At 39.7% G+C, this 144,179-nt stretch overlaps 4 protein-coding genes and 2 pseudogenes across 4 annotated transcripts; 5 read left to right on the plus strand and 1 right to left on the minus strand.

Annotated features, from left to right (window-relative positions):
* The first annotated feature begins 1,092 nt into the window (after nucleotides 1-1,092).
* On the plus strand, nucleotides 1,093-24,178 carry LOC101608404 (arylacetamide deacetylase-like 2). The gene is made up of 5 exons (XM_004655912.2): nucleotides 1,093-1,230; nucleotides 3,553-3,775; nucleotides 10,212-10,281; nucleotides 12,027-12,198; nucleotides 23,576-24,178. The coding sequence occupies exons 1-5, from the start codon at nucleotides 1,093-1,095 to the stop codon at nucleotides 24,176-24,178; spliced, it is 1,206 nt and encodes a 401-aa protein (XP_004655969.2).
* A 5,169-nt stretch (nucleotides 24,179-29,347) lies between these two features.
* LOC101613902 lies at nucleotides 29,348-30,216 on the minus strand (annotated as a pseudogene).
* An 11,267-nt stretch (nucleotides 30,217-41,483) lies between these two features.
* Nucleotides 41,484-62,567, plus strand: LOC101608693 (arylacetamide deacetylase-like 2). Its single transcript, XM_004655913.2, has 5 exons — nucleotides 41,484-41,621; nucleotides 53,453-53,675; nucleotides 55,631-55,700; nucleotides 57,320-57,491; nucleotides 61,965-62,567. Exons 1-5 carry the CDS (start codon nucleotides 41,484-41,486, stop codon nucleotides 62,565-62,567), a joined length of 1,206 nt encoding a protein of 401 aa, XP_004655970.2.
* A 9,295-nt stretch (nucleotides 62,568-71,862) lies between these two features.
* Nucleotides 71,863-86,634, plus strand: LOC101608985 (arylacetamide deacetylase-like 2). The gene is made up of 5 exons (XM_004655914.2): nucleotides 71,863-72,000; nucleotides 74,100-74,322; nucleotides 78,843-78,912; nucleotides 80,688-80,859; nucleotides 86,032-86,634. The coding sequence occupies exons 1-5, from the start codon at nucleotides 71,863-71,865 to the stop codon at nucleotides 86,632-86,634; spliced, it is 1,206 nt and encodes a 401-aa protein (XP_004655971.1).
* Nucleotides 86,635-91,339: 4,705 nt separating this feature from the next.
* LOC101614191 lies at nucleotides 91,340-96,096 on the plus strand (annotated as a pseudogene).
* Nucleotides 96,097-105,660: 9,564 nt separating this feature from the next.
* Nucleotides 105,661-115,907, plus strand: LOC101614483 (arylacetamide deacetylase-like). The gene is made up of 5 exons (XM_045131796.1): nucleotides 105,661-105,811; nucleotides 107,210-107,426; nucleotides 111,713-111,782; nucleotides 112,899-113,070; nucleotides 115,199-115,907. Exons 1-5 carry the CDS (start codon nucleotides 105,671-105,673, stop codon nucleotides 115,784-115,786), a joined length of 1,188 nt encoding a protein of 395 aa, XP_044987731.1. The 5' UTR covers nucleotides 105,661-105,670; the 3' UTR covers nucleotides 115,787-115,907.
* Nucleotides 115,908-144,179: the final 28,272 nt, after the last annotated feature.

Below are 144,179 nucleotides of genomic sequence, written 5' to 3' on the forward strand. Positions count from 1 at the left end.
GAAATGAACCTTTCCAGGACTTTCATTTCAGATTTCTAGCTGCCAAGGTTCTGAGAAAACAAATTTTTATTGTTTTAGTAACTCAGGTAGGAAATGGATTATAGCAGTCTAAGAAAGTACGTGTATTCTTTGTGGAGAGAGGACATATAATATCTTTCCTTTGGAAATCATGAATATGACAAATTTGTCTATCATTACTTCTATTCAATATTTCATTGAGAGACCCTAACTATGAAAGTCACAAAACTTAAGGAAAAGAAACAACGAAAAATAATGATGAAGATAGTGTATATTTCTCCCAGGGAATTTCATCCTGGGTGTTTGGAAGGACACATGTCATTGCCAACATAATTATCTTTATAATCATCCAGAGTTAAAAGTATTGGGAACTGAGGCAAATCTACTGCAGCCGTCCATCTCCCCACACTGACATCCCTATTCCTAGTTCCCCAGTCCCAAGGGCCCTTAGAGTGCTCCCTTGGAAGTTACCAGAGAAATGGCGAAGGAGCCCACCTGATGGAATAGGCAGAGGAGCAGGGCCCATGCAGTTCCATGAGCGTGTCCCACAGTGCAGGGGAGACAGGGAAGGAAGGGCAAGGGAAAGTGGGGCAAGGTGTTTTAATCTGGTTGACTTTTCCAGTTGCACGCGTGGTCTGCTCACTTCCTGCTTGTTTTCAGCCTCCCTGCCTGCTTTCCCTCTTCCACCCTTTAAGCTGTGGTACCCCGAAGGCTTCTGGAGCATGACCCCTCCTCCTTAGTGTGTACTATGCACATAGACAAGGCAGAGTCGCACAGTTTCTAGCATGGTGCCACATACTGGGCAGAATATTGGGCAGAAATAACAATTTTGTGACAAAATTATTGTAGAACCTTTGGTGGTGGGCCTAAGTGAGAAAACTATCCCTGTGAGCTTAGTTTCAGCGGGAAGGAACGTTGCATCACCAGTTATTATTACCACTGCTAGTCTTGGAACTGAATCTGGAGTCAACTTTGACAAAGCAGTTCTGCTACCTGAGTTCACCATCTGCCTTTGTTCCACTATTCAGCCCTTAAATATCACCACACACAAGTTGGGAACAAGATTGATTCATCATGGGGTACAGAACTCTCTTCTTTGCACTGTCTTTTATTCTCTTTGCTTATTATATTTATATACCCATGCCGGAAGGCATTGATGATCGCTGGAAACTGGCTGTCATAGATGCTGCTATAAAGATTGCTTCAAATCTGGTAATATTTCTCCTGGGGAATTGGGACATCTGGGTACAAGTGTATATGAAATTGCTTGCAGTTAGTTCTTCTGAAAGAGACTCTGATTTCTAGAAGGATAAACCAAACAAATAGTATTATCATTCACCTGTTCACTTGAATATGGACAAAATAGAGAGAAACAATTCTTGCTAAAATCATATCTGAAGACCATAACTGCATATTCTTCTGATGACTCAGGGCAAAAAATAGCATTGTACAAAAGGAAAATTTGAGGAATTGTTACAAAGCTTGAATATTATATCTGACACTGACAGTTCAGAGGTAATCTGCTCTCATAATTTTTTAAAACACACACACATATGTTAATTATGGTTTTAAATTTTGATGCAGATTTAATAATTTTACTGTTTTAATGTTTTTCTCTTTCTAGGTAGTTCTCAAACTTTATGTTCTCAGAAACTCTATATGTACTCTGAGTTACTCAAGACCTGGAAGCACTTGTTTTGGGGGTTATATTTATCAATAGTAACTGTCAACAATTTCCTCACTTAATAATAATAATGATCATGATCACATTATAATTGATATATTTTAATTAAAATAAGATTTTTTTCAAACAGGAAGAAATCATGATAATAGCTTTCTTTCATTTTCTCAGATCTGCTTAATGCATGTCTTTATGGAATTTAGGTGATTTTCCTATTTGCTTTGGATTGGTATTTATAAAATCCTGTCTATGGTATTTACAAGACACATTGCATACTCTCGAAGGAATTAATTGTTTCCAAAAAAGACCCCACGGAACAACAGACAGTGTGACGGCATTAAACACCCTTCCTGACAATGTCTGCGAGAGCAGTGAGAACGCGGGGACGCACTTTGAGATCTGCTGTGCTGTTGTCTATCTACACGTCCGAATTCCCGAGTTTCAGATTATTTCTGTGGCAGTGTCAGAATTTGAACTCAAGTCTACCACAGCTAATGTACCATGCTTGTTTTGCTAAAATCTGCTGCCATCTGGAGGTTTTATGGACAAAACCTTTAGAAAAAAGACAATCTTAGAGAATGAGTCATCAGAGAAGAGTGAGGAGACCCTGATAGGTAGTTAGAAGCTGCCTAGGTGGGTTTTCAGAGGAGACTGAATTTCTCATGTGAGACTCCTAAACAGTTTACTCCACAGTTTTTTCAGTATTCTTGACATACTTTTCCTCTCTATTGACTTCTTTCTCTAAAACGTTCTAAAAAATGTTAATTTATTTGCAAGGCGAGAGAGAGAGGGGGGGGGGGGAGGGAGAGAGAGAGAATGGTTGCACCAGGGTCTCCAGCCATGGCGAATGAACTCCAAATGCATGTGCCTTTCTTTGTGCATCTGAGGAATCAAACCTGGGCTTTCATGCTTTGCAAGCAAACACCTTTAACTGTTGAGCCATGTCTTCAGCCCTCCTGCCCAGATAGTTTCTAGTGTCTCACTTGGTTTTCTAGACAGATGAGGAAAAGATGACTGAGCAAATGTTATTCTATAGAGAAGCTGTCACCTTATCTTCCTAGGGTAGCTCATACATCTTTAGACTTCAAAGTGACTAATGTTTACTTCCTCATGGTGGAGGAGGAAAATGAATTATATGGAGAAAGTAGACATAATTAGCTTATAAGTTGTGGAAATACAAAATAACACAATCTACTTTCACAGTATAATTTTTAGTGTGCCATTTTTAAAATTTAAATTTGATAAGTAAAACCTATTCTTTTCATTATACACTTCTTTAACTTTTAACATGGTGCTAAAATTTAAACCCAAATGTTTTGTAAGTGTTTAAGTGTTGTTCCCTCTATCATGCTACTACTTTTCAGTTTTTAAAAATATGCTGTTTTTTAAAATCTGTTTGAGAGAGAGAGAAAGTTAGAGAGAACAGGCATGCTAGGGATTCCAGCTACTGTAAGAAAACTATAGATGCATGCATCAACTTATTAGTTTCACTTGCCTGTGTCCTGGGGAATTGAAAACTGGGTTCTTTGGATATGTAGGCAAGTGATTTAAACACTAAGCTATCCCTCCAGCCTCCATTTTACTTTTGAGAGAAAGTAAAACTATAGCCATGAAGCTCTGGTCATTGATCACCTCTTGACTTGAGGAGAAGTTGATGGAGTAAGAAAAAGATTTATCTGAAAAGCTAGCAACAGGTTGAGACTTTGATAGTGACACTAACAACATGTGTGTTTGGATGAGCACTATGACTTTAGTGTTGTGATAGTATTTTCTCTTCCGCCATTGTTTCAATATGTGAATTTAATGTTATTACAATTCAAAATAATGGTTTAAATTTTGTTTTGTTTTGGTAGGCTGAGTTTACTGAAGCAATGGGTCTTATGAAATACGAAGAATTTCTTCGTAGCATAATGAATCTCCAACTTACAAACCCAATTTCAGATGAAAACCTTACAGTGATTGATGTGGACTTCAGGGACATCCCTGTTCGCCTGTACTTGCCTAAAAGGACATCAGAGAGACAGAGACCTGCTGTGATTTACTTTCATGGTGGTGGCTTTGTCATAGGAAGTTGTAGTAAGTGTAATTGTTTTACAGTTTGTTTTGCATTATATATGTATATCTAGATTGAAATATTGTGTATACGTAAAATTAACATTTTTCAATATAGTACTATTTTGTGATTATCTTCACATAGATATGTTGGACTAAATTATGGCTCATGCATATTTTTTATATTGAGTTTGTCCAACAGAACAGTAACATACAGTTATGATTTCATTAAGCAGACTTTACTATTAAATAAATATTTGGGTAGCATAGATTGGAGAGTACAAACAGTTCACGAGCTTTAGTTTAAAGTTTCCAAAGCATGTGACTTCAGTTCCAAAATAAAATACTAAAGTGAACCAGGTAGTTTAAATGTTGAATCAGACATACTACCCTTGCACCTAATATATGTAAAAAAAAAATTAAAATGTAGACCATGATGCAATGGTGATAGAGCCAGAGAATCTATTCCATAATGTAGATATGAAAATTAAAACAGAGTATAAGGCTGAAGAAGGGTCCCACCCTAAAAACATTGTGTTCCTCTCTGATATTTGGAGGTGATTACAAGAAGTGTTGGAGAATGATTAAGTACACACACACACACACACACACACACACACACACACACACACACTGCCTTTAGAGTATTGTTGATTTATGAAGTCATTCCACAGAAGGATGTGCGGGATGTTGTACCATGTACTTAAAGGTTGTAAACATCTAGTGATAATGCTCCTTTCATCAAAGAACTGACAGCTTCGTTATTGTATCCATTATTTTGACCCATGGTCTGTTAACATTTCTGAATGAGGAAATGACTCCATAAAAATCAACAAACTGTAAAGGCATTGTGTGTGCATCTATGACAGTCCTTATTCAACCGAATGGCATGTCTATATTTTCACACTGTTCAAGTTTTCCACCTCCTAGGACTTAAGTCCACATTCAACTACCCTCCATTTCCTCTGGCCTCCTTGTGTCCTACTAACTCCTCCATTGGTACACCTCACTTCTCTCCCTTCACTCCTGCACTGGTACACCACCCTCAGCTCTCGTCACTCCTGCACTGGTACACCTCTCTCAGCTCTCTTCACTCCTCCACTGGTACACCTCTCTCAGCTCTCTTCACTCCTCCACTGGTACACCACCCTCAGCTCTCGTCACTCCTGCACTGGTACACCTCTCTCAGCTCTCTTCACTCCTGCACTGGTACACCTCACTCAGCTCTCTTCATTCCTCCACTGGTACACCACCCTCAGCTCTCTTCACTCCTCCACTGGTACACCACCCTCAGCTCTCTTCACTCCTCCATTGGTACACCTCTCTCAGCTCTCTTCACTCCTCCACTGGTACACCTCTCTCAGCTCTCTTCACTCCTCCACTGGTACACCACCCTCAGCTCTCGTCACTCCTGCACTGGTACACCTCTCTCAGCTCTCTTCACTCCTGCACTGGTACACCTCACTCAGCTCTCTTCATTCCTCCACTGGTACACCACCCTCAGCTCTCTTCACTCCTGCACTGGTACACCTCTCTCAACTCTCTTCACTCCTGCACTGGTACACCTCTCTCAGCTCTCTTCACTCCTGCACTGGTACACCTCTCTCAGCTCTCTTCACTCCTGCACTGGTACACCACCCTCAGCTCTCTTCACTCCTCCACTGGTACACCTCTCTCAGCTCTCTTCACTCCTCCACTGGTACACCTCTCTCAGCTCTCTTCACTCCTGCACTGGTACACCTCTCTCAGCTGTCTTCACTCCTCCACTGGTACACCTCTCTCAACTCTCTTCACTCCTGCACTGGTACACCTCTCTCAGCTCTCGTCACTCCTCCACTGGTACACCTCTCTCAGCTCTCGTCACTCCTCCACTGGTACACCTCTCTCAGCTCTCTTCACTCCTGCACTGGTACACCACCCTCAGCTCTCTTCACTCCTGCACTGGTACAACTCTCTCAGCTGTCTTCACTCCTCCACTGGTACACCACCCTCAGCTCTCTTCACTCCTGCACTGGTACACCTCTCTCAGCTCTCTTCACTCCTCCACTGGTACACCTCTCTCAGCTCTCTTCACTCCTCCACTGGTACACCACCCTCAGCTCTCTTCACTCCTGCACTGGTACACCTCTCTCAGCTCTCTTCACTCCTGCACTGGTACACCACCCTCAGCTCTCTTCACTCCTCCACTGGTACACCTCTCTCAGCTCTCTTCACTCCTGCACTGGTACACCACCCTCAGCTCTCTTCACTCCTCCACTGGTACAACTCTCTCAGCTGTCTTCACTCCTCCACTGGTACACCTCTCTCAGCTCTCTTCACTCCTCCACTGGTACACCTCTCTCAGCTCTCTTCACTCCTCCACTGGTACACCTCACACAGCTCTCTTCACTCCTCCACTGGTACACCACCCTCAGCTCTCTTCACTCCTCCACTGGTACAACTCTCTCAGCTGTCTTCACTCCTCCACTGGTACACCTCTCTCAGCTCTCTTCACTCCTGCACTGGTACACCTCTCTCAGCTCTCTTCACTCCTCCACTGGTACACCTCACACAGCTCTCTTCACTCCTCCACTGGTACACCACCCTCAGCTCTCTTCACTCCTCCACTGGTACACCTCTCTCAGCTCTCTTCACTCCTCCACTGGTACACCACCCTCAGCTCTCGTCACTCCTGCACTGGAACACCTCTCTCAGCTCTCTTCACTCCTCCACTGGTACACCATCCTCACCTCTCTTCACTCCTCCACTGGTACACCACCCTCAGCTCTCTTCACTCCTGCACTGGTACACCACCCTCAGCTCTCTTCACTCCTCCACTGGTACAACTCTCTCAGCTGTCTTCACTCCTCCACTGGTACACCTCTCTCAGCTCTCTTCACTCCTCCACTGGTACACCTCTCTCAGCTCTCTTCACTCCTCCACTGGTACACCTCTCTCAGCTCTCTTCACTCCTCCACTGGTACACCTCTCTCAGCTCTCTTCACTCCTCCACTGGTACACCTCACTCAGCTCTCTTCACTCCTCCACTGGTACACCTCTCTCAGCTCTCTTCACTCCTCCACTGGTACACCTCTCTCAGCTCTCTTCACTCCTCCACTGGTACACCTCACTCAGCTCTCTTCACTCCTCCACTGGTACACCTCTCTCAGCTCTCTTCACTCCTCCACTGGTACTCCTCACTCAGCTCTCTTCACTCCTCCACTGGTACACCTCTCTCAGCTCTCTTCACTCCTCCAATGGAACACCTCTCTCAGCTCTCTTCACTCCTCCACTGGTACACCACCCTCAGCTCTCTTCACTCCTCCACTGGTACACCTCTCTCAGCTCTCTTCACTCCTCCACTGGTACACCTCTCTCAGCTCTCTTCACTCCTCCACTCGTACACCTCTCTCAGCTCTCTTCACTCCTCCACTGGTACACCTCACTCAGCTCTCTTCACTCCTCCACTGGTACACCTCTCTCAGCTCTCTTCACTCTTCCACTGGTACACCTCTCTCAGCTCTGTTCACTCCTCCACTGGTACACCTCTCTCAGCTCTCTTCACTCCTCCACTGGTACACCTCACACAGCTCTCTTCACTCCTCCACTGGTACACCTCTCTCAGCTCTCTTCACTCCTGCACTGGTACACCTCTCTCAACTCTCTTCACTCCTCCACTGGTACACCTCTCTCAGCTCTCTTCACTCCTGCACTGGTACACCACCCTCAGCTCTCTTCACTCCTGCACTGGTACAACTCTCTCAGCTGTCTTCACTCCTCCACTGGTACACCTCACTCAGCTCTCTTCACTCTTCCACTGATACACCTCACTCAGCCCTCTTCACTCCTCCAATGGTACACCTCACACAGCTCTCTTCACTCCTCCAATGGTACACCTCTCTCAGCTCTCTTCACTCCTCCACTGGTACACCTCTCTCAGCTCTCTTCACTCCTCCACTGGTACACCTCTCTCAACTCTCTTCACTCCTCCACTGGTACACCTCACTCAGCTCTCATCACTCCTCCACTGGTACACCTCACTCAGCTCTCTTCACTCCTCCACTGGTACACCTCAATCAGCTCTCTTCATTCCTGCACTGGTACACCTCTCTCAGCTCTCTTCACTCCTCCACTGGTACAACTCACTCACCTCTCTTCACTCATTCACTGGTACACCTCACTCAGCTCTCTTCACTTCTCCACTGGTACACCTCACTCAGCTCTCTTCACTCCTCCACTGGTACTCCTCTCTCAGCTCTCTTCACTCCTCCACTGGTACACCTCTCTCAGCTCTCTTCACTCCTCCAATGGTACACCTCTCTCAGCTCTCTTCACTCCTCCAATGGTACAACTCACTCAGCTGAATTCATTCCTGCACTGGTACACCTCACTCAGCTCTCTTCACTCCTCCACTGGTACACCTCTCTCAGCTCTCTTCACTCCTCCACTGGTACACCTCACTCAGCTGAATTCACTCCATCACTGGTACTCCTCACTCTGATCTCTTCAGTTCTGCACTGGCACACTTCCCTGTGGTCTCTTCACTTATTACATGGGATAGCTCCATTGGTTCTCTTTACTACTCTAATGGTTCACCTCATTTATCTTTCTTCTTCTTGCTCCACTGTTATACCTCACTCAGTCCATTTTCCCTTTTGTCTTCCTTTTTCTCCTCCCTTCATCTTTCTCTTCCAGTGTGAGATATATTAAATATGAAAAATGTGTCAAAATATTCTCTATACTTTATAATATTTTTATTCCCTAGTATTCATTGTTTCTTTGTTTTACATGTTGTTTTATTTCATCAGCTACTTTTTTCCATCTTAAGTCACATTTATGTGTCCATTAATAAGATGGCTACAGAATTTCAGATCAGTATACTTAATTTCTAACTCAGTTCTGTTCTTGGAGGAATTGTGCTCCATTTAAGTTTAACATGAATACCTCTACAGGACCCATCACTCTTGTTTTCAACATTTAACTAACAAATAAAAGTAATTAAAATTAAAATAAAACAAGCAAAATGAATGCTTTTCTTTAGTTTCTTTTTTGACATAGTATCTCACTCTAGCCCAGTCTTTTTTGGAATTCACTATGTAATCTCAGGCTGGTCTCACAATTATTGTGATCCCCCTCCCCCTGCCTTCCAAATGATGGAAATCATGGCATATACCACCATTCCTGGTCAGCCACCTTGGTTTTGTTTCAAGTGTTTTGCTGCAACAATTACCCTGAACTCTATGCATTCTCATGGAATCTTGACTTTCAATACATTTTTATTGTAGTGAATTTTTTCTTTCTTTTCCATTTAAAGCTGACCTTATATTTTGACATTTTGCATAAAGAATTCCAATTGATGCATCTTACCTGAATCAGTATAATTTGAATGCCTAAGAAGAATTTTGACATTGCTTTGTATTAAGATTTTTATTACAGTTATACCTCTGTTTCTCATTCTTATTCTTACTTATACAACATCTAGCTTTGATCTGTACATTTATTTTCATAAGGCATGAGAATGGCAAGAACATGCAGTTCTTTGATGTAAACTAAAATTTAAAGAGTGACCTCTGTTGAGAATGGTAATGTTTATTTATGAGTGTATTAAACATAAGTGAATTCATATAAATATCTCAGACTTCATTAAGAGAATAAGTTTACTTTCTAAAATATTTCTTTTTATTTATTATACATACAGGGTGAGTGTGTATGTGTGTATGTGTGTGTGTGTGTGTGTGTGTGTGTGTATTTGAGAGAGAGAGAGAGAGAAAGAGAGAGAGGGAGAGAGAAAGAGAAAGACAGAGAGGGAGAGAGAGATTAAGAGTAATATTGGGCATGCCAGAGCCTCTACCCACTGCAAACAAACGCCAGATACATGCACCACCATGTTCATCAGGCTTATGTGGGACCTGGAGAGTCAAACCTGGGCCATTATGCTTTGTAGGCAAGTGCCTTAACTGCTAAGCTATCTCTCTATCCCAAGCTTAATTTTTAAATATTTTTATTTAAGAGAGAGAGGGAGAGAGAGAAAGAGAGAGAGAGAGAGAGAGAGAGAGAGAGAGAGAGAGAATGGGCACACCAGGGCCTCCAACCACTGCAAACAAACTTCAGACTCATGTGCCACCTTGTCTATCTGGCTTATGTGGGTCCTGGGAATTGAACCAAGATCCTTTGGCTCTGCAAACAAGTACTTTAACCATTAAACAATGACTCCAGTCCCAACTTTTTAAATTACACAAGATGTACATTTGGTATTTAAATAATATTCCTGTATATAAGAGGCAAGAACAATAACTAGTAACACCTGAAAAATTCAAGAATGGTTCAATTGCAAATGTATGTAGATTATAATGATAGATATCATTATGTTCTGCTTAGCTTCAGGGCTCTGGTTATTGTAGCCATAGTTTTATGTGATGCTTTGGATTTATATGCCCAGTATCAACAGGGCAACACTTTATATTTATTTCTTTTATTCCAGAGATGTCGAGCTACGACTTCCTGAACCGATGGACAGCAATGAAGCTTGATGCTGTGGTTGTGGGAGTGGAGTAAGACCATGGTTGATTTTCTGTAGCTCCGCACTCCATGCCCTCGTGGTATAGGTTTCCTGATCAAGGCACATGACCCAACCATCCCAAGCGACTGTGTCCCAGGGATGTTGTGGTTTTCATTAACCTTCTCTTCAGCAGTACAGCGTCAGCGAGTCCACAAAAGGGTTGGGTTTTACTTAATTCACTGTGGACTCTGAGAGGCACAGAGGGGTGAGAATCTTTGCTGACAGCATCACGATGCCTCTAGGAGTATAAAACAGGGGTTGCAGAGGACCTTATTTGTACCTAGAAAAGCATGCCCATTATCCCTTTTGGATAGTGGGTTTAATTTGAGTTGGTAGTTAAAACAATTATAGGCTAATGCTCTCTTGTGTTCCAGTTATGTTAGCTGACTGATGATAGGATCATTTGAAGATCTCAAGTTATTTCTAATTTTCAATAGCTAGGATGGTCTCTATTTCTCCTGTCATTTTCACCTAATCTAATACATGATTGTTTCAAATAAACTTTTTATTTTATTTTACATTATTTTATTTACTTGAAAGAGAGAGAAAGAAGAAGGTTGTGGGAAAAAGAGAAGGTGGGGGGAGAGAATGGGCACGTTAGGGCCTTCAGCCATTGCAAACAAACTCCAGATGCATGTGCCACCTTGTGCATTTGGCTTATGTGGGTCTTAGGGAATTGAACCTAGGTACTTTGGCTTTGCAGGCAACCACTGAAACCACTAAGCAATTTCTCCAGACCTCAAATAAACTTTTTAGATGGTGTCACATTTGATCACTGGTTTGAGAATTTCACAGTTGTTTAAGTGATTTGTTGTTTTTTTATCCTGAAGGACACTTATATTTTGATATATCACTTTGTTTAGACTTTGAAAGTAAATTTTAAAGGATTTAGGCAGTGGTTACAGTGTGAAACACTGTAGGGCTCTCTTGCTGCTAGTATTGAATATGGCCATATGAATAATTTGCTAATTCTAATGCATATTATGAAGACCACTTTAGAGTTAAGAAAAAAGGTAGCCCAAGTGTATAAGATAGCTATATATTAATGCATGTATGTATGCATACACAAATATGTATAAGATATATATGTATATATATGATTTTTTTAAAGTTACCATGTGTAAGAAAGAATCATTGTGATACCAAATTATTTATATTTCAAAGATTTTAGCCATGAGGCTTGAGTGGCAACCACTTTAACCACTAAGGCATCTCTCCAGCTGCATAGAATCTATGGTGTGTGTGTGCAGGAATCAGAGGATGATGTTGGATGTCCATTCTATCCTTACATTTTGTTTGATGTAGGATTTTTCATTGTTCATCAAGCTAGCTGGTCTGAACGTTTCCAGGAATCTCTCCTGTCTTCCTTCCCCTTCTCACTGCAGGTTTTCACTGGAATTACAAGTTGTATTCAACAGTGTCCAAGATAATGAGGGTTCTGCAGGTGTGACTGACCTCAGTACTTGTGTTTGTGTGATGATCACTTTTTCCATAACCCATCGCTCCATCCCCAGATTCTACTTCTTATTTCAAAGAGGAATATATTATTAAGACAAGGTTTATTTGTTGGAATTAAAGATTAAAAGTAAAGTCAAATTTGACCAGTGGATCTGTTGGTTAAGTTGAGAGATTCTTGAATGTATGTCTATATTTCAATATCCATATCTATCTAGTAATATCTAAAGTTTAGTCAAAAATGCATGCTTATCTTACATTTGTTTTGTCTTTCCCTTTAAGCCACAGACTTGCTCCAAAATATCCATTCCCAATTGCCTTCGAAGATTCAATTTCCGTGGTCAAGTTCTTTTTACAGTCTACAGTTCTTGCAAAATACAAAGTTGATCCAGCTCGCATCTGTGTCTCAGGGGATAGTTCTGGAGGAACATTGGCAGCAGCAGTGTCTCTCATGGTATGTTACAGATGTCACATTGGTTTGGAACCTGCACACAAGGGGTTCAAACACAAACATCACTACTTTTGTTGTTATGTTTGCATCTGTTCTATACTGGAATCCTTGAACTGTAAAACAAACTAGTGTCTATATTTCTGCATGAACTTGGATTCACTTGTGCTCTAATTGTATCAAGTGAACAACTCTGCTGTGATTCTACTTCCGTTGGTAGTAGGGATTGAACTCAGGGCCTTGTGAATGTCAGATAAGTAAGAGCTCTACCAGTGATCTTACATTCCCAGCCTGCTACTCCTTTTATTAACATTGTGTTTTGAGACAGGGCCTTGACAAGAAGTTTCCCAGGCTGGATTTGCCCTTGCTCTGTAGCCTGGGTAGGCCTTGAATTTGCAATCCTCCTTAATTAGTAGTAACCCAATTAGGTGGAATTATACAACTTGTCATCAGGCCTGGCTTACCTTCACTTTACATAAAGATTATTACAAAGTGTGAGAATTACTATCTAATATGATAAGGTTTTTAATCTTTGCTGGTTGTTGATGGCTACATTATAAAAAGTACTAAGAATTTGGTGTCATTCCTTTTGATGTGTGTGTTCATTTCTTGTGTTATAACTGTGAGTAAATACCTGACCAGAAGCAATTTAAGGGAAGGAAGGGGCGATTGTAGCTCATGCTGACAAGGTGTAGTCAGTGACGCAGGGATGGCATGGGGATGGCTGGGCAGCAGGAGGGCCGTCTCCCTAGACAGGAAGCAGAGAGACATGGAGGCTAATGCTTAGCTCCTTCTCTTAGCTGCTCCTTTTGATTCTGCTGAAGCCTCCAGCCGCCTCATTCAGGGAGGGTCTTTATCTGTCAGTTAATTCATCTGAAATGTCCTCTCAGACCCATCACAGAGCTGTGCTTCCGTTGTCTACATGCATAAGTCATGCCTTCAAAATTAGTTTAGGAATCACATTAGCACAATGCGGGACCCATCCTTTAAATTGTACAGACTGACCCACAGGGATGAGGTGGTTGAGGTCTCCAGAGAACGCAGAAGGAGCTATGGCGGCCCTGTGTTTCTCATGGCCGTGATTTTCCTTGTAAGTGGCTGCTTCAGGGGCTTAGCCTGAGCAAGGAGAATACCACAGGTTCTGGGTGGCTCATGCTTCTGTATCTGATGCAAGTTCTGGAGCCGGTGGACAGCAGTTAGAGGCTACATGGGGTTGCTCCATGGGCAGCACACTGCGTCTCCTTCATGTGAAACTGGAATGACACAGTGTGCTTGTGTTATAATTGTAATGCACTGAGAAGCTTCAGAAGGAGGAAGGGCGGTCGTGAACATCATATGGTTTCTTTATATGCTCCTTTACCTGGAAATTATTTGTTAAAAACTGTCAGTTTTTCCAAACAGAACATCTAGTAGGTCTCTCTGATCAAACAGCTCATTGCAGATGTAGATCACGTCTTGGTACAGGGAAATTACAGGCCATCACCAAGGGAAAAGAAAAAGGAAAAAGACAGGGAAGAAAGAGAAGCAGGAGAGATTTAAGGTTAGATTTCATCCAACCCCTCCAGGGCTTTTTGATTCAGGTGCTCCCCCTAAGCTCCTCTTGTGGGTTTCACATTTTTGTTGGCTTCCAGGATATAGGATTCTCCGGTACTGGCTTCATTTAGGTCCAGTTTTGTGTCCCACCAATCGTTTCCCTTACCCAACACTGACCCTCACTATTGTACAAGTCTTCATGTATTTCAGCAACTCAGGCTGACCCAGGTTAGGAACCACAGATGAGTGAGACCACGTGACGGTTGTTTTTCTGGGGTTGCGTGAATTCACTTAGAATGGTCTGTCCCAAGTTTGGCCATTTTTCTACAAATTTCATTGTGTTGTTTTTTCTTACTCCTAAATAGAATTCTATCGTGTGGATATACCACATCTTTGTCATCCATTCATTCAATGATTGGCACCTGGGCTGATTCCCATTTGTAGCTATTTTGAATTGAACAGCTATAAAACATAGTTGAACAAATATCTCTGAACTGAGATGTGGAGCTTTTAGGGTAAATGCCAGTAAAAGAATAACAGGGTCTGTTGGTAATTCTATATTCATCCTTTTCAGAAGTCTCCATAGTGATTTCCATAGTGGTTATACTAGCTTACATTCCCACCAACAATGAATGAGTGTCTCTATTTCTCCATAGCCTCACCAACATTTGTTTTCATTTGATATTTTTTAATGTTTGCTATCCATATTGGGGTAAGGTAGAATCTCATAGTTGTTTTCTTTTGCATTTCCCTAATGACTAGGGATATTGGACATTTTCTTAAGTCTGTGTTAGCCATTTGTAATTCTTCCTCTGAGAATGCCCTATTTAGTTCTCTGCCCCACTTTGGAGTGACTGGTTTGATTTTTTTGTTGTTATCCTTTTTTTAAAAAAAAAATTGTTTGGGCTGGAGAGATGGCTTAGCGGTTAAGTGCTTGCCTGTGAAGCCTAAGGACCCTGGTTAGAGGCTCGGTTCCCCAGGTCCCACGTTAGCCAGATGCACAAGGGGGCGCACACATCTGGAGTTAGTTTGCAGAGGCTGGAAGCCCTGGCACTCCCATTCTCTCTCGCTGTCTTTCCCTCTGTGTTTGTCGCTCTCAAATAAATAAATAAAAATTTAAAAAAATTGTTTATTTATTTATTTATTTGAGAGTGACAGACAGTGAAAGAGGGAGAAAGAGAGAGAGAAAGAATAGGTGCACTAGGGCCTCCAGCCACCACACACGAACTCCAGATGCAAGTGTCCCCTTGTGCATCTGGATAATGTGGGTCCTAGGGCATTGAGCCTTGAACCAGGGTCCTTAGGCTTCACAGGCAAGTGCTTAACCACTATGCCATCTCTCCAGCCCTATTGTTAAGCTTTTTGAGTTCTTTGTAGAGTCTAGAATTTAGGCTTCTGTCAGTGGTATAGCTGGCAAAGATTTTCTCCCTTTCAGTGGGAAGTCTATTGGCTCTGCTTATGGTATGTCTGTCTGTGCAAAACTTTTAGCTTAATGAGATCCATTGGTTGAGTGCTTGTTTAATTTCCTGGGCTACTGGGGTTTTGTTCAGGAAGTCTTTTTCCAGTCCTATATTGTGGAGAGTGCCTCCTACTTTTTCTTCCAGTAGTTTAAGAGTGTCGTATATTGTAGTCTTTTATCCACTGAGACTTGACTTTTGTGTATGGTGAAATGAGTGGGCCTAAATTCATTTTTCAACAGATGTTCATCCAATTTGTCCAATAGAATTTGTTGAAGATGCTGTCTTTTCTCCTATTATTATTATTAGAACCTTTGTCAAAGAGCAAACAGCCGTATTCACTTGACCTAAGTTCTGGATCTTCAGTTCTGTTCCATTGCTCTGTTTTTGTTTTTATTCTAGTACCATGCTGTTTTTCTTTTGGTCACCATGGCTTTGTAATATAGCTTTAGACCGGGTATAGTGATACCGCCAGAGGTGTGTCTTTTGCTGAGGGTATGTTTGGATATCCATTGACTTCTGACTTTCCATATGAATTTTGAGATTATTTCTTCAATGTCTGTGAAAAATTATGCTGGTATTTTTACTGGTATAGTGTTAAATCTATATGTTGCTTTTGCTAGAATTGTCATCTTCACAATATTAATTCTACCTATCCAGCATCACGGTAGGACTTTCCATCTTCTCAAGTCCTCTTCCATTTCTTTCTTGAGGGTTTTTATTATATAGGTCTTTCACAACTTTGGTTAATGTTATTCCAAGGTATTTATTTTCTTGTTGTTGCTATTGAACATGGGATTGCCTTACTGATTTCTTTCTCTATATACCTGTCCTTTGCATATAGCAAAGCTACTGATTTTTGTGCATTGATTTTGTATCCTGCCATTTTGCAGAAGGAATTTGTCACCTTTAGAAGTTTTGAGATGGAGACTTTTGGGTCACTTATATGTAGGATCATGTCATTTGCAAATAGGGCTAACTTGATTCTTCTGTCCCAATTTGAATCCCTTTTATTCCTTACTCCTCTCTTATTGCTTGGGCTAGGATTTCTAGTACTATGTGAGGAGCAGTGGTGTGAGTGGGGTCCCCTGTCTTCTTCCTGATCTCAGTGGGAATACCTTCTGTTTTTCCCCATTAAGTATTATTTGGGCCTTAGGTGCTTTATATATAGCCTTTATTGTGTTGAGATATATACCCTTTATACCTATTCATTCCAGTGTTTTGATCATGAAGTGTTGTATTTTGTCTAAGGCCTTTTTTTTTGCATCAATTGAGATGATCATGAAGTTCTTATGGTTAAGTTTATTTATGTGGAATATTACATTGACCAATTTCCATATTTTAAACTATCACTGCATCCCTGGGATGAAGCCTACTTAGTCAAGGTGGCTAATGCTTTTGATGTGTTGCTTAATTCAGTTTTCAAGGATTTTGTTCAGGATCTTTGCATCTAAATTCATTAAGGTTATAGGCCTATAGTTTTCTTTCCTTGTTGCATCTGTCTGGTTTTGGTATTAGGGAGATGCTGTCTTCATAAAAGGAGTCAGGTAAGATTCCCTGGTCTCCAATTATGCAGAAAATTTCAAGAAAAATTGGTTTCAATTCTTCAATGAAAGTTTGATAGAATTCAGTTGAGACATCATCTGGTCTTAAACTTTTCCTTTTGGGAAGGTTTGGATTACATTTTCAATCTCCATGGATGTGATACACTTGTTTAGGAGATGAATATCTTCTGAGTTTAAGTTTGTTAGGTGGCATATGCTTAGGAATTAATCCATTTCTTCCAGATTATTTAATTTTGTGGAGTAGAGATTTTGGAAGTATGCCCTGATGATTCTTCCAAATTCAATGATGTCTGTTGTGATCTCTCCCTTTTCATTTCTGCTTTTGTTAATTTGAGACTTCTCTCTGTCTCTTTTTTTGCTTGACCAATTTGGTCAGGGATTTGTTAAACTTGTTTAATTTTTCAAACTATATATGTTTCATTGATTTTTTAAAAAAAATTGTTTTCTGGGCTGAAGGGATGGATTAGTGGTTAAGACGTTTACCTACAAAGCCAAAGGATGCAGGTTTGATTCCCCAGGACCCACCTTAGCCAGATGCACAAGGGAACACACGCTTTTGGAGTTTGCCTGCAGTGAATGGAGGCCATGGCTCGCCCCTTCTCTCTCTCTCCTTCCCTTCCTCTCCCTTTCACTGTCAAATAAATAAATAAACAAAAATAAAATATTAAAATTGTTTTCTTAGTTTCCAATTAATTAATTTCTGCTCTAGTCTTAGTTATTTCTTTCTATCTGGAACTTGTTGTGTTGGATTCTTCTTGTTTTTCAAGTGCCTTTATGTGGACAGTCAGGTTATTAATTTGGGATCACTCTGTGTAATGAAGGCATTTAGGGCTATGAATTTTCCCCTTAGGACTGCCTTCATTGTGTCCCCTAAGTTTTGGTAGGTTGTGTTTTCATTATCATTCAATTATAGAAATTTTACAGTTTCTAATTTGATTTTTTCTTTGACCCATTCATTGTTTTAAAGTGTGTTGTTTAATCTCCAGGAGCTGGTGGAATTATTGATGTGTCTCTTGCTGTTAAATACTACCTTTATAGCATTGTGATCTGACATGTTGCAGGAAGTTACTTCATTTTTCCTAACTTTATGAAGGTACAATTTATGGTGTAATATATGGTCAATTTTGGAGAAGGTTCCATGGGCTGCTAGGAAGAACGTGCATTCTGTAGAGTTGAGGTGGAATGTTCTGTAGACATCCAGTAGGTCTAGTTGACCTATTTTTTTTTTTTAACAGGCCAGGGTGCAGGCTTCTGCTTACCTGCCTTTATGAGGTATTTATTTTGTCACGTGTAGAATAAAAATGAGTTTTCTGGCCATTAGTGCATGTTAGTCATGATCTCACACTCCATAGGGAGGGTACATCACATTATAAACACAGCATGGGCTTGTGAGGTGCCTGGACCCCAGACTGTAGGAGCTCCTGTTGGATTCAGTATCTTAATAAAGGACTACACAAGGGATACATTTTAGTGTGAGAGTGAATGCTTGTGATTTTAAGGACAGAGTTTGGGAGGTGGAGTGATTATGGATATACAGGTACAATTGATATAGAAAAATGAAGTCTTTGGAGAAAATAAGTGTAGGTAGCATTTAGCCTGCTTCTTCTCTGATCAAGTGTATTCTCTACTAGTGAAGTCTCCTTCTCACAGTGAGGACCTTCCTCTGCTTCTGCAGGTAACAGTGAGGGTCTGCTAGAGAATACAGAGCACTTGTAATGCTATTATTAACAAAGTTGTTTATGGGGATGCTGCCATAGCATTGGCTTCCCAGCCCTGCAGGCCCAGGGCAGCACCCAGCCTGTCATCCCGTGACTTTCTTCATGCGGCTGTTAGTGCATGTATTTTATTGGTGTCAAGTTTTTAGGGTTGTATTGCCTCCCAAGGGATCCTGAACAGGGAAGAGAGGATTGAGAATCTGTGAACCTGCTGATAGCCAGGGCACAGCCCTTTAACACTGCCTTACCATCCTTTTTGAGCTGCTAGGGGACAGTATTTGTTTTTCACTTGACTTGTGGAACCTGCTTGGGCAAAGAAAGGTCTTCCCAGATTATTAAGGAATCAAGATCATGGTATTGTCCCTGAAGGAAAACACCATTTCTAAATATTTCACTTCCACTACCCTTTTGGTTCATTTTTCTGAGTGAACTCTTTTTTTTATTATTAGTTTTCTATTCTGCAAGTACAGGCAGTTTGGTGTCATTATTAGGCTCATCCATGACCTACCCCCTCGCCATTGGCCCCTCCTCGTTGAGGTATATGGGTCGTGCATTGTGGAGTTAGCCCACAGTTATCGGTATGATAAATGTTTCTGTATATCATGACCCAACATGTGGCTCTGACATTCTTTCTGCCCCCTCTTCCGCAAAATTTCCCTGAGCCATGTTGGGTTCATTTTTGGTCTGCTTCAGTGATGAGGTGTTGGGGGCCTCTGGGGCTTTGGCTCTCTGATTTGGTAGGCACTGATTTTTCTCTGTGTTTGTCTCCTTCCCCCTTGTGCTGGTATCTGGTTCATCAGGAAAACAGCACCCTTGCTTGTTTTGCCAATTTTCCTTAGTTTCAGCCAGGGCCCTGTTGAGGTACGATGGGTGGCTCTCTCCTTAGGATCTGCATCTATCTGAAAAAGAGAAGCAGATTCTCCAATGGATAAATGAGATAGCCCTTACTTTTTTTTTTTTATAGAGAGTTTAATAGGTGTAGGCCCTCTTGTAACCCATGATTGATGGTAGCTTGATATTGGAGAGTGGTCTTATGTTTGGATATGGTTCTGATTTGTTTCCCAGCTCCAGCTATGGGTCTTGTACAACTGAGGGGATCAGTTAGCTGAGTCAAGAGCAGTTGGTTCCCCACCATGGCTGTGTGCCATTATTGCATTTGTGTGGGCATCACACCAGATTATTTGCTGCTAAGTAGGTTGGACCATGAGTTGCTTGGACAGATATTGGTTGTTTCCCCCAGTCGCCCATGTAGCACCTTCTGGCACTAGACACACTGACTGTCTGGGGACTGATTCTCTCCTGGCTTCCAGCCATGGCATTCCATTTTATGTGTCAGCTGCATATGGTTTCTTCAGCAATAGGGTCTTACCACTAACCTTTGGTGGGTCATCAAGTACTCTGACAGAAAACTGTCATTCTTTTAGAAAACCTTGTGTTTCTCTGATCAAAAGCTCATTGTGGGTGATAGCCCCATGCTGGTACTGGGAGTTACAGGTCAGTGCCCCCTAAGAAAATGAGGAAAAAAAGGTAACTAATTAACTACTTAGAGAGGAGAGAGAGGGGGAGAGGAAGAGGGAGGGAGGGAACATGTAGAGGATTTAGGTTAGACTTGATCCTACCCTCTCCAGTGTCTTGTGGTTCAGGTGTTTCCTGTAAGGGCCTGGTGAAGGTTCAGCCATTTGATCTGCCTTTTAGGAAGTAGAATTTTATGGTACCATTGCCATTTGTGTCTAGATTAGTGTTTTCCACCCCTTTGATGCCCTCCCCTCCTTCCCCATCCCTCCTAGTGTCTAGTCCATGAGATGCTTGCTGGGTGTGTAAGGTATCTTGGGTAGATTCAGGTTAGGTGCTGCAGATGTGTGAGATTATGTGGCAATTTTTTTTTCTGTGATTGGGTAAGTTCACTGAGAATGATCTGTTCCAGGCTCAACCATTTTTCCTCAAATTTCTTTGTGTCATTTTTTCTTACTGCTGTATAGAATTCCATTGTGTAGATATTCCACATCTTAGTTACCCATTCTTCTAGTGATGGTCATCTGGGTTGATTCCTGCTCTTAGGTATTACAAATTGAGCTGCTACAAACATGGTTGAACAAATTTCTCTGGCCTGTGATTTGAAGGTTTTAGGGTAAATGCCAAGTAAGGGAATAACTGGGTCTGTTGGTATCTCTATAGTCAGCTTTTCAGGAGTCTCCATATTGCTTTCCAAAGTGGTTGTACCATCCTACACTCCCACCAACAGTGGATTAGTGTTCCTGCTTCTTCACATCCTTGCCAGCATTTATTTTTTAATGTTTGATTTTTTGATGTTTGCTATCCTTATTGGGGTAAGGTGGAATCTCATAGTTGTTTTAATTTGCAGTTCTCTGATGATTAGGGATGATGAACATTTCCTTAAGTGTGTGTTGGCCATTTGTATTTCTTCCTCTGTGAACAGCCTGTTCATCTCTTTGCCCCATTTTGTGAGTGGGATGTTTGACTTCTTACTGTTTAGATTTTTGAGTTCTTTGTAGATTCTAGAGATTAGGTCTCTATCAGTTTGATAACCCACAAATATTTTCTCCCATTCTGTTTGTAATCAATTTGCTCTGCTTATTGTATGCTTGTCTGTAAACTCTTCAGCTTCATATGATCCCATTGGTTGAGTGACTGTTTAAGATTGTGAGCTACTGGGGTTTTGTTCAGGAAGTCTTTTTCCATTCCTATATCATGGAAAGTACTTCCTAAATTTTCTTCCAGTAGCATTTGAGTTTCTGGTCTTATCTTTAGGTTTTTGATCCATTTGGATTTGAGTGTAGTGCATGGTGAAATGTGTGGATCAAGTTTCACTTTCCTGTATGTGGTTATCCAGTTTGTCCAGCAACATTTGTTGAAGATGATATCTTTTTTCCAGCCTATATTGTTAGGACCTTTGTCGAATATCAAGTAGCTATAGTTGCTTGACCCAAAGTCTGGGTCTTCAAGTCTATTCAATTGGTCTATACTCCTGAGGGTGATTAACTCCTATAGCAAAGTAGCAGGATACAAAATCAATGCACAAAAATCAGTAGCATTTCTATATGCAAATAACAAAGATACAGAGAATAATTAAGGGACATAGTCCCATTTTCAATAGCAACAACAAAAAAATAAAATACCTTGGAATAACATTAACCAAGGAAGTGAAAGATCTATACAATGAAAACATAAAAACACTTAAAAAAGAAATTGAGGAGCACTTGAGAAAATAGAAAGACCTCCCGTGCTCCTGGATAGGCAGAATTAACATTGTGAAGATGACAATCCTACCAAAGGCAATATATAGATTTAATGCAATTCCAATTAATATCCCTTCAGTGTTCTTCACAGAGATAGAAAAAATGATCTCAAATTTCATTTGGAAAGGCATAAGGCCTCACATATCCAAACATATCCTGAGGAAAAGAAATACCTCTGGTGGCATCACCATACCTGATCTAAAGCTATATTACAAAGCCATAGTAATAAAAACAGCATGGTACTGGCATAAAAACAGGAGTATAGAACTATGTTTGTTTTGTTGATTTTTTGAGGTAGGGTCTCACTCTAACCCAGGCTGACATGGAATTCACTATGTAATTTCAGGGTGGCATCAAACTCACAGCAATCCTTCTATCTCTGCCTCCAAAGTGCTAGGATTAAAGCAGGTACCACCATACCCAGCTGATCTATGATCCTGCTGACACACAGAGAAGGTAGAGGCCAGGGTCTCTGCCTCCGCTTTGTTGCTGTGGTCACTGCTGTGACTTCCTCTTCATCTTCAGAGGTGGTCACTCTACTTCAGAAATGACCAGTTCAAGAACATAGGAAGGATCAGGAGCCTGGGGAATGTTTCCTAAGAAAAGGTTTTCTTTCTGAATTTTCTCCTGAATTTATAGGACTTTAGAGATTGGGTCTGCAAGTAGGAATTGGGACACATGTTTTCATAGTGATGTGCTTTGGAGATTCCCACCAACTACTTCATTTTTCATAAGTCAGCTGCTTTGATGAGGGAATGTCCTTGAATTTACTGTGCAGATCCTGACATTTCCTGGGGGACGGCAGCAGATAGAGGCATCTGTGTGGAAGGCTTTGTTCTAGAAGCTGGTGTGTAGGTTAGGTAACATTACCTCTAAAGGAGACTAATCATAGGTTGCCAGCTATAGAAGACAAAAGAGAAGCTAAGTTATCTGACAGCTGTTACCTGAGGACATTTCTCATTTCTGGTAAAAGAAGTTACACACATTAAATGTTTCACATTTTTTTCTGCTCTTTTGATGTTTTTGTAAATTACTCTGCTTATTTCCTAGTATACTACACTATCTAACCCAAAAGGTAAGATGTATATTAGGAATATATCCTTTAAAATGGTACATTTTCTTTCGAATTTAGTTAATATTTGAGGGTTGGTATTCATATATTGTTTAAAATTTTTTGTTTATTTTTATTTATTTGAGTGTGACAGAGAGAGAATGAGAAATAGAGAGAGAGAGAGAGAGAGAGAGTATGCCAGGGCCTCCAGCTACTGCAAATGAACTCCAGATGCGTGCACCCTTTTGTGCATCTGGCTAATGTGGGTCCTGGGGAATCAAGCCTCGAACCGGGGTCCTTAAGCTTCATAGGCAAGCGCTTAACCACTAAGCCATCTCTCCAGCCCGGCATTCATATTTTATTGTTATATTAGTGGTTTATTCTCATTTAACTTTCTTTAGGTCAAAAATGGTTTTAAACAAGCCAGGCATGTTAGCACTTAGGAGGCTGAGAAAGGAGGATAGCAGGTTCCAGGCCAGTCCGGGATGCATAACAAGACCCTGTCTCACAAAACAAAATCAAAATGCAAGCTGATTTTAAACATGGATGACTTATCATCCTCACAGGGAATGTCAAAATTGTGTTTCTGTTTGATAGTTCCATGTGAATACATGAGCACCTAAGTGGGCATCATTTCTTTACTGGTTTAAGTGGGATGGCAGGTTTTTATGTCTTTACAGTATTATCATTACAGGAATAACTGGATATTGTGTCAGTATTATAAGTTTATTTATAAGAATAAGGTAAAAATCTCCTTCTAGTTTGAAAGCCATTCATTCATTGACATTTGTTATCTATTTTTCAGCTACAGAGTGATCCAGAAATCAAAAATAAACTTAAGGCTCAAGCCTTAATATCTCCTGGCTTACAGTTGATTGATAGCTTCATGCCATCCCATCAATTATATCAACATGGTCCTCTTCTGACACGGGCGGTAGCAGCTAAATTAATCAGCCGTTTTGTTAGTGAAGGCAAAATGCTGTACCAGGCAATAATGAAAAACCAACACATGCCTGAAGAATCGAGACCTTTGTTCAAGTTTGTCAACTGGAGTACCTTTCTTCCTGAAAAGTATAAAAAGAATCATATTTATACTGAACCAATTCTGGGGAAACTAAATGTTTCAAATCCAAACTTTATGGATAGCAGGGTGTCCCCTTTGCTGGCTACTGATGCCCAGTTACAGAAGTTGCAGTTAACTTATTTGCTCACTTGTGAGCATGATATTCTCAGAGATGATGGGCTTATTTATGTTGCACGACTTAGAAAAGTTGGGGTTCAGGTTACTCATGACCATCTAGAGAATGGGTACCATGGAGCTCTGTCTTTTGCAACTGCACCATTTAATTTGAATCTAGCCTTGAAAATCAGAGATAAGTACACTAGCTGGTTAAAAAATAATCTATAGTATAAACCTATAATATAAATCTATAATATAATATAAATATAATCTATAATATAAACCCTATAATATAATATAAATATAAATATATGGTCATATAGCTAGGTAACTGTTTCATTAGTAAGGTAATCTGATGATTCATTCTGATGTATTGTGAATTTAATGGAGAGATAATGATTAAAGTTTTGGACGAATCCAATATTAAAGTAGAATAATGATTATTATATGTTTTTGAGGAAGTTAGTTAATTTTCCTAACATTAAGCAGTTATAAAATGAAGGTATTCTCTTGGTTATTTCCTTTAAATGACACTTATTTTAGTTGATGAGCTCTACATATTCAGGTGTAGTAGTGCATTGTTAAGATGGGGGAAGGATCTGTGTAGGTGATTTAGTTGCTGGCCTACAGTGCCTGTGACTTGGGTTCAAGTCCCCACCACCCATGTAAAATTAGATGTTCACTCATTGGCAATAACAAGATACTCTTGTGTGCGTGTGCACAATACACCCCCCACATGGTAAATAAAATTAAAAACCATTAATAATGTGTGCATAATTGTAGGCAAGAAAGGATATTTTCAGAGGGTGAGTGGGTAGTAATGCTCAGTGAAGAGAAAGTAATACTGTGCACTGGTAGACAGTATCTTATGCTAGAACAATATTGTTCAATTATATTCTGTCCATATGTTATTTGGACCTGCTCAATGTACATTAGACTTTTAAGCTTCATACAAAATCTACATATTACAAGGCTTCCTCACTCATGGAAGAAAGAGAGTCACACATGCACTGCAAATCATTCATAGAGCTGAGATACTTAACCCTTACTTAACCTTTTGGTAATATCCACCTTGAAGGTCTATGTGAACTGCATTCCTTGCTATTCAATGAGAAGATCCTGATCAAACTATCTGTGACAATCAGAATTGTTTGACTTTGTAGAGTCAATGTTTTGCTAGGAAGTACACAACCAGTGAGATCTCGAAGCTAATGATCACCAGACACATTATATATGTGATGGGACTCACTCTCCGTTTCACCCACATGAACCTCACCACTAAGATGATTTCCACTGGGATGCATTGAGAACAATGTTTCATTTTCTGAGTGAACTGTGATGCTGATATTTGTGTAGTATTTCTCTGTTTTGTAGTTTTCCTAAAGTTGAATAAATTTGGGGAAAACATAAGCTCAATTGTGCCTGGTGAGTTTGATTGATAATCTAGTTCCCAGTATCAAACACATTTTTAATTTATTTAGTTAGTTTATTTAATTTTATTTTTTTGGTTTTCCAAGGTAGGATTTCACTGTAGCCCGGGCTGACCTGGAATTCACTATGGAGTCTCAGGGTGGCCTCGAACTCATGGCGATCCTCCTACCTCTACTTCCTGAGTGCTGGGATTAAAGGCGTGCACCACCATACCTGACTTTTATTTTTTTTTCAGCAACTTCATTCTTTTGCTTCTTGGCCATCTTATCAATAATCTACTCAATTATCTTTCCATTTCATTTCATGGCTTTTCCCTGAATTCCCAACATTCAATTAACCAAAGCAAATTCAGAAGAGATGAAGAATAAGTTTTCATTAATATTTCTTATCTCATGATGTGTGAATCATTTACATTCTGTGCATCGTATTTATGAAAGAGAAGTAATATTGATCCAATACCTTAATCCAGAACTGATGCTTTTTTTCTTCCTGAATTAACTATTCATCATTTAAAACATATGAGGAGGTAGTCAATGCCAGAATAAACATATTCACAGTATATTAAAAATAAAAATATGTCACATCAGAATTAAGCATGAATTATGTAATCACTCAACATTCAAATGGTCAATCTTTATGTTTTTATATATGATAAAACATAAATATTATTACATTTCTGTAGTGACATCAAATAATTTAAAAATGCTAGTTTCATAGGAATTTTGTGTATATATAATGTTATTTGGATAAAATGGGATGGCTACTTTTATTTAGTTAAGAAGTATATTTATTGATGCATTTGCAAGCAGAAGAGAGAGAGAGAAGAGAAACAGTTAAGAAGTATATTTATTGATGTATTTGCAAGCAGAAAAGAGACAGAGAGCGAGAGCGAGAGAGAGAGAGAAGAGAAACAGAGAGGATGGACATACGAGGGCTGCTGGTAGGTGCAAACACTTCAGGTGCATGCGCCCCTTGTGCATTTAGCTTCGCATGAGTACCGAGGAATTGAACCCAGGTTGTCTAGCTTTGCAGCAAGTGTCTTAACATCTGATCCATTCTCCTGCTCCAAGATGACTCTTTTTATATGTGGAAAAAGTAGTTAATCATCTCAAAAGTTTGAAAGTTGTCATAAAATAGTGTTAATAATTTATTTCTCATTGAAATGATTGAGAGCTTGCTTAATAGTCTCCTTAATAGGTGTCAAAGACAGTTAAGCCAATCTTATACCATTTAAAAATAGTGCAAATGTACTTGAAAGTACTTTAAGTAGAACAGCAAGTTAATAAGGGATAAAATTTATTTTCTGAAGCCAACAAAAATTCTAGAGCAAGCTGTAATTATAATAACAATGAGATCTTGCTATAAATACAGGTAAAAAATTTTGCTACATAGATATCAGAAACAAGCTAGTATAATAACACAGTGTGGATAAGAGGGCTTATTCCAGACAAGCTGGAGTGTCCCCGTTAAAAAATGTATCTTGCAGGCTGGAGAGATGGCTTAGCAGTTAAGCGCTTGCCTGTGAAGCCTAAGGACCCTGGTTCGAGGCTCGGTTCCCCAGGTCCCACGTTAGTCAGATGCACAAGGGGGCGCATGCGTCTGGAGTTCGTTTGCAGAGGCTGGAAGCCCTGGCGTGCCCATTCTCTCTCTCTCCTTCTATCTGTCTTTCTCTCTGTGTCTGTTGCTCTCAAATAAATAAATAAATAATTTTTAAAAATGTATCTTGCCAGATGTGGGGGCACACGCTTTTAATCCCAGCACTCGGGAGGCAGAGGTAGGAGGATCACTGTGAGTTTGAGGCCATCCTGAGACTACATAGTTCCAGGTCAGCCTGGGCTAGAGGGAGACCTTACCTCAAAAAACTAAAAAAAAAGTTGTATCTGTAATTTCAAAAGTTACCCCTGTTTGATAAATTTTGTACTATTCATAATTTAAATAAAACTAAGCAATATATATGGAAACAGACAAGTATAAAATAGCTTCATTCTAAATATCTAACAGATTTTCAAAAATACTGGTTTTGAAACACTGAAAGTTTCAACAGATAGAGGACAGAAACCTAGTACTGTTACTATTTAAATAGATGTACAAATTGTTATAAAATTTTAATGAAAGTATTATAAGGAGAACAAATATTTAACTTGAACATTTTGGACATAATGAAAAGAATGATAAAATATTCCTATTCATTAGGTTTTACTGTTTATGGGCTTTAGAACTTGGAATATATAGGAGGTAAAGAGAGACTAATGGGGCAAGACAGCTTATTATAAGCTAAATATTAACAATATTTCTCTGCCTAATCAGTAGATGCATAAGAGTGAAATGATAAAATATTTACCACAGGCAAAAGTCTCCAGCAACACCTCAGGAAGCTTCATTATTAGTGCCCTTTGCTTTGAGGTGTCCAGCTTTTAAAATTTTTCTTTTTTATTTTTAGAGAGAGAGAGAGAGAGAGAGAGAGACAGACAGAGGGACAGAGAGAGAGAGGAGAGAGGGAGAGAGAGAGAATTGGGGCACCAGGACCTCAGCCACTGCGATCTAACTCCAGACACTTGTGCTGCTTTGTGGAAAAGTGTAACCTGGAGCTTGCCTCACCTTTGTGTCTGACTTATGTGGCATTTGGAGAGTTGAGCAAAGAGGTGTCCAGCTTTTTGGAGTACAAAACTGATTTCTTTGTCTCTCTGGTATAAATATGTCCATTTTACAAGTAGTGCAAACTTTCCATAAACCAACCCAAATTCCTTTTTTACAGAAGAATATGTTTTTATTTTTTCACTAGAAAATCCTGATTGAAATACACTGTGGGTATTTAAATGTGTAAATGGGAGAATTTACTCGTTTTTGACTACGTATATTAGTTGCTTCTTTCAGTGCTGCAATACTGTGGCTCACAGTTTGAAAGGATGCAGGATACAGTCCATCATGGCAGGGAAGGAATGGTAGAGGGAGCCTGGGCTGGCTTGTTGCATTTCTTTTTTTTTTTTTTTTGCAGGTTCATGGTTGGTTTTGGTCAAACTTTTTATTTAGTATTCTGTAGTTGTTTACCACACACTTAACAGGAGGAGGGGGAAGGGGAGGCTCTTGCAGATTCCCAATGAAATGTCAGGAAAGCAAAGTATGGCCAGCATTTTCCATTTGCTTTTTTGGGTTTCTGGGTGAATAGCACTTTCCTATGAATCTCATCTTAGGTTCATACTGAGAATACTGAGATTTCTGTTGGAAGACACCCTGGAATCTTAAGGGTAGCAAATCCCAGCCACCCTCTAAAACTTGTTTTTCTGTATAGTTAGGATCGTTCATTCTCTCAAAGGAGACCAAAGGACATCTAGATGACTAGATGTTTGTGGAAGATCTTAAAAGTGTTTGTCTCATTTAATGGGGAAAATGAGATAGGAAATGGCCTTTAAAGACACCTTTATTTAGAAAATTACAACACTAGTAGTGTACAATTCAAATCTTAACACATTTTTAACATTTGCCGTTGAAAGCAGTATCAAATAAAATTAAACATGTTTAACTTTTTTTCCTCACAAGAACATAAAACTTATGAACGGGAACGTAAACAGGAATTTTTAAAATGCTAACACAACTATTTTTTAGTAGTCCTCGGGTAGTTATGACAGAACAGTTTCCACTTTTTTTGCTTGTTTCTTTGAATGGGGATTTTGGCCCGAAGTTTTGTTAGTTTCTAGGATCTGCTTCTGCCTGCCCTCTATCAGCGGCTTCCTGGGCGGCCACCACGTCTTGGCGCTCGGCGGCTTGAGCTGCTGCAGGAGTCGCGGAGCAGGGCAGCGCCTTTCCGTGGAAGGGGAGCCCCCGCCCTCGTCCGCCCCGCGACCACCACCGCCAGCTAGCCTAGAGATCCCTTCGACTTCCTCCACATCCTTCCCGTGAGCTGCTGTAACCATCGTAGCCACTGCTTCCCCCGAAGACGGGCCTCGTGCAGGAGGAGCACTTCCTGAGTTACCATGACTCCCAGGAATCTCTGTGGGCGCCTCGCTGGGATGCTCTGATAGGCCCTATCCCGACCACATCCATCTCTGTCACCATAGCCCCTTGATGGGTAGTCATCACGTGAACTGGAATGATCACAGTCGCGGTAAGTATAGCCTCTTGGTGGTGGTGCATGATCTCTTGTGTCACGGGAACTTGGACAATCTCGGCTTGAATAGGTGTCTTTAGAATATCCATCATCTCGTGGAGACAAAGAAACATCCCTACGAGAAGGCAGGGGTTCCCTTCGTGGTGGGCCTCCATAACCATCTCTTCCACGTGACACAGGGGCTCTTCCCCCCATTCCACGGCTACTGCGAACGGGTCGTGAAGGAGCTGATCTTTCAGGAGGAGGACCTCCACTACGTGGTGGTGGTCCTCTTTTTACCGGAAGTGGTCCCCTGGAAGAACTCATGTTAAAATTCATCAAATATCCTCCATCATCCATGTGTCCTCCACAGTGAGGGGCGTCCCCTAGTTCCTCCACTTCCTCCTCTTCCTCCTCTAAGACCTCTGGGAGGGCCTCTGCTTCTTGGAGGGGGAGGCAGCCCACGTCTTCCACTTTCAAATGATGGCTTAGTGGCTTGCTCCACCTTGATGGCTTTTCCATCCAAGGACTTTCCATTCATGTCTCTGGCTGCATTCTTGGCATCTGCTGGGCTTTCAAAAGTGACAAAAGCAAATCCTCTTGATTTGTTGGTTTCTGGTCCTTCATTAAAAGTACTTCCACTATCTGTCCATATTTGCCAAACACTGCTTCAAGGGCTTTTTCACTAGTCTCTGTATTAAGCCCTCCAATGAAGAGCTTTCCTGGGTGATCTGCCTCAACCATTTTTTTCCACGTGGTAAGTCAAAGCAGGTGGCAACATTGTCCAGCTCCTACAAGCTCCCCGACTGGGCCTTCCTAGAACCTCAGCGCATGTGGTCTGCTGCACCATCACCAAAGGGAAGGAGAAATCCTCTATGAACTGCCCAACGAGGCTTGCCATTTTGTCTGTGGTCAGGAAGCAGAGAGACATGAATGCTGGTGTTCAGACCATTTCTGCCTTTTTCCCCTTATTATTCAATCTGTGATCTCAGTCTATGGGATGATGTTAGCCACATTCAAGGTATATTTTTTCCTTCTTAGCTAAACATCTCTAGAAATGCCCTCACAAACACATCCCGATTTGTGCCAGCTAATTCCAAATCAGTCAAGATGATGGTTGAGATTAATGATCATACTACAAATTAATATCATTGCTGAATAATGAAATTTCAAAGTTGTTTTAAAGGTTTCTAATTTATTATAATCATGTAATCAAAGTTGTTTTACTCTAGAAATGGACGAGTATATAAAAATGATAGAGGGCTGGAGAGATGGCTTAACGGATAAGATGTTTTCCTGCTAAGCCTAAGACTGCAGGTTCATTTTCCCAGTATCCCCATAACCCAGATGCACATAGTGATGTATGTGTCTGGAGATCATTTGCAGTGGCTGGAGGCCCTGGCATGCCCATTCTGTCTACATACCTGCCTGTTCCTCAGTTATAAATAAATAAATAAAGTAAGATAGAATGAGGAATGTGAAGGGATCTGAGCATACAGAATGACTTTCATGATATTTTCAAAACACAGTATAATTTCAATTAAATTTCCATGTAGTACAAAAACGTTAAACCCAATTGTGTATGAAAAATGACAGTAAATTATATAACTGCTAAAGGTACAAATAATAAATCCAGAATAAATACAGTTATAATAAAAATTAAGAGTGAGGCTGGAGAGATGGCTTAAGGCATTAAGGCATTTGCAGCGGGGAGTCCTTGTGTTGGGCTTATTAGTGGCTCACGGCCGCACTTGAGAGATGGTACTTTTGAGCACCTTTCATTCTGTGTATGCATTTCCCCTTTCCCTTTATGCTAGCATCTGTAAAGGCCATTCAATAGAAGTATTGCTACTAGCTTCTTTCAGCTTAAAGCATAAAAGATTTAGCAGCGCTTCCTAGAAACCCCAGTGTTGTTCCACATTCTTAGCATATTTGTTCAAGATACATTCACCATATTCATGTAGATATATTTCTGGCTCCATTGTTGGTTTGTTTGGCTTTTATTCTGTCGCTTTTAATGTCAGAAGCATACTGTTTTAGGCACTGTAATTTTGCAGCTTATTTTCAAGTGAGATTGAGTTACATCTCCAGCTTTATTTCTTCTGCTTATTTGCTTTTGGTATTTGGAAACTTTTTGTGGTACCATATGAATTTTGGTTAAAATATGTTTTATTTTATTTATTTATTAAAGAGAGAGAGAGAGATAATGGCAGGAGGGATGGGTGTGCTAAGGCCTCAATTCACTGCAAATGGACCTCAGATCCACATGCCACCTTGTACATCTGGCTCACATGGGTACTGTGGAATCAAACTTGGGTCCTTAGTGTTCTTAGGAAAACATCTTAACTACTAAGCCATCACTCCACATCTGAAATTGCTTTGTACCTGTGGAGTCTTTTATTTGTCCATATGTAAATCCATGCCACCTGCAGAGACAAAGGTACTATTTTCTTTCCAGTTAGGAAACCTTTAATTTCTTTTACTTGCCTGGTCTTGGCTTGCATTTCCAGGATTGAAGAGACAAGGTGACATTGGGCATCTCTGACTTGCTCCTGATCTCAGAGGAAAAGCCGTCAGCTTGTCACCATGGAACCTGATGCTAGCTAATGGTTCTCATGTGTGGTCATTATTGTGCAGAGGTGTGTTCCTTCTCTACCTAGGGGATGAGAGTTTTATCATAAGAAGTGCTTGAATTTTGTCCAGTGCTTGGAAAATATAGTGAAAAGCTCTTGACCTGACTTGACAATGATTCCTTAATGACTCCTGACAGTCAATAAAAGTCAAGATGGAATTTTGTCAAGCAATATTTAGCACACAAGAGTGACAACACTGTGAAGAGACTGTGGAGAGCTGCGATGTGCCGCGCCCTAAAGACGGCGTCGGCTTCCGCCTTCCGCTAGCCCGACAGCGAGCGCTCTCTGGGATAAACAAGTCCTTATTTGGCTGAGGCTGCTTAACTAATTCTGCTTCCTTAATCGTGGACCTATCTGCATGGGCCACGTGGCTCACTAGGGTTGGCTAGCGCCGGACTACTTAGCTTGTGGGTCGGCTCTCCCCGGGGTCAGAAGATTGTTCAAGGTTCCTGAATAAACTGCTTAGAGAAGAGCTCTCGGGTCGCATCATTCTTGCTGGTCGAGGTGGTAGCGACAAGTGGTGGCCCGAACGGGAACCTCTCTAGAAGGAGGAGGCTCAGAACTTTTTGCAGTCAGGGCAGCGCTGGTAAGTTCCCTAAGGTAAGGTGGGACAATAAAGATCGCGGGGAAGCGACAACTTGTGCTGTACTCTGTAGATAAAAAGAGAGCGAAGAAGAGTTCGCAGTGATAGCGAACTGAAAGTAAAGTCACTGCGGATTAGTGAGCAGAGTTAAAGGTAAAAGTAACTATGGGCGCTTCTCATTCACACCCAATTTTTTTGGCTCTTCAGGAGCTGCTTTTGTCAAAGAATTTAAAAGTTAAGAAAAGTACCCTAGAGAGATTCTTGAATGAGTGCGATACTGTCGCCCCCTGGTTTGCGATGTCGGGCAACCTAATGGTCGCGTGCTGGGATAAGAGAGGAGGTTCAAAGGCTTGCTTTAGATGTGGCAAGATGGGACACCTTAAAAGGCAATGCCCTGAGAGGGAAAATACACCAAATACAGGAAACAGCCTAGGCCCCAGGCAGCCTGGGCTATGTCCGAAATGTAAAAAGGGGAAAGGATATGTTAAATGGAAAGATGTGCTCACAGGAACGTGGCATGGCCCTGATCCTGTATTGACGTGGATGAGAGGGTCTGTTTGTGTTTTTCCGCAGGATCGTCAGGATCCAGTGTGGGTGCCTGAGAGACTGACCAGAAAAGTCCAACATAAAGATCCTTCTGCTATAGATGCTGATAGGCCTGAGGTGGAGTCTGACTCAGGCAGAACCTCGATGGGGGATCTTGTCGGTGTTTCCAAAGCCTCTTCCGGTTCAATATAATGCCCAAGTTTTCCCTCGCTTTTTTGCTAGCAATAAAAGTTTAGGTTTCTTCTATTTGCCCTTGGATGGGGAAATTAGTCCCGTTGAAGGCAATGTTAGTGTACCACTAGTGGGAAGTTTGTGCTTTTTGCTGGTAAGTAATATTAGTCAAATAAGCCCATGTGTGATGCTTTATAATCAGTCTGCTGCCTGGATGGAAGCCCCTTGGAGCCCAGGCCAATTTTCAGTTAATGCCTCCTGGATTAGTGATCGATGGCCTCGGAGTTATGGAGGTGGCATGGATGCCTAGGTGGGCTCCCTTCTGTCATGGTGCTATTGGGAGCGATGGCTGGTCTCCTGGTGCTGGCCTTCTTGGCGGGCCTGTGGTGTCTATGCAAGATGAGGGTCGCACAGCAAAGGAATGCAGCTGTGATTATTCAGGCCTTTACAGCCATTGCGGCAGGACAGTCCCCTTACGCATGGCTTGCTGTCATGAAGAGCTAGAACACTCAGCACGTTCAGGTTGCGAGGCAAAGTACTGCACTCTAGGTATGCCGCCTGCAGTTAGCAGCCTAGAGGAGAGCATGTCTGAGAGAAAGCGGGTTAGTACCGTCTTTTCCCCATAATATCCATCCTTACTCCTGCCTCTGGAAAAATCTGTACTGGATTTCACTACAGAGCTCAGACCTCTACTCTCACCTGTTTCGTTTAAAACAAAAAGGGGGAACTGTGGAGAGCTGCAATGTGCCACGCCCTAAAGATGGCGTTGGCTTCCGCCTTCCGCTAGCCCGATAGCGAGCGCTCTCTGGGATAAACAAGTCCTTATTTGGCTGAGGCTGCTTAACTAATTCTGCTTCCTTCATCGTGGACCTATCTGCATGGGCCACGTGGCTCACTAGGGTTGGCTAGCGCAGGACTACTTAGCTTGTGGGTCGGCTCTCCCCGGGGTCAGAAGATTGTTCAAGGTTCCTGAATAAACTGCTTAGAGAAGAGCTCTCGGGTCGCGTCATTCTTGCTGGTCGAGGTGGTCGCGACAAGAGACAAGCTAGGGAATGGCAGACATGCATGGAAGTCATGAGCTGCTCAGTTGTACAGCACAGTTCCTGAGGAGCTTTGCCTCAGCCCACTTCTCCAGGCCTTTATAAATGCATGTTACATATTGTTTATATGTCAGAAAGAGAAAGAGAGAGAAAGGCGCGTTGAGAGAGAGTATGCATGTGCCAGATCCACTTGTCCATGTAAATAAATGAACTCCAGAAGCATGTACCACATTGTACATCTAGCTTTACCTGGGTACTGTGGGCTTGAACCTGCATCTACAGGCTTTGCAAGTAAGTGTCTTTAACTGTTGAGCCATCTCCCAGTCCATGCAGCCATTTCTTTTTTTTTAAAATTTATTTGAGAGTGACAGAGAGAGAAAGAGGCAGATAGAGAGAGAATGGGTGCGTGAGGGCCTTCAGCCACTGCAAACTCCAGACACATGCGCCCTCTTGTGCATCTGGCTAAAGTGGGTCCTGGGGAATCAAACCTCAAACCTGGGTCCTTAGGCTTCACATGCAAGCGCTTAACCACTAAGCCATATCTCCAGCCCTTATGCAGACATTTCTTTATTGTAGTTTTCAAGGACCACTGTAGAATGTGCCAGGAATGCAATCTTGATACAAAAAAGAACTGGCCATTATGAGGGTCTTTCTGTTTCATTCACAGCCTTCCTGGCCTACTACTTCATTCCTCTCTAAATCAGGATGGGTTTCAAAATGGGCCCAGCACTTCGTATGGTCTCAGGACACAGAACTCTTTCTGGGCTGCCACCAGGGGTCCTTTCACTGCAGCACAATGGGGCATGTACAGTGATGACACCTCTTCCACGATATCTTTCCCAAACATAAGGAACTTGCTCAACAGTGAATCTTGGGCTTCTGTGGTCTCTTGTTGCCCCCATGAAAGAAGAAAACCTCCTTTTTCTAACATGTTGTATATAAGTATGTTCTGTCTTGTGGTATTTAGAAAAGTACACACCAAAAGTATTGACAAAATTGGCATCGAGAGTCAGTCTAGTCTCATAGAATCATGACTTCTGGTAAAGGTGGAGGGGCAGCACACCATAATCCAAACCGAGAATTCAGACATCAGGCTGGGCACACAGAAGCTGGACACACAGAGTATTTATGGGAAATAAGGGTGACAGGTAGCAAAAAGTCACCTCCCCCAATTTTGTCAATGAAGTGGCCTCATTGATTAATAGAAATAAAAGTGGAAATGAGGGTTTCTGTCTCCATGCCCTCATTATGAAACAGTAATGGGATTTTTCATTCTTGGGATAAAAGGGGGTGAGCACTGTGATGTCCCAGATGTTTCAGGATTTTTGCTGATGTGGATGCCTTTGGGTCATCCATGGTGCTGTAAGTAAGCCCTTACCCACACTCCTGTAAGTAATACCAATATACTCACTGGTTCACCCAGTTGGACTCTGATGCATGCACTACTTTGATCTGTAGATGGCACTGTACGTGAGGAGTGAATTATTATTGGTTCACATTTCTCCACACAATGTTAACACAACAGGCTGTCAAATACCAAACTCACCATATTCTTGTACTTTTCATTGAACAATAAATTGTGGAAAAACTATTTACATCTGTAGGCAGTCCAGGAGCAAGTCAGGTATGAGTTTGGCAATTGTAGCCTAATAAATATGGTGGGTAGCGGGTGTTGGAGGATCTCGTAGAATTTGTCCCTGGGAAGGTTTGTGATAGGGTCATTAGTCAATGTCTGTGGGCTTAGTATGTCAGAAGTATGACAGATTATGACTTCATATCCTCCCTAACACTATGCATAAGCCAGTGCTCATAACAAATATTAAGCCACCCATTCCTTACCACAACAGAGTTTACTTTTGACAGCATAGTGCCGTCCTTCACCTCCCCTACCAGGAAGGCTGGACTATTGCCTCAACCTTCTCACATACCTGCATGAACACCTCAGATAGGGTAAACTTGTATACACGAGGAAAGCTGGAAGCAGTACCACTGGCTTCAGAGTGGGGCTAGTTTAACTGGCGTCATCTGTGAATGCCAAAAATGATCAGTTCAACAACAGAACCTCACTTACCACAAGTCAACCCCATATAATATTGACACAAAACCCTATCTTCCCATATCATGTTTAATTTCTAAATGCAGACAACATAAGGTAATAAAGCTGCCAAACATGATAAAACCAGCCATATACAACCTGCCTAAGTGGCCATGACATTCAGCCTATGAAGGTCCTCCATTATCTATTGCCTATGTTTCATAGATAGTTTTGTTCAGCTAAACTGGGATTTTACATTAAGTGGTGGGTCACATCAAGTGCTGATTTAATGTAATATGCATTCTGTTCAGTAACATAAGGTACATTATGTGTTGCTTGAGTTAACTTCTCATGGATAGGACAAAACACTTGACCAGAACTGGCTTGTAGAAAGAAAACAGTTATTTCTGGCTTACAGCTCCAAGGGGGAGTTTCCTCAAGCATCGGCAGAGCAGGAAGGGAGGAGACAGAGTGAGCCACTGAGGCCCATGGCCAGGGACACGCCCACTACAGGAAGGAGTTACTTCTCACAGGCTGCACCAGATAGGATTTCACATGAGGCTTGATCACAAACACTTGAGGCTGTGGGAAAATTTTACTTTCCTCAAACCACACTGATAGATAGCAGGCAGGAGTGGATTTGTATACCTGCTCTGGATTGAACCTCAGCTGTGTGAGGACGTACCTTCCCAGCCTTTACACCTGGCAGTGATGATTTCATGTGCCACAAGAAACCTAACTGCCAGTGCCTTTGATACACTCAGCCGTGGAGACCATCATCACCAGCACTCCATAAGACCTCAAGGCTAACTCTATGACCTCCTGAGACCTCAAGACTAAGCCTATGTCCTCATAAGACCTCAAGGCTAAGCCCATGACCTCATAAGACCTCAAGGCTAACCCTATGATCATATAAGCCCTTAAGGCTAACCTTATTATCTCATAAGCCCCACAGGGCTTCACCTTTCTTCCCAAAACCTTCTGGTATGATCAGTTGTTTGTTTCCACTCAAAAAGTTAGGAAATAATGCTATGATCACGTTACTTCCCAATAACCCCACACAAGTGTGAAATCTTCTCATAGCTTAGCAGAGTTATTAACATTTCACAGGGACCCAGAGTCCTTGGCTCCATTCCTACCTGCATCATTCAGACTTCGTGTCTGCAATGTCTTTGCACTGTGAACCAGCCAGGCTATGTAAGATTTCACCTTTAGATAGTAGGCCTCCTTGCCCCTCAGGATCACACTGGAAAATTTACTTCTTTCAGATTTCTCGTTGGGGTTTCAGGAGGTAGTCCATACCCCTGCAGCAGAGCCTTGCTCATCGGGGTTAAAAAGGAATGAACCCTTCCATGACTTTCATTTCAGACTTCTAACTGCCAAAATTCTGAGAATTAAGTTTTTGTTTGTTTGGTTGGTTGGTTTCAGCAACTTAGGTTGTCATATTGGTTACAATTTAAACAAGGGTGTTTATTTTTTTCTGAGAGATAATGTATATTATTTTTCCTTGGAAATCAGGAATATGATAAATTTGTCTATCACTACTTGTATTTAGCATTTCAGTATTTAGCTATTCAGGTCAGTCAACTGAAGAAAAAAGTAAAATTATAAAGAAGAGATTATTTTTCATGGTAAGATTACTCAAATAAATTCAAACACATCTTTTCTAGTTTATTCACAAAAAGAAAGTGGGTGTGTATGTCAGAGAAAGAGAGAGAGAGAGAGAATGAATGAATACAGGCATGACAGATTCTCCTGCCCTGCAAATAAACTCCAGATGCATGCACTACTTTGTGGTACTAGCTTTACAGGGATACTGAGGAATCGAACCCTGGCCATCAAGCTGTGCAAGCAAGCACCTGTAACTGTTGAGCCATCTCTTCAGTCCCAAACACATTTTCTGATGACGTGATAAACAGTTCTGATAGGGGCAAGACTTACTTTAATAGCTCAAATGATATACAATAGGTTAAAGATTTTCAGAAATAAATCCAATAAAATATTAGACATATAAATATATGGGAAAAATAATGAAATGTTAATGCAAGACACTAGTGAATCTTAAATTAATGGAGTTATGCACTATTCTCACATATTGGAAGACTTGTTATCATAGAGTTGCCATTATAACCCCAAATAATTTACAATTTCAAATAAGTTAAGGGATACTTTCAATGCCTTTTAAAATAAAGTATTCAAAATTTAGTGGAAGTAGAAAGCTTACATGTTTAAGAAGGTGGTTAGAAGAGTTTTCTAAACTATCAGAACAAAAGCTACATTACATAAGAGGATGCGGTGCCTCTGTGAGGACAGATGTAGTCACATGGAGCCAAATTAAGAGCACAGGCGCATGGTCATGATGGAAGCACGAGGAGACAACGCAGCACAACAGAGAAGAGGAAAACATTGGTTCAGAAACAATATTATGCCTTTCTGCAGACTAAAAGTGGGCTTCTACTTCTGAAAATATACCAAGTGGTAAAATTTCCCCCCCCTGGAAAAAGTTATAATCATAGACAATGTGCTTTGAAAATACATTTAAGTCTTCCTAGATTCAAGAATGTGTTTACATATTTCAAAGTCAACATTTAATGGTAGAAGGAAAGGAGCCTTCCTTTAGAGATTATGAGGTAAAGGTCACCTTTTCCATTACTACAAAGGATGAAGAAATATTAAACAAAAAGGTGAGGCTGATATTTTGTTAAAGAGGTGAAACCCTCGTGGGCACATGCAAAATTTGTTTTAAGAATCTCAGCAACTAAAAGTTAGGAGTAAATATTACCTACAGTGAATCAGCACTAACAGACACTAAACTCTAGTTCCATGAACTCTCAGTCTCTATAACTGGATTTGGGGATTAAGGATGTGTCAAAATGAAAGTTAAGATGAAGTGAATATGACCCTATATCTTAAATCAGTTCTGCTTTATCATGATACTCCCAGGCACTTGGCCAAGTGGAAATTATCCTTAGGTGTGTGAAAAGAAAACAGGAATGGAGAGATGGCTCAACAGTTAAGGTGTGTGCTTACAAAGTCTGATTGGCCGGATTAAATTCTCTGGTACCCTCATAAAGTTAGATGTACAGTGTAGTGCCCAGGCACATCCATTCTCTCTCTCTACAAATGAACAACGTAAAAGTCTGAATGAAATTCAAAAGTAAGCAAACCTCAATGGATACATACAATGCAGTAACAAAAAAAAAATACTTAAAAATTTTTGTGTATTTCAAAGATACAATATAAAAAGGTTAATGACTAGAAATTGCTTGAAAATTAGAACCTCTAGAATTACACGTTCCATAAAGCCCAATGGTAGATCTACTTACCATAAAAACATTTAAACAGACATAAGGAACTTGGCATTTCCTGCACAAGTTACTCAGAGAATGAGGTGGGGCTTGAGGTCTGAGGTACGTGGCTACCCCGCAGCAGGAGGAGCAGGAGCCCCAGGGAGTTTGAACAGTGAATTCATAAAAGCTTCAAAGATACTGGGAGGTGCTGCAAGAGAGAAATTCTGAAGTTGAGGTTAAACTGATATGTGAAATCAAAGGGAAACTCAGTGAATATTTAGTTAATCACATGGATTTTATGATGGTTTTAATAAAAAGCACAACTGAGGTAATGTTTGTAAGAATTTACATCCTATCTGGAATCATATTCAAATCTCTATATGCATGTGCTTGGCTTAAATTATGAATAAGGAAACCAAAATGTCTGCTACCCCCAACGCATTTCATACTGCCCCATAAATTCACAAGTGAAAAAAAATCTTTCCTTATTATCATTTCAGTGAGGAAAATAAATTAAAGGGTTAAATCAGAGTAAAAGCAATGACTTTGGTGGCTCCCGTGTGAAGTTGGGAAAATGCCCACACTGGAGATGGAGAAGACCTAATCCATTTTATCTTACTCAGAGTCATGCACATGATGGCTCATCCTCACTATTTTAAATTTTATTTATTTATTTATTTAAAAAGAGGGAAATAAAGAAAAAGAGGGAGAGAGAGAGAGACAGAAGTGTCATGCCAGGGCCTTCAGACAGTGCAAATGAACTCCAGACACGTGCGCCCCCTTGTGCACACGTTCCACCCTCAGCGCGCCCCCTTGTGCACATGCGCCACCCTAAGCACTTCCGTCACCATGCTTCTGCTTTACATGTCACTTGGAGATGCGAATATGTGTTTTTGGCTTCCCAGACAAGCACCTTAACTGCTAAGCCATCTCTCCAACCCTCACACTCACTTTTTAACCTGGGTGTTTGGAAGGACACGTGTCATTGCCAACATAATTCTCTTCATAATCATCCAGAGTTCAGAGTATTGGGAACTGAGGCAAATCTACTGCAGCCGTCCATCTCCCCACACTGACATCCCTATTCCTAGTTCCCCAGTCCCAAGGGCCCTTAGAGTGCTCCCATGGAAGTTACCAGAAAATGGAGAAGGAGCCCACCTGATGGAATAGGCAGAGGAGCAGGGCCCATGCAGTTCCATGAGCGTGTCCCACAGTGCAGGGGAGACAGGGAAGGAAGGGCAAGGGAAAGTGGGGCAAGGTGTTTTAATCTGGTTGACTTTTCCAGTTGCACGCGTGGTCTGCTCACTTCCTGCTTGTTTTCAGCCTCCCTGCCCGCTTTCCCTCTTCTAGTCCCCAAAGGCTTTAGGAGTTTGACCATTCTTCCTTAATATCTGCTATGCACATATATAGTAAGGCAGAGTTGCAGAAAGATCTGGCACAGTATCACATGGACCAAGAAAGGGCAGAAGTAAAAGTGTTTTGATAATATTAGTGGAGAACCTTGGGGTGTGCTCAAACGATAAAACTATCTCTGTGAGCTTAGTTTCAGTGGGAAGGAATATTGCATCACCAGTTATTATTATCACTGCTAGTCTTGGAACTGAATCTCGAGCCAACTTTGACAAAGCAGTTCTGCTACCTGAGTTCACCATCTGCCTTTGTTCCACTCTTCAGCCCTTAAATATCACCACACACAAGTTGGGAACAAGATTGATTCATCATGGGGTACAGAACTCTCTTCTTTGCACTGTCTTTTATTCTCTTTGCTTATTATATTCACATACCCATGCCGGAAGGCATTGATGATCACTGGAGACTGGCTGTCATAGATGCCACTATACAGATTGTTTCAAATCTGGTAATATTTCTCTTGGGCAATTGAGATACCTGGGTAGAAGTATATATGAAATTGCTTGCATTTAGTCCTTTGAAAGTGACTTTGATATCTATTGGTATAGACCAAGCAAATAATGTTATTGTTAACATGTTTACTTGAATATGTACAAAAGAGAGACAGATAAAATTATTGCTAAAAATCATATCTGAAGACCATATCTGTGTATTCTTCTGATGACTCAGGGTAAATGAAATAGTATTGTTTAACAGCAAAATTAGAGAATTATTACACAGCTTGAATATCATTTCTGACACTTTGAGGTAATCTGGTTTTATAAATTTTCTTAATACTTACATGCATATGTTAATTATAGTTTCAGATTTCTTGCACATTACTATTTTACTGCTTTAATAATTTTTTCTTTGTATATATCAAACTTTCTCTTCTCAGAAACTGTATATGTTCTCTGAGTTACTCAAGACCTGGGGGAACTTGTTTGAGGGTTACATTTATCAATAATAACTGTCAGACATTTCCTCACTTAATGATAGTAATGATGATGATCACATTATAAGTGATATACTTTAATTAAAATAAGATGCTTTTTTTCATACAGGAAGAAATCATGATAATCACTTTCTTTATTTTTATCAGATCTATTTAACAAGCACGTTTATGGAACACAGCTGGTTCTCCTACCTGCTTTGCAATGGTCTTTGTAAAATCCCATTTATGATATTACTCTTGAGAAAATTTGTTTTTTTTTTTAAAAGCAGTGATTATACTGCTATTAAATATATACCCTGATCTTGTCTTAGAGACCCATGAGGTATCTAAGGCCACAGCGTGCGATCTGCTGTGCTGTTATCTATCTACTTTTCTAAATAGCTGAATTGTTGCCTATGTGGATTGCCTAAGGAAAGGACACATTTCTCCTGCTAGACTCCTAAGCAATTTCTTCTAATGCTTGCTGAGTATTCTTGAACCACTTTTCCTCTACTCATTTCTTGTTCTTAAAATTTTATTTATTTATTTCCAAGGAGAGAAAGAGAGCAAAAGAAAGAATGTGAGAGAGACAGAGAGAGTAAATATGGGTACATCAGGGCCTCCTGCCACTGAAATGAACTCTAGATGCATTTGTCAATTTGTGAATCTGGCTTTAAGTGGGTACTGGGGAATCAAACCTGAGCTATCCTACTTTGCAAGAAAAAGACCTTTAATTGCTGAGTCATCTCTGCAGTTCCCTTCCCTACTGACTTCTAATGTTTTCTCTTGGTTTACTGGACAATAGAAGAAAAGAGGACGGAGAAAATGTTATTCTATAGAGGATCTGATGTCTTCCTAGAGTAGGTTATATAGCTTTGGTCTTCAAAGTGACCAAGATGAACCTCCTAATATGGATGAGAAAAGGAATTCTAGAAAGCAAGCACATGCAATTAGTTTATAAATTGGGAAATTAGCAATTAAACTGAGCCTAATTTCAGACTGTAATTTTTAATCAGTGTGTTATTTTTAAAATTTAATTTTAAATTTTCATAAGTAAAACTCAATCTTTTCCTTATATACTTTAACTCTTTTGACTTTTTAAAATTAAGAATATCCTTATATATTCTTTTATTAAGAACATACTTAATATGTGCTGATACCATCTTTTCCCTCCTCCCAGTCCCCCTTTGGCAGGGGGTCTTCCTCATTAGAGTTGCCATTGGGGTTGTGGGTCATGCATGGTTCTTGACAGTCAGTTGTTGGCAAGTTGAAATGCCTTTTGGTGTGACACCCTTACCTGTGTCTCTTAGAATCTTTCCACCAGCCCCTTACACAAAATTCTCTGAGCCTTACTGGGTGTATTTTATGTATGCTTCAGTGGTGAGCACTTAGGTGCCTCTGGACCTCTGCTTTGGTATGTGTTACGTGTCCTCAGCACATGTCTCTTTCTCACTGGTGCTGATAATCAGGCTCACCATGAACCTAGTCCTCTTGCTGGTCTCCCCACTTCCTCTGTGGTTTTGTCTGGGCCTTGACTGAGATGCATGGGGTGGTTTATCTCCTCTGGTCTTGGTATCTTCTGAAAAATAAGAACAGTTTCTCTAAAAGAGAGTGAAGTCAGCATAGGTTAAGTTGAATAAGTGTCATGAATTTAGGAAGAGTTTGATGGATGTAGCCCCTCTTTTAGAGAAGATTAGTAGAAGCTTGACATTAGAGAGCAAAATCTTTGTAGCCATAGGTTTCTGACCTGGTTCCCAGTTCTGGATATGGGTTCCTTTACACTGGGTAGATCTCTTACCCCATCATAAAGGCACTGGTTACCCATCAAGGCTGTGTGCCACCACTGCACTGGTGTGTACTTCTTGTCAGGCTTGGTTTCTGAGTGGCTTAGATCCCTGCTTGTTCATACCGTTGTTGGCCACTTTCCGACAGTAGCTCATGTAATGCTTTCCAGCACCAGATGGACTAATTTTCTGTAGACTGGCTCTTCTGGATTCTTCTATACAGTTCCTCCTATTTTTCCTTCCAGTAGTTGGAGAGTTTCAGGTTTTATATTGAGGTCTTTAATCCAATTTGAGTTGATTTTTATGTATGGTGAGATGAGTTGGTCTAGTTTCATTTTTCTACACGTGGTAACCTAATTTTTCCAGCACCATCTTTTGAAGATGCTTTCTTTCCTTCAGGATACATTATTGACGCCTTTGTCAAAGACCAAGTACCTATAGCTACTTGGCTTAAGGCCTGGGTTTTCAGTTCTTTTCAATGGCCCCATACTTCTGTTTTTATGTCATTACCACAGTTTTTTTTTTTTTTTTTTACTTTGGCTTTGTAATATATCTTTAGGTCAGTATGGTGATACTTCTAAAGATGTTTCTTTTGCTGAGTATATGTTTGGATATATGAGGCCTCCTGCCATTCCATAGGAATTTTGAGGTCATTTTTTCTATCTCTGTGAAGAAAAATGCTTGCATTTTTATTGTTATTGCATTAATTTTTATTACTTCTGGAGCATGGCTAACTTCACAATATTAATTCTACCTATTCAGGATTACATGAGGTTTTTCCTTCTGTTCAAGTCCTCCTCAACTATTTTCTTGAGTGCTTTTATGACTTCATTGCATAGGTCTTTCACATCCTAGGCTAGTGTTATTCCAAGGTATTTAATTTTTTGTAGTTATTGAAAGTGAAACATCCTCTCTGATTTCTTTCTCTGTATGTTTGTACTTTGCATATAGAAAGGCTACTGAGTTTTGTGTGTTAGTTTTATATCTTGCTACTTTGATGAAGGAATTAATTACCTTTAGAAATTTTGAGATGAAGACTTTCAGATTACTTATATACAGAATCACATCATATGAAAATAGGGCTAATTTGACTTCTTCCTTTCCAATTTTCAACACTATTTTTTCCTTTTCCTGTCCTATTGCTTAGGCTAGGATCTCTAGTACTATGTTGAAGAGCAGTGGTAACAGTAGGCACCCTGTCTTCTTCCCAGTCTCCATGGGAACTCTTCTGTCTTTCCTAATTAAGTATTATTTGGACTTTTAGTTGCTTTATGTGTGTCTTTTATTGTGTTGAGTTATTAACTGTTTAAGCCTATTCTCTTCAGCATTTTTGTTTGTTTGTTTTTCAAATTATGGTCTTGCTGTAGCCCAAGTTGACCTGGAATTCACTATGTAGTCTCAGGGTAGCCTTGAACTCACAGTGATCCTCCTACCTCCACCTCCTGAGTGCTGGGATTAAATTCATTTATTTCTTCCAGATTATCCAATTTTTTGAAGCAGAAGTTTTGGAAGTAAGTCCTGATGATTCTTACAATTACATTGTTGTTTGTTGTGACCTCCCTTTTTATTTCTTATTTTGTTATTTTGGGACTTCTATTTTTTTATTTGTCTTAATTGGCCAGATTTAGTGGTGAAGTGGATTTCTTGAATACAGCAGATAGAAGGGTCCATTTTTCTGATCCACTCTATTAACTTTTGTCTTTTGATGCCTGAGTTAAAACCATTGCTATTTAAGGTTGTAACTATGAAATTCAATTTAATCCCTTCCATGATGGAATGCTTTATGGTGTTTGGTACTTTCTTGTGCTTTGCAGTTTTTGAGCCTACTCAAGTTTTGTTTATTGAGATATTCTTGTAGGCTCTTGAGTTTGGTTGTTTGACTCTTCTATGTGGAGTGTTCTCTGAAGTATTCTCTGTATATTTGGCTTTGCATTCATATAATTATAAAGCTGACATTTTTCACGGGAAGTATACTTCTCACCATAAATTATAAGGATAATTTTGCTGGGTACAGTAGTTTGGGTTGGAAACCATAGTGGTTTTAGACTTTGAAATTTTCAATTCCAGGCACTTCTGGTTTTCAGAGTTTTCATTGTGCCTTGGAAAGTTTCTTCTTTGGTCCTGTCTGTTTGGTGTTCTGTGAGTTACTTGTAGCTGTATGGGCTTCTCTTAGAGATTGGGAAATTTTTCTTCAACAATTTTGTTGAATATGTTCTCTATACATCTGGCTTGGATTTCTTTCCCTTCTGGTATACCATGATCTTGATGCTTGGTTGTTTTAGTGTTACCCACATTTCCCTCCTATTTTGCTTGTATACTGTTTTGAACTTAGCTATTTTTTGATTTCTGATCAATTTCTTCTGTCTTATCTTCCAGCTCAGCAGTTATGACTTCCACATGAGTCACTCTGTTAGTGAAGGCTTCTGGAGAAAATTTTATAAGATCTATTTGATTTTCGTTTGATTTTTTTGCTCTCATCATGGCCATCTCATGAAGTACAATTTAATTTTGTGGTCTGAGTTTATTGATGCTTCTTGGGAATTCATTCTTACATTTGATCATGTCTTCATTAAGGTTAATCAGCTGGTTATTAAACTCCTCTATTTGTTGACTTACCTTCAATTCATTTATCTCTTATTAGAGGCTTCTGTGGTTTTGTTAAATTAAGTTAAGCTTGGTGACAAAAGCTGAGTGCTCTAAGAAATTATTCTGTTTAATTTCATTTATGTGATTGTTGGGTTTTTTTTTTTTGTTTGTTTGTTTTTGGTTTTTTTGGTCTACCCTTGTATGGGTAAAAATCTTATTTTATTGTGAAGGAAGCAAGTGTTCATCACTGGAGGATTTTCAGAGACTGCTGTTGTTGCTGTGCATACACCCTCTAGAGCAAGGGATCAGGGAGTCGGGAGCCCAGGAGCCACTCTGTCAGGAAGTCACTTCTCTAACTTTTAACACAGTGCTACAAGTGGAATGCAGATATACTATTGCCGCGGACTGACTCTCGGGGAGATCAGGACCGAGGGAGAACAAGGGCGAAGGCTCAAGGAGAACTCGGGATTCGGCGAGGAAATGACAGACAGACACACTCTAAGTTGAATATGCTGCTGCAATTTACTGAAGGTTTCATGAAGATTTTATACAGATTGAACAGGGAAACTTAGTAAGCCAACAAGTGATCTCAGAAATCATTAATCTAAACAATCTTAAGTATTGTTCTATTGTAAGCATACATGCAATGTTGATCAGGCAGGAACTGTACCCATTTTTTAAGAAGGACGCCTTGCATCATTGACCACAGCTTTACATGAATAGAAGCTTGGGGTAAGGGATGTAAGGTGAACAATAGGTTATTTATTTTTTATAAACCAAGCAGAGAGCCATCTCTTTCCACTTATAAGATTATTTATATAATCATCATATTCATTATAAAAGTGTTTCTATCCAAAAGACCACCAATATTTTAAGGTTGGTTTAATGTTTTCCAGGAATTCCTTTCTTTCTTGTCTAGAGTATAAGCACCAAGGCTTATGTGTCCTTGCTAAGCATTTCATAAATGGAAGAGAATGCCATAGCCTCCTTATTCCTTCATAATTCATTCATCTATTACCGAATTTATCATATCCTCCCTCATAGGGGAGTGGATCTAGGTAGTTCCCAGCTCTGGGAGTCTACTATCAGCCCTTGATCAAGTACTGAACATACCCCCCAGGAAGTTTCCTGGTGGGAAAGCCTAAGTTTTACAACTCCTTATCTGTAGAACTGTCATACTTCTAATGAACATTACCGATTAACATTTCTACTTTCACTTTCTCAGGATCAGTATTGTTCTAAAACATCATAAGCTGTTTCTACTTTACATCATCTAAAAACTGTTCTAGAGTTAATTTTTTATTCCTAGTAGAGTTATACATTTCCTCCATTGCCCTAATCATAGGAGGGGCACATTCAATACTCAAATTGTTTTTTGTACTCTGATTGCGTGCATGATTAATAGTAAGCGTAGCGTAGAAACTAGCTGTTCTTTGACAAACAACTAGAAGGAAGCAGGAGAGAAACAGAACGCAGAAAACAGCTCATTGGCGCCAGCAATTAGGTCGTCGTGACTTCATGGGCAGCAGGAACCTTTACAGTAACTGACTACCAAGGGGTCACCGGGGGCATCCCTCCGAGGAGTGCTGGCCCTCTGTCCTCAGCTCTCTTCCAGTGCAGAAGCATCTCTGCTTGCTACACAGGCGAGGTCGCCGTGGACGTAGCATACTATGAGGGCCCATATGTTCAAGGATTGTCCCCCAATGCATGCTGCTTCTTTATTATTTATTTATTTATGTGTGTGAGAGAGAACAAGGCAGAGGAAGAGAGAAAGAGACAGAATGAGTACGCCAGGGCATCCAGCCACTGCAAACAAAATCCAGATGCATATGCCACCTGTGAATTTGGCTTGTGTGGGTCCTGGAGGACTGAACCTGTCAGGCTTTGCAGGCAAGCGCCTTAACCACTAAACTACCTCTTCAGCCCCTATGCTACTTTTGAGGGACAGTAAAACTAAATAATTACGCCCTGTTCATTCTTTACCATTTGACTTGAGAAGGTGTTGGAGTTAGAAAAAGGATTTATTTGAAAAGCTAGAAAAACAATGAGGTAGACCCTACCACCATCCAAGACCATGCTATCTAGGGGTTACAGATCAAAAACTCATGTAGGTGGATGTGGTGGTTCGTGCTGTTAACCCCAGCAGAGGTAGGAGGATTGCTGAGTTCAAGGCTAGCCAGTGCCTCAAAATGAGTTTCAGGCAATCCTTGGCTTGATTGAGTCCCTACTTAAAACAAACAAAAGCATCTCATATAGAATATTCTGGGAAAATTATCAGATAGGTAAGAAGGAGGATGATTATTAATTTTGAGTGGTTTGCTTTGCTGATGAATAAGATATTGTCACTTTTTTTTTCTATAAGCCTAAAAAAATGTACAAGTGACAAACTCTTATCTACTGTTTTTGTGTCCTTTTTTAAAACACAGTGTTTTCCTTAATTTCACTGAAATATATGTGTGTGTGTGTGTGTGTGTGTGTGTGTGTGTATATATATATATATATATATATATATATATATATATATTTTTTTTTTTTTTTTTTTTTTTTTTTTTTTAGGTAGGGTTTTACTCTAGTCCAGGCTGACCTGGAATTCATCATGTAGTCTCAGGGTGGCCTCAAACTCACAGCAATCCTCCTACCTCTGCCTCTCAAGTGCTGGGATTAAAGGCGTGCACCATTATGCCACTGTGGGTTCTTGAATGTGATCACCCTAGTCTCACAGACAGCGTTTAAGCACTCCTCCCCATTCATTGGCTTTTACATCCTTTCATTTTCTTCATGGTTGGCTATATAAAAGCCCATTGAGCCCATGTGTCACATCTTTATCCATTCATTTTTTTGGTGGATATCTAGGCTATGTCCATATCCTACTAAGTACAGATATTGTAGCAATAGACAAGGATGTACAAAATATCTCTATCAGGACTGATACTTATTTTGGTATATATTGTTTGCTATAATGGCTGCAGCAGTTCCCATATCTTCCAACAATAACTTTTCCTCTCAGCTTACATCCTTGCTAGAATTTGTGGCCATTACTTTTCTTGGTGTTAGGTATTCTGCCTCCAGGGAGATGAAATTTTAGAGTAGTTCTAATTCACATTTCCATAATTACCGTGGATGTTTAATGCTATTAAAAATGTTTGTTTATCACTTGGAGTCGGGCGTGGTGGCGCACGCCTTTAATCCCAGCACATGGGAGGCAGAGTTAGGAGGATTAGCATGAGTTCAAGGCCACCCTGAGAATACAGAGTGAATTCCAGGTCAGCCTGGGCTACAGTGGGACCCTACCTCAATAAACCAAAAAAAAGATAAATAAATTATCACTTGTGATTTTTCTTTTGAGACTTTTAGCTTTAATTCATTAGATATTTATTTATTTATTTGTGTTTGGAGGAGGTTGAATTGATGTAGTTCCTTATATAATTCAGATGATAACTCCCTGCCTAAAATCAAGGTGAAAATATTCTCTTCCATACTTAGGATTTTTTTTTAAACTCTTTTAGTAGGGTCTTTTGCTATTCAGAAGCTTTGTAATCCCCAGTTGCCAATATTTAGGATTACTTCCTGTGCATTTGCAGAAAGTTCTTACTTATGCCTGTCTTGAAACACTTTCCTTTTTTTTCTCTAGAAGTTTCAGTACCTCAGGTGTGCTTTTTGTGTCTGTGTGTATGTGTGTGCTGGAGTGTGCATATGGAGACTTGGTGAGAACTTCAGGTGTCCTTCTCTATTGCTCATCTATGCACTTCCTTGACACAGGGTCTGTCCCTCTGCATGGAGAGCCATTTTGGTTGTTAAGCCCCAAGGCTCTCCAGTCTCTTCATGCTGTGGATGGAGGTTATACGCCTGTGTGGTCAGACACTGCTTTTAATGTGGGCTTGGGGAGTCAACCTTGAATAGCCAAAGGCCCTCCCAGATCCTCAAGCTTATGTGGCAAATGCTCTCAACTGCTGAGTCATCTCTTTAGCCTGATTACAGGTGTTTTTTTTTTTTTTTTTTTTTTTTTTTTTTAATAAGGCCTTCACTCCTTTATCAATTGGCTTTTGTGGAAGGTGAGAGATATGAATCTGATTTTATCCTTCTTCATGTGAACACCCAGTTTTACCAGTTCCATTTGTTGATAAGGTTGTCTTTTTTTTAGTGTAGTTTTGATACGTTTGTATTAAAAAAAAAAAAAACTTTGGGTAGACAAAGCTACATGTTTCTATTTCTACATCTCCTTCATATTCTATTGTATACATTGTATCCTGTATATATGTATATCCATATACATATATATACACATATAAATATATACATATATTTATATATTATATATTAATATATATATATATATGTATATATATATATTTGGTGTGAGTGTGTGTGTATGTGTGTGTGTGGCAGTACCATGCACTTTGTCCTTATGACTGTGACATTCATTGTTAGCTTGAGAGGACCTAAAATTAAGGGTGAGAGGTTACCTAGATTAGATTAGCCTCTAGGCATTCTGTGCAGGATTATTTTGATTAGATTACTTGGGATGGGAAAGCTCACCATAAATGTGGGTAGCATTATTCACGGCACAGGGTCCTGGACCACGAGAGGAGAGATCTGGCTGAGGACCAGCACTCACCATTCTGCTTCCTCTCTTTGGACTTAATATGACCAGTTATGTTTCCTCTCATAATGGACTGTCACCAGGAACTGTAAACTGAAATAAACTCTTCCAATCCAACATCTCTTTATCATATAAATAACTTATTTGACAGAGAGAAAGGGGGACGGAGGGAGAGAGAGGGGGGAGGGGGAGAATAGGTGTGTTAGGAAGCTAGCCATTGCAAAAAAACCCTCCAAATATATGTGCCACCTTGTGCATCTGGCTAACATGGGTCCTGGGGAATTGAACCTGGGTCCTTTGTCTTTGCAGGCAAATGTCTTAACCACTAAGCCATCTCTCCAGCCCATTGTCAGAGGTTTTGTCCTAGAAGGGGGAAGGTCAGTAATGCAATGACTTTGCAGCACAATTTCAGATCATGTATTGGGCCAACACCTACAGGGTTTTCCTCTGCTTAGAATTAATTGCTTTGTTACTGAGGGTCATTTGCATTTTTATATAAATTTTCAAATTCATTTTATTAGTTCTGTGAAGAATGTCATTGAAATTCAATGGGTATTGTGCTAAATCAATATTTCCTTTGCTAATATGGCCGGATGCACAATATGATTTCTACCACCACAAGAGGATTTTCATTGTGTAATGTCTCCTTCAAATTTTTTCCTTTAAAAATTGTTTTCATTTTCTTATTTATAAGAGACAAAGAAAGAGTTGAAAGAGAAGGAGAGAGAGGGTGACAGAGAGAGAGAAAGAGAAAGGGGGAGAAAGAATGTGCTTGCCAAAGCTTCTAGCCACTGCCAATGAACGTTAGAGCCATGTACCACCACTTGCCTCTGGCTTATGTTGGAAGTGGGGAATTGAACCTCGGTCCTTAATCTCAACAGGCAAGCACTTTAACTGTTAAGCCAAGACTCTAGCCCTTCAACTTCTTTTATCAGTATATGAAAGGTTTTATTACATGGATCTTCCATGCCTTGTTTAGGTATTGTTTGTAGGTATTGACATTTTAGAAGCTATTGTGCATGGGATATTTTTCCCAATTTCTTTCTTAACATGTTTATTATTGGTATATAGAAAAGCTTCTTATTTTCATGTGTTGGTTTCATGTCCTAAAATTCATGGACAATACTTATGAGATCTGTAAGTTTTCTCATGTAATCTGAAGGATCTTTAAAGTCCAGAATCATGTCATTTGTAAATAAGGTATCCATAGCACAGTCTTGTTTATTTTCCAGAGTTCTCTTCTAAGAGCTAAAGATAAGTGTGGTTTGCGAATTAGATGTGACTTGCTGCTTCAAAGATGCTTGATATATATGTTTCTGTATGTATACATGCATTTCTACATACATATGTATATGTATATATTTTAAGTGAACATTTAATATTATTTTTATCACTTAAAAGTACCAACATGACAAAATAGAAGCTCTAAGACTATGATATGAATAGCTCCTGTCACTTTGGAAAGATTACGCTTTATTCAACCATTATTTTAATCATAGAATCGTTCTGAATTCTTCTAAGACTTGGTTTTATTTAAATCTTTTAGTTTATTTTAAATACATTGTAGCAGTTAGCTCTATCAAGAGGAACATAGTTATGATGGCCTATAAAATGAAATTATACCTTGTTTTGCCAGGTACTAGCTCTCTAATCTCTGTCAGCAACTTCATCTGTCAGATATCTGTACTGTTATCAAAGTAGATGATTATATGATCGCTAATACTTATTCAAATCTGAGCACCCTCAGAAAAATTTAATGGCACATGCTATGGAACATTTCAGTGCCAGAAATTGTTATTGGATTCCTTCAATTGAACTAGTCAGTAACATGCTGGAAAACTCATGAGAGACACTGAAAACTACTTCATTTCAATGATATAAATTAAAAATAACTTTTATCCTCCTCTTATTTAGTGAGAAAATAGGAGCTATTTTATATCTGAGAAAATGGGAACTTGACTAGTACTAGGGTGTATTTTATATTATTATAATACATAGTATCTTGGTGACATTTACAATTTTATCTAAATTAAGTAATCAACAAAATAAAATGAAATACTGGGAATATGAATACAGATAAAGGAGAATAAAAAGTTTTTTTTTAAATAGCTTTACAGGTAAAACTATAAGAAAGAAGAAACTAGAGCAATGCAAAATATGGTGTCAGAAAATGATAGCTTTTTATGAGAATAGTTTTATTTTCACACCCTGGAAATTTCTTTAGTGACAACAGCTCAAGACTTCTCAAATGTCACTAACAACGTGTGTGTTAGTAGGGGCACCATGATGTCTACAAATGATGATATTATTTTCTCTTCTCCTGCCATTAGCAATTATGTGAATTAAGTGTTATTAATACTAAAAGTCATGCTTTAAATTTTGCTTTGTATTGATAGGCTAAGTTAACTGAAGAAATAGGTCTTATGAAATATGTTGAATTCCTTAGAAGAACAATGAGTCTGCACCTTACAAACCCAATTTCAGATGAAAACCTTACAGTGATTGATGTGGACTTCGGGGACATCCCTGTTCGCCTGTACTTGCCTAAAAGGACATCAGAGAGACAGAGACCTGCTGTGATTTACTTTCATGGTGGTGCTTATGTAATGTCAAGTTGTAGTAAGTGCATTTATTTTATTCTTTGTTTTACATTATATATTCATACCTATATTGTAATATATCGTGTACATATAAAATGAAGATTTTTCAATAGGGCTATATTTTGATTATCTTAGCATAGATATATTGGACTAAATTATGGTTCATAATTATTATATTATATACAGTTTGTCCAACAAAGTAATCACATACAGGTTTGTGTTTTGTTAGGCAAGCTTCACTGTTAAATAAACAAATTGATAGCATAGACTGGGAAGTGCAAAGAGTATACTTGAATTTTACTTTAAAATTACCAAAGCATGTGACTTCAGGTTCAGGAAAAATACTGAAATTAATTGATAGTTCAAATGTTTAATCAGGAATAATACACACACACACACACACATACACACACATGAACATTTATTCAAATGTACACTCCTATGCAATTGTAATGTGGAGGTTGAGAATCCAAAATTTTAATTTTTGGATATAAAAATAAATTTGAAATACAGCTGAGAAAGAGTCCCTCCCTTAAAACATATATATTCTGGTCTGCTATTTGAGGTGATTACATGAGTTTTAGAGTAATTAAGTATGCACACACACACACACACACACACACACACACTGTCTTTAGAGTATTGTTGATTTTTATGGAGTCTTTCCACAGCAGGGTGTCAGGATGTTCATGTTCTTAAAAGGTATAAACACCAAGAAATAATGCTCCTTTCCTCAAAGAACTGCCAGCTTAGCTATTGTATCCATTATTTTGGCCCCATGGTCTGTTAACATTTCTAAATAAGAAGACATACAGTTCACCAACTTCCATTCTGCTTAGCATGCCCATTCTTGGGATGGGTTTAATCATCACACCTTTCGCAGTAAGGAAACAAGGACTTCAAGCAGTATTCTTCAAGTCCTATTATGAGTAAGTAGAGAAAGCAGCAACCCAGCTTAGACTTCCCAGCAAAACACCCAGGTTTCATGGTCACATTACTGCTGAACAGTGCCACCATGCTGTGATGGTGGCTTAAGTGTGTGGTCTATGATAGTCCTTATTCAACCCAAAGGCATGTCTACATTTTCAGCACTCTGTCCAAGCCTTCCTTCTCCCCCTAGGACATAAGTCCACGCATTCAACATCTCTTCATTTCCTTTGCCTTCCTCATGTTCTACTCATAATTTCTTTAAATTTACCAGCACCATATCAATACTTCTTTGATTTCTTTTAGCTTGTATTCTAGAAAAGGCTTTTGTGTTGCTATTTGACCAAGTTTACTCTCCCTACACTGCCCAGGTTCATATTTTCTCCCCCCTCATCAAATGATTTTTTCTGTTGTTTTTTTGAGGTAGGGTCTCACTCTGGTCCAGGCTGACCTGTAATTAACTATGTAGTTTCAGAGTGGCCTCAAACTCTTGGCAATCCTCCTACCTCTGCCACCCGAGTGCTAGGATTAAAGGCATGCACCACCACGTCCTGCTCTTTTTTCTCTAAGTTGAGATATTAAGAATTTTATTTGTTTGTAACCAGATATACAAAAAATACACATACACTCACAGAGATAGAGATGGAGAGAGATAGCTAGAGAGAGAGAGATGCAGAGGGACAGAGAAAAAGTATTTGGGTACCCCAGGGCCTCCAGTCACTGCAAACAGCTTCCACGCCCATGCAGTACTCTCGACATCTGACTTATGTGGGTACTGGGGAATCTAACTTGGTCTGTTGGGATTTGCAGGTGAAGACCTTAACTGTGGAGACATCTCTCCAACTCCATCAACTGATTTTCAAAGAAATATTTATTTATTTATTTATTTGAGAGAGAGAGGGGAGGGAGGAAGGGTGGGAGAATGGGCACACCAGAGCCTCCTGGCACTGTAGACGAAGTCCAGATACACATACCACCTTATGCATCTGGCTTTACATGGACACTGGAAAACCAAAACATAGCTCCCGTCTTTTTCTTTTATTCCAGAGTTGTCAGGCTACGACTTCCTGAACCGATGGACAGCAACGAAGCTTGACGCTGTGGTTGTGGGAGTGGAGTAAGACCATGGTTGATTTTCTGTAGCTCCGCACTCCTTGCCCTCGTGGTATAGGTATCCTGATCAAAGCACATGACCCAACCATCCCAAGCGACTGTGTCCCAGGGATGTTGTGGTTTTCATTAACCTTCTCTTCAGCAGTACAGTGTCAGCGAGTCCACAAAAGGGTTGTGTTTTACTCTCTTCACTGTGGACTCATGAGAGGCACAGAGGGGTGAGAATCTTTGCCGACAGCATCATGATGCCTCTAGGAGTATAAAACAGGGGTTGCAGAGGACCTTATTTGTACCTAGAAAAGCATGCCCATTATCCCTTTTGGATAGTGGGTTTAATTTGAGTTGGTAATTTAAAAAAAAATTGCAGGCTAATGTTCTTCTTGGTTCCAGTAAGGTTAGATGACCAATGCTAAGACCAGTTGAAGATCTCAAGTTATTTCTAATTTATAACAATAAGGATGGTCTCCATTTCTCCTTCCATTTTAACCAATCTAAGACATGATCATTTTAAAAATGTATTTTAAATGGTATCACATTTAGTCACTGGTTTAAATATTTCAAATTATTTAAGTGTTTTGTTTTTTTTTATCCTTAAGGACATTTATATTTATATTTTGAAATGTCACTTTGTTTAGACTTTTTTAAAAAAATTGGTTTTATTTACTAGAGAGAGAGAGAGAGAGAGAAAGAGAGAGAGAGAATGGATATTCCAGGGACTTCAGCTGCTGCAAAGGAACTCCAGACCCATGTGCCACCTTGTATATCTGGCTTATGTGGGTCCTGGAGAAGTATACCTGAATCTTTCGTCTTTGTTCCTTAGTGGCTAAGCCATATCTCTAGCTCTGTTTAGATTTTTAAAATGACCTTTTAAAGGGTTTTAGGCACTAATTGCATTGTGAAACATTGCCGGGGCTCTCAAGAGTCTTGAGCAACAAATACTAATATATCTCCCCAGACCCACAGAATATATTTCTCTCTCCCTTTCTTTCTCCCTTCCTCCCTCCCTTCCTTCCTTCCTTCCTTCCTTCCTTCCTTCCTTCCTTCCTTCCTTCCTTCCTTCCTTCCTTCCTTCCTTCCTTCCTTTCTCTCTCTCTCTCTCTCTGTCTCTCTCTGTCTGTGGGTACAGGAAGTCAAACGATAATGTTGAGTGGCTATTCTACCCTTCCATTTTTGTTTGATATAGGCTACTTCATTTTTCATTAGGAGAGCTGGTCTGACCCTTTCCAAGACAGTCTCCTGTCTCTACCTCACCTTTCACCCCAGGTTTGCATGGGAATTACAACCTGGTATGGAAGTGTCCATGTTTACATGGATCCTGAGCATATTACCTCAGTACTCCTGTTGGTGCATGTGTCGCTTTATCCACTAAACTGGCTCTCCAGCCCCAGAATCTACATCTTAGCTCAAAAAGACTGTTATTATGAAGTCCAGGTTTATTTGTTGATATTAAATTTTCAAAGAAAAGTCAAATTTAACCAGTGGATCTGTTGGTTTACAGATTCTTGAATCTAGATCATCTAGATCTATGTTTCCATGCTTATATCTATCCTCTGTATCTATCTTTATCTAAAGTTTAGTCACAAATGTGTTCTGCCCTTCATTTGTTTTGTTTTTCCCTTTAAGATACAGACTTGCTCCAAAATATCTATTCCCAGTCGCCATTGAAGATTCGATTTCCGTGGTCAAGTTCTTTTTGCAGGCTAAAGTTCTTGCAAAATATGGAGTCGATCCGGCTCGCATCTGCTTCTCAGGGGATAGTTCTGGAGGAACATTGGCAGCAGCAGTGTCTCTCGTGGTATGTTACAGATGTCACATTGGTTTGGAACCTGCACACAAGGGGTTCAAACGCAAATATCACTACTTTTGTTGTTATGTTTGCATCTGTTCTATACTGGAATCCTTGAACTATAAAACAAACTAGTGTCTATATTTCTGCATGAACTTGGATTCACTTGTGCTCTAATCGTATCAAGTGAACAACTCTGCTGTGATTCTACTTCCGTTGGTAGTAGGGATTGAACTCAGGGCCTTGTGAATGTCAGATAAGTAAGAGCTCTACCAGTGATCTTACATTCCCAGCCTGCTACTCCTTTTATTAACGTTGTGTTTTGAGACAGGGCCTTGACAAGAAGTTTCCCAGGCTGGATTTGCACTTGCTCTGTAGCCTGGGTAGGCCTTGAATTTCCAATCCTCCTTCATTAGTAGTAACCCAATTAGGTGGAATTATACGACTTGTCATCAGGCCTGGCTTACCTTCATTTTACGTAAAGATTATTGCAAAGTCTGAGAGTTACCATCTAATATGTTCTTAATCTTTGCTGGTTGTTGATGGCTACATTATAAAAAGTACTAAGAATTTGGTGTCATTCCTTTTGATGTGTGTGTTCATTTCTTGTGTTATAACTGTGAGTAAATACCTGAGCAGAAGCAATTTAAGGGAAGGAAGGGGCGATTGTAGCTCATGCTGACAAGGTGTAGTCAGTGACGCAGGGATGGCATGGGGATGGCTGGGCAGCAGGAGGGCCGTCTCCCTAGACAGGAAGCAGAGAGACATGGAGGCTAATGCTTAGCTCCTTCTCTTAGCTGCTCCTTTTGATTCTGCTGAAGCCTCCAGCCGCCTCATTCAGGGAGGGTCTTTATCTGTCAGTTAATTCATCTGAAATGTCCTCTCAGACCCATCACAGAGCTATGCTTCCGTTGTCTACATGCATAAGTCATGCCTTCAAAATTAGTTTAGGAATCACATTAGCACAATGCGGGACCATCCTTTAAATTGTACAGACTGACCCACAGGGATGAGGTGGTTGAGGTCTCCAGAGAACGCAGAAGGAGCTATGGCGGCCCTGTGTTTCTCATGGCCGTGATTTTCCTTGTAAGTGGCTGCTTCAGGGGCTTAGCCTGAGCAAGGAGAATACCACAGGTTCTGGGTGGCTCATGCTTCTGTATCTGATGCAAGTTCTGGAGCCGGTGGACAGCAGTTAGAGGCTACATGGGGTTGCTCCATGGGCAGCACACTGCGTCTCCTTCATGTGAAACTGGAATGACACAGTGTGCTTGTGTTATAATTGTAATGCACTGAGAAGCTTCAGAAGGAGGAAGGGCGGTCGTGAACATCATATGGTTTCTTTATATGCTCCTTTACCTGGAAATTATTTGTTAAACACTGTCAGTTTTTCCAAACAGAACCTACCCACTCTCTTTTTAAAACTTCTATCTCAGTTATCATTTGTTTTGAAGGAATAATAAGCTGAATTCAAGAAAATGTTTCCATTAGGGTGCCACAAGGTGAGATGCACAGGTCCTCACACTGTATCCCAGGCTGCTCTAGCATCCCCTGGGGGATGTGTAGCTAAGTACATCTGGTTCTGTGTTTCCCTGTGCATCCTTGAGGTGCTGGTATTGTTAAAGTGCGATGCAGGCACACACTTCAAATAGCGGCTCTTTTCAAATCAGTCTCTTTTTTCAGGTTACAAAGATATTATCCTACCATTCTGTTTCAAGTGTAGGAAGCGGAAAAACTATTAATTAATTCTTCCATTCATTTTACTATTTGTTATATATACCGTGCATCTTCAATATATTTAATATTTTTCTATATGTAACTATACAATATATACTACATATTAATAAGTATTTTTCCAATATGATACAAACATTGTGTCAAATAAAATTCATATGATACATATTTTCAGTGGCTTTAAGAACAGATGATAGGATGATGAGCAGGTACTTAGATAAAGATAACAGATGGATGGATGAAAAGACAGATAGTTATATATTGTGATGGCTCTGACAATGTTGGTAGGTAAATTAAAAATTTAGACCAGGAAGGAGTAAAGATAGACCACTTTGCACCTAGTACTGGATATAGTATTAAGGCATGATTCTACTAATCATTAATTAATTTGTAATGAGAGAGAGAAAGAGAGAGAGAGAGAGAGAGAGAGAGAGAGGGAGAGAGAGAGAGGGAGGGAGGGGGAGGGAGGGAGGAAGATAGAAGAGAGACAGGCAGAGAGAATGGGTACTCTGTGGCCTCCAGCCACTGCAAATGAACTTCAGGTGCATGTGCTATTTTGTGTACACGATTTTATATGGGTTGTGGGATATAGAACCTGAGTCATTAGGCTTTGCAGGCAAGCACCTTTACTTCTCAGTCATCTCTCCTGTCTCCTTATTATAGTTTTTTTTTTTTTTTAAGAGGGCCAAGAAGAGAGAGAGAGAGAGAATTTTAGTGCCATGGCCTCAGCCATTTCAGTCAAACTCTAGATGCTTGCATCCTCCAGTGGGCATGTGTGACCTTGAGCTAGCCTCACCTTTGAGCCTCTGGCTTACATGGAATCTGGAGAGTTGATCATGGGTCCTTAGGCTTGGTAGTCAAGTGCTTTAACTGCTAAGCTATCTCTTCAGCACCTTATTATAGTTTTAAACATAAACTGGGAATGAAAGAAAGATTGAAATTGAAGTGGACTGCTCTGTGAGTTCAGGTAAGGAATTGATTCTTTTGATTAGGTTTATTTTCATGAACAAACAGATCTGAAAATATTTATGTAGAAAATGAATTCTGTGATAAGATAAATGGACTGGTAATTTGGTGGTTATGGCCAGTATAGAAAGACTAACTTTGGACAACTTAATCCACCATTTTATTGATGAAGGCTGAATTTGACCTATGTTTTGCAGAAAGAGAAAATTAAAGGCTAGATCAACAGATAACGTAAGGGTTTTTTAAAGAATTATTAGGACTGAAATATTTGTAACAAAATTAAACATTTCATTTAAATTGATTATTTATTTCAAAACAGAGAGAAAGAGAAAAAAAAAGATAGAGTGAGAATGAACACCATGGCCTTTTGCCACTGCAAACCCAATCCAGACATATGTGCAACATGGTACATGTGTTTATGCAAGGGCGCTGGGGAATCAACCTTGGCCATCAAGCTTTACAAGGAAGTGTCTTTGACCACTGTGCATTCTCCCCAGCCACTTCACTTATCTGGTAGAAAGTGTGTGGACTTTTGTCATTCCTACAGAGAAAGTCATTACTATTGCCTCCCCCCTAAAATACCCATGGATTTCACTTAGTTTCTTCCTCTCTGCTGCAATGAGTCTCTGAGAGGCGGAGCTGGTGGCACCATCTCAGTGTGCCTCAGTCATTGGCAGCGGATGGGGTGCGAGCTCACCTTTGGGGACCACTCCTGCTGACACTTGCTTGGAGCAGATAGAGGCCAGGGTCTCTGCCTCCACTTTGTTGCTGTGGTCATTGTTGTGACTTCCTCCTCACCTTCAGAGGTGGTCACTTTACTTCAGAAATGACCATTCAAGCACATAGGAAGGATCAGGAGCCTGGGGAGTGTTTCCTAAGAGAAGGTTTACTTCTGTATTTTCTGAATTTATAGGACTTTGGAGATTGGGTGTGCAAGTTGGAATTGGTGACACATGTTTTCCTAGTGATGTGCTTTGGAGATTGCCACCAAACACTTCATTTTTCACAAGTCAGCTGCTTTGATGAGGGAATGTCCTTGAGTTTGCTCTGCAGATCCTGACATTTCCTGGGGGACGGCAGCAGATACAGGCATCTGTGTGGAAGGCTTTGTTCTAGAAGCTGGTGTGTAGGTTAGGTCATTACCCCTAAAGGAGACTAATCATAGTTTGCCAGATGTAGAAGAGAAAAGAGAAGTTATCTGACACCGATGTCCTGGTACATTTCTGCTAAGAGATGTAATACACATAAAATGTTCCACATCTTTTTCTCCTCTTCTATACTAGAAAAGGTATATATTAGGAATACTTCCTTTAAATTGACCCATTTTCTTTTGAGTTTAGTTAATACATGAGGACTGGCATTCATATATTATTGTTATATTAGTTGATTATTCTCATTTAAATTACTTTATGACAAAAAATATTTTAAACAAACCAGGTTGGCAGGTTGAGAGAGGAGGATAGCAAGTTCCAGGCCAGCCTGAGATGCAAAACAAGACCCTGTCTCACAAAAAGAAAACATAAAAAATTATTTTAAACATGGATGTCATGCCACCTCACTGGGAATGTCATAACTGTGTTTTTGTTTGCTAGTCCCATGTGGACACATGTATAAATATGCACATCATGTCTTTATGGATTTAAGTGAAATGGCAAGATTTATGTCTTTAAAGTATAAGTATTACAGGAATAGCTGATTATTGTTTCAATTTTATAAGTTCATTTATAGAACTCCTCCTCATTTCTTGAAAGCCATCCACATTGACATTTATTATCTATTTTTCAGCTACAGAATGATCCAAAATTTAAACACAAAATTAAGGCTCAAGCCTTAATTTACCCTGGCCTTCAGATAATTGATACCTTCATGCCTTCTCATAAATTATATCAGCATGGTCCTCTTCTATCACGGGAGATGACATTTCGATTGCTGACCCCTTATATGGCTGATGACAACATACTCTACAAGGCAATTTTGAACAACCAACACATGCCTGAAGGGTCAAGGCATGTCTTCAAGTTTGTCAACTGGAGTACCTTTCTTCCTGAAAAGTATAAAAAGAATCAAGTTTATACTGAACCAATTCTGGGAAAACTAAATGCTTCATATCCAGCCCTTCTGGATAGCAGGATGTCCCCTTTGCTGGCCACTGATGCCCAGTTACGGAATTTGCAGTTAACTTACATGCTCACTTGTGAGCATGATCTTCTTAGAGATGATGGGCTTATTTATGTTGCACGACTTAGAAAAGTTGGGGTTCAGGTTACTCATGAACATCTAGAGAATGGGTACCATGGAGCTCTGTCCTTTGCAACTGCACCATTTAATTTGAAACTAGCCTTGAAAATCAGAGATATGTATATTACCTGGTTAAAAAACAATCTATAAATATATGGCATACATACCTATGTAGTTGTTTCATCAGTAAGGCAATTTGAAGCTTCATTCTGAATTATTGTGAATGTAATAGACAGATAATGATTAAAGTTTTGGATGTATCCAAGATTGAATTAAAATGAAGATTATTATTTGCATTTTGAGGAAGTTACTTAATTTTCCTAACATTCAGCAGTGATAAAATGAAGGTATTCACTTGGTTATTTCCACTAAGTGACACTTAGTGTACTTGATGAGCTCTATGTATTTCACAGCACTGGTGCATTGATAAAATGGGAGCAGGAGCTGGGGGATGACTCAGTTGTTAAAGATGCTGGCCAGCAAAACCTGTGGCCTAAGTTGAATTCCCCACCCACCCAAGTAAAGTCAGATATTCATTCTTTTGCAGTGACAAGATACCTTGGCATGCACACACCACACACACACACACATACACAAACACACTAAATTAAGCTAAAAAATGAAAGTGTAAAGCATAGTTATAGGCAAACAAAAACATGACAGATTCCAGATGTAACTCGATATGAATGGTTAGTCACACCAAAGTAGCACTGGTATAAAGGTGACCAGTATAGATATTGTAGTCATACTTTTCAATTATATTCTGTCCATATGTTAGTTGGGGCTGCTCGCTGTAATTAGATTTCAAATTTATTTCTTACCAAACCTGCATATTCAACTTGAAGGAACATATGTGAAGTGCATTCATAGCTATACGGTGAGAAGCTACTGAGCCAACTGTCCATTGCAATTCAAAACATGTGAACTTTTGGATGATTTGCTAGAAATGGCACAGCTGGGAAGATCTCAAAGATGATGATCTCCAGGTGTTCCTTGTGAGGGGATCACACTCCATCAGCCCACACCGACCCCACAACTCAAATGATTTCCATGGGAATGCTTTGAGAACAATGTCTCATTTTTGGTGTGGCCTGTGATGCTAATATTTGTGTAGCATTGTTTTCCATGTTTTGTGTGTTTTCTTCAAGTAGAATAAATTGGAGAAAATGAAAGCTCAAGTGTGTTTGGTGAGTTTGGTTGATAAACCAGTACCCAACACCCAATCACAGACTGTTTGTTTTGTCAACAACTTGACCTTTTGCTTTTTGGATATCTTATCAATAATCTTCTCAGTTTTCTTTTAATAGATTTCCTTTCCTTTCTTTTCCTTTCCTTTCCTTTCCTTTCCTTTCCTTTCCTTTCCTTTCCTTTCCTTTCCTTTCCTTTCCTTTCCTTTCCTTTCCTTTCCTTTCCTTTCCTTTCCTTTCCTTTCCTTTCCTTTCCTTTCCTTTTCTTTGGTTCCCACCTGAAATAGATGGTAACTTCCTATTTATGAAAGAGAAGGAATATGGATCCACCTACTTTAAACCAGAATTGTTCTTTTTTTTTTTTTTCTTTCTGGCATAACTCTTCATCATTCAAATCATGTGTCTAGCAAGTGAATTTCTGCAGCTTCTATTTGATCTGAAGCATCACACACAGGAAATATTGATATATTCACATCTACACCTGCTTGTCATAAGTTACTACACTTTAAAAAGCTGAGATACAGAAAGGGTTAGAACCCCAAGCCATTTTCCAATTCATACAACAAGTATTTTGAAGTAAATTAATTAGCTTCAAACATCTTCAAAGAGAATCAAAAATAAAAATATGTCACACCATAATTGTTAATTATGTGATCAGTCACCATACCAATTGTCAATTTTCATGTTTATATTCACAATATTATGATCTTGTTATGTTTTTGTAGTGACATGAAATAATTTAAAAATGCTAGTTTCATGGAATTTTTTGTACTTATACATCATGTTGTTGTGATAAGCTTCTTTTATATTATTTGCAAAAAATACTTGTATTGATTTATGTGCAAGTGGACAGAGTGACAGGCGGAAAGGAGAGAGGGGGCAGACATGGAGAAGGGCACACCAGGACTCCAGCGCTTTAAGTGGACTCCAGATGCACGCAGCACTTTGTACAGCTGGCTTTACACGGGTACTGGGGAACTGAACCTGGGTTGTTAGACTTTGCAAGGAAGTGTTTTAACCACTGACCTATCTCTCCAGCCCCAAGATGACTACTTTTTAAAATGTGGAAGAAGTAGTTAATTATCTCCAAAGATTTGAAGTTGCCATAAAACAACCTTAATGATCTATTTATCCTTAAAATGATTGAGAGCTTGCTTAATAGTCTACCTAAGAGGTGCTAGAAATAGATAATTTGATCTTATATCATTTAAAAGCAGTTGATGTAAGTGTTCTTGAAAGTGCTTTTAGTAGAACAGCAAATTAAAAAGCTATAAAATTAGGGCTGGAGAGATGGCTTAATGGTTGAGCTTGCCTGTGAAGCATGAGAAAGCAAGTTCGAATCTCCGGTTCCCATGTAGCCAGAGGCACTGTCATACAAGTGCTCAATGTCACTCACGCACACAAGGGGGTACACACATCTGGGGTTCACTTGCAGTGGCTGATCTGCCCATTCCTTCCCTTTCTCCCTCTCTCTCACTCTCCCTCTTTCTCTCTCTCAAAACTAAATTTTAAAATGTGCTTTTAAAAAGCTATACAATTATTTTTCTGAATCAAAAATCCTTTTAGAGCAAGCTGTAATTATAGTATTAAAAATCTTGCTATTAAAACAGATGAAAAATTCATTACATATAAATCAATAATAGGACTGGAGAAATGGCCTAGTTGTTCAGGTACTTTCCTACAAAGCCAAAGGAACCAAGTACTATTGCCCAGGACCCACGTAAGTCAGATGCACAAGGTGACACATGCATCTAGGGTCTGCTTGCTGCAGCTAGAGGCCCAGGTGTGCCCCATCCTCTCTCTCTCTCTTGTTTTCTCTCTCTCTGTCTATGTCTCAAATTAATAAATAAAAATAAAATATCTTTAAAAGAAGTCAATAATAAAGTAGGATAATAAGACACTGTGGATAAGAAGGCTTATTCCAGAAAACCAGCGGTGTTCCCATCAAAAAATGTGGTATGCAATACTTTAAAAAATTAACAGAAGAAAAGGAATAAAAGTGTCAATATGAAATGTAAATGTATTTGGTAAATTTTGCATTATTCATAATTGATATAAAACTAATTAATCTAGATAGAAATAGACAAATATAAAAGAGTTTCACTCTAAATATCTAACAGATTTTCAATAATACTGTTCTTGAAAGACTGAAAGTTTCAACTGAAATTAGGATAGAGGACAGAAACCTAATACTGTTACTATTTACATAAATGTGGAAATGGTCATAAAATTGTAATGAAAGAAAAAATGTAATGAAAGAAGTAAAAGGAAAACAAATACTGAATTTAAACGTTTTGGAATCTGCTTTTCTTTGCAGAAGATGAGGAGATAAACTACCCATAACACTTCAACTAGGCATGCCCCAGCTGAAACCACTGAGGAATGGGGATACGAGCAAGAGTGCTGCTTCCATGGTGAGCCTGACAGTCAGTGCAGGGTGAAGGAGACAGACATGAGGACACCCAACACCTACCAAAGCAGAGACCCAGAGGCTCCTAAGAGCTCATCAATGAAGTAGAGTTAAGACACACCCACCACAGCTCAGGGAATTTTTCACAAGAGGAGTTAAAAAAGATCATATGTCCCACAGGTTGGGACATCATGCCCAGAGGCATTCCCTCTCACCAATAACTGACTGCTGCTCCCACAACACAGAACCCACAACTCCAATGGGGAAACCAGCAACCCCACTGAGGGGGGCTTCCAGTGGAATGGGGGCAAGGATAAGGGAAAAGATGGTACCAACACATGATGTATCCATTCTAAATATGTCCAAAAGTAAGAAAGAAGGAAAGAAAGAAAGAGAGAGAGAGAGAGAGAGAGACGGAAGGAAGGAAAGAAAGAGAGAAGTAAACCTGCTTCATGTGGTATGTTGTATATACATATGTTCTGTCTTGTGGGATTACAACAGTGCACATCAAAACCCATCAACACAACTGGCACAGTGAGCCGACCACACTCATAGCATCATGGCTTCCTGGTAAGGCAGGAGGGTCAGCGCACCCCATATAGAGACATCAGGCCGGGCACACAGAAGCTAGACACAAAGCCAGAAGATTTATGGGATATAAGGATGACAAGTAGCACCATATTTTATTTATTTATTTATTTGAGAGTGAGAAAGAATGAGACACAGAGAGAGAACGGATACTACAGGGCCTCAAGCCACTGCAAACACACTTCAGACGTCACCTTGTGCATCTGGCCTATGTAGTTACCAGGGAATCAAACCTGGGTCTTTAGGCTTCACAGACAAACACCTTAACCAAGAAGCCATCCCTCCCGCCCACCTCCCCCACATCTGCCAATGAGCAGGTCACAGGGACTTAGAGAAAATAAAGTTTAAATGAGGTCTTCGATCTCCACTCCCTCATCATGGGGTACACATGGGAGTTTTCACTCCTGGAGACCTTGGGCTGTGAGCCCTGAGGTCTCTCAGATGAGTCAGAGCTATTCAGATGATGCCCTCTTGGCCATTATCCACATGAGACCCTAAAATTAGGCCCACTAATATTTTGGCCAGTCAAGCTGTGCTATTACATGTAATAAAGAAGGTCAGAAGTAATTTTATATGAACAAAATTTAGTACATAGTACAACATTTTCCGAATAGACTTGGGTTGCGTACAGCAGGGCACGTATCCCGCTAATAGCCCTCAACCGTGTGGCTGTGATGGGTGGGACACACTCCCTCAGGTTGCATTACTGTATCATGCAACAAGCAGCCTTGTGTCAAAGCTGGTAATGTGCTCACTAGCAGGAACCATGATCCTCAGACTCCATAATGCCCAATGACCCCACCCACATGCAGTTAAACACCAAAGGTTATCCCACCACAATACTCTAGACCTCCCAATAGCATCAGTTTAATTTGTTCCCTAAGGAGGCCCTAGAAATATTGCCACTTGTTTCCATTATACCAGAACCTTGGGAATGTTTGGATTTTCCTTTATCTTAATAGTATAAGGCCACTGGATTCCAGTGGGGACCCAACAGCCTTGGTTTCATCTTGAACAGCACATCCAATGGCGTTTGCTTTTCTAAATTCCATCTAGCAAAAACACATAGCAACAGACTACATCAGCTTTCCCTAGCCTTTCTTCACTTTGCTGCTATCTTTTCAACAGTGAATTTCTGAAAAGATCTGCTCTCTGTTGTCTCGGGAATCATGTGAAATATTTCAAATACCTAAAAACAGTATAACCGGCAAACTTAGAAGTTTTCTGGGTGGGATTTCTCTCTTTTATTGAAGTTTTCTTTCTAGTAAGAATAAAAATATAAAAAATAGCATTCACTATTTTTGAAACTCCAAGGACAATTAATCTCATAAATTATATCTGTAATCATATAGAAATTGGTGGGTATACCATTCAAGCAACAACAAAAAAGCAGTTAGAAGTGTGGACTATTTTATATATAAAATATCAAGGTTTTGTTGTTCATTTCCTATTTTAAATAATGTGAAATGTGTGGGGTGATGATTTTAATTGTTTTAATCAAAATATGCTGCTTTGCTGGATACATACACAGGTTTGGTCAACCACGCTTATTCCTTTCTTAACATAGCTACCAGAGATCAGATTGGCTTCTTTCAAGGAGAGTAAGTTTTTATTTTGTTGTTGTTGTTTTTTTGTTTTTGTTTTCTGAGGTAGGGTCTCACCAGGCTGACCTGGAATTCACTATGTAATCTTAGGGTGGCCTGGAACTCAGGTAGGCGATCCACCTACCTCTGCCTCCCAAGTGCTGGGATTAAAGGGGTGAGCCACCATGCCCAGCAAGGAGGGTAAGTTTTGATTAGATAGTTACACAATATCTAAGCACTACTCTTACTACTGGCTGGTGCATGCATCTACCCTGTTGCTGTCACCCCTCACGGACAGCAGAAGCCAGATTCTTTGTCCTCCAACATGGACTGAAGACAAGAGGCCCTCTGGTAGTCCTCCCCGCCTTTAGCACCAGGTCGTGACTACTTTGTGGCCTGAGCAGTTGGCAGGTGCCCAGGCTCTGCGGAGTGCAAAGAGTAGCCATTTCTGGACTGCCAGTCTATAACATGTAAACCAGGGTAATAAAGCCTGTTTGTAATGTACACTCCGTCAGTTCTGTTTCTTCAGAGAACCTTGTCTAATGCAGATTGTGGTACTAGGATTGGCTTTATAGAAATAATATAAGGATGAATTTCTCTGGTGGGTGTGGTGGCATCAGCAGCTGGATCTCCAACTAGACTGAACATACAATTCCTAAATTCTACCCTCATCGCAAAGAGAGCACTGATTATCCATATTGTGAACTATTCAAAGAACTATGGCAGGGCTGGGGAAAGGGAATTGTGGTTAAGGCATTTGCCTGCAAAGCCTAAGGACCCTGGTTTGATTCCCTAGGACCCATGTAAGCCAGATGCACAAGGGGGCACATGCATCTGGAGTTCATTTTCAGTGGCTGGAGGCTCTGGCATGCCCATTCTCCCTTGTTCTCTATCTGCCTCTCTCATGAATAAATAAATAAATAAAATAAAAGAACTATGGCAGATAAATGCACTTGGTAGAAAAAGTGAGGCACCAGTGAGAGATCAATTTTACTGCCCTATGATAACCCACTCATGGAAACTAACTTGAGTCCAACAACAACAACACAAAGTCCTTAACCCCGCTAAAAGTAAGTGATGTACTCCTTTGGCCTAATTGCATTCTGCTCAGCTCCACTTTGCCTATTGATGTGCTTTTTAAGACAGCAAGGTTTTTACTTATTAGGTAAGTTCATTTGGTATGTTTGGATAATGGTCTAAATCTGTACTTTAGTACTGAACAGAGATTGATTAATCAACTCTCCTTGTCAGGGATCCCACAGAAACCACAGATGGGGGCTGATCTAAAAATTAAAACCAGAAATGTTTGATAAGAAGATGGGAAAAGAAGAACATTGAGGGCCCTCATTCTAAAAAGGGAGATTTAACCAAGGTTCCAGAAATCATGTATGTTTGGTTATGAATGGGTTGTTTCTAGCAGTTGAGTTCAGCCACAATTATAAGACAAAAAGAGCAACATTTTGAAGATGGTTGGAAATGTATGAAGTCTGAATGGGAAGCTGCAGCTTATCAGAGAAAACGTGACTCCCTATAGACATGTTTGAGATTGACCGGGATACAACCGAACTATGGGAAGAAGTATGCGAGAGTTCACAGCTATCAGTCCGTGGCATGAGTGGCGCGAGAAGAGCTGAAGAGGGAGCTGACGCAAGCGCACTTTGTCCCAAACTGTTTGCCTGTGTTTTATCACTAACTGAAAGGCAAATACTGATTAATCGAACATAATTCTTTTTCTCCCACAGTCCACTTCTGAGTATATATGAGATCTGATGTGAGTGACTATTTAAAAATTCTTTTTATACTTCAAAATTTTTATTTTATAATCAATAATCAACATAAAAAGAAGAAAGTTTAAACAATAAATGATGATCAGAAAGTGACTCACAATCCCCATGGAGATGACCTGCATCCCCAATGAGGAGGGTCCCTTTCCAAAAGGGGCAGGGATGAGGGAAAGGATGGTACCAACATATGCTGTTTACATGTTAAGCATGTCCATAACTAATAAAATTTTTTAAAAAATAAAGTTACTCTTTGAATAATAGTTATCTAATTTAGAGACAAAATAGAAGGCAAGCTTGCAATTTCTAATATATACACAATTATATAAAGGGATATATATATTCCTACATACATGGGGTGTTTCTCACATATGTATATATGTTTGTATGATCTAAATTGGTTCATGATATTATGGAACCAAAAAGTCTCACAATCTGCTGCTTGCAAATTAGAGAATCAAGAACACTAGCACATTATTCTCAATGTCTGAAGACCCAGGCGATGTGCTCTGGTGTTAACTCCTTCATCTTACAGATCAAGAACCATGATGCTGACACCCAAGGGTGAAGAATATGGATTCATGGTATGAATTTCTAAATGAACTATTTTCATTATTTTTGTCCCTCAGCACAGTACACTGCAATACAAAAAGCACCAGGGTTATTTATTTCCTTCACATCCCAGGGAAAGGAGGGCTGTGTCCTTCCCAGGGCCATCGGGGCAGATGGACTTTAAGCTAGCTGGTGGGGAGCAAGAGGGAGGGAAGGAGGGAGGGACGTTTGTGCAGAAGAGCTGTCTAGGCAGGGTTCTGGAGAGAGGGTGAGACTAACTCATTCAAAGGAAGCAAAGGACTAATGATAGGACTTTAGGGGTTACATGGGGAAGTCGACCAGGCTGGAAGCAGGCATAAGGGGATTATGTGGTTCAGAATAGGGAGCCTCGTCTATATAGAACACAAAAGTAGGAAGTGGGTGGAGACTTTCTTATGTATGCAGGTGAAAGTTGACAAGCCAAGGACAGGACAAGATGAAGCAGTGATCACATTAGCAGTAGCAATATGAGTTAAAGCTACCACAAAGTCGGCTCCAGGAGAGAGTGAATTTACTCTTTCCATTCCTGCTTATTCAATTTTTCGATAGATAGGATGGTGTCCACCCACACTTGCCTGTGAACCAGTCTCTCAACTGAAACTCCAGCCTTTTCTGGAAACACCCTTACAGACACACCCAGAAGTAATATTTTATCACCACTCTGGGCATCTAATAATCTGTTGCGTTGAGTCATCATACTGAATCAGCACCCTGTATAACCAGACTGTCTTCTAAAATACTTGTTTTGTGTTCCTTGATACTTGTGGTCCCTGTTACAAAGTTCTAGTTTGATGAAAGATAGAACCTGAACACATCTCTTCACCCCTAATCTTTCTCTGAAGCTTGGGTCCATCAACATAGTTAATAATTCATACTAATAATGTTAACATAGGTTTTGACTAAATAGCAAGTAAAACTTGAAAGCACTTTATAAGATACTTCAATAGCAAAAATATGAAATTGTATTCCAGAGATTATCTAGTGCTTTCCTTTGGGTTCTAATTTAAGTCTCAATAATAAAATCATTCTATGCTAATATTGGTATCACTGGCTAAAGAAACGCTGTAGGAATTTTAATTGCATACTAATGAGAATTACATGACCTGATGGATTACAACATCTGCTTCAGAGTCTGTGAATTTACAAAACAGGTTAGGACTGTTCCTGCAATGTTTGAATTGAAAATTAGCTCCATGTTGGAACCTCAGAGGGTTCCCAAGCGACATTTGTTCTAGGGTATATTGCTTACTATTTATGGAACTGTCTTAATCTTAGCATTGTGAAGAGGCTAGAGAAAGAGAGATTATGGGACTCAAAACTCTCTGTTTGGGGATATTTTGTGTTATCTTTTTATCTTATATTTATACACCAATACCAGACAACATTGAAGAAACCTGGAAAGTAATGACCTTGGATGCAGTTGCTAAAGCATCTACATTTATGGTAAGATGAACTTTTTCTTTCTTGAAGATTGGGGCACCTTATAATTAAAAATAAATGTTTATGAACTTTTACAATGGTAATCATAACATAATAAGAGAAATATTGCTTGTTTCTAAAGATTAAATAAGCCCATAACTAAGTAAAGCCTATTGCATTAGTGAAGGCAAGGTTACAGAGGAGACCTGACTCCAGCAACTTTATGCTTAACTGTAAATTCTCTGCAGACAGTGACTCGTACAATAGAGGAGGCTAAAGGGGAAAGCTTTGGAGTCTACTTGTGGATTTGAATTTCACGGGACAAATTGGTCCCTTACCTATAGTATGAAACATGTCTGTTATCAATATTTCTACCTGTCTTGTGTTAAATCAGGGCTTTTTTTTTTTAACCATGGCTTCCACACTCTATCTTCAATTCTAAATTGCTGTATTGTGGGGATTGAGTTCATGCCAAAATACCCTTCTCCTTCAATCAAACTAACATTTGTGAAGTGTCACCATCTATAGGATGCCATAACCTATATCTGCATTCATTCCCCACTGTCATCTAATCATCTCAACTTATAGGACAGGAAAAAACTAGGCAAGGAGTAACAGTCCCACACTTGATATCCAAACCACCTCCTTTCTAAATCTGTACTCTGTCCCAACTGAGTCCCTTGCAGAATGCTCTTTGACCATACTTATGGCTGGAGGCTGGATGTACAGTGCCACCTCCTCAGACACTTAGAGGAGGGAGCAGCCCACTGTGTAAGAGGAAGGGGTGGCCCACAGTGCTTGGAGCCACAGTCATTAGGTCTGTAAAACCACAGTCCACACTGGCTAGTGTTTGTTAATGCCTGTGTTCTTTCCTCTGATGCTCTTAGCAGCTCCCTTTCTCCACAACTCTCTCTTCACCTTGATTTGATATGAATGAAAACAAAACATGTGGAAAGCCTATGCCAGCTCCACAGACAGACTGCAATGCCGTTTCCTATGATAATTTCCAATGTATTTAAAGTTTAAAGTAACTGATATTGATGCTATCATTAAAATTACAGTATTATCAAGTAATTTTGTTTCAAAATTCTACTTTCTCAGCTTCAAAGATTTCTGTTCATTTGTTTATTTGTAATAAAAGTTAACTTATATATGAGTTTATAATTAAGAAGTAATTACCAATCACCTAAAATGTCAGTTAAATGGTTTTTCAAATGAGATAAATATTTTTTAATTTTATTTTTTTATCTTTTAAAAATTTTTTTGGTTTATTTTTATTTATTTATTTGAGAGCAACAGACAGAGAGATAAAGAGGCAGGCAGAGAGAGAGAGAAAGAGAGAGAGAGAGAGAGAGAAAGAGAGAGAATGGGTGCACCAGGGCCTCCAGCCACTGCAAACAAACTCCAGATGCATGTGCCCCCTTGTGCATCTGGTTAACGTGGTCCTGGGAAATCGAGCCTCAAACTGGGGTCCTTAGGCTTCACAGGCAAGCGATTAACTGCTAAGCCATCTCTCCAGCCCTTTTAAAAAATCTTTATTTATTTATTTGGTTTTTTGAGGTAGCCCAGGCTGACCTGAGGTTCACTATGTAGTCTCAGGGTGACCTCAGACTCATGGCGATCCTCCTACCTCTGACTCCTGAGTGCTAGGATTAAAGGCATGCACCACCACAACCAGCTTTTAAATTTTATGTTAATTTATTTATTTGAGAGAGCAAGAGAGGGAAAGAGGCAGATACACACATACAGAGAGAGAGAAAGAATGGTATGCCAGGACCTCCAGCCACTGTAAACGAACTCCAGATGCATGCACCACCTTGTGCATTTGGTTTACATGGGTGCTGGGGAATTGAACAGAGATCCTTTGGCTTTGCAGACAAATGTGTTAACTGCTAAGCCATCTCTCCAGTCTCGAGATAAACTTTTATCTAAAACTCTTGAGGTCTATAGATGGAGAAGTCATATAATAAGATGTGTGCCAAATTATGCGGAAATAATATTTATAAGTTATTACTTTTGCTTTATTTTGTTCACATTTTTCTTTTCTGTAAACTTTCTGTTATTTGTGTATCTGATTTTCAACATCTGAATTTTAATATTGTTTATTTTGTTTTGTTTCATAGGCTACGTGTCTTGAGAATGTAGGTATTATGAGCTTTGATGAGTTTATTTCAATGATCATCAGAATGGATTATACCCAACCAATTTCAGATGAAAACATCACAGTGACTGATACAGCCTTTGCTGGCATCCCTGTGAGACTGTACTTACCAAAGAAAAAGTCAGAAACTTCAAGACGAGCTGTAATCTACATTCATGGTGGTGGCTTTTGTTTTGGAAGTTTCAGTAAGTTAATCATATGAAGAAAAATAAGAACTGTATGTTCTAACATAAAAGTATTTTATATGAACACACATATGTGGATATGCTTAACTATAGTTATATGTACTAGATAACTAGTAGAGAGATGCACATAGGCATGCATTTGGAACATGACATGATGGGGACTTTTTCCAATACAGGATTTTTTATTTTTGTCTTAAACAGTGTTTTTTATTTTTAATTTTATTTTCTTTTCTTTTTGAATATAGAGTTTTATTTTTCCCAGGCTAGCCTTGAACTTGTTATGTAGCTAAGTGTGATCTTGACTCCATGATCCACTTACCTTTACCTATAAAGTGCTAAGAGTATAGGTGTTTATGATCAGGCCATGCATATTTAATGTTTGGGATCAAACCCAAGGTTCTTTAAATGCTAGAAATATGGTGGTTTGAATGTGAAAGGCCAGCCTGGGAAGATGGTCCCCAGTGGTTGGCACTGCATGGGAAGTTTAGGAAGCCTTTGGGAAGTGAGCCTTTAGTATGCCATTGGGTGTGGACCCTAGAGGGTTATAGTTCAGACTTGTTTGGCGCTCATGGTTTTTTCTACATGCCCCTTGTTGATGTGATGACATCACACTGGCTTTCTGCTCCTGTCATGCTTTCCCTACTGGGATAGATCCTTCCCCTTGAAACTGCAAGCCCAAATGAACATTTTCCTTCCATAAGATGCTTCTGGTTGGGTTTTATTTTTTCCCAGTAGTGAGAAAGTAATTGAGACATTTAGCAAGTGCTTGACCAATTGAGCTATGTCTTTCACCCTTATCTTGAAAGCATTTTATTGTCAGCTATCATGCTGAACAAACCTAGATAAAATATGATATGAACAAGCCAAGACTGAACTCTTCCATTTGGTATCAGAACTGGTGTGATGCAGATGTTTGAATGCCCAATCAGAAACATTTACTGTACAATGAGCTTTGTAGTGACTGTTAAAAGTATCTCTAATAGTAAAGTTTACAACAAATTTTCTCATCTTAACTCTGAAAAGACACACAAAAATAGAACTATTTAATAATAATCCTCCCCTCCATAAACTCAACATCCTCTACTTATCTCTGGTGATAATTCCAAGAGGCATTTATAACTGATTAAAATAACAATATGAGTAAACTGACCTTTGTGAGAATATTGGAGAATTCCATCATAAATTGCATTAATACATGGATAGCCACTATAGTGTTTAAGTAAAGTAATAAAACAGCATATAAATGGAATTGTAGATATTTTCACATTGGTCTTCTCTGGTTTGAAATAGTATGAAAATTTTATAAAAATATGTTATCCAGATAGTGGAAACCAAATATTAACAGTAGGTATTAGACAATAATAACATAAACTCTTGGGACTGTATAGATGGCTCAGTGGATAAAGGCACTTGTTTGCAAAGCCTGATGCCCTGGGTTCCATTCCCCAGTACCCATCTAGAGTCAGATACACAAAGTGGCACATGTTTTTGGAGTTTGTTTACAATGGTAGGAGGTCCTGGTTTGCTCATAGTCTCTCTCTCTCTCTCATTCCCTCTTACTAACTAATCAACTAAATGAAAAAAGCACTGGAAATTAATGGTACACAAAGACTTTGACTCTATGAAATGCTAGAATGGTTAGGCTGAACTTTGACTGTTTAGGTTTTCCCCTCAGTTTTCTGACAACTAACATCAGCTATAATTTTACATGGACTTGTCAAATGAAATTTGATTAAATAGATATTAAATATTTTATTCAGTTAACTAGCCTTAGGAAGTATATGAAGAACAGGTAAGTAAATTCCTCAAGTAAGGAATGAATGGGATTTTTTCAGGAAGGGAACATTTATATGCCCTCAACACTGACTTGATGGCAGTATTCAGCACAATGCGACTGATGGCGGAGAACAGTTTGTGTCTGTGTCCCTTGCTTGTAGTGCTTGCCACACAACTCTGAGAGCAGTATTGCCCTTGTATACCTGCTTATTGACGACTCAGAGGTGTGAGAGTGGAAAGGACGGTTAGCAGCACAAGATAACTCATCAGGCAAAGTTAAAAGGCCCAGAGGAGAATAAGGAGCCTCTTTCCTGTTTGTTTTATCTATTTTACAGGATTCCAAGTATGAAGTAAAATGTGTAATTTACAATACTGAGATGGGAAATTTAGCTTTAGGGGCTTAGGAAATAAACTTTCAGTTTTATAATAAGCATGATAAAATTCAATCATCTGTGAGTCTTTGATGATCATACTTAGAGCTATAGTCTAATAGAATGGAAGTAACACACAAAAACCACAAACCAACCTAGGAGTTGGAATTGTGCTGTAGAGTCAGTAATATGCTGTGCAGTAGGAAACATGCTGTTACCCAGAGTTGGGAAACATGACTCCACGGAAGCTCAGGTTTTGTACATCTCAAAGGAAGCCATCAAAATGCTGTTTTCCCTTTTTAAGATTTTGAAAGGACCTGAGAAATTCTAGAGTACACAGTGTGACAAGGAAAGAAGGAGGGTTTTTCCTCCCAGTGGTTAAGTCCAAACCTTAAGACAATTATTCTCAGATTTTAGTGACTGGGAGTTTAGGTGGATCCTTGTTAAGCAGGTTATTGCCCTCCCAGCCCCGCTTGCAGAATTATTCATACAGCAAGCAAATAGCAGGGCCTGAAAATTAGTTGCCAGCTGTTGCTGAGTCTGTGTGTCAGGGCACCAGGCTATTGCGAATTGCTTCAGGTAGTTAATGGCCTGTGGAGAGTCAGGAATCCTGTTAGCACATATCTGTCTGAGTCATTCAAAGCTCTTCCATGTCCCCACTGAGCTGGAGGTTGAACAATACTGTCTCAGAGGAAATGGACAATTTGAGGGATTGTATACATTCCAATGTTGAACTGTTGAATGCTTCATCCTTATCTCAATCACTCGCTTTGACAAATTTGTATTCTGTCATACCATTCCTGAACACACTTTCTTCACTACTGTCAGAGGATGGGGCATCTTCTCTTGTGACATAATCTTTTTCTTAGTTTATTTTTTCTCACTGCTTTAAAGTACTAGATGAAAGGAATAAAGGGTTTCTATTGGTGTATAGTCACAGGGGAACCAGCCCATCATGGCGAGGAAGACACAGAGGTGTGAGCATGAGTGGGCTGGTCTCATTGTGTCTGTAGTTAGAAAGCAGAGATCTGATTTCTGGTGTTCAGTTCATGTTCTCCTTTTGATTCAGTCTAGGGCCCAAGAGCAGGGGTGGTGCTGTCAACAAAATAAATTGTCTTCCCTGCTCAGTTAAACCTTTCTGGGAACAACCACATCATCGACACATGTAGTTTTGTTCATATGATTTCACTATTCTTTTTCTTTTCTTTTTTTTTTTTTTTTTGAGGTAGGGGTTCACTCTAGCCCAAGCTGACCTGGAATTCACCATGTAGTCTCAGGGTGGCCTTGAACTCATGGTGATCCTCCTACCTCTGCCGAGTACTGGGATTACAGGTATGTGCCACCACGCCTGGCTTGATTTCTCTATTGTAAATTCCTCAATGACTTTCATCACTTATCAGAACAAATATAAAATTCCTAGTATATTTCTCAGTGTGACATTGAACTTCTTGTCTCCTGCCAATACTCTCCTCAATGACTTAATTAATTAAAATAATTTTTAAATGTCACTCTTATTCTTATACTCTGTCTTAATACCCACTTAATGTCATGTGACATATTCAAAGAAACTAAAGATTCCTTGAGAGTATGCTCTTGTTATTGTCTTAGTGAATCAATATATGATTACATTCCTTTTTCCTGGATTTCTGAATCATTTGAAAGATTATTCACAGAATTAACATAGATAAAGTCCAGACATTAACATTACTTCTGAAGAAGGTTTTGGATGCTGTTGGTATGCTGCTCTCAGAGTATAGAACCAGCTGTTCTGGCTTTCCATCCTGACCAATGACAAGCCTCTTCCCTGTGAAATGTGCTGAACAAAGGAACAGAGTCCAGGCCACAAGGGGATCAGGGAGGGTCACTACATGGGGCCAATAGATAGCAAGAGAAACTGGAATGGGCCAAGCCTAATTTTTCCAAGTTACCAATTAACAGTCACCTCTTCATCCCCATAGAGAGAGATGAAAGACCGTGCTTTATTGGCTCAGGTGCTTCTGCAGGGATATCTGTGGAAAATAGGTGTTTCTAGGCAACATTCTCAAGGTGCATTTCTCACATTCATAGCTCAGTGTTTCTGTCACTTAAAAAAAATTGTATTTATTTATTTATTTACTAGAGAGAGAGAGAGAGAGAGATAGGGAAATAGAGGATAAGAGAGATAAAGACACAGGGAGAGAATGGGCCCAGCAGGGCCTCTAGCCACTGCAAACAAATGCCACCTTGTGCATCTGGCTTCATGTGGGTACTGGGGAATTGAACCTGGGTCCTGTGACTTTGCAGGCAAGCACCTTAACAGCTAAGCCATCTCTCCAGGCCTCTGTCACTTTTAAATTATAGGAAGTGCTTTAATCTTTCTCTTTTTTATTTCAGAACAGAGACCTTTTGACTTCTTGAACAGATGGACTGCAAACATACTTGACGCTGTCGTTGTAGGAGTGGAGTAAGGGAATGATTTTTCTCTGACTACTGTGATTTTATCTTCACCGTGTAGAGGGCTGATTTCCAAATCAGCCAACTTTAAAATTCAACATATTTTATTTCTTACCATAGACTCCTCAAAGGAGCCCCAGAACCCATTATTCTCTGATGATAATGGAAATCTTTGAGTTATACCCTAGGATAGTATTTTGGAAAATATTATAACACTATAATCCCTAGTTGTATTTCATATGGCATAGTTGGACAGGGAAAAATAAATTAACCTTGGAACAATGACATTTTTAATTCTATGTAGGCTAGCAAGAAAAAAAGAGCACTTCTTTGTTGGAGTGAAATGATGATAAAACTTGGGATCAGCTGAAATCATTGAGCCACTCCCCTTTACCTTATCTCACATTTTGAATTTTGTTGAAACATACTGGGATATCTTAGGACAGCTCAGTATTTTCTTATGCATACTAATTAATAGACTCTGGTCTTCTGATTCCAAGGCTAATTTTTAAATTCAATGTCCTCAGGAGGAAGTTATTGTCTTCAATTATTTAATAAGTTCACAGTGTCAAAAAATAAAGACTTCTAATCCAATAATTCTTACAGTAATGAATACAATATTTTTTAAAACTAGGAAGCTTTGACTTGACTATCTAAAGAAAGAGGTTTGCTACCATGTTCATTATACTTACAGTAGCCCAAAGAACTCCATATTTTATGGGCATTTCTAGTTTACAGTTTTACAGTCTAATTCTTGAAGCCATCTGAATCATATTATAAATCTATTTTAATGCAGAGATATGTTTTTGCATGTCATATATTCAATCCAATACTCATGATTTGCATTGTTTTTGACCCTCAAGGATTAAACACACTGTGAAAAAGAAAAGCTATCAATATCTTTGGGGAACCTAGATATGTCTAAATTATATTTATGTTAAGATATCAGTAAAATTTATAGTAAAATTCTAAGGATACTGTTATTAACATTTAATATTAAATATTGATATTTAGATGTTAATATCTGAAAAACAAACCAAAAAACATTAGTTTTGTGAGCTGGCTAACAGGGGCATTCATATGCTGTGGGTGCAGGAAAGTCATTATATTTATTAAAACAATTATAAAAGAATTTGCCTTATGGGTTGGGGATAGTTTAGTTATGAAAAACATTATTAGCTGGGCTAGGCATGGGGGCACATGCCTCCAAACCTAGCACTTGGGAGGCAGAGGTAGTAAGATGATAACTGTGAGTTCAAGGCCAGCCAGGGACTATCAAGTGAGTTCCACATAAACCTGGGATACAGTGAGACACTACCTTTTAAAAAAGACAAAAATAAATAAATAAATAAATAAATAAATAAAACACTTACTGTACTAGCCTGAGGAGTGGAGTTAAGATGCCCAGAACTCTCATCAAGCCAGACACAAATAGGACATTTGCCTACAACATGATCTCACAGCTGTTGCCTTAAAAAGAAATCTCAGTTCTTTTTCTGCAAGGATTTAAAAAAATGTTGGCAAAGCCAACATGAAAAACACGACAGGAGGTGTCCACCTAGTGGAGTTCATCACAGTGCGCTGCTGAGCTCCTCTGACATCTTCTATTGACTTTGGACAGACAATTGAAATAACTTATACTGATTTTGTAATCATGAGTTAAAAGAAAACTGTGTTGGTGTTTGGAACACACAGGATCTGGTGATAAAATTGAGCTCATTTGATGTTTGGGATCTTGTAACCAGACATACCCACCCATGTTTCTTTTCTTGTTCTATTTTCAAGCTATAGACTAGCCCCTCACCATCACTTCCCTGCTCAGTTTGAAGATGGCATGGCTGCAATCCAGTTTTTTCTTCAGGATAAAATTCTCACAAAATATGGAGTAGATCCTGCCAGAATTGCAATCGCAGGAGACAGTTCGGGGGGCACTTTGACAGCGGCATTGACTCAGCAGGTACATTGTGTCTTACACTGCGATAGGAGCTAGAGGTTGAGGCCTGGTAGATTTCTATCAGATACCCACTTCTACTGGCAGAATTTTTTGAGAAGATAATATTTTCCCCCATCAAATTACAATGGTGCTTGAGGGAACAGTCAACAGACCATAACATGACTGTGCATGTTTGGATTCTGCTGCTGTATTGGTCCATGTGCCGATTCATGCCAACACTGTATTCATTACAACCTTGGTATTTGTGGTAGTCTAATGTGAAATGATCACCATGGCCTCATATGTTTTGTGATTAAGCCTCCTATAATCCCTAGCTGATGGCAATTTGGGGGTGGAGCCTTTCTGGGGGCAATTTGTTGCTTGGGGTAGGAATGTTGTAGCTAAAGTGCCCCTTGCCAGAGATAACTCACTCTTGATACCTGCTCTTGCTGCTACCTGCTGGCTGCTGCAGCAAGATGTGCTTCCCGCCTCTGTTCTGCCATGCTTGCCTAACAATTATGAAATAGTAACCCAAAACAAGTCCTTCCCTTCCATATACTGCTTCTGGTCAGGTGTTTGTCCCAGCAATGAGAAGAAGGTAATTACAACTATATTCTTTTGTTCCTCGTACTACACAGCTCACCCATTAAAACATCAGGGCATCTTTAAATTCCTACACTGAAAGCCTACTTGGATTTTATTTTATATTATTTTATTTTATGGTTTTGGATTTTTGAGGTAGGGTTTCACTCTAGCTCAGGCTGACCTGGAATTCACTATGCAGTCTCAGAGTAGCCTCAAACTCACAGTGATCCTCCTACCTCTGCCTCCCAAGCACTGGGATTAAAGGCATGTGCCATCACACCCGGCCCTACTTGGATTTTGATAGGATTGCACTATGTCTGTTAATCTGGGGATGATTAGCTTATTGACACTGAAAATTCCCATGAATGCACATACTAACCTCATTTTGAGTAGGTTCTGTTTTAACATTTCCATTTATTTATATGAGAGAGAGAGAGAGAGAGATAGAGAGAGAGAGAGAGAGAGGGAGAGAGAGAGGCTGAGTATGGGCACACCAGGTCTGCTTGCCCCTGAAAATGAACTCCAGATGCATGTTCCACCTTGTGTATCTGCTTTATGTGGGTCCTGTGGACTGACCCTGAGTCGTCAGGCTTTGCTAACAAGTACCTTTAAATACCAAACAATCTCCCCAGCCCTCATTTTCAGTAGGTTCTATTCAATTTCTCATCATTATTTAAGTATTTTTAGGGTAGAAATGAGAGTCAATTCTCTCCTCAAATTAATTTATAAATTATTTAGAATTATTCCTTTAAAGTTTTTCCCAAATGTTTATTGATGGTACATAAAAGCATAGATTTTTTTGTAGTAGCCTTCTGTGATCACATCCTAGATAAGTTGTTTGTTTGTTTATTTTTTATTTGTATTTATTTGAGAGGGACAGAGAGAGAGAGGGAGAGAGAGAGGGAGAGAGAACGGGCACGCCAGGGCTTCCAGCCACTGCAAACGAACTCCTGGGGAATTGAGCCTTGAACCGGGGTCCTTAGGCTTCACAGGCAAGTGCTTAACCACTAAGCCAGCTCTCCAGCCCTAGATAAGTTCTTATAATTCTAGCACTTAAGCATGCAAATATTTTCTACACAAGCATGTAGATTCCTTGATCTTACAGCCATCTCAATAACCATTGCCTCCAGGGATTTAGATTGTTACCAGAGGTTTTAGAATACAGGCCTTCCTTCTGGCAGTTCCAATAAGCTAGGCTTGGGTCCTCCCCCTCTCTGCCCCTAATGTTCCAATAAAAGACACTAATAATGAAAATCAGAGAAAGGGGATTCATTCAACGTGACCACAGAGGGGCGAGGCACAGATATCGGGCCGAGTGACTCCCATGTCCGTCCTTTTGGGCACTAACATTAGGGTTAGAGAGGCAGCATGAAGCTGTCCAGGTCTGTATGGTCCCACTCACCACTGTCAGGCCTGTAAGGAGATCTGATAAGTTGTTAGAACTGCAATAAATCTCATCCTGGGTGGCTCATTCCTCCTTTGGCTAGCACCAGGGCAGCCTTTTTCTTCCTCCAACATGGTTTCAAGGAGAAATTTTCATTCTTTAGGGTCCCTTGTTTCAATAGCCAGATAACACAAGAGCCTCTCTTTAAAATGTCCTCACTCCTGTCAGGATGGCCACAATATTGCCTTTGCTGTTCATATCTCCTATCCTTCTACACTGACTACTGGTGATGTCTATGTTTGTTGGAATAATACCATATGTGAGTTATAAGCTAAAGTCCCTGGAAAAGCTGCACCTACAAATGTTGGGTAAGGCTGAAGGGCTGATGTGCACTGTGGTGACTATGAGAGTGAGATTCGGGGCCACAGACAAATTGACCTGGGCTCTCTTCACCTGCTTTGTAGCCACTTAAGGCTACCTTTGCGTCTGACCTAACATCCTGTGAATATGAACTAAAGTAAACCATTTTGAAATACAGAGTCCCTATTTTCCACCAACCTGAAAGCTAAGAATGCCATCAAATACCTCTGTAGCAGAGATTTCCTCACCTTGCTGCAACCTGCCTACCTGGTGTTTCCACAAATGGATTTGAAAAGTGCCTTCACAGATGACCATCTTTTGTTCTGTAACTATAAGAGCTTCAAGAAGCTGAAACATGGCATTTGGGTCAAACTGGACCTCTGTTCCTGTGTCATGGTCACTCATTTTGGCTCCAGAATAATTGAGCCTTCATTGTCCTTGAGAAGTGAGCTGTATTGTCTGTGTGGCTAGGCTCTTCTTGGTGAGCAGCCTTCTCAAGATGCCAGTCACCACTGCCACTCAAAATAGAGACAGCAGACTGCAGCAACCCAAGGACAATACAGATGCGACAGTAAAAGCAACATAGGCTGGAGAGATGGCTCAGAGGCGAAAGGTACTTGCTTGCAAAGCCTGATGGCTCAGGTTCAATTCCCCAGTACCCACATAATCCAGATGCACAAAGTGGGCCAAATTTAGTTTGTATGTTGGAAGTGTGTAAATTAAAATTTTTTAATTTTTATTTATTTATTTGAAAGTGACAGAGAGAGAAAGATGCAAATAGAGAGAATGGGCACGCCATGGCCTCCAGCCGCTGAAAACAAACTCCAGACTTGTGCACCCCCTTGTGCATCTGGCTAACATGGGTCCTGAGGAATCGAGCCTCAAATCAGGGTCCTTAGGCTTCACAGGCAAGTGCCTAACCGCTAAGCCATCTCTGCAGCCCTAAATTGTTTTTTGATTGTACAGATTCTCACAGTTAAGAGATTGCCTGGAGTCTCAGAAGAGACTGTGGATTTTGAACAGTGCTGGGACTGTTACACACTACTTGTAATCTAAGTCTTTTGGAATCTGAAATAGCACGTGCTTTTTTGTTTAAACTTATATTTCCAGATGTTGGCATGACACCTGTCTTCTTGCTATCTTATTCTTCCCATTGTCTTCTCTTTCCCTTCAGAAAATTCCAAAGCCTGGTTGCCCTACATCTTTGTCTGCATTACCGACTTTCTTTAATCAGATCCATTGTGTAACAGAACACAGTCTCAAAGTGTCCTCTGTGGTGTGGAGAATACTGAGAAGGCTCACACCAGCCTGGCTGTGTGGCTGTTAGGAGCAGAACCAAGCTGCCCTGTATACCAGCTTTGGGTAATCAAACCACTTCCAGTACTGTGAAGGAGTGTTGCTTGAACTGAACGTTGCAAGATGTTGGCAACATGGGCAAAATAAGCATGGAAAAGTCAGCAGCTGGTACAATGGGGACAACAGGAATGGGAAATAGTGGCATGTCTGTGGGCAAAGCAAATTATTTCTTCTGACGTTCCAGAAAGCCATGGTTAGACAGGCTATTGTTGCTCCCTCCCTGTGCTTATGGTTTATTTGGTTCCTAGCTTTGTGACATTGAGCATGGGGTACCTTCTGTGGTTCTCTTAAATTAGCATCTAAGCTACCTACCTGTAAGGACAGTGGGGAGAAGTTTGTAATCAGAGAGTTTGGCAGGAGCTTACTCTGCCTGCTTTCATTCAAACCTTGTGGACCCATCAGCATCTTGTGAGTGCCGGTGGAGAGCTTTTCCTTGGGTGCAGTTCCTTCTAGACCTAAGTTCTTCATTTGGCAACTCAAGCCGTTGTGGGGAGAAGGTGACCTCGGGAGTTAACCTCTAGTGTGGAGCATCCTGTGGGGTTGGTATGGTAGGGGATGGACTTAAGCTGAGACAGTTGATCCTAAGAGATGCATTCAGAGTCCCTGTAGTTCACAGGGTCTCAGGGCAAGCCCAGTGCCCTTTATCTCTGCCAGGCAAAAGCGTGCATCCTCCCCTTGCTCATCAAACAGTTGTGAGCATCAACTCGTTTCATAATTTTGTACCTTTGCTTCCCAAACCCTTTACCGTTCTCTCAGGAAGAAAGTTGCATCTACTTTTGTTGTTTGTTTCATGTATGATTACATTTTGATTTTTCTGACCTTTTGTAATATGAATAATAGGCAAAATTATTTTTAATGAAATTCATTTTAAATTATTTTTATTAATTTTAAAAGTTCTACTTCATAAATTTTAAGATAGTATAATATTAAATATTTAAAATTATTTTCCTCATTTTATTGTTTTTTTAAAGAATATTTTGTGTGTTTGTTTTGGTTTTTAAAGGTAGGGTCTTGCTCTAGCCCAGGCTGATCTGGAATTCACTATGTAGTATCAGGTTAGCCTTGAACTCACGGCAATCCTCTTACCTCTGCCTCCTGAGTGTTGGGATTAAAGGCGTGCACCACCACGCCTGGCTGGGCTTTTGCCAATAATTTTTGTAAGGTTATATACAGTTGGTTTCCTCCACACCATGGTTAAGATTATGTCATATATGTTGATGTTTTTTGATGAAAGCATATTCATTTATCTCTTTTCCACTTGCTTTCTGTCCTTATATCTCTCTTATCCTTTCTCCCAGTCTTTCCATAATTTCAAACAGTATTTTAAAAATGTAATTTTTAAACTATGTTGCAGTTTAAGCCATTGACAGGTATTATGAATACTGTGAAATATTTATGATTTATAGCATCAAATTGTATTGGTTTATTGCCCTATACTTGTGTAAATAATTACATTTTATGTTGGGGATTTTTGGAAACCATTGCTTAACATGGTGTCATCATCTTTTCAGATACACAGCGACCCTTCAGTAAAGCACAAGTTCAGGGCGCAAGTCTTAGTTTACCCTGGCTTGCAGGCAATTGACACTTACTTGCCAGCTCACCAAGAAAATGAACACGCTGTAGTGCTGACAAGGGACGTAGCCATAAAGCTCCTGAGTCTGTACTTCACCAAGGATGCAGCCTTACCCCAGGCAATGAGAAGAAACCACCACATGCCTGAGGAATCCAGATTTCTCTTCCAATTTGTTAACTGGAGTGCTCTGCTTCCTGAGAAGTACCAAAAGGGCTACGTATATAGGGAACCTGTTCTTGGAATCTCTCCTTACCCTCTGTCAGCACTCATGGACAGCAGAGCCTTCCCCTTGCTGGCCAACGATTCCCAGCTACAGAATTTGCCACTAACCTACATTATCACCTGTCAATATGATCTCCTAAGAGATGATGGACTGATGTATGTTTCAAGACTTCAGAATGTTGGGGTTCAAGTTGCCCATGACCATGTTGAGGATGGGATCCATGGAGCTCTGTCATATATGACAGCACCTTTTTATTTACAGTTAGGTCTTCAGATAAGAGACATGTATATCAGTTGGCTAGAAAAGAATTTATAAATAATATACCTCTAGTCCTCAATGGATTTCAATTTGTGGTGACTTAGTCATGCAAAGAATAAGTTGTGATGTAAAAATCTAGATTTGAGTCAGTTATAACAGTTACAATGTGTCATTGAACTAATTATTATGTTTTGTCTGTTATAAATTGTATATGTAAAATGTAAGTTATTTAGCTACTTCTTATTTATAATTTATTATCATCATGATGTCTCTAAAAGGGCTAATGCTTAATAAATCTGTGAAATAACCAGTACTTTTGCCAAATTAGTGATGGCAGTTGCTGATAGCAGTGAGTAGGAATGGGGAAAAAAAGATAACAGAAAATAAAAATAAATGCTGCTAATCAAGCCTGAAAACCACTGTACAGGATGAATTCTAGGCACTGTGTTCTTTATGGTGTCTTATCAAAAAACCACAAATCCACTGACTTATAGCAGCCATATATTTTCTTAAAGTTCTGTGGGGCCTAATGTCTGAGATTAATATAGCTGGGCAGAAATCCTGGCATCGCCAAGGCCCATGCTCCCTTTAGGGGAAGATCTTTGCCTTCCATGGCGAGAAGTTTTAATTGAATGTCACTTATGTCCTCAGTTTTCTCTACTTCACACTCATACAGCATTCTTCTGTGTCAAATCCTCCTGTCTCCCAAGGCAAGAATCACTGTGTTTTCCTTCATGATTCACCTAAATAATACAAGATAATCTTCCAAATCCAAGATCCTTAATTACTGAGTTCCCTCTCTTTTTATTATATAAGGTATCATTCACAGTAATTATGGTATAGATACTTATGAGAAGACCATGACAATATTTTCAGTAATATTTTTAAATTTTATGAATTAATGATATATTTCAAGAATCAAATCTAAATATATACTCTTTTTCTGAAGAACATCTGATATGGAAGAAAGCTAGCTTTGAAAAGGAATTTTCTTCAAATATATCATTTTGAATTACTCAAATAAAGTGACTTGGTAAAATTTGGTTTAGTAATTTCATAAACCAAAACTGAAGATTTATTGGCATGAAAACGTGTCTGAAGTAGAGTAATATATCAATATTGGGCACTAAGTGCAATCATTTGAGCCAATAAGAAGCTGCAATGTGGGAAGCAGTGTAAGGTGGGGATAGGGAGGGAGGCAGTGGGGGATACAATCTACAAGCCCTTTGACCCACCAGCAATCATTTGAATCGATAAGAAGCTGCAATGTGGGAAGCAGGGTAAGGAGGGGATAGGGAGGGAGGCAGTGGAACATACAATCTACAAGCCCTTTGATCCAACAGCAATCATTTGAATCAATAAGAAGCTACAATGTGGGAAGCAGGGTAAGGAGGGGATAGGGAGGGAGGCAGTGGGGGATACAATCTACAAGCCCTTTGATCCAACAGCAAGGGACATGTCTAGCTTGGCCAGTTGAGGCTATTGTTGTTTAACCTCTTCTATGAAAGAGAATTAAAATTTACAGTATCAGAAATCCATTAAGGAAATAGCCATCTGACAAATGTAGAAAAGAATTAGGTATGTTCATAGAGCTATTTTTCTTCAGATGAATTTCAGGACCCCAAGGACGAAAAAGCATCCACAATATCCATATACAAAATCAAAATGAATATCACTGGGGTCAATGAAATATAACATGTGTATGGAATTGTGACAATTTATAAATTGTGATTTTCATGGTTCTGACTTAACATACTTTAAACTCTTAAGCATTTAAGTTGCTTTTACAACTATTTTATAGATTTTTTTCCATGAAATTTCTTTTATTTATTTATTTTTTTTGAGGTAAGGTCTTGCTCTAGCCCTGACTGACCTGAAATTCACTAGGTAGTCTCAGGCAATACTCCTACCTCTGCCTCCTGAGTGCTGGGATTAAAGGCATGTACCACCATGCTAGACTAAGTTATTTGTACAACTATTTTATAGATTTTTTCCATGAATTGTCGAGTATATCACCTCCAATACCCAAGCAGTAACCCAATTCTTTTTATTATTTAATATACTAGGGATTATTTTTAATCAGGGCTAAAAATCTTTAAATATCTCAATACCACAGCATGGTCAGAAGACACATCAAATGAGGTCTTGCTTATATGTGTTGTCACATCTTTGGACAGGAAGGTGAATGACTCACAGGTAGAGATTAGCTAGAGGAAATTAGTTCCTGAAAATTTTTCTTATCTTACATAACAGGAAAGTGTTTTTCCTGTTTTTGTTTCATCCCTGTAGAAATATCAGAAATGGAGATTAAGTATAAGAGTCTTGGAGCTTTCTACCTTTCTCCATTTCTATCTCTTCCCATCCAGACATACCTAGACTAGGCCTGGGATTCTGGAATTGCTGCTGTTATGATGACTGGGGATTCTGGATTGAGGACAGGGAATGACACACTTGCCCAGTCTCAATTTATCACCAAAGGGTCCTCTGGCCTTTTTTCACTCTCTTTAGCTTTCTGCTCTCCTCCCTCCCCCTCCTTATTTCTATCTTGTCTTATCTCCCTCTGTTGAGTCTTCTCTTTTCCATCAGGTGTCTGTACCCCCTCTCTCTCCCAGTCCTATCTCACTTTACCCCTCTCTTTCTTCCACTTGCTGTCTCCTATCTCTTACCTTCTTTCTTTTCCCTCATCCATCACAATAAAGTGTTAAACTCAAGAAATTTGTTTGTCTTTGTCTTGGTGTCTCTATACTGACTTCAAGATCTAACATTAAGGTATGTTTGTCCAATCTTATTTATTTATTTATTTTAAATTTTGCTTCTAAGCATTTCTGAATGAGACCATTTTAAGCAACCATGGTGTTGCACATAGACATGGACTGGGACAAACAGAAGTGACATGAAAAGGAAAAAAAGAGAAACCGACCTCAACATCAATAGATTGTCCTTTATTCAGCACAAAGAACAATGAAAGCTGGACAGTCTCTCCATGGGATTAGAGACTGCATGCTTAGACATAGGTGAGATGGGCTTTATGGTCAGAAGTGTGAAAAATGGAGAGCAAAGTACAAATGGAAAAGGAGTAGAGAAAAAAAAGGTGGGGATGAGGTCTTTCTGCCTGTGGAGTCTGTTTGTCTTTTTTATGGTCTTGGGCCAAGGGTCCCTGTACACCAGATGTTCTTATTGGAGAAAACATTTGAGGTATTTTGCAGACCAGAAACTTTCCAAGAGACCTGTTGTTCTAAACCTCCACTACAGTCAGCTTACCCAGTCACTGTGTGATTTATTAATCCTTCCCATCCCGTTTCTGAAGTTGGCTAGTCTGCCAGGCACTGGGTACTGCTCCCTTGCTGTACAGTTAGTATCATTGGGTGCTACTCCACAAATCAGTTCCCATGTATGTGGGAGCATTGGGAATTTGTAATTGGGTCCTTAGATTTGGAAACATCTAGACAATAAACAACTGTTCTATTTATTTGAAAATAATTTTGATCATTCAATAGAAGAGCTGATTATCTCCCACAGTTTAATAGCTGTAACTTCCAACCAACTCACTTCTCTTCCTGCATTTTATTTCTCTTCCTAAAAGAAATAGTGATGTGGAACTTGTAAGTCAGGATAAGCATTCTCTGGGTGCTGAGTAGGATAGTCCACGTAATCCATATCTCTGTCCAAATCTTGATGATATCTCTATAATGTGCCTTTATTAGACTTCAGGGATGATATATAAAGACTATGTATAGCCAATGCTCTTGACTTCATTTAACCAAATTCTAAGTCAGCTATTATTTATATTGATAACCTGCTCAGTGTTTCTGGAAATATATACATTTCTGATACTTATATCCAAAATGTAAGGAATCAAAAATTTCTGGATGATCTCCATACAATTCGCATCCTGAAAGAAATGTGTAGGATTTTCTTCTCAGATACCTTTGCTGGTTTGCTATAGTTAATATATCAACGGGCCACAGTCTGTGGGTCACAATCTGCAGGGCTTAGCAATCAATAGGAACCCATTGTCACGTGGATCTTGAGGCCTATGGACACTGTGAGCTTTCTATATTTGACATCCTAGGTTTCTAAGAAGTTAGAACCTTGTAGGTGGAAGCAATTTCTTTAAGTTAGCCTTTCCTTGTATTCTTCTTTTGCAAACATTTGCCATGGGTTATTTCAGCCCTTCTACATTTCTGTATATTCAAAAATATCCATTGCTAATGAAAAAAATTGAGTCAAAATGCATTAAGAAATGTGTTAGATTCTATAACCCTTGCAAAATTCTGAAAGCCAAATTAGCTTTATTAATTAAGTAATTTCTCCTAAAATTTTTTCTCTGAATTATTGGTTATATTACCTCACTTTCATGGCAGTTGTTCTGCAATATTTTCTAAACAGAGAACCAAAAGATAATTGAGTCTTTCTTCTAGTGTGGAGGACAGTGAACAATTTTTTTCTCATGGTCATAGACATATATGTCTATTAAAATCTTTATACACATGCAAAGGGCTTTTATATATGTATATTGTATAAATTAATTCTCATTTTGAAGTTCTTATTACTTAGTTGATTAACTCACAGTGTTACATAATTGTGTTAATATTTTGCAACAAAGATAAGTGCCAAATGCTCCTTCAGGTCCAAGAATGACTGTAGTTGACTAGGGTTAGTCTGGGTGCTGGAGGGGTCTGACCCATGGCGTGTCTCCTATGGAGGACTTTCTTCTTGGTGGGATGGAATTCTAAACAACTCACCTGGAAGGCAAATGTAAATGCGGGTCGCCCTGCACTTTGAGCTGCCCCACATCGCTTGGTATCGGGTCTGTTCAAGATACATGACTGGGGACATCTGGCCCTCTGAAGACAGTAGGGGAAGTGATTTCCACAAAGTAGTGTATCCTGCATACCCCAAACTCTTCACAATATTGAGCCTCTCATGAGGACTGATCCTTGATTCTGGAAAAAAAAAAAAAAAAATCAGTCTCTACTCAGGAATCTTAGTGTGGCCTGAGCTGGAATTAGTGAAAATAAACAGTGTGCTGGCTTCAATTTTGAAGTTTTCAAAGTTACTCAGTGAAAAAGTTACATGTGTGGCATACCTAGTTTTAAATGTGTAATTATGAGTGTGTGCATTTTCAGGATTTCCACACTTGCAGTTATCATATTAATGTGAGGGTGGTGGTGTACCCTTCTCTCTGTCTCTCCCAGTGTGTGTGTGTGTGTGTATGTGTGTGTGTAGCACTGTGTGTTTAAACTTTATATAAGTATAATACAAAACTTCATGTTTTCATGATTAAAAGCAAGCGCTCTCTTTTACACAGTATGCATTTCATCCACATATTATGCACAGAAAATTACAAGTGAAAATTGTGACATTTCTGCTGTTTTTCATCAATATCAGTAAGATGAGAAAATTGGCCAAGTAAGTTTTTCTTCTGTGTGACATCTGGTCTACATCTAATTAGCCTTGACTAGGTGGATACTTTACTGGTGCATCTATGAGATGTACTTGTAATCAATAAAAGAGTCTCTTTGTGGGTACTAGCACTGTCTGGTGAATTTGTAAAAGGCTTTTATTTTTGTCTATGTTGTAAACTATCCTACTGAGCCAAAGACTCTACTTTCGCTTTAAAATGAAGGTAAATAGTGGAGGAAGGACTTCCATGTCTCTGTGAGGTTAAGTGTTGCTGGCTCCTTTTGTGCAGTGAACATATTTCTGTTTCTTAAGTGCATAAGATTTCTAAATGCTAAACTTTTCCAGCTTGTGCTCCTGTCCTCCCACCTGCAACATCACCCTCTCCTCTCTGAGCAAAGATAGTTAGACAAGCCTGTGCACTATACCCTCCAAGTGCTGCCTTTGTATTAACTGAAGAGACTGGGTATTGGTCACCTAGTGAGTACATCTTTGAGAATATTCAAGTTATTTAGAAAAGCTTGAAATACCCACAGGGCAGAATTAAACTAAAACAAATGGACTCTAGACCGAAGGCACAAGTTTAAGATTCATTTTTCTAAACCAACATGCACTTTGGACTGCAGGGCGCAGCAAAGGCAGACAAAGCCTGCCCACCCCCACAGAGTGAGGACATTACCTGTGAGGGTGACGCTGTACCAAATCTCCACTGGTGGAGAAAAAAGACATCTTACAAGAACCACAGCCATTCTGAAACGATGGCCATGATAACAGTTTCTTGGGAATACTTGCAGAAGCAGAGCACAGATAATGACCAAAAGACAACACCTTGACCATGACCGTTCAAACCCCATGCGCCTCTTGCTCTCTGCCACAGATTGCTTCTCTATGTGATGGTAAAGTCTATGTCAGTTCCCCTGAGACAAACTTGGATTCAATGGAGCACATTCTGTGTTCTTCGTTTCAGTGTCACTGTTGACTAAGTCTTCTCTATAAAAGAGAGAGAGAGAGAGAGAGAGAGAGAGAGAGAGAGAGAGAGAGAGAGAGAACTTCTTGCTGAAAGACAAGAAGTAGACAGTTGGCTGGGCCAATGCCTGTACCAGCATAGCACCTGATCTCCCCGTGGTATAGCACAGAACAACACTCAATTCACCTGGGAGCGTGTACTTCCTGTGTGTGCTGAAACAAGTGAGCCACTGATGTTTGTAATCCAGTGATGTGATTTCCTCTCTTTCTCATCTTAGGCTTTGTTTGCTGAGGTTTGGGGAGTCAACCATTGCATGAACATATTAATGTTCCTAATGCATTTTCTAGAAGTCCCACTCACTTCTGACAAAAATGTCACTGTGATGGATACAACTTTCAGCAGTGTTCCTGTCCATGCATATGTGCCAAAATGAAAGGCACAGATGCTCAGAGGGGCGTATTTTACATTCATGGTAGTGGTTGTTGTCTAGGAAGTGCTGGTATGTGCCTTTGTTGAGAGTTTTAGTTTGTCCTATAAATCCATTTTATTGTGATACTGAAGTAGCATGAAGTCGTGTATATGAGATTCCCATTCTTCAGCTCTGTGAAACTTACTCCTTTGCAACCATGTTAAGGGAACTATATTGACTTTTTACAGAAGATGATGAATACCAAAAGATGTAGCAAACTGTAGTTAAGAAAAGAAAGGTTTCATTGGTGTATATTATTATTGAAAACCAAGGTGGAATGCATTGAAAGTGAGTCAAATATAAGAGAATAGAAATTTTATTATAGTGTTTTGTTCGCTTCTATAAAAATAAGAAGCTACTGATATAAAATAGAGAGTTGAATATTTTGATGTATATTTTATATATTCATATAAATAGTTACACAATATATTATACATAATATCATTGGTATAATATGTATGGTTTATATTATATGTGTAACATTTAAGACAGCTTTTTATCACATTAATTTTTTTTTGTGAGATAGGGTTTTGCTCTAGCCCAGGTTATCTGGATTCACTATGTAGTCTTAGGCTGGCCTCAAACTCACGATGAACCTCTTACCTCTGCTTCCTGACACATCAAATTTTGTTTTACAAGTACTAACTTGTCATCTCATATGTAAGCTAACTACTTTGTATGCTTTATTTACATGTAATTTACATTACCATGAGAGGTCAGGGAGGTTCGTAGATTGATAAAATGGTAGAAATTGAGGTATTCTGGATTAATACGAGGTATTGGATGGAGGACAATATTGAATGCTGTTTGATCTAGACAACACAGAGAAGCACAGAGGGGGAAAAGGCATCATGGGAGAAGGGATACGTTTGTCTAGGTAACAGAAGAAAATTGATTTGATGGAAATTAACATAGACTTAGAATATAATTTGGATCAGGAAAATGTGATTAGATTGCCTACCATCCACTAATTTCAAGCAGTATGAAATTTAAACACAAGTTTAGACTTAGTGTGTATCTGGCTTGTTAAAAATATTTAGCACTTGATGTTGAAAACTCCTTGATAAAATCTGCATTTTTGTATGTCTGTATGGCCTCACGGCATTCTTTGATTACAACATATCCCCTGTAGCAGGCTAGGCTATCTCCAACCACTTATTACTAGAAGGTTCTATGTTATGTTGAAATTATCTTATGTGTGAAGCAAGCATTGTCCAGACCAGGTGTGTATATATTGTCCATCCTGCATCCATACACTTTCCAAAACTAGATCTAAGTGAAAACACATTTCAAAAGCCAACACAAGACATTTTTTTCTTCTCTACACTGCATTACAGTGGTTCATGCGGCAAGATGTCCTTGCAACATATGGTTGCTGTTTCTGGAGACAGCACTGGTGGGAATCTAGCTGCAGTGGTGACTCATCAGGTATGTTGTTGAGGTTTGTTTGATTTAAAAAATCTTACAAAAATATATTTCAGACATGAACAAGAACAATGTAAATATGCTAGCTTGTTACTATGTTAAAATATTGGAGACAAAGTGAAACAATGTAGCCTGGGCCGAGCTTGAACTCACAATCCTCTTGCCTCAATTTCCCAGGTGCTTGATCACAGGCATATGTCACCATACCTTGCCTCTGGAGGGAAATTCTTGATTTGAAGAATGACTTAGGGACTAGAGAGATTGCTCTGCAGTTAAAGGTGCTTGCTTGCACAGCATGAAGGCCTGAGGTCAATTCTCCAGTACCCAAGGAAAGCTCGGTTCACAAAGTGGTGCATGCATCTGGAGTCTGTGTGCAGTGGCAAGAGGCCTAGTGGTGCCCGTACTCACCCTCTCTATCTCTCCCTAAAACAAAAAAAAGTATTTCTTTAAAAGAGTATTTTTCATTTGAGTCACAAGTTAGCTGCTTTCTGCCTCTACCCATGGGTAAAATAGTACCAGCCAGCTTCATAATCCTAAACTGTACTCCACACTAGAAATATTGATAGTTAGAAATTTCTATGAGATTTTTACAACTGATGTTGCTTATCTTTTTCAGAATCTAAATTCATCTCATATCAGTATTTTTCTTAGAGTTGTATATTTTAAATAAAAAATGGTTTCATTAAAATTTCATTTTTATTTGCTTTTAGGTCATAGAGGACCCAGATGCCAATGTCAAACCCAAGGCCCAGACCTTGTTATATCCTTCAGTCCTTGACATGGATTTACCATCATATGTAGAAAACTCACATTTTCCAATTTTACCAAGGTCCTCAATGGTCTGGTTCTGGAGTGAATACTTTACCACAGACAGAGCCGTTGAGAAAGCCATGCTGCTCAACCAGCACATCCCCAGAGAGTCAAGCCACCTGCTGAAATTCGTGAACTGGAGTTCCTTGCTTCCCGAGAGGTTTAAGAAAGGGCATGTGTATAAGAGTCCCACCCATGGTAATTCAGAGCAGGTGAAAAACTATCCCGCGATGCTGGATGTGAGGGCGTCCCCGCTGTTGGCTGACAACAGCACGCTGAGTCGTTTACCTATGTCATCACCTGTCCGTATGATGTCCGGCGAGATGACGGAGTCACGTATGTCACCCGCCTCAGGAATGCAGGAGTTCAGGTGGCCCACGGCCATGTTGAGGATGGATTCCACGGGACAATTTACTATAATGAATTGAAAATTTTACATATGTAAAATTTTACCTTGTATATGAGTTGGCTTACATAAAATCTTTAAACATATAAGCAATCATTTATTAAAGAAACAAAATGAGAAATACACTAATAAAAGCCAAGGGTGATGCTCCTATGAAACCTAGTATCTGGTATGTTTCAAGGAACTAATGACCTTCAGTTTTTATTGTATTGTTGTTAACATCATTGTTCGGTGATGGTGCTCTTTTTATTTATCCTTACTCTGTTATTTACTCACTACTTATTAAAAAAATTATTTATGTAAGAGAGACAGACAAAGAATGAGTATAAGTGTGCAAGGGGGCCTCTTGTTATTGTAAACAAACTCTAGATTCATGTGCCACCTTGTGCATCTGGCTTTAAGTGGATACTAGCAAATTGTACCCTAGCTGTTAGGCTTTGCAAACAAGTGTCTTTAAATGCTGAGGACTATTTATTCACTTCTCTAAAACTTTCTTTTTTCTGCTATGATAATTCATACGGTTGTCTACTCATGTCATTCCTAGAGTAACTATGATCATTCAAACACATTTCTACTCACCTTGTGTCTGACATAATCTATGATCATTCAGATAGGAGCTAACACTTACGCATCTCAGTCCTAGTACCTGAAGATTGCTGAGCCTGGGGAAACCTAGATTTACCAAACTTGCCTCTGTCATCACCAGTACTTAATCTCATGTACCAGTAGGATGATAGACAACACAAGGAGATGACTAGAGCAGAGGTGATAATTCAACCATGTGAGTGAGTCTTTTAGAAAAAAATAATTGAGACTTAACACATGCTTTGGATGAATAAATCACCAAGCCCTTCTAACAGCCTCTTTCTCCCACATCTGATGAAATCTCTGAGAGAGCCACAAACTCAAGCAAATGCTTATGCTTGTTTCCCAACATTACCATAAATTCTAGTATAATCTGTTTTCACTCGGGAGTCCAGTATGATGAAGCCCAGCCCCTGGGAAAGCAGGGACTTGCATTGTCATTCCCATATTTAGGACAATTTTGATTGCATGAGCATTAAGAAGATGGTAGTTCATTATATTAACAAGAACAGATTAATACTTCTTGGAGGAAAAATACCCAAGGATTATGTTGATGCAAATAATTAGCTGAGGATAATTAATCCAACCAGCTAAAACTTATGAACCAGACTAATTAATCTCATTGCTAAGAATAACTTAGTGAAGAACTCTATGCATTCCACAGCTGCAGAACACCAATTACCTCTGCTATTTGCAAAAGAAGGATGAAGCATCAGGCCCACAGGCTATGAGAAGGTTGTGGGATGTTCACATCAGCAGACGCTCACAGATCACTCTTCCACACTGAGTTACTAGATACTTTATGAATTTACCAGAGTTGAAAATGAATGAGGCACACAAGAGAAAACACACAACATTCAGCTTTATGAGTCTGGCATATCCTCCTCAATATAATGATTTTGTGGTTCATCCAGTTCTGATTTTGCAGATGACAAATTCTGTCTTCTTTTCCTCTTTCTTTTTTTTTTTTTTTTTTTTTTTTGCCAGGTAGGGTCTCACTCTAGCCCAGGCTGCCCTGGAATTCACTAGGTAGTCTCAGGCTTGCTTTGAACTCATGGTGATTGTTGCAGTCAGGTTCACATTGCTGATAGAAATCACCAAACCAAGAGCATCTTGCAGTGAAAATGAGGTTTATTTTGGCTTATAGGCTTGAGGGGAAGCTCCACAATGGTAGGGGAAAATGGTGGCATGAGCAGAAGATGGACATGACGCCGTGGCCAACATAAGGTGGACAGCAAAAGGAGAGTGTGCCAAACACTGGCATGGGGAAACTGGTTATAACACCCATAAGCCCGCTGCTAACAATATAGTCCCTCCAGGAGGTGTTAATGTCCAAATCCCCATCAGCTGGGAACCTAGCATTCAGAGCACCTAAGTTTATGGGGGATACATGAATCAAATCACCACATTCCTCCCCGGCCCCCATAAACTGATATCCATACATGATGTAAAATACAATACATTCAGGCCAACTTTAAAAGTTCCCAAAAATTTTATCAATCCCAATTATGTTCAAACATCCCTTTAGTCCAAGATCTTTTAACTGAGCCATAATAACCAAAAGAAATCCCCCTCCAAACCCCATAATGGCACAGAATAAATACTCAAAAGATAGCATTGGGCATAGCAAAGAAATATTCAGCTAATACAAGATTTAAAACAACCACGGCAAACATCAAACTCTGTAACTTCAAGTCCAACAACTCTAGCCAGTGACAAATCTCCAAGTTCGATAATTCTAAGCAGCAATATCTCTGGCATTCCAATTCCGCCCCTCCAGCTAGGCTACTCACAGTCCTGGAAAACTTCATCAGGCTGGCAGCTTTCCTTAGCAGCCATCTCGTGGTCCTGGCATCTCCATTGTTCCTCCACTGCAACTTACGGTTCATCCTCATGGTCCCATTGGGTCTCCATGTATACCTCCAGAAAACCTGCTTCACACTGTCCATGGCCATTTCCAAAACACAAAACCGTGTTGCAAACTCAATGACCCTCTCTTTCCTGCATTTCTTATACTCCACAATATAAGGTAGGGTACCAATTGTTAATACAGGGGAGAATAAAGCAGATTTTAACAACAGGACACTCCTTTAGCATTCAGGCCCCTTCAAAAGAGTCTACATTCTTCCTGTTGCCCCAGTGCAGGTCAGCTGGCCCAATCTCAAATGTTATAATCTCTCAATTGCAGCTGAACAGGCAACAGTTCACCCAAAGTTTTTTGTTTTTTTTTTAAATTTGTGTGTGTGTCATATCCCTCTGCTCACAGGAGTTCATTTCTATGCAAAGCAACCCTGTACAATTTCTCAGGACACAGGCATAATAGCCAGTTTTTGATATAATTTGTATCTAGCCCAGTCCAAGCAAAGCTATGTCTCACCCTCATAAGCCAAACCTCACAGTCCATAGTTCTTACTGCATTCAGGTCTTGCAGCTCGGACCAGAATAGTCCATCAAGCTGTACTTACAGCACTGCAAGACATCTCTTAGGCCAAGGTTTCAAACCCTTCCACATTCCTCTTGAAAATCAACTCCAAAGGCCAAAGCCACAGTCAGGTGTCTACCAGCAAACCCACTCCTTGGTACCACTTTACTGTTGTAGTCAGGTCCGTATTGCTGGTAGAAATCACCTGACCAAGAGCAGCTTGTGGGAAAACAGAGATTTATTTTGGCTTACAAGCTCAAGTGGGAAGCTCCATGATGCAGGGAAAATGATGGCATGAGCAGAGAGTGGGCATCACCCCCTGGCCAACATAAGGTGGACAATAGCAACAGGAGAGTGTACCAAACACTGGCAAGGGGAAACTGGGTATAACACCCATAAGCTCACCCTAACTATACACTGCCTCCAGGAGATGTTAATTCCCAAATCTCCATCAGCTGAGAATCTAGCGTTCAGAACACCTAAATTTATGGGGAACATGCGAATCAAACCAACACAGTTATTGTCCTACCTCTTCCTCACAAGTGTTAGAATTAAAAGTGTGTGCCACCATGCCTGATGTTAAATTCTTTATAGCTAAATAAAAAGGTCTAGATTTAAATGTATAGAGATGAGCAAGTGGGTGAGAGCAATGAATATGAAAAAGTGAAGAGGGAAGTATAAGGGAAGGACAGTGGACAAGAGATGATGGTAGAACATAGGTGGTGTGAAGCCAGGAGGGAGGCTTCGGAGGAGGAGCACGAACAAGCAGGAAGCAAGACCACGTGGGAATGGTGGGGATGGGCAAAAAGCAATGAAATAAGACGATACACATGTATAAAATGCTGTTAGGAAACCCAAGAGTTTGTATCATAAAATGCCTGGTGAGATGCCTCAACACTTATAGGTGATCACTTAGCAAAGGCTGTTAATCCAGGTTTTAATGCTCCAGTACCCATGTAAAGCCAGAGAAACAATGAGGCACCTGTGTCTGGAATTTGTTCAAAGTGGGAAGAGGCCCTGGTATACCCATTTTCTCTGAGTCTCTCTCTGTATCTGTCTGTCAAATGAACAAAAATGTTTTTTAAAAAACAACATAAATTGATGATTTGTATGTGAACTTTACTCATGGACTTGCAGATGAAGTACTGTGACCTGTGGTACCTTTTAGGACTTGGATTCAAATATAAATGAGTCAAATATTGACAATTCAAATGGAGTCAAAGGAGGACCAGGCCCAGCATTAAGATAGTGTTACAGGGCTGGAGAGATGGCTTAGCGGTTAAGCACTTGCCTGTGAAGCCTAAGGACCCCAGTTCGAGGCTCAAGTCCCCAGGATCCATGTTAGCCAGATGCACAAGGGGGCACACGCGTCTGGAGTTTTGTGTGCAGTGGCCAGAGGCCCTAGTGCACCCATTCTTTCTCTCTCTGTCTGTCACTCTCAAATAAAAAAAAAAGAGAGTGTTACAACATTCTACTTAGTTATAGTAAATATATTCCCATAATAAATCATAACTGTGTCTGCATACTGTATATATCTCAGAACTCCAGAAGGTTGGAAAGACATTGGAGTTACTTCTCCAGTGCTGATGGAAAAAATGTAAAATCACATTAAAATAAAATCAATAAATTTAAAGCAAGGCAATCAAATGAAATTACATGAAGGCCCATCCTAAAAAACACTGATAAACATGGCGCCAGGAAAACATTTCAAGCACATCCAAGGGGAGAGCAGCAGGGAGAGTGGTTCCAGGTCCTGACACCCTGTCCAGGGGTGACTGCCCCAGGCCAGCACAGAGAGAGGACAGCATGGCAAGGCACCCAGATGCCCCACCTACCACCATCATGTATCCTCAGAGAAGCTTCTTGCATTGAAGGTTCAGTTGTGGGTTTAGGAAATTAGCATAACACTCCAAGCTGGACTTCTCCAGGGTGCAACTCTAAGAACAAACACTGTATAGACTAGAAAAGGGATATTCTTTGTTTCTCCTCCCCCCCTCCCTCCCTCTCTCCTTTCCTTCTGCCTTCCCTTTCCTTTATTTATTCATTCCTTTCTTTATCTTTCTTCTCTCTTTTCCTCTCCGATTTTGGGTTGTTATTGATCCAATTACTGGGTTTTGGTTTGTATGTAGGTATGTATTTTCATTTCCTTTTCTATGGTTTCTTGTATTTTATTTTGTTTTCTTTTTTCTTTAACACTTTAGACCCATATGGCCAAGAAGTTTGTGATATATTCAGAAGAGCTAACCTGAAAATTCATGGGCTAGAAGAAGGAATGGAGAACTTATTAAAGGAAATGACAAAATGCTTGACAAAATCATGCTAGGACACATCATACCATGGCAAAAATTCAAAATAAAGAAATAATACTAAAAGTTATGAGTGAAAAATGTCAACTCACATACAAGACAAGAATATCAGAATGACTTTAATGCACCCTTGATCACTCAGTTGGTAGACTGTAGGACTATAGACTGAACAGAACAATTTCAGGTCTTTCTTCAGCAACCTTAAAATCCAGACAAGCATGAGATGATATATCTCAAGCCTTGAGAGCCAGATGTGGTGGTGAACACATTTAATCTCAGCACCCAAGAGACTGAGGTAAGAGAATCTCCATAAGTTTGAGGCTAGTCCAGGCCACAGAATGAGTTCTAGGTCAGCCTGGACTAGAATGAGACCTTGCTTCAAAACAAAAAATAATACTTTTAACAAGCCCTGAAAGGAAATAACTTCTGTTATATTCAGTAAAGTTTTCTTTCAACACTGATGTGGAAATAAAAATATGAAGGCAGTTCATGACAGCCAAACCAGGTCTCCAGAAAATTCTTAAATGGATATCATGTAGGTAGGAAGTATAAAAACGGTCAGAACCATGACAGCATGTGTAAGAACGACACTAAGGAAGAAACAGAACAAGATAGAGGAGAGAGAAAAGAGCCCATTGTGTCTGGTAGCAGGCCAGCCAGCCAACTCCCAAAGCTATTGGGGAGAAGGCAAGCAAATGCCGACAACCCAGCCAGGCGGTGGTCACATGGTAAAGCCTCACTAAGAGCTGGAAATGCAAATAGCCTCACCTCTTCAATTAAAAGACACAGACTGACTGCTGCAAAACCAGGATCTTAAGGTGCTTGCCTGTGAAACCTAATGACCCAGGTAACTTCTCCCGGTGCCACAAAAGCCAAATGCACAAGGGGGTACACATGTCTTTGGAGTACCTTTGCAGTGGTTAGAGGCTCTAGTGCACCCATTCATTCTCTCTCCCCCCCCCCCCTGCCTCTCTCTCTTTCTCCCTCTGTCTCAAATGAATATAAGTAAATAGATAATAAAGACCCAGGATCTCAGCTGGAAAGATGGCTCCAAGGTTAAGGAACCTGCTTTCAAAGGCCAGTGGCCTGGGTTTGATTCCCCAAGCATTCAGATAATTTCAGATGAACAAAATGGTGCATGCACCTGGAAGCCCTAGATTTCCACTTCTCAGTAAATTGTGTTAATAACAATTCTTTTGAGGCTGAGAATCCAGGCTGAAGTGTCAGCTTTATTTATATGCAAAGATATGTCTGTGAGGTTCAGGAGTGACCAAGGACCATGGAGACCTCTCTGAAGCAAAGGTGGAAATTTTAATGGGGGGGGGGGGGACACGAGCTGCAAGGACTGACTCTCAAGAGTGTAGTAGTCACCTTGGGATTACAGATAGGTTATATCAGTTGGGGGAAGATGAGGAAGGGGGAAGTAAAAAAAAAGGTTCTTTAGGGAAGATCTGAAATAGCCAGGGTGTGATACCAGACCCGTAACCAGGTGACCTGGGAGATAAGGGGGAGGAAACCTAGACCTGGGGATGCTGTTAGGCAAGGAAGGGATCATGGCTGGGTGGTTCCTTGAAGAATGTGATGACCCACTCTCTGGTATGTCTTTGGTGACTCCATTTTGGGGAAGCCCATCTTGACCTAACAATGATCTTGAAAAAGAGTTAAAAGTAGCCTTTTATAGTGCATATATTCTCAGTTGCTATGAAGACTAAGATGTAATAAATGTAATGTGATATATAATGAAGGTATAGTGTAAGCTTGGCATGAAATAAGCTTGCTCTGAAATAAAATGACTAGGCTTTGAACACCTGAATTTTTAAGTCAGTTAGCAATCACAATAACCTACATTTTTATTTTATTTATTTATTTATTTATTATTTTTTTTTTGGTTTTTTGAGGTAGGGTCTCACTCTGGTCCAGGCTGACCTGGAATTAACTCTGTCATCTCAGGGTGGCCTTGAACTCATGGTGATCCTCCTACCTCTGCCTCCCAAGTGCTGGGATTAAAGGCGTGCGCCACGACGCCCGGCTTACATTTTTATTTTTTATTTATTTCTTTATTGTGGTTTTTCAAGGTAGGGTTTCACTCTAGCTCAGGCTGACCTGGAATTCACTAGGTAATCACAGGGTGGCCTCAAACTCACGGTGATCCTCCTACCAAGTGCTGAGATTAAAGGCATGCATCACCATGCCCTGCGTAACCTGTATTTTTATTTTTATTTATTTATTTATTTATTTATTTATTTATTTATTTATTTTTAGTTTTTTGAGGTAGGCTGTCACCCTACTTAACCTGTATTTTTAAATACTATCATTCAAAAACTATTTTACCAGTAACCTAGATATTAAGTCTTGCCTTGAAGTGATAAAGTTGGGTTTATAGCAGACCTCTGGATACCATTGTTCCTGGAATCTCACCATCAGGAAAGCTAAAAATTATAGGTTATTTCGGTTTGTTCTGTCTTCTATAAAAATATTTTAGAAAGAATAATTCCTTAAAAATTTTTTTTGTTCTTTATTTTTATTTATTTATTTGAGAGCGACAGACACAGAGAGAAAGAGGAAGAAAGACAGAGAGAGAGAGAGAGAGAGAGAGAGAGAGAGAGAGAGAGAGAGAGAGGGGAGAAAGAGAGAGAGAGAGAGAGAGAGAGAGAGAGAGAGAGAATGGGTGCTCCAGGGCCTCCAGCCACTGCAAACGAACTCCACACATGTGCTCCCCCTTGTAAATCTGGCTAACGTGGGTCCTGAGGAGTCAGCTCAAACCCGGGTCCTTAGGCTTCACAGGCAAGTGCTTAACCACTAAGCCATCTTTCCAGCCCACAAATAATTTCTTAACAACAGCAATATTTTCCTAACAGTTCTCTGGTTCCATGTAGATGTGATGTGTGTGCATGCACGTTCCTATAGGTATAGCACATGCATGTGCAGATGCACAGGTGGGTGTGAGTGTACGTGGAGGCTAGAAGACAACCTCAGTTCCTTTCCTCAGGTATGACACCGCCTCTCTTTGGGACAGGGTATCTCAGCCTGTAACTCACCAATTAGGCTAGACTAGTTCTCCAGTAAGCTATCTGTCTCCACATCAGGCTGGAATTCCAGGCATGTGCCACCACGTGAAATGTGCTTACATAGGTGCTGAGGATAAAACTCACTAAGAGGCTCCTGCCTGGGGAGCACTGACTAAGCCAGCTCCTTAGCTCTGTCATGGTTCTTAGGCTGTGAAATCAAGGAGCTAATACACTTGTTATAGCTTGCTCTGCCTCCCCAATTGTCTCTCCTAGGAGTTTCCCTCGTGGAAGAGGGGGCATAAATGTTCCTTCAAGACTCTTCTATTAGGGTTCTGATCTCGGGGAAAAGGCTGAAGCTCCCATTATCTAATCTTTTCATTGGGTCCAACTTCCTAATGCCCCAGGAGTAAGTTTGGACCACAGCAGAAGGTACAAAGAGATTCAGGTGAGTTGATGTGTCTGGTTTTGATTCTCTGTGACTTTGGAAGGTTTCTTGGTGTTCTTATAGCAGCTTATCTACAGTGTCAGGCGAAGGCTGGGACACGTAAAGCTTTAACATGCTCCTGGTGAGCTAGCTGACTCCACTCCACACTGGTGAATGAGCCCATACAACTTCCTGAACCTTTCCTCTGACCTGAGTCACACTCTAGTATGACAACAAAACCAAGTAGAAGACTCTGTAAGTTTTAATTATTTTAATACATGGTCTGGAGTGCAGAATAGTTGCTAATAAACTATTAGTTAAGTACATATTTTTAACAGTGTTACCACTGATAATTTTCCTCCTAGTAAGACACAAGAGAATTTAACACACACACACACACAATATATATATAGTCATGGCTATCTTACTTTGTAAATCCTCATTAACTTTTTAATATTCTGCGAGTCATCCCCTACTTCAATAATTGTTATTTGATGTATATCCTGGATCAATTGCATTTTCAATCACACACACACACACACACACACACACACACACACACACACACAGTTAGTATGTTGTACCTTAAATGTTTGTTGACTAACTGCCTAGCAACATAGTGATATTGGATTTTTCTTGACCATGAAGGTAAGTGCCATTTATTTTTCAAATCTCTTTTTCTTTTATGTGCTAAGTATAATTATTCATGAACCTGCTATGATATCTCCAGGTGAGCAAAGCAGTAAAATTGGTGCTGAAGAAATCACACACCACTTTACCTTACATGCTTAAAAACACCGGTAAAACTGAAAGTAAACATTTCAAAGTTCATTTGTGGTTTGTCCAGGAGTGAAGACCAGAAGGCACCATGATGGGAAGAAAAACTCTTTTGCTTGTGATTATGGGAATCTTTGGGGCATATTATGTGTATACACCTCTCCCAGAAAATATTGAGGAACCTTGGAGTCTACTGCTGGTGGACACAATATTAAGAACAATAAAAAAATTGGTAAGTTTATAATTTCATCAACTCTGAATATTTAGTAATTTACTCATGGAAAATAGTTACTTGATTATTATTTATAAAATGTCTATATCCTTGGAAACCTTTCTGTTGAAATTTGCTGGTTCTTTATATCTTCCTCTGTGTGTGTGTGTTCTCATGCCTTGCATATGCTAACCATGCATTCTATACTGAGTGAGCTGTGTCCCATACCAATTTTAACCATATATATATATATGGTTTAAAAATATATTTGGTTTTCAGGGTAGGGTCTCATTCTAGTCCTGGCTGGCCTGGAAATCACTGTGAAGTTACAGGGTGGCCGCGAACTCATGGTTATCCTCCTGCCTCTGCCTCTCGAGTGCTGGGATTAAAGACATGTGCCACCACTCCCGGCTTTTTCAATGATTCTTTAATGCAGACATCTAAGAGAACGAGTATCAAGTATTCAGCCATTTTTGATTTTGAGTATTATCCAACAGGACATGGTGTCTGAGATAAGCAACCTGAACCTCAGTGCTTTACAGGGGAAATAATGCTGAAAGAAAGACTATGAGGCATGACCTCCAGTTAAGGTAGGACTAAGTAACACTGGTTTTAAAATGCAGAATTCTATGTTTTATTCATGTATTCAGAAACAAAAATGAACTCCCACAGAGATTTTTGTGTCAAGATTTCCGTGTAGAATTAAAAACAAAAGCAAATGTATAAATATAGCTGCCACTTAGGCTAAGTAAACTGTTGGGGCCACAGAGCAGTGGCCATCTGTAGTGGGCCCTGTTGTTCCTTATGAGGTTAGTTAATGAAAAATGAGACAATGAACTTTCTTCCTTTGACTTTCTGGGCAGGGAATTCCCTCCCAGTAACTCAAGAACACACATGAGTGTGAGGTATTTGCTCCATATCTCTTTCCTTGAATATTATTTCCAAGATGATTTGCTGTTTATTCTCATTAATGATAAGTATTTTGTTTTCATATTAAGTATCTGACCATTTTAGCAACTTTAATAACATATATGATGTCATTTTTTTGTCAGTCACACTACAACAAGCCACTCCACAGTAGGGTCTTGCTCTAGCCTAGGCTGACTTGGAATTGGTCTCAGGTTGGTCTCAGACTCACACTGATCCTTCTACCTCAGCCATGTGTGTGTTGGAATTAAAGGTGTGTTCCACCACACACTGCTTAAGGTTCTTTATAGTAGGGATAATGTCTTGTTTAATCACATTGTAATCTCTCAATAACATTTCTATTTGCCCTGAGCACCCACTGTGATAACATAGATAAATTCCAGTATTTATTTCACTCAACCATTGAGAAAACATACTTCTATTTTACAAGCTGTGTTGGCATTTGATACTTGTAAGAAGTGAGATTATCCCTTATTCCCTCTTTCTTCCCAGATCGTAGTTGGTGAATTCTTGGGAATTGGCCATTTCACGAACATTGCAGTTACGGGCTTTCAAGAAGTCCCACCCACTTCCGATGAAAATGTCACTGTGATGGAGACAACTTTCAATAGTGTTCCTGTCCGTATATATATGCCAAAGCGAAAGTCAGAGACACTTCGAAGGGGCATATTTTATATTCATGGTGGTGGTTGGTGTTTTGGGAGTGCTGGTATGTGACTGTTGTTGAATTTTACTTTTTTACATAAAATATATTTTATTGATTTTATTTAAATGTTCTCTCCAACAAATATGTCAGGTATGTCTTTTTATATATTAATTTATTTGCAAGCAGAGAGAGACAGAGAGGAGGAAGAGAGAGAGAGAGGGAGGGGGTAAATAGGCATACCAGAGCCTCTAGCCATGCCAAACAAACTCCAGGTGGATATGCCACTTTGTTCATCTGGCTTTACGTGGGTACTGCAGAATCAAAGCCAGGTTGCTAGGTTTTGCAGACAAATGCCTTAACTGCTGAGCTATCTCTGCAGCCAGTCAAGCATGTATTTTACCAAAAATGTTGTGCATGTTTTAAACAAAGCACTTCAGCTGTCTGAAATGTCTATTTTAAGCTACATAAATTTAAAGGAACCATGTCCAAACTCTTTCTGAAGGTGAGAAAAATGAATATGGAAAACTAAAAAATTTAAAGAAAGAAGAGAAAATTTCCATGAACATAGAAAATTATTATTAATTGTAGGTTTAATGAAATATTATAACTAAAACAGAAATGAAGTTAATAGATGAATGGTTGAAATCTGACAAAATAGGGAAATTGGCTGTGATCGTTTATTAAACTTTGGTATGAAAGAAATGAGAAAGAAGCTCCTAGTTGGAAAAGGGAGTGCACAGTTGAGTGTTTTAATATACTTTATTCATTTTATACGTTCGTACAAATATATTATCTAATATTTTACATATAAGCTCATTATATATAATTCTAAATGCCATTTGTGTATAAATTCTGGCTTTGCATTGTATTTACATAAGGGAATGTGTGAGCTTGCCACAAGGTCCAGGTGGTGGTAAGGGAGCTGCGCTGGAGAAGTGTGGCGAGTGGCAGCTGGGGAGGATCTGGAGGGAGCCCTGCGAGCTGAAGGCGGGCTGCAGCAGGGCGGTGGGGGAGGGGCGCGCTGCGTTCTGTGCCAGGAGAAAAATTTACTAATCATGAATTTTTAGTTGTATTAGAAAACTTTTGTGCAGAATACAAATCGCTTCAAGAACTGGTATTCATTTATTTAAACAATAGTGAAAACCTTTTTAAATAGAAGGAAATTCTGAGCTGAGTTGAAACAGAAAAGCAATAAAAGAAGCCAGTCATGGTGGCACCTGCCTTTCATCCCAGCACCTGGGAGGCAGAGGTAGGAGGATTGCTGTGAATTCCAGGCCACCCTGAGACTACATAGGGAATTCCAGGTCAGTCTGGCTAGCGTGAGACCCTACCTCAAAAAAGAAAAAAGAAAAAAAAAAAAAGCACTGAAAGAGAGGGCACAAGAGGGTCAGGGTCCACAGGGAGAAGAGTCAAGTAAACCAACTGTGTTTGAAAGTATTCCACAAGAATATCTAAAACACCACATATCCACTCAAAAGTAAAATAAGTTTATGAAAATAAAATTAAATAAATATTACCATATATTAACTAAAAATAAAATGAGTTTATATAGTATAACCAAATTTATTTTTTCTCAAGCTGCTCAGGGATGAGACCATTTTAAATTTTCACTGGCCATGACATTTTATCCACAAAGCAAATTTTTAATTGTCAGTTGTAGTTAGGCAAAAGTTAACTTTTTTTAAAGTTTTTTTAAGATTTTTTTTTTTTTTGTTCAGTTTTATTTGTTTATTTGAGAGCAACAGACAGAGAGAGAAAGAGGCAGATAGAGAGTAAACCAAGTTCAGATGCGTGCGCCCCCTTGTGCATCTGGCTAACGTAGGTCCTGGGAGTCGAGCCTCGAACCGGGGTCCTTAGGCTTCACAGGTGAGCACTTAACCGCTAAGCCATCTCTGTAGCCCAAAAGTTAACTTTTAAACATGAAATTATACAATGAGCAACATAGCAAGTTTCTTCCCTGTCATACAGGTTAACAAAGTCTCCGCCACTCAGAGGCTTTTGAAGTGTATACAACAGCTACAGCAGCTTCGTGTGAGCGGCATCGGTACAATTCTCGCACTGGCGATATTTGCAGCATTCACTATATTAGTTAATTCTGCTTTAGCCATTCCTGTTTACGCGGTGTAGTATAGGGACTTGGTATATGCTTATAAGTATACTGATCAACTTAACGTTAGTTAGCTCTTTCATCTTCTTGTTTTTTGGATTAACAAGCAATAGTTAGGAGCTACAGTGTGATATTTCTCTGCATATATATGTCATATTATTTAAACCAGGGCCATTACCATTTCTGTTTCCCTGTTAGTACTTTATGTTTGGAGAATTTGAACTCCTCTCTTCACTATTAATAAAATAGGATATAGTTACATTGTCTTCATACTATTTCTGTCTGTGTTTTGGTAGCTTGTTTTAACCTTCTACTACCCACTCCCACATTTCCCTACTGCAGAAACCAATATTCTTCAATCCAATTGTCTATTTTTACTTCCAAATATGAGAGAGGGAAAATGTAGTATGGTGATGTCTCATAAAAAATAAAATCAGATCTACCATAAAATGTAGCTACTCTAGTCTTATAAAGATACAAAGGGGGAAAAAGCCAAAACATTAAAGCAATAACTAACTGCATGCTCACATTTATTGCTGTTTTGCTCACAATAGCGAGGATGTGAACCCAATATATGTTTTCAACAATAATTAAATGGATAATGAAAATATGGCATCTATATATAAGATGAATGCAAACTACATTTGCAGCAACAATATATATAACTGGAAACATTATGTTAACTAAACTCAGACAGAACCAAAGAAGAAGTATTGATGGGCACTGAAAAACATGGGGAATATAACTTGGAGCATTATAGAGTGAGCCTGTCTGTGAGGTCAGGCAGTGGAGAAACTGGCTTACAATGAAAGGGTTCTTCTAAAGAAAACCTTAAACATTCCAAAATTACTTTGCTCAAGTCTCTCGTGCCCAAAGCACTTCTTGCATATTTTTTCCATCAAAGTATCCCTAAAGAACAACAAATGTTTAGTTGGGAGGATATTTCATCCAGTAAACATCTTGCCTCAGAAGCATGAGGATTAAGTTCAATCCTCAGGAAAAAAAAAAAAAAAAAAAAAGATAGGCCAGCAGTGTGCCTATAATCCCAGTACTGGGAAGCAGGAGACAGGTGGACCCTGGGGCTGGCTGGCTACTCAGTCTACAGTGACTGTAGGCCAAGGAGACACTGTCTCAGGTGCGATGCATGGCATTCTTGAGGAAGAACCCTGAAGTTGTCCTCTGGTGTGCACGTGCACATGTTCACACTGATGGGAGTTAGGGGTAAATGTGGGGGTTTGGATGTAAGATATCTGCTATAGACTCATTTCTTTGAATACTTAATCCTCAGTTGATGGTGCTTTTCAGGAAGTTGGAGGAGCCTTGCAGAAGAAATGTGTCACTGGCCAGGCCTTGAGCATTATAGTCAAGCCCCATTTGCTACTTTCTCTCCCTGCTTCCTCCAGGCTGATGTGATGAGGTGATCCCAGCTTCCCACTCTTGCCATGCTTTCCCTGCCCTCTGGAACTGTAAGGCAAACTGGTCCCTGTCCTTTCTAAGTTGCTTATGATCAGGTATTTAACTAATGCACGCATGAAAATGAGCCCATGCTCATATGCATACTTGTACACACATGAACACACACATACAAATTTAAAATGAATAGCAATATGCATATAGGCTGTATGTGGTGATGCATGCCTTTAATCATAGCACTAGGGAGGCAGGAGATAAAATTTGAGTATTTCCAGCACAAAGAAATATTTTATATCTGAGATGATGGATATGCCTGACACATTCCCAGGTATGATGACTACATATCATACATATGTCCTTAAATATCATGATGTGCTCCTAGACTATATACAATTAGCATGTATCAACTGAAAATTAAAATATACTTTATGAAATAAAGAAATAAGGCTGGGGAGATGGAGCAGCAGTTTAAGGTGCTTGCTTGCCAAGCTTGCTGGCATGGGTTCAATTCCCCAGCACCCACATAAAGTTACATACACAAAGTGAAATAAAGAAATATAAGGAATGGAATAAATGCTAATGATGTTCATGGAAAAGGGTCATTCAGAAAAAACTCAAAGTTTACAGTGAGGATGAAATATTACAAATATAATTTTCCTCAGAACATACTCTTACTGAAGAAGAAAAAGTATTTGCCATCTTCCTACCTCAACCTTCTGAGAGCTGGGAGTGGAAGTGTATCTCACCACGCTTGGCTCTCTAGCTGGCTTTCTGCTGAGAGAAACATTCGTCCGTTCATGTGGGTGCCACTGATTTTCTTTTATTTCAGCTGTGTTTCATTATGACGTCCTGTCCAGAAGAACAGCAGATACACTTGATGCTGTTGTCGTATCAACCAAGTAAGACCACTGCTGACTGGCTTGAACTGGGGGCAAGTTTATCATATCAGAAGTAGCTCTCACCTTTCATTGTCATCCCTTAGTTATCCCAGGGGTAAATGGTTCCCATGAAGGTAGAAGTGAGCATGGAGACAGAGACCTTTGAGCACAATCAGAAGAGAGCCAGAGAAAGTAATAGCTCAGATAAGACAGGAATGAAAGTCAGACATGTCCAAGAGTTGTGAATTTAAGTATTGAGTCTTGTGGATACACTTTTTTGGTGGTTAGTTTTTTTTTGGTTTTGTTGTTGTTGTTGTTGTTTGTTGTTTTATGAGGTAGCGTCTCACTCTAGCTCAGGCTGACCTGGAATTCACTATGCATTCTCAAGGTGGCCTCAAACTGATGGTGATCCTTCTGCTTCTGCTTTCCCAAGTGCTGGGATTAAAGGCATGAGCCACCACGCCTGGCTGTTGGTTAGTTTTATAGACACAGTCTCCTATAGCTCCGGCTGGCTGTTGAGTTGCTATGGAGTAGAATGAATAAAAATGCTAATTTATGATAGAAAATCAACCAACAATGAATGAGTTGTGAAATGAAGTTAAAACTAAACTGAGAAATAGTGACTATATGGCAACTCTACCTTTAGATTAGTTGAAATGGAATCATTCCCATGGCTTTTTGTCATTTATTGCTGCAATTATTGCAAAAATAGCATTCTAGGAGAAAGTAAAGTGGGTGAATTTATCTGCTACTTTTTTCTCTGGAACAAACCCAAGACAAAAATGAACCTTAATCTAACTTCATAGTCAATCTTTTATGATATAAAAGTTAACTGTATTAAAGCTGCATCACAATGATTCTTCTCTTTGCATTTATAAGCCTACACTTTCAGGAAGCAGGTGGGTGAAGAACTTAGGCCTGGGCTGTGTTATATGCCAAGTCCCAGGCCCACCTGTGCTCAACAGTGATACCTTGTCTCAAACATTAAAATAAACCATAAAATAAGATTTAAAGATAGAATGAAAAATCTATAAGAACAAGTAAGAGAAAAGCTTTGTTTTGATCTTAGGGTAAGAGCAAGAATGCACATATTTTCATGAAAAATAATTCCTCTAAGAATTTCCATTCTGCATACAGCTATAGACTAGCGCCAAAGTACCATTTTCCAACTCAGTTTGAAGATGTATATGATGCACTAAGATGGTTCATGCAGCAAGATATCCTTGCAACATACGGTGTGGATCCCCAGAGGGTAGCTGTTTCTGGAGACAGTGCTGGTGGGAACCTTGCTGCAGCGGTCACTCAGCAGGTACAGGTCTTAGATTCGTGGTATTCTCTTTTAGCCATTTTACATGGAAACATATTCATTTCAGACATTAGAAAATCTCTGGTTATTACATACATATTTTACTAGTGTTCCTACCCTTGTTCTATGGCAGGTTTGGTGTATGTATGTTATGACATTGCTTCGTAGAGCAGTGTCCTAAACATGACTAGTACGGACGTTTAGGCACCATCTGCTTTGTCATACTTGGGGACTATACTCATCAAATCTGCCAATGCTACCAGTCATGATGAGCTAGAGAAGGAGACAACTGCAGTACTCATCAGTGGAAAGTACTAAATCTTGTGTAATGTCATCCACTTCTAGAGTTACCAAATTTCCCACAGGAAAAAAATCAGAAAGACATAAAAATAAAAATGTAAGCATTTTCATAGGTACTCCTTGTTTGGGATGGAATAATTTTTATATATTAATTTTTCATTAATACATTTGACATTTAGGTAAAATCACAAATCTTAGTTATTAATTATTACATCATAAAAATACACCAAACTAGGGCTGAAGAGATGGCTTAGCGGTTAAGCGCTTGCCTGTGAAGGCTAAGGACCCCAGTTCAAGGCTCGGTTCCCCAGCTCCCACGTTAGCCAGATGCACAAGGGGGTGCACACGTCTGGAGTTTGTTTGCAGAGGCTGGAAGCCCTGGCACGCCCATTCTCTCTCTCTCCCTCTTTCTCTCTGTGTCTGTTGCTCTCAAGTAAATAAATAAAAAATTAAAAAAAAATACACCAAACTTGTATAGGTAAAGTTGTTTGAGATATTGGATATATGACCTAGGAAATAACCTTAGTGTTGATGTTTTAAAAGCAATGTTTTGTGGTAGGGAGATGGTTAAAAGTAATATTTTCATACAATAACACTCCTATACACTTCACATAGTCACATCTTCAATTTAGTAACCCATTCTACTCCTAAATATTTCACATACATGCATTGTGCAAAAAACAATAATGGAAAATTTAAGTGCATAAAACTAGCTCACTACTACATTGAGAATAAAGTCCTAATTTCCATTCAAAGGAAAGTGGAAATTTTATGATTTTTTTCTGCTATACACAAGCACTGACCTTTAGAAATGAATTCTACACTGCACGCTGCTCATTGCTCTAAGAGGCACTCTACTTTGGTATCAGATGAGATGTGTTATTTCCTCCTACCACTGCCTCCCCAGTGCTAGAATCAAAGGCATGCACCACATACCTAGCATATGACCAACATTTAAAACATTATTTATTTATTTATTCACAAGCAGAGAGAGAGAGAGAGAGACAGAGAGAGAGAGAGAGAGGGAGAGAATGGGCTCACCAGGCTCTAGCCAATGCTAACAAATTACATATGCATGTGGCACTTTGTGCATCTGGCTTGACATGGATACTGGGGGAACTGAACCTCAGTCTTTAGGTTTTTCAGACACGAACATTAACTCCTAAGCCATCTCTCCAGCCCTGGCCCAAACTTTTTAAATAATGAAAAATAAGTATACATGTGTACACACACACACACACACACACACACACACACATTTAATAATATCACTCAATGTCCTCTTAGGCCTAAAACTATATGCTAATCAAAGATAATGTGTGTAGCCAAGACAAGCTTGGAAACACTTCAGAATTATGAAATAGGATCCAACTTTATTCGCTACAGATGGAAGAACACTAATGAGCTGCTCCTCACTTCCATGAGGCTCTAAGACAGACTCCTGCAGGGTCTGAGTAAAATCAGAGCAGAAAATGCTCAGTGTGTTTATTGCCTTGTTTCACAGCATCTACCTGACTGGGGAAACCTGAGGTTTGAATCTGAACCAGGTTTACTACTTCTTTGAGTTTGATCAAAATGCATGCACACAAGGCCTTTGTAGAGAAAGACAAAATCATCACAGGCTCTAAATTTTTCCTGTATATATTTATTTAGGAAATATGCTTATATGTTGAAAATCAGTAAGACCTTTGAGACATTCTTTAGGATGATTGATTTTTTTTTGAGATTGTGAATTTATTTCCCTCCAAAATATTGTGCTAAATCAAAAATACTATAGGAATTGTCTAATAATATTATTAATTGAAACAATTTTAATTTTATTTGTTTTCAGCTCATTTATGCCAAAAGCAAACTCAAAGCCCAGGTCCTGATATATCCTGCCCTTCAGGCTCTTGACATGGATTTACCATCATATCAAGAAAACTCACATTTTCCAATTTTACCAAGGTCCTCAATGGTCTGGTTCTGGAGTGAATACTTTACCACAGACAGAGCCGTTGAGAAAGCCATGCTGCTCAACCAGCACATCCCCAGAGAGTCAAGCCACCTGCTGAAATTTGTGAACTGGAGTTCCTTGCTTCCCGAGAGGTTTAAGAAAGGGCATGTGTATAAGAGTCCCACCCATGGTAGTTCAGAGCTGGTGAAAAACTATCCCGCGATGCTGGATGTGAGGGCGTCCCCCCTGTTGGCTGACAACAGCACGCTGAGTCGTTTACCCTTGACCTATATCATCACCTGTCAGTATGATGTCCTGCGAGATGATGGAGTCATGTATGTCACCCGCCTCAGGAATGCAGGAGTTCAGGTGGCCCACGACCATGTTGAGGATGGATTCCATGGGGCAGTTTCATTCCTGCAAATGAAGATTAGTCACAGAATGACAAATCAGTATCTGAGCTGGCTAAGGGAAAATCTGTAGTAGAAAATCCAAGTGAGGACTTATTAAAGATGTGTTAGTGCTCAGGCAGGAAACAAATTGGAGATGATCAAACAATTGAAATCATTCTTACCACTGTGGCTAACATCACGTGACAATCCAATAATCCACACCTGAATGATCAAACAATTGAAATCATTCTTACCACTGTGGCTAACATCACGTGACAATCCAATAATCCACACCTGAATTGATATTTATTGTGTGATCTATTTCGTCACAATCATAGGTATATTTTTATTGGTGGCATATTCAATAGGGCTTTTTATTAGTAATTAATCGGTGTTGTAAAACTTCTACTTTTCAATTGTCTTCTAGTACTAGTATTCACTTTGAGAATTTCTCATTTACAGCCCAAGAAGTTTAATGATCTAATGGTATTACAATTTATAAGAAAAATTTCTAAACTTATCCAGTTTTCTATGTATAAGAATTTTACTTACCATGGATTTAGGACCTTGAAATGTTACCATGTGGGGACTAATATAAATCAGGTGACAAGTCTCTTAAAAAATGCTTGCCTCAAAAAAATAAATAATAAAATAGATATTTTTAAAAGTTTATGTTAATGTAAAGCTACTTGCCTGTAAAATGAACCTCTTAGTAGATACACATTCCATGCTTATGCCAGTTGTCTTTGGGACACCTTGGGGGAATTCTAAACGTGTGACAAATTAGGGGTGTTGATATGAGCAACATAAGGCACTAGCTTCCCAGTTGGTACTAAGGGGTGGGTGAATCAGCCTTCAAGATCCCCTATGTGGCACCAGGCCCTTCTCTCTTTCCTCACACCTGGTTCCTGGCTCCCTGAACCATGAACTCCCATCACACACTATGTTCTCTGGGCTGTACACTTACCTGTTGGGTAGTGGTTTCTCTTTCTCCAGCGAGCTGTGAGTTGCCTACATTTAATTGTCTGCTGCTCTTTAGACTGCGTGTCCTGTTTTGTGTCATCCATTTCCTTCCCATTCTGTGTGCAAGTGGGTAAATGTGTCAGACACTAGCCTGGTGGATTCTTTGTTGTCCAGGCACTATTCCTGAATGCACATAGAGCTATCAGAAAACACATGTACATACAAGTGTGCATATTCTGCAGTTTTCACAATACCCACCTGCACATATGACCACCCCATATGTGCACACATGAATATAGTCTGATGCTTTCATGATACCCACCTGCACATATGACCACCACACATATACATACACATGTAGATATTCTGATGCTTTTACAATACCCACCTGTACATATGACCACTGCCATGTACATGCACATGTTGATATTCTGTTATTTCTAGGATTTCCACCTCTATAAACGATCATCACTGATATCCATCTATCTACGTAGTCTGAAACTTCAATCATTCCCACCAGCACATGTGACCATTGCACAAGAACATATGCATACACATGGATCTATTTTGATGTTTCTTGATGGCAGCTGCTGCCTTTCCAGAGATACTGATATGTGCAAGTGTTGGCTGTGTAGAATGGGGCTCATCATAGGCAGCAGAGCAGACACTTCCCACCATCCAGAAGGATGCAGGCTCTGGTATCCTCCAGCTGACTTAAGCTCTGCTGTAACTCAGGGCCTCCCTCCCCTACCTACCAGGATTCCTCGTTTTGGACCACTGGGTGAGCCATGTCCTGGACTGCTCACAAATGGTTATGCACAGGTGCTTCTCTGGACCCAGAAAAGCCCCTTGGCCTGATGGCCCCTCCAGATTCACCCATGTAATGTCAACCTACAACCCTTGCTTTTCATAAGTTTTTCACACACTTAAACTTGGACTTCCATAGTGAAGAAAATGGACATATTGCCGCCAAGCTCTTTGCAATGCTGTGAAAAGGATGGTCTTGACTCTGGGAACTGGAGGTGCCAGACAGAAGCTGTATCTGGTTAGACATCTCCAAGGCTGCGTGATGTGGTGGGGCCTTCTGTGACTGGAAGTCTGGAATGTTACCATTGGGAACTAAAATATTGGGCTATCTTAGCCCCTAGTGGCCATTTGTTCTCCACTTCTGTGTGTGATCTTGTGACTATTAGCTATATCCTTCTGACATGTGCAGACTCCGAACTTCTACCAGCTCAAGACTGAGAATGTCATCAAAGCACCTGGAACCAACAGCAGAGATGGCCCTGCATCGTTGTAACCTGACTGTTTACCTGGCATTTCCATCAGTTCATTTGATAAAAAGTAAATATAATTTTCTTTGTTCTGTGCCTATAAACACTCCATGAAACACTGGAGTGCAGCACTTGCTATATCCTGAAGCTGTGCTCCTGGGCCCTTGAAAGGGTTTGGAAATGGGCCCATAACCACCAATTAAGATTTGTTGTTAACTGCTGCTACTACTTACACAATAACCAGCTCCAGGGTAAGGGTGACAGACATGGTGATCAGAAATCCATAGCATACAGAGAATTCACCACTAAATTATACTGCCAGCAGGCCACCCATGGATCAGGGGTCATTGTAGAAGGGGGACAGAAAGATTGTAAGACACACAGAGTGGAGTCATGTGTCCTTATTATTCCACTGAGATTGACAGAGGCCTTAATGACCCCATAGTAAATCCCATAACCCCACAGAGGAGGGCCTCAGGGAAACAGGTACAGTGGAGAGGGAATAAGGGTGTATAATCTGTTAAAATATTTAATTAAGGGCTGGAGAGATGGCTTAGCAGTTAAGTGCTTGCCTGTGAAGCCTAAGGACCCCGGTTCGAGGCTCGACTCCCCAGGACCCATGTTAGCCAGATGCACAAGGGGACGTATGCGTCTTGAGTTCGTTTGCAGTGCCTGGAGGCCCTGGCGCACCCATTCTCTCTCTCTCTGTCACTCTCAAATAAAAAAATAAAAACAAAAACATTTTAAAATATTTAATTAAGATAGAATTTTTGTTGTAAAGCTTCTTCTGAGAAAGAGAAAATGGGAGAACAATTAAAATATGACCTGCATTTTCGGCTGGAGAGATAGCTTAGGGGTTAAGCACTTGCCTGTGAAGCCTAAGGACCCAGTTTAAGGCTCAATTCCCCAGGAACCACGTTATCCAGATGCACAAGGGAGTACACGCATCTGGAGTTTGTTTGCAGTGGCTGGAAGCCCTGGTGTGCCCATTCTCTCTCTCTCTCTATCTGCCTCTTTCTCTGTCTCTCTCAAATAAATAAATAAAAATAAACAAAAAAATAAGAAATATGACCTGCATTTTTTAAATGGCACATGCTTTGATATACGTACATCTATGTGTATATAGGTGCCCAGAATTTTACTCTGCTGGTTTAGATACTTTTTTGGCACTTAACATCAAGACAATAATGTTCTCTGGTCCACAAAGCTTGCCAAGGCAAGGCAATTTCAAGGAAGGGTGGAGACACCTACCATTTCCTTGTCTTTGGCCAAACATTCAAATTCTTGGCATCCAATGGTAGCAGGATGACACACCTGAAAACTCTGACAGTATGAGGAACACATAATGATTGCAATCTTAGAGGTCACCAGAAGCCCTTGTGTTGACAAGCCTGCCCACCAGCCTGGGAGCCAAACCTTTAAGAGGTGGGCCTGAGTGTAGTACATTGGGTTTTGGAGGGAAATCTGGAACACATTTTGTACATTTGTCAAATATTGTTACTGCCCCATATATTGTTAATATTTCATTTATTTATTTCAGAGAGAGAGGGAGAGAGAGAGAGAGAGAGAGAGAGAGAGAGAGAGAGAGAGAGGGAGGGAGGGAGGGAGGGAGGGAGGGAGGGAGGGAGAGAGAGAGAGAGAGAGAGAGAGAGAAAAGGACATATAGAGAAAGAGAATGGGTGTGCCAGGGTCTCCAGCCACTGCAGATGAACTCCAGTTGTGTGTGCCCCCTTGTGCATCTGGCTGACATGGGTCCTGGGTCCTTAGGCTTCATTCACACATTCCTGAGCGTCCCTTAGGTGAGTGCCTTAACTGCTAGGCCATCTCTGCAGCCTCACTGTCTCTTATTTCTAGGCTTATTCCTAGGGTCTGTTAGAGATGAATTTAAATTGGCCTGAAGGCAGCTCTTCAAGAGCCTTTAGGAAAGAATCTCCAGGATCATATTTGTTTATCAGCCATTATCTGGCTGATACAAGTATATTTCTGTATCTGACATGTTATTTACATGTGTTATATCTAAGATAGAGACTAATAACTAACATAGCTGGTAGATATGGGCTAAGGAGAAACGAAAGAAGTACACACAATACTGGTTTAAAAGTGACAGTGTCCTTTGACCTTTAGGAAGACTTGGCCAGGGCAGCAGCAGTGGTAACACGGAGGAGTCAGCAGCACACCCTGGGTCAGGGTTGCTGGGATGCAGTGAATCTGTCCCCTTGGCTGCTGCCAAGATGGACAGTTAATGTAGGGTTTGTCTGGCAGCATCAGGTGCTGGCAAACCAAACGTGGAAAGACAGTGCATGTGTACTGTCCCTGTCCCTATCACCAGGGGAGGGAGGCTTGGAGAGGAGAAACACCATCATTCTCCTCCAACAGGGTCAAGAGGCAACTGGATTCAGAGCAAAGGAAGTCCCAGGCCCCTGCCTGTGAAGATATATGTTACCTGGCTCCAGGCTGAACATTTCAGAAGAAGGCTGGCTCCGCAAGACCTAGTAGATACAATCTACATTCTGCACTATGAAATCCTTTTCTATCTCCCACCCAATCTGCAGGAGCAACCCTCCGGCTCAGGCATTAAACAGTTACTCTTCTAGAACATCACCTTAGGCAGCACTAAGGCTAATAGTTTTCTTAAAAAGGAAGAAATGCAGATCAAATTATATCTATATCAATATGGAAATCTTGTTCATTTCCATTAAAACAACACTGCATTCAGTGATTAGAATTGTAGCTACAACAGTACCATTATTCCAACACTCCCAGATTCCAGAATTACTATAATTCTTAATGGTCATAAATACCCTTTTTTATGTTGAACTATGTTTCTTCTAGTTCCAGTTTCTGTAGGACATTTATCATGAAGGGATGCTGAGTTTGGTTAAATGCCTTTTCTGCTTCTATTGAGATGATCATGTGATTTTTGTCCATCTTTTATGTAAAGGTGAGTTTCTCAGAGGCAATAAATAGGGGGGTCCTGTTTTTTAATCCAGTCTACAAATCTGTGTCTTTTGGGTGGGGCATTGAGGCCATTGATATTGAGTTATCTTTGAAAGATGTGCATTTATGCTTTCCATTCTTCTTGTTCTGTAGTTCTCCCTGTTTTCCCTTTACTCTCTTGTATTAACTGCTACTTGAGTATGATTTCTTTTTTCCTGTTTCCTTATGTGTGTGCTTTTGTTCCTCTTAAGCACGAAAGATTCTTTCAAGTATTTTCTGTAAAGCTGGTTTAGTGTTCCCATATTCCTTTAGCCTCTTTTTGTTGTGGAATGTCCTTATTTCAGCATCAATTTGGATGCATAGCTTTGCTGGATAAAGTAATCTTGGTTGACAGTTGCTATCTTTCAGAACTTGGAATACATTATTCCAAGCCCTTCTGGATTTTAAAGCTTGTGTTGAGTAATCTACGGTTATCCTGATGGGCTTCCTTTTTTTTTTTTTTTTTTTTTTTTTTGGTTTTTCAAGGTAGGGTCTCAGTCTGGTCCAGGCTGACCTGGAATTAACTCTGTAGTCTCAGGGTGGCCTCGAACTCATGGCGATCCTCCTACCTCTGCCTCCCAAGTGCTGGGATTAAAGGCGTGCGCCACCACTCCCGGCTGGGCTTCCTTTTTTTATGTGACTTGAATTTTCTTTCTAACTGCTTTCAGTATACTTTCTTTGGTCTGTATGTTTTGTAGTTAAGTTATGATGGTGAGAGGTTCTCTCCCGATTTTTTTTCTGTTTGGAGTTCTATAGATTTTCTATATCTTTATTGGCATCACTTCCCTATTTAGGGGATGTTTTCTTCTATGGTTTTGTTGAAAATACCAGCTATGAATTTGGAGTGAAATTCTTCTCCTTCTACTCTTATGTTTGATGTCTACATAGTGTCCCAAATGTCTTAAAGTTCTCATTCATGCCTTTCTATTAGCTTGTCTTTCTCTTTGTTGGACTGTATTAGATCTGCCACCTGCTCTTCTACTTCAGATATTCTGTCCTCTCCTTGATCCAGTTTATTGGTGAGCCTTTATATAGAGTTTTCTATTTAGCTTATGTTTTTCATTTCTAGTATTTCTGATTGGTATTTTTTCATATTTCTGTTTTCATACTCAAGTCTTGTATTGACCTTGTTATTTCATTAAGTTGGCTTCCTGTGTTCCCCTTCAGGAGTTTTTTTTTCTTCCCATTCTTCTTCAATTCCTTTGATTTCTTTGAACATAGATATAATTATCTTCTTAAAATATTTATGAAGCATTTCATCTAAAAGAGTCTCACTGGAGGACATTTATAATTTTTGGTGGGAGTGCATTGTCATAATTTTTTGTTTCTCTTGTATTATATTGTAGAGATTTTTGCCACTTGATTTTATTTGATGCTTGGATTTTCTAATTATCTGCAGTGTCCTCAGCCACGTAAATCTGATGAATCTTCAGAACAGGAGTTTATTGTACCATGTGTAGCTATTATACTCCAAGAGAAATAGCAGAAGTGACCCTAGGTGTTTAGTTTGCCTGCTATGCAAGTATCTAGTAGGCTGGATGGAGCCATTTACTGGCAAATCATAAAATTCAACTGAGCAATGTACACATTCAATAAAAACCAGCACAGAATATTTACACAAGAGTGGGGAATTAAAACAAATAGATAATCTAATAAAGCAATGTTCCTAAGGGTTTGCATTACTGCACACCCTTAATTCCATCAACTGTGAGGTGGAGATGTCTGGTCTGAAATGAGTTCCAGGTCAGCATGGGGGATAGTATTGTATATATGTAAGTAGAATAATAGATTATTGGGAATGCAAAGACCTAAGGTCAAAGGAAGCGATTGAGTAAAGGAAAGATGAGGGAAGATTAATCAAAATCTAAGAGGATATGAATAAATCATATGGAAACATAATTTTTGGACAATGATGCACCCAGAAGCCATAGATCATTGCTAGGAAATTTTCAGTGCTAGGAATGGGACACCTTCCAGTAAGTTGTTGGCCAGGGATGTCCCTATTGCCTCTAAAACATTACAGATCATTGTCAAGGTTCTTGGTTTCCCACCAGAATTGGATCTTAAGACCCTATTGCTGAAGAGTCCACATGCTTGGGTTGCAAGGTCACTGAGAAATCTTGTTGGACCTGAGATGAAAACTTCCTCTGTGTAGATCACCTGACAAAAAGCTGGAAAAAAAAGCTATGCTTCATGCAGCTCCATTGGAGAGAGAGAAGTCATCAGTGAAAATAAACAATAGTGGATACTAAAATCTTCAGTTTGGTCAAATGAGCCAATGGGTGCAAAGGTGGTATGTCTGTTATGTTATTTGTTTTCCACAACACAGAACACACAGAGAGAAACAAATTTCTATACTACAGACACTAAAACCAGCTCAGGAATGCAGCTGCAACCCCCAACTTCATATTATGAGCAGTTATTAAACAATAGATCTATTGAGGTTATACATTAACAAAGATAAACTTTGAAGGAGCAAGAAGTTATATAGCAAGTTGAGAAATCCACCTTAATAATTGGACTTACAGTGTGCTGGAAGTTGTTTGCTTTCCTACGTCCTTTGTCATAATTTCTCTGGTATACCACACAATCTTTCTAGGGTGTGACTCAGAATTTCTGCAAGAACCTGAAGCAGACAGCTAAGGAGACAAACAGTATGGAGGAATCCAGGTGATCTGAAGCCATAACAAATATGTGATTGAATTTTTGGGTTTTTATTTTTTTTAGAAGTAGTGTCTCGCTCTAGTCCAGGCTGACCTGAAATTCATGCTGCAGTCTCAGGGTGGCCTCGAACTCATGGCGATCCTCCTACCTATGCCTCCTGAGTGTTGGGATTAAAGATGTGCACCACCACGCCCGGCATGATTGAAATTTTTACTCTAGGGTCTTCTCAAAGCCCCTTTTGTCTTCTGGGTCAAAATCTATGTTTTGGGCTGAAGGGATTGCTTAGTCATTAAGGTGCTTGCCTGTGAAGGTTAAAATCCCAGATTTGATCCCAAATATCTACATAAGCCAGAATCACAAGGTTGTGCATTTCTCTAGAGTTCATTTGCAGTGGCTAGAGGCCCTGGCATGCCAATTCACTCTCTCTCTCTTACCTCTTTCTCTCTCTCTTTCTCAAATTAATAAATTAATTAGGGTAGGATGTATGGCTTAGTGGTTAAGTCGCTTGTCTGCAAAGCCAGAGGACCCCGGTTCAATTCCCCAGTATCCACGTAAGCCAGGTGCACAAGGTGGCACATGCATCTGGAGTTTGTTTGCAGTGGTTGGAAGCCCTGGTGCACCCGTTCTCTTTCTCTTTCACTCTGCCTCTTACCATCTCTCAAATAAATAAATAAGAATAAAATATTTAAAAATGAATTAATTAAATGAAAAAAGCTATGTCTTCATTCCTAAAACTCTAAACTCTAAAGAAATCTTTCTGAACCTTAAAAAATAGCTTAATACAAAACTCAGAAATATGTTTGCAGCACTCTGTCTTTACAGTTGACATTATGCAGTTTTGATGACTCAGCCCTCAGCCTCACAGTCATACTTGCATGCATTAATGACTGACTAGACAATGTCCTGCCTTTATTGACTCACTCCTGATTTGACTACTTCCAAGTTTTCTTTTCAAACATGGAATGTTGGCTTAATATACTATTAGGCTTTAAATATAAAGCTGTCCTCAACAGGTTCATGTGTTTGAACACGTGGTCCCCAGCTGGTGGCGTGATGCTATTTGTGAAGGTTGTGGAAATCTTGGCAGGTGGAACCTTGCTGGAGGAAGTGTTTCACTTGGGGTACATCTTGAGGTTTGATAGCCTGATCGACTTCCTGATTTTTCTGTGCTTCCTGAGTCTTCCTGGAGATCAGCCTAGCCTTCTGCTCCTTCCCCACAATACCTTCCCTGCATGGTGGAATGTAGTGCTTGGAAACTATAAACCAGAATAGACCCTTGCCTTCCTTTTGGTCAGAAATTTGCTCACAGCAATAAGAAAGGAGTAATAAATACACTAAGTTGTTGACATTGCATATTTGAGAGCCAAGTTGAATGTTCTAGACTCATCAGTTGGTAGACCTTGGGCTGAGTAAACTTCAGGGGTGTATACCTTCGTCTTCATGCGGACCATGTGAGGTAGCAGATGTGTATAGCAGGAGTGTTCAGTTTGTGGTTTGAGAAGCCCGAAAGGCCTAGAGTAGGTAGGATTGTGGTCTCACACAATATTGTTAGCTTACTTACAACATTCTGAGATATTTTGCAAATTATTTTGCAAAATGATTGCGTGCTTTCCAAGCATAAAAATTTATAGATGACATCTTTGGGAAATCTCATGCAAAATAAATATATGTATGCTCTTACCTATTTGCATGCATGCAAGGTTTCAGTTCTAAGGTGGTGTGATGTTTTCTTGAGCACCTTCCAAGGTTCCACAGTCTAGTTGGCACCATCAGACTTTACATGCATGCCTACTGACTTGGTGACTATCAGTAATTGTTTAATATTCCATTACAAATGATAGGAGTGTAATGAAATTCAGGGCCCAGGTGAGTAATCTAACCTGATTATCAAGGAACTAGGTGCAGCCTCAGGCATTGCCAGTCCTGCTTTACTTAACCTACCTAGTCATTCTACATTGTTGGCTGAGATGTGGAAGGGCCCAAGCCTTGTTGTATATTTTCCTGTCAATTAATTATCTTTTATAATTAAAAGTAAATGTAGTCAATATATATTATTATTGGATCCCTGTATGGCCACTATAATACCCCAAAAGAAAAAAGTCTGGTGAAGATTTTTTAAATGAAAATTAAACAAATGACATTTTGTCAAACTACTCCACTTAATTATTAAATAATTTGTGTAAATTCCCCAAGGTATTAATTTGAAAAGGTTATATTTGCAAAACATGTGCTAAATTTAGTGCATATCAAGTACAAACTTAAATTAAAATAAGTCTGTCTTTCCAACCAAAAGTCTTTTTTAAGTTACCACTCATGTGAATTACATTGGAATTGCAAACTATGTGGTACCATATTTTTTTTTTAATTTTTATTAACATTTTCCATGATTATAAAATATATCCCATGGTAATTCCCTCCCTCCCCACCCCCACACTTTCCCGTTTGAAATTCCATTCTCAATCATATTACCTCCCCATTACAATCATTGTAATTACATATATACAATATCAACCTATTAAGTATCCTCCTCCCTTCCTTTCTCCACCCTTTATGTCTCCTTTTCAACTTACTGGCCTCTGCTACTAAGTATTTTCATTCTCACGCAGAAGCCCAGTCATCTGTAGCTAGGATCCCCATATGAGAGAGAACATGTGGCGCTTGGCTTTCTGGGCCTGGGTTACCTGACTTAGTATAATACTTTCCAGGTCCATCCATTTTTCTGCAAATTTCATAACTTCATTTTTCTTTATGTGGTACCATATTTGATAGCAAAATCAAAACAAAACAAAAACCATCTAATGTATAGAATGTGACAGACATATTATGCCTTGCAGAAAGTGGGAATACTTGTAAAATCAGTTTGTTTACTGAGCTCTGGCCAGGCAAATTGAAGAATTTGGAAACTCTATTTTGTAAAATTTAGAGAGTGAAGTCAAGGATTACTTTCTTGTTTGATGTGGAAAGTCTTACTTTTGGTTCCAAATCAGTGAGACGCTGACCAATGGTATACCCTGGTGGGAGCTAAAGACAATGGAGAAAGAAGAAAGGACCGCTCTGGTCTGCAATGGTAAGGTTCTGCCTTCTTTCTGTAAGGCAAAGCGCTGAGTTCATCCCTCTGTAAGGGTAAGGGTCTATGTCCTTCAGTCTGTAAGGGTAAGAGGCTATGTTATTCCTTCTGTAAGGGTAAGGGACCATGTTTTTTCTTCTCTAAAGTTAAGGGAGGACTATGTTCATCCTTCTGTAAGGGTAGGGATATTCTCTTCCTTTGTAACCTCTTTGTTCTCAGTTTTCACCAACACTCTTTTCTGGGTGAATCTACACACATTATGAAGACTCTCATTTTCCCTCTCCCTCTTATTTCTACATTCTTTTTTTTTTTTTTAAAATAGATATTTATTTGCACAGAGAAAGAGAGAGAGAGAGAGAGAGAGAGATTGAGAATGAGGCTCATTAACACCCCTTGCCACTGCAAATAAACTTCAGTTGCATATACCAATTTGGGCATCTGGCTTTACATGGGTAGTGTGGAATTGCAGCCAGGCTGGCAGGTGTTGCAAGGAAGTGCCTTTAACCACCAAACTATTTCCCCATCCTGTTATTTCCATATTCTTGGTCTTCTTCCCTATTCAGGAATATATTGCTACCATTTTCTGGGGCAGGATGGTACAGAGAATGTGATTAATGATGTTGACACTCAGTGCTTCCCCATTGCTTGTGAGAGGTTCTGATCTAAGGGTAACCACAGTTATGCTTTCTCAGTCTGTGGCCAGTTTCAGGTCTCTATTCTTGGGCCTGGGGGAAGCTGGGCCTTATCATATTCTCTTATATGAGCCCTCGATGACTTCCTTGATGATCCTCCCTTCCAAGGTCCTGCTCCATCCCTGGCTTCTAGGCCACCAGACACTCCTCCCCTGACTACTCTATTCATGAAATATATTGTCCATGGTTTTACAATCTGTCCATTTATATATGATCCTATATATCTGTCAGTTTTACTAATGACTGTCTTCAATGCATACACAGACATAAAACTTAAAGCACCTAAGCCAGGCATGGTGGCTCATGCCTTTAATCCCAGTACTTGGGAGGCAGAGGTAGGAGGATCGCTGTGAGTTTGAGGCCACCTGGAGAATACATAGTGAATTCCAGGTCAGCCTGAGCCAGAGTGAGACCCTACCTTGAAAACCAAAAACCAAAAATCAAAAACCAAAACCAAACCAAAGCAAAACAAAACAAAAAACCTTACAGCACCTGTTTCATTGCTTAGTATCCAAGGAAGAGATATTGATTGCATGCCCTTGTTTACTATGGCAATAGTGGCAGTGGCGAATGGGCTATTTTTCATCCATAAATCATACCTGGATAACTTGGTAGCTCCATTTTTGATTCAGATGAACTTCTATATTGGTCTTCACACTGGCTAAGTTTGCTTTCTCACTGACAGTTCCTCCAAAACCTCACTGGCTTTTATGTTTTAAATAATATTCTGTGTTTTGAGATAGCATATATTTATGCATATATATGTAATTTTATTTATTACGAACATTGCTTTCCTGAGAGGCAAGAGCTGGCGTCAGTTGTCTTTTCACTCTATTGCTAGTCTGCAGTGAAAAGACTCTAGTTTGATGAAATTCCATAGCTCAGCTTTGTTTTCCTTCCTGTGCCTTTGGAGTCACATCTAGACAATGAGTGACTACACCATTGTCTTCAGTGCTTCCATAATGCTTTTCTCTTAATTTTTCAGAAGCTCTTCATTCTATGATGAGTTGATTTTGTGCAAGATGAGAAATACGGTCAAGCTACAAGTTTCTCTGTCTCATTTCCCCTGCACCTGTGTTGGAAAAAAGCTGTCCTTACTCTAATATAGTGCCAGAAATTTTATTGAGAACGAATTGGCCAAAGACGCATGGACTTACTTCCTGAATGGAATGTCTGTTTCTGTGTCAGGACCATTGGTTTCGTCACTATGGTTCGTTCTACATTATAATTACAAATTAAGCTTTATACCTTCAGTGTTGCTCTTTCTGCTCAATGGCTTTGGTTTGGGAATTCTTTTATACTTCCATATAAATTTTAGAATATATTTTTCTAATTCTGTGAAGAATGACATTTGTGTTTTGATGGGGAATGCATTGAATATGTGAAATTCTTTGGAGAGTTTGACCATTTTTGAAAAATAATCCATTCTCTCAGTATGTGAATATTGGAGGACTTTCCACCTAGATGTTTTTCTCAAATTTCAAATACTTTCCTTGAGGATATAAGACAATATTTTCAGTGTTTTTATCATACCTTTTCCAAAATAGCTGATAGTATCCTGAAACTTTTAAAATATATAAAATTCACTTCCTGTTCAATTAACATGTTTTTTTTTTAATTTCCTTTTGCAACTAAATTACTTGTTAACTATGGTAATACATACCATTCTTACAGATACTAAATGGCTTAATGGGCTGGAAATTAGGGAAAAATCAGTATTAAAAAAAAAAACTCTAGCCCTTGATAAGTGATTTACATGCTCAGGTTTGCATATTCATGAGGGTACAGTATTGACTGAAGGGAAATTAATTTAGACAGGGTTCTTTCTGCCTAGTTCAATGTAAGTTACTTCTGTGGGAAGTAACACCTCCTTCAGTGTTAAAGAAATGAGCTGATATTTACATACTCATTGAGTAAATAAAATCTCAGCTTCTCTCTGACACCTGTGAATGTTCAAATTAGCCTACCTGGTCTTCATGGAATCTGTTCATTACTATTCTTTTCACAATAAGAAATGGAATGAATCCAGATGTCCACCATCTGATGAATAGATGGTGAAATGCATATTTAGGCAGTGGAGACTTACTCAGCTATAAAGAGAAACAAAATCATAAAATTTGCAGGAAATGGATGAAACTTGAAAATATTATAGCAAGTGACGTAGCTCAAGCTCAAAATCCAATACCATGCGTCCTCTCTTGTATGCAGATCTCAACTTCAAACTTCACATTTGTGGGTTCAAGGTGGAGTGACTACAGCTACCAGGAAGTTAGGAAAGGGCAAAGAGGATGGCAGAAGGTGGCTTTGAGAGGAGTTAGTACCATACAAGTGGTACATGGTGAGGGGAATACTGGGATTGGAAGGTACGGAAGTTACTTCCTCCTTGCTAGCACAAAGCACCTGACCAAAGGCAGATGACTGGAAGAAAGTGGTTTGTTCTGAGGGAGGATCAGTGATGATAAGGAAAGCATGCCACAGGCCGAGGCTGGGCATCACCTCTGCCACAGCGGGTGCAATGAGAGTGAGCTGAACATTGGGAAGGGGAAGGTGGCTGTAGCACCCATTAGCCTGTCCTCAACAACACACCTCCTCCAGGAAGGCTCCAATTCCCAAATAGCTGCTAGATGGAGTCCTGGCATTCTGAACACATGAGTTTGTAGGGAGCCATGTAATTTATACCATTACAGAAGGAAGCAAGGATGAAGGGAAGAGCAGGGCATGAGGGGAAAGTTAACCACAGCCTAAGAGATTTTTGTAAGAGTGATAAGGGATAGCTACTACATTATAAATTAAATAAAAATATCATTTTTAAAAATTAGAATGAACAAAATATCCTCCATATATGTGTAATTCATGTTCCTAGTAGCCACAGGTTATGAACCAAAGTTACTAGTACCAGTGGGATACATCCCTATGAGGTGTTGGTTAAGAAGGCCCCAGAGACACTCATAACTACTGCCAGCGCTCTTGGCTGTCCTGCAGAACTGGAAGATAACACTGTATTACTGAAGATACTGCAAATTGCTAACTAGGTTTCAAAGTTCCAGAAGGTGCTATGAAAGATCATAGGGAGGGGCAATCAATGGTTGCACCAAGCAGTTTGCCTGTCATACTACAGGCAAAATGTATCTCCTGGGGCAATAGTGGCATGACTGGTGTGGGTGTGGCCACCTGCTCTGTGATTGATTCTGAGGCCCATTCCATAAGCGTTCTCATGCATGGCTCTGTAAGCCAGGTCAGAAGCCCACAGCTGGGGTAATTGTAAACAATACAGGGAGACTTTATCTTGTTTGATGCGTTGACAAGCTGCCTTCTAAATATTTATGTTCATATGCACAGATTACTACCTTTCTCAGCCTTGGTCAGAAACTTTTTCTTTTCTAATCTTTTCTTTCTCTTCCCCCCTCCCCACACACAGAGGAAGGTGATTAATGCTAGACTCAACTGGTCAGAGTACCAAAAATAAGAAACTGCTGAGTGGTCAGTTATATATAGGACACACATAACACCCCTTTCCAAGGCTTAGCAAACATCATGAAGGAGGGCCTTGGAAAGAGAGATCTGCAGGAGAGAGAGAGCATTACCAAACTCTCTTCTACACATGGCATGGGCGCCGTACTAATGGACTCACAGACATTGTATAGGGCCAGTCTATACTCAGTCATGGTTACAGGAGGAATTCAAGAAAACACCCCTTTCCCAAGGAACTAGTGGCAAATAATGGATGCTGGGGGAGTGAAGTCATTATCTTCTATGGTGTAGCTACTGTTAAGTGGTAGGAAGACAGGGTCTGCAAGACTTTGAGGTGGACAAGCCAGGGTCTATGGGATTTTATATATAATACAATACAATACAATACAATTCAATACAATATTTTTACACATACATATGTATATATATATATATATATTATATATATGTGTGTATATATATATAATATATATATATATATACACACACATATATATATATATATGTGTGTGTGAGTGTGTGTATTTGCCAAGAGGCAATATGTATGTGTATATGTACATACACATATATTTGAAATTTCCCAAAAATGCAAATTTTAACATTTTTTTTCCTTTTTGGCTAAAGAAGGCTTCAGTCTGGAAACTTACCACTGATATAAAATTATACCACTTCTTAATCCATAAGCATATTCTAAAATTTTTTGTTTTATGTTTATTTATTTATTTGAAAGTGACAGAGAAAGAGGCAGAAAGACAGTGAGAGAGAATGGGCACGCCAGGGCCTCCAGCCACTGCAAACAAACTCCAGACATGTGCACCCTCTTTTGCATCTGGCTAACGTGGGTCCTGGGGAATTGAGCCTCGAACCGGGGTCCTTAGGCTTCACAGGCAAGTACATAAACATATTCTATATAATGTCTTTCTGACCAACATAGCGCCTTTTAGAAAAAGAAAAGGTTTAGTGAGCCAACCTATCATCTGAAGGTAAATATATAAAGATTTAATAAATTTCAATCCAACTATGAGGCTAAAACAAGACTCCAGAAAATGAAAGACTACTCAAACATTTACTGTTAAAACATTGACTTAGGGTTAGGGGAGGTAGCTTGATGGTTAGGAGGCTTGCTGCTTAAGCATGAGGCCAAGTAGATGTGCCCAAGAACCAAAGAAAAACTTGGTGTGGCTTCAATTATGTGTAACCGTGGTTCATGGAGGGGGAGAGCAGTGGCTGGAGAATCTCTGGGCTTCACTGATTCAAAAAAGCAGCTCTGAGTTGAGAGGTGGACCTTGTCCCGAGAACACATGTGGATGAGCAGTAGAAGTAAACCTGACATTCTCCCTTGGTCTCCCATGCATACACATATGATATACATATTTGGACACACATATGCATACACTACATACACACGCTCAAAAAGTATTGTTCTATGTAACTGGGTTGTAAACAACTCAAACGTGATTGCAAATTGATATCACTCAAACGTTCTCTTGGAATTTAAGCATTATAGGGTAAACAAATTAATGAAAAATAATAAATTTTAAAATTATGATGGTTTATTTCCTCTAATATAATTTATGACTTCAAGAACGTTAGTCTTCTACCTCCAAGAAGACATTAAGAAACTGGGTATTATAGAATGAGGGTTAGTTTTAGTGCTCAATTCTCTAACACTATGCTAAGACAGAAACAAATTGCTTTTACAGGAGAAAACAGGATAAAATTCAGTGAAAAGACAATAAAACGATGTTCACTGAGCTTGAATGGAGTCTCTCATGAGTAAAAAGTGATCAGATTATGGATAATTTTTAAATTTTTCCCTCCTTGTACTTTTTCTGCCCCCTTGTGGCTCCAGAAAGCTGTTACCCAGCACCAACAAAAATGGTGAAGATAAATAAAAAAATCTTACAGTATATATCCAATATGAACATGCTTAGATGTTCTCTGAATATACTGTATATAGTATTATATGTGTGTATGTAGATGAAATGTAGATGAAAATATTTATACTGTCTTTAATTGAACAATTGATACAAATCAAAATCATCTCTGAATTAAAGATCTATCCCTTAATTACTAATTTAAAATATTTTGTTTATATATTTTCAAGTATAGAGAGACAGAGAGGAGAGAGAGATAGAGAGAATAGGCACCCTAGGTCATCTAGCCACTGCAAACAAACTCCAGATGCAATGTGTCACTTTGTGCATCTGGCTTTATGTGGGTACTTGAGATGCTGCAACCACGTATGAATTATGGAAAACTGGATAAATACGTTATAACTGGGTTGGTAAGCAAGGCTATGAAGCCAGGCTTTGATTTTTCCATATGTTTACATGTGTATGTGCACGTGCACACACCAGGGTTTCTTGCCTTTTTTTTTTTTTTTTCTGCACCCAGTTACATGGGTGGGTGGCTTGGGAATTAAACCAAAACCAGCAGGTTTGCCAAGCAAATGCCTTAACTTCTGAGCCATTTTTCCTGCTCACAAAATTAATTTTTAACAGTGTTTCTCAGTACAGAGCCCTTAAGTGTGTACCTTCTTCAAAGGAGTCGATGGGGTTCATATTTGAGAACCCTTTTTCAAGTTCCTTTCAGCACTCAACGTTTACAACTAAATACTCAGTGGACTTAAATGGAGCTGTAATAGTGTAACAGGGCTTGGGGGGATTCAGGAAAGGTCCATAAACTTCAAACCCTGAGTTTCTATCTTTTTTTTTTTTTTTCGAGGTAGGGTCTCACTCTAGCCAAGGCTGACGTGGAATTTACTGTGTAGTCTCAAGATGGCCTCGAACTCACAGTGATCCTCCTTCCTTTCCCTCCTGAGTGCTGGGATTGTATCTGTTTTTAACAAGGAATTGTAATATAAAAGATTGGGAAGGATACTTACTAAATTATTAACCAAAATTCAAGGATCAGATAAAAAACTTAATTTTAGGAAAGGGCACTCCTTCCCTGAGATAGGCTCACACTTGCATTGTTTATGGAAAAAGGATTAGGAAGAGATAAGAAGCCAGATTCTGTGATCTCTAGCAAAGTGGAGACTTCAAGGGCAGGCCCACAGATATTTACTGTTACTCCCCGGCCCAGTCATCCTGACTGCCCCAGGGCTGCCAGCAGAAAGCAGCGTACTGCAAAGGAAAGTAACATTGATACTATATGATTTTGAGTGCTCATCTTTTGTTAGCATTCACAGAAAAAGATGAGCCATTTTAGACTTCAGACCATGTGGTGTATAAAGCCAAGACTGAAAGCTATCAAGCCCACTAGAACTTCCTGCACGGTGACATCGTCTCAACTGCTCATTGTCAAGACATGAAGCAGGAATGCCATGCTCTGATAAGAAAGCAAAGCCCACAAAAAATAAATAAAATAAAATAACATTATGACTTTAGCAGTCTACAGACAAATAAAATGTTAACAATTTGAAGGAAATACTTCACCAGTTCAAATGTTTCTCTACTAAGGCATCAAAATAATTGATTTTCTGCCCAAGATAATGTTGTAAATAAGTGAATTGAGCATTAGTAAGGGCAGCTTACTAACTGAAACAGGTATTTTGTTTGGTGATCAGTTTCAGAATAAAAACTCTAGAAGGCCAAAGAGAGAGGGGGGGGGGGTGGAGGGAGGGAAAGAAAGAAAGAAAGAAATAAAAGGAAAAGAAAGGAAGCCAGGTGAAGTAGCACATGCCTTTAATCCCAACAAGCAGAGGTAGGAAAATCACTGTGAGTTCGAGGCCATCCTGAGACTACAGAGTGAATTCCAGGTCAGCCTGGGCTAGAGTGAGACCTTACCTCACAAAAAAACAAAACGAAAATAAAAAAACAACCAAACATAACACTGCCAAGAGAGAAAGAGCAGAAGGCACATGGAGGCTCATCCGATTACTTTAGTCAGATGTGTTGTCAAGAGTCATCTCTAGATCAAAATGATAAGTTCAAACTGTCTCCATTAACCAACAGTTGAAGGTTCAGAACATTTACAATCACTTGAAAAAAATTAACAAATTAGACAATCAACCAGAATATTTGTTTCTCAGCTGACATAATTACAGAACAATTTAATTGTTCTACATTCTTGTGATTAAATTTCATTTTATTTAATCTCATAATTAAAGTGCAATTACATTATGTCTATTGCAAAAGTAAAAAATCCTTACCTGAATAATTTTTAATTATAAAATATATCATTATCCTGTCACTTATTTCTTTCTTATTAGCATATACTTTGTTTCTGGACAAGTGATGAAAGAGATATATTTATAACTAATATTGAAATCATGACTCATTTAAGGAGGATGCTCAGTGGAATGAGGTGGGGAAGAGAGGATTAAGAATGTGAAGGGAATGTGAACATCTAAGGATTTCTTCAGTAAAGTTCATAATTAATCAACCAAATTTAAGACAAACAACTTTATATTTCTTCTTACAAATACATTTTAAGACTTAAAAGGATTTTCTTTGAGAGATATACAGAGAGAGAGAGAAAGGCAGAGAGAGAGAACGGGCACTGTAAGGCCTCCAGACACTGTAAATGAACCCCAAATGCATGTGCCACTTCATGTATCTGGCTTTACGTGAGTACTGGGGAATCAAACCTGGGTTGTTAGGCTTTGCAGGCAAATGCCTCAACTGCTGATCCAAAAATAAATACAAAAGTCTAAACAAATGTAAAACTGCTGATCTAACTCAGGCCTCCCCGCCCCTCTCTCTCTTACCAATAACAAGGAGCTAGCCTGAAGAACTTTGCAGAAAGGACACAACTGACCAAGAGGTCAAAAGCAGCAGATGAGCAACCCTGTGTTTTATTGCAGTGTCCACACAAATAAAAGAGAAGGCAAACAGTCATCTCTCAGCTCCCACAGCCACAGGATTAAAAGCAGCAGCTGGCAATTCCATCCTGAAGCCATTGACAACATGCACACTTGCCCAATGCCAACCTGGAGGCGGGGAGGAAAAGCATTCATAAACTGAGTTGAAAGTATTAGAACAGAAGGGGCCTATTGCATCTGTTCTGGGACTTCTGGCTGAATATATATCATAAATTTAAAGTGCATAATTCTAATGTTTTGACATAAATGCCTGCATTGAAACCATTATCAACTCAAGAAAATGGACAAGTCCATCATTTTTGAAAAGCTCTAATTGCATTTATTAGTGCACACTTACTGGTGAGTTTCATAGTGTCATTTAATTCAAGTATACATTGCATTTGGTATTTAACCCCCATTACTCTCTTCTGTTCCCTTTACCTGCCTCCCACTAATCCCCTTCCTCTTCCAAAATAATCTTTCTTCTATTTTCATGTCGTGTGTGTGCATGTGCATGTATGCATGCTTATAACCTAGGTTCAGTCTCTTACATTTTCATTTCCTTTTCTATTTTCCATGGACTTCCTGTCACCACACTGATGTCTACTTAATTTAATAATAATTAATTTAACAACAAATAAGGAATGATAACACAAAACTCAGACATTTATACATTTAACAAATTGTTATGAATACTTTATCAATTCTGTCTTGGATTCATAGTATCTTTTATGTATCAAGTTTCTAAGCCTGGCTTTTTTTTTTTTTTTTTTTTTTCTGAGGTAGGGTCTCACTCTAGCCCAGGCTGACCTGGAATTCACTATGGAGTCTCAGGGTGGCCTATGGCTCATTTTTTATAATCAGGTTTTCCTGCTTCTTACAGACAAATGCTGCTTGTTTTCCTCAAACCTCTCAACATGCGGAACCTGTTCACTTGCGCTCTGCTTTCTTCTTCTGGCCCTTTGGCTCTATTATGGGTGCAAATGCAGAGGCAGGAGGACTCTACACCCTGCTGTACAGACACACCCACACTTGTTCAGGACTTGGAGTCTTGTATACGAGTATCAACACCTATCTAGCACAACTGGTGAGGAATGGAGTGACAAATGGTTTATTCCTAAAAGTAAAAAGATCTCACCCCTAACCTTATCACAGAAAACTGGGGTCTTATATTGTATACGTTTCTTCTTCCCATGACAAAACACCGACTAAGAAGCAACATAAAGGAGGAAGCATTACTTTGCCTCACAGTTTGAAGACTCAGTCCATCATGGCAGGCAGGGCGCCATGCAGGAGCAGGAAGGGACTGGTCACATTGCATCCAGTCAGGAAGCAGAGAAAGGTGAAAGCTAATACTGGCTCACTTTCTCCTCTGGATTCAGTATGGGACCCCAGCCACGAAATAGTGCCAATTTTAGAATAGCTCTTCTCACCTAAATTATTCTTATCTAGAAACTCCATTACAGACATACCCAAAGGACTTTTTCCCTATGTGATCCTAAACCCTGGCAAGTTGACAGTATCAGGCATCACAGCTCATAAAAGCAGTCTGTGTGGTAGATATGAGCTTCCGGATCGCTGTGCATCCATCCACAAGCAAAGCCAGGATGGGGTTCTAATGTGCTCCTAGATCATCTCCCCATGCTCGTTCAGCTCTGGTTCTCCATGAGATGTCTGCCACACATTCCCACACTTATATGCTGCTGTGTCACTCTGAAAAACAGCATATTCCTGAAAACCTTTTTATTTATTTTTTGATGCCCCACTTGTCATTCCCTCCCATTATTTCAGATTCAACTGTTTTCCTATAGTAGGATTATGAACCCATGAGGACTTAGGAGAGTTACCACAGATGAACCTCTCTTTCTCATGTGTTTATGTCTCTCTTCTCTTGGTTTGGAGCCCAGGCTCTATCAATTTAGTTCTGGTTTTGAAGGAAACTTAAATTGTTTGCCCCTCGCTCTCATGCACACACACACAATCTTAATTGTGGGTAACTCCCACTCTGCTTACGTCCTGCTTCACCATCACAGCCACATGAGCTTAGGGAAAAACAAACACTGCTCTTCCTCACATCCGTGACAACCAACACCAGAAGTGCCACACATGCCCTACCTCACTAGTGTTCCCTGGTCAATACACAGTTCTTTCCTCCTTTCTCCTTAGAACGCTGACCCACACTGCACTTTGGGTGAAAAATCTTTTTTATTGAAAATGCAGGGGAAGCACTTCAGTTTCCCCACATTCCACAATAACTCCCCTCCATTGCAATCATTCTGCTGTCATCTTTTAACTATGAGCTCTTATAGTGCATCTGCCTTTACTTAACCCATGTGCTTCCACTTAGGCAAGCTCACTGCTCCCAAATACTGTATTCTAGCGTTCCCTTTCTGCCAATTGTCCTCATCTAATCTGATTTACTGGCAGAAACGGCCCTGTGGATCATCCCCTCCTCTTCTAGTTTCCCACTTCACTACCAATTACTTGTCTGTTCATTCTAGGTACTGGCACATGCCATGCTTCAATCCTTGCTCTATTCATTTTTAATAGTTTTTTATGAAATTTTTATTTATTTGAGAGAGAGAAATAGAGAGGGGGGGAGCGTGCATCAGGGCCACCAGCCAGTGCAAATGAATTCTACGGCCATGTGCCACCTCATTCATCTGCTTATGTGGGTCCTGGGGAATTGAACCAAAGTCCTTTGGCTTTGTAGGCAAATGCCTTAACTGCTAAGCCATCTCTCCAGCCTTCTCTTCATTCTCTACAGTTTCTCCTTGGTGGAATGTTTAAGATAGTTTGATTTGCCATCCATATTCAGGTAGATTCCAGATTTACATGCCCCACCTACACCCTCCATAATTTATGTAATTTATGGGATTCTGAACAACTGCCTAAGTTTTCATTGCAAATATGAGTTCATAGGTGGCTGTTAACTCCATTTACACAGCCCAGGCAGGCAGAATTCAGATTCCAATATTCAGAAGCATATACACAATTGGCCAGCTGGTGTATCTAACAGGCAATGAAGTATCATTTGATTAAAACCAGCTCCCCTTCAAATCTTCTAGGTGTCCCTTCTAGTTACACAAACTGGAAACCCATTTTAGTATTTCAGAAAATCATATCAACTCCCCCCTTTAAATTTCTCAACCTAATGTAATCCAGCCATTTCATTTCTCACCATTCCTATCACCACCATTCTGGTAGGAGCCAGGATAGCCTCTGACTTATTGCAACACTCTCACACAGGCCTGTAATTCAGGAAGCAGATTTGAAACATGTGTCCTATGTGCCACTTCATATAGCTAATCACTGTAAAAGCAGGAAAAACAGAAGCACATTTATTTTATTTAAGAAATTAGCAGCATATTTACAAAAGAGTTTACATACATCTTTTTTATTGTAGAATTAAAGTGTTCAACACAAAAGTCACGTACAAAATTATGTATCCTCCCAAAGCACTCTAATGTAATCTTTACCACATATAGTAAATAAAACCTCTGGGTGATCTAGCTCACCATGATTAGCATGATGATAATGTAGAGAAATTCATATCAAGTCATGAACTTCGAGCTCCAATATGAATGTTCTTCAGTTTGGAGTTGGCCTGACATGCAGGGTCATGTTTGCTTCGTAGATTAATAAATTATTTGCTTCCCCTGGGTCACCATTCCTACATATCTTGTAAGCAAAGGCCTCAAAAACTGATGTTTCAGACTGCCTTTTCAAGGCTGTTAATTATTCAATGTAGTTTTTGAAAGATGACATATGAAGGAACAGAAAAGGTAGTGTACTTGTAAATCAAGTGTCATGTAATTTCACATTATTCTTAGTCCTGCATTTAGTATCCACATGTCAGTCAGTCTGAGGAAATTGTAAAGAGGTGAAGTCTCTCCTGAAAATACTCCTGGCACCAGAATGGTAAGCATGAGCTTCAAAGACATAGCTAAGGGAAATGTTTAGTGCAGGGACTTTTTGACATAACAATCTTTCCCCCCAAGTAAACTGACATACTTGTAATCCATAGCAGGGACAATCTGAACCCATTGTTGACTTACCACTCAGTTGCCACATATATATGAGGACAGCATGTTTCTATTGACTGTTAATAGGAAGAAGTGGATAATATACTGTAAAATTTTAGGGAAAAAGATTAGTGTTTTTAGCCACACTTGTTTCTAAAGACAAGCAGCTTACAATACACATATTTTATTCACATATTTGAGCAACTAATCCAATTAGTTGCCATATTTGGGACTCAAATTTGAGAGGGCAAGAGGAGCTCCAGGGTTCATGTTTTTGTAATATCACTGAGTTGTAAGCTGTGGGAATTTAAAGACATAAGAGGTCAAGGAAGAGAATTTCACAAGATACTGGGCCATGACAACTATGAAACACAAGAAAATAAACCACAAAAAATAGAGGCATTGAAAATGCAAGTGAGTAATTTATTTTTAACCCTTTGTATGAAATTTCAACTTTTGATGAAAAATTTCACTATCATTATCAAGAAAAACTTAAGATTTTTAATAAAATTTAATACTGCTGATTCAAAACTACTTTCTCCATGATTTTTCTCATGGTTGTTATCAGGCTGTGGTGATGGTTCAGTGCGTCAAGCGTTTGCTGAGGAAGTGAGTGCCTGAGTTCCTACCCCCGGAACCCGAGTAAAGGGCAGACACAGTAGTGGGTGTTTGCAATCCCAGTGCACCTATTGGACAGTGGGAAGCAGAGACCGGGGACAGGAGGATCCCTGGAAACTTAGACAACCACCAGCTCTGGTGAATGCAGTGGTAAACAAGACCCTGTCTCAGACTAATGAGAAGGTGAGGAATGACACCTGAGGGGGCCCTGTGAGGTCTACATGTGTGTGTGTGCGTGTGTGTGTGTGTGTGTGTGTGTGTGATCTAATATACATGCCTGCAGTAAGGAGGTGGGAAGGCAGTTTTCTAAGGAGGCCAGGGTGGAACAGCAGGTGTTCCACTCCACTGCTCTTCTACCAGGTCTTGTTTGGGACTAGCCTCACTTTTCCTGATTCTGGAAATTGAGGGGCTCTGGTACTTCCTGGTCTCTCCTTGCCTGTGGGATTTACATGCACGTGTTTACATGGGATGTAGAAATTCCACCTCTGGAGACCTCAGCTCCCCTTAGGCTCTCATGCTTGTGCAGGAACTGCACGTAATCTCTAAGCCATATCTCCAGCCAGAGTACTAATGTATGTATATATACACACTACACACTATGTGTATATATTACATAGTATATATGTATACATAATTGTATACTGTGTATATACATTATATTCTATGTGTATATAAGCATATATACATGTATATTTATATCTGTCACATGTGTGTCACTGCATTTAGTACCACTGCAGACACAAGGACTACACAACCCACTGTGATATGTCTGGTTAGAGTGGGGTAGTGCACATGTAAATGTTTATACATGCCCATGGTGTAACTACCCCAGAGTGACCATACTCAATCTAAAGTAGCCCCAAACTTTAATATATCTTTTAGATGACAAGAGTGAGATCCAACAGAAAATAAGAATGCAATTTAAACCCAATAGTACTATTAAGTCCTACTAACATTTTGAACACTACATAAGGGGGAGGAAGGGAAGAGATGGAAAGGGAAAAAGGGCAAGGGAGGGAGAGAATGGGTGCAACAGGGCCTCTTGCCACTGCAGACAATCTCCAGATGCATGCACCACTTTGTGCATGTCTTTAAGTGGGTACTGGCAAACTGAACCCAGGCTTTTAGATTGTGCAAGCATGTGCCTTTAACCACTGAACAATATATATCCAGGCCTCACACTGAATCTTGAACAAACTATACATCATGGTGAAATACATCTGGTTGAGCTGCTTGATATCTAGAGAAAGGCAGAGTTTAAAGGTGACCTGCAAAGACTTTCTACAGTGAGTACCTTTTTAAATTGTTCTGACAAATCCGTTCTCTGGATGGAGTGAAAACCTCTGTAGTCTTGGTATTCTCAAGGTTCTTGCTTGGGTTGAGGGAACCCTTCTGGGCTTTTATTATGACCATGTGCCCATACAGGGCTGGAGGAAATGACTTCACTGCTATTTTCCTTCCCTGCTTGGGATACCATGAAAGGCAGGGTGACACTTACATCAGTTACTTTTCCACACATTGCTTGTGCTGCAGGAAGAAATGCACCTGCAGATATGTGCACATATGTGATAATAAATACTCCAGTGACTCATGCAGAGCTTGCTTGTGTGAAAAAGTCCTAATTTTTTAAGTTATGTTCAAATAATTAAATTTTATAATCAATAAACCTCATAACTGATATTTATATTTAATATTAATTTTACACTTATTTTTATGCTGAGCGTGGTTATGCAAAACGTTCTCCTTTTATAGATGTTATATTGAAATAATTTTTATAATCAATAAACCTTCTAACTAACACTTACATTTAATATTAATTTTATTTATTTATTAGAGGGAAAGAGTGACATGGAGAGAGACAGAGAGAGAGAGAGGAGAGAGAGAATGGGCATACCAGGGTCTCCAGCCATGGCAAACAAACTCTAGACACATGTGCCACCATGCGCATCTGGCTTACGTGGGACCTGGAAAATTGAACCTGGTTCCTTAGGCTTTGAAGGCAAGCACCTTAACCACTAAGTGATCTCTCCAGCCCTTAAACTTATGTTAGAATAAACCACATAAAATTGCCATATGTATGGTATAATTTGTTAACATCAGTAATTGTGTGTTTTGACCTAATGGTTTCTTCTTTACCATAAGAGAGAAAGAGTAATGATGGAAAGATTAGGTTGAGGAGAAAAGCCAAGGCCATTCACTTATTAGCTGTGTAATTGTGGACAATTCATGCAATTTTAAGCCTCAGTTTCTTCTGTTGAAAATTAAGGTGTTAATCATTTTCAGTGCCCTGAATTCTTGTGGACATTAGAGTATGTAGTATTGTAGTGTTCAAAATGCTAGTAGGACTTAATAGTAGCATTGGGTATAAATGACATTGATTTTCCTTTCTTTCTTCTTAAAAAACAAAAAACAAAAAAACCCCAGGATCTTACTGCAGCCCAGGCTGACCTGGACCTCACTCTGTAAGCTCAGGCTGTCTTCACACTCACATCAATCCTTCTAGCTCCTCCTGAGGGCTGAGATGAAAGGTGTGAGTCTCTCCTTTTATTCAATGAGCTGCTCTCACACCCAATACCTGCTGTAATTTCAACTGTTATTTCCTTTGATGTGTGCACATTATGGGTTTATAGAGTAGATATCATTACATGTTTCTTCGTAGCAAAGAAATACACAGCTAAGCTTCTTTTCAAGATTATACATACAAATAAGAGGAATATCCATACCTAGCTATGCATTCTCCTTGCTGGCTTCTAAGGGGTGACTTTAAGTGAATATGAGTGGACAGAAATTGAGAGCATAAATAAAAATTATCATTCAGAAGAAAGTTTTGTGTGTTGTCAATTTCTACAAACAAGGAAGCGTCACCCACATTATCCAGTATGTATACTCACTGTGTGTTCTACTGGATATATGCACTGCCCAGTTCACATGTTCACTGTGTGCTTCTACTGGATGTATGAACATCCCACACTGTATAGTTCACATGTTCGCTGTGTGCCTCTACTGGATGTATGAACATCCCTCACTGTATAGTTCATATGTTCACTGTGTGCTTCTACTGAATGCATGAACATCCCACACTGCCCAGTTCATATGTTCACTGTGTGCTTCTACTAGATGTATGAACATCCCACTTTGTCCAGCATGTGTACCCACTGTTTGCTTCTATTAGGTGTTTAAAACACCTCCAAGAGTGTAACTTATCCTTCCTTTCTAGGTAACTGAGACAGCTAGCTACTAAACCTTCTGCAGTGAAGATCTGAAAGGCTTCCCCGCTGTTATCAGTCATTGCCTTTCAAACTTCCACTGCTCCACGAGTAGTTAAGTTAAACATGTTGCAGTTTTCGAAAAAGAAGAAAGCAAAAACAAAAACTTTATGTCACTGAAATTTTATATGCCAAACAGAAATCATTTACTGAGAGACTTCTCTCCAAGGCAGAGCTGACAGTGTGGTTTGCAGACTGTGCAAAGAGAAAATCATGGACCTCATGTTATAAAATGATGAACAATGTTCCACAAGAGTGGAACTTAGCTGGGTGTGAAGCCCCACTGAATGCAGAACCTGTGGAATGTCACCAGCAGCAACCTGTGAAATCAGCACACCTGGCTGGGCCCATGGCCTTGTCCTACATACCTGTCTTCCTGTGCTATTCATAAGAGCTGAGGTTCTCAAAGCATGTACTAGGTATGCCTTCAGGACCACACCAGCTCTCAGCCGAGTATGTACAGAAATGTGCAAGGGGTCTGCCCTCAGGACCACACCAGCTCTCAGCCGAGTGTGTACAGAAGTGTGCAGTGGGTATGCCTCAGGACCACACCAGTTCTCAGCCAAGTGTGTACAGAAATGTGCAGTGGGTCTGCCCTCAGGACCACACCAGCTTTCAGCCGTGTGTGTACAGAAGTGTGCAGTGGGTTTGCCCTCAGGAC

Source organism: Jaculus jaculus, chromosome 12, assembly GCF_020740685.1.
Source record: "Jaculus jaculus isolate mJacJac1 chromosome 12, mJacJac1.mat.Y.cur, whole genome shotgun sequence".
NCBI classification, from domain to species: domain Eukaryota; kingdom Metazoa; phylum Chordata; class Mammalia; order Rodentia; family Dipodidae; genus Jaculus; species Jaculus jaculus.

Bases quoted from the DNA above. Each gene is read 5' to 3' on its own strand.
- LOC101608404 (XM_004655912.2), top strand. From the start codon at position 1,093: ATGGGGTACAGAACTCTCTTCTTTGCACTGTCTTTTATTCTCTTTGCT. The intron at 10,282-12,026 runs GTAAGACCATGG...TTTCCCTTTAAG, and splicing joins GCTGTGGTTGTGGGAGTGGA to CCACAGACTTGCTCCAAAAT. The intron at 12,199-23,575 runs GTATGTTACAGA...TCTATTTTTCAG, and splicing joins CAGCAGCAGTGTCTCTCATG to CTACAGAGTGATCCAGAAAT.
- LOC101608693 (XM_004655913.2), top strand. From the start codon at position 41,484: ATGGGGTACAGAACTCTCTTCTTTGCACTGTCTTTTATTCTCTTTGCT. The intron at 53,676-55,630 runs GTAAGTGCATTT...CTTTTATTCCAG, and splicing joins TTATGTAATGTCAAGTTGTA to AGTTGTCAGGCTACGACTTC. The intron at 57,492-61,964 runs GTATGTTACAGA...TCTATTTTTCAG, and splicing joins CAGCAGCAGTGTCTCTCGTG to CTACAGAATGATCCAAAATT.
- LOC101608985 (XM_004655914.2), top strand. From the start codon at position 71,863: ATGGGACTCAAAACTCTCTGTTTGGGGATATTTTGTGTTATCTTTTTA. The intron at 72,001-74,099 runs GTAAGATGAACT...TTTGTTTCATAG, and splicing joins CTAAAGCATCTACATTTATG to GCTACGTGTCTTGAGAATGT. The intron at 80,860-86,031 runs GTACATTGTGTC...TCATCTTTTCAG, and splicing joins CAGCGGCATTGACTCAGCAG to ATACACAGCGACCCTTCAGT.
- LOC101614483 (XM_045131796.1), top strand. From the start codon at position 105,671: ATGATGGGAAGAAAAACTCTTTTGCTTGTGATTATGGGAATCTTTGGG. The intron at 111,783-112,898 runs GTAAGACCACTG...TTCTGCATACAG, and splicing joins GCTGTTGTCGTATCAACCAA to CTATAGACTAGCGCCAAAGT. The intron at 113,071-115,198 runs GTACAGGTCTTA...ATTTGTTTTCAG, and splicing joins CTGCAGCGGTCACTCAGCAG to CTCATTTATGCCAAAAGCAA.